A 102,232-nucleotide genomic window follows, 5' to 3' on the forward strand; every position below is an offset into this window, starting at 1 on the left:
TCACAGTCTTATTAATCAGTACAATACCATGTTCCATTTTGTATTTCCATTATTATTATTTTTCACTTGAATGGTAATGCTTATCTAATTTGCATGCGATCATGCTATGGATTTCCACTCGGCAGTTTCTGCCCATATTTGGCCACTTTTCTTACCTGAAAACACAGAGATTTAAAAATACGTTTGAAAAGGTGTATCTTGCTCTCTGTAACAAATCAGGTATAATCTTGTGTGCTATGATATACCAACTGTTTTCTTATAGAGAACTTCATAATCGAGATCCAGACGTGGCATTAATGACTAATGACTTCCCGGCTATGTCAGGATCTGAGATCATTAAACCTTTTTAGGAATGTCTTCCCCACCACTACGCTGTTAAGTCCCTTAATGGTGCCTTAATTGGGGCTTTTATTGACTGCATCAGCTCAGTAAATATGTTTTTAATTCATCATTAGCTTTACAGTAATGAGTGTAGCCACTCAGTCGCCACTTCCAGAAAGCTGGCTCCTGGCTCTGTGCCTCTGGACTTTGAACATGACTCTGGTCTAGTATTTCTCCACCACAAGAATCTGAGACCCTGATCTAGAGTCTTATAGATCTTTGCATTTTCCAGAATGTTCAACAGAGGACTGGACACATATTAATTATTACTCCGTTGAATGTTGGCTACATGAGGTTAGTGGCTATTTTAAAGTCTCTTTTAAATGTGTCTGTGTTCTATCTCCACACTTAATGTAGTGCTTGTAAACACTGTCTACAGTAACTGCAACTGGCTCCTTGTCCCACCACCCTGGGAAGTCTAGAGTTTATTCTAAAAGGGCTTATCCCTTCTAAGGGTCCTTATCCCACTCGCAAAATTGTGTACAATATTTTGTATGTAGGTGAAGTTATTCAAGGAGAGGTTGTAATTTTCAACAGCCTCTCTGAGTTAGAAAAGTTTAGGAACTACTGCTCCAGAGTCTTCTAAATCTCAAATTGTCTGTCGGAAGTATAGGTGGAGAAAAATTCTACCTACATGCACACTTCCTCTCTCCCTGGTTTCCTAAAAGAGGAGAAGTAGTGGTAACAGTAATGATAATAATAGTAATAATAAACGTTCATGGACACTGTGTGATAGTCATTTTTCTAAATACTTTTCATGTATTTCTTCTTTTTTCTTATTTTACCCTAAAACCCTATAAGAGAGATAGGTCAACTGAAGAATGATCTTAAAAAATACACACACACAGATGTATTTTGGTATGGACCTTGTTATTCTTTTAGTTCTTAGCTGCAAGAATTTGTGTGATGATCCATTTACTCTTTATATATGTATTTCCTTTGATTTTTCTTTAAATAGAATCCAACACTGTCAAAATTTATGATTTGACACAATACATTTTAGTAAACTGGTCTGGTTGAGAAATTGGATATAATAATTTACTTTCTCAATTAACTGATGGTTTGCCAATTAATGCTTTAAACCTGCCTAAATTAAAAAATCTCTATGAATAAGGTATAGAGACATTGACTTTTTGGTCTTTCCTAAGTTTGGGGCCCTATCTCACTGTTACCAAAGCTGACCAAGACACACTCTTGAATGACTCCCCCACTGTCACTACCCTAACTCAGATTCTCTCAGAGGTTCCAGAGCCTGAGGAGAGACTAGAAAAATTAAATCAAGGAATCTTCCCCAACTTTGGGCCAATTCCCACATCTTCCTAATTTCTGCATTCCCTACACCGCTACACCTTCAATCATTGCACCTTATAAATGTGCATAATGAAAATCCACTGATTTGTATTGAACTCAGAAACTCTTCTTCTGAATACCTTCACCCATGTTCTCTCTCATCCCAATTGAGTCATTGGGTCTGTAGCTTACATAATCACCTTCTCTTGGCTTTTCTCCTACCTACCTTTCTCCATTACCATTTTATAATGACTTTGTTCCACCTGTTCCTTGAATGCTGGTGTTCTCCAGGGTTCCATATAGAGCTCTCTTCTCTTTTTATGTACATTAAATCCAAGGCATTGTTATACATGTCCATCTTCCATATCCATATCCATCTTCATTTATCTATATGTATGTGACTCAAATCTACATTTCCAGCCCAACATCTCTCTTGAACTCCAGATCCGTATATGGAACTGCCTGCTGTACATCCCCATCTTGATGCCCACTGGCTTCTCAAGTCAAACATTGCCCAAAATAAGTCACAATTTTTCCTCTTCTCCTATATTCCCTGATAGCATCCAGTTAGCCAAGATATCGGCTTCTATTGGAGAAGAGATTCCTTTCTCCTCACCTTATGTTTCCTTGTGGCAGGATCTCTTCCAGAGTACAACCCCTGGCCTGTTTCCATCCCTTCCCTCATTCCTCCCTGTAGGAGGAAGATAGAATTATATACTTGGAGAGTTTGGGAGAAAAAAATTGAGTATATTCAGCTTCCTCCTTCCTTGGTTCTTTCTTCTTTCCTTTGGCATCTGTGTACTTAAAGAAAGTACACTCTCTGTTCTCTGCTGTGAGTTTTATAGAAGTGGTCCCCCCTCCCCAAGGAGACCAGGTGCTGTTCAGGGCTGCCAATGACTTACTGGGTAAGGCTGCCTAGTTCAGAGGTGAATATTAGCATGCCACATTATCCAACAGCTTTACCAATAATAAGGTGATGTTTTTAATCTCCATCTGATGTTTTTAATCTCCATCTCCATTTTAATCTCCATCCAAAATCAGACAGATTTTGTCTCTGTCTCTCTGACTCTCTGTCTCTTTCTCCCCCTCTCTCTTAAATGGTTCCACATTTGAGTGGAGAAAAAGGAGTGCCATGAATCTACCCCCATCAAATACAATGCCTTTAAAGAATTCTAGAGTCCTTCACCTCCTCCACTCCTCTATATCCAATCAGTTCCAAATAAAGGGCAGGGTTGAGACATTGCCCAATTTCTATTAATTAATTAGAATTAATTAGAAATATAGTGCCAATTAACTCAGGTTTCCACATTCAATTTCTTCTATAAGTGACAAAATATACATGGTTCTCATTCCTGGAAAATATTGCCTTGGCTAGTAGAAAAGAAACACACACATACACTCCTTGCAGGCATTGTTCTAATCTCTATTAAGTGTTTTGTGACACGTATTATATCTACCCTGAGATGAAGCCAGTAGTTACAGTTAGCTGAAATCCAAAACTTAATAATGCAAGGTTATCTATCGGAAACAAGCGCTTTATTCTATTAATTGAATGAAATAATATGCCATGTGATACTCTCCCCCTGATACTTTGCCCCTCCACCGTGCTTTACCCTTCTTCCTGCGTTTTGCCTGAAGAGGCTGACCTGCATGGATCACTTTCTGTGCTCTCTGGCTTCCAAGTGCGTTTGCCTAACGGGCAGCCCCAGGAGATCAGAGTGAGAGTAACATCAGGATGCTTATTCCCCTACTTGCTTACCTGTAAGATACACTTAGGTGCCTGGGTTCCTGGGTAGAAGGTCACTGCTCCTCTCAAAGCAGCTCACACCCTAGGATCTTCTCTCCTCTCGGGATTCTGTTATTCTCCTTCCTCTCGTCTTTCAAGCCTCAGGGCTGGTGACAGCTCTGTAGCTATGAGCTCCATGTTCTTTCATAACCCCTCGTACCTGGGAAAGTTATGGTCCCTTTGGTAAATAAACCCTATTTGAATTATCCTAATTTGAGTGTGTCATCTCTTTTTTTATTTTAATTTTATTAGAAATAAAATTAAACCCCCAATATAGAAGATAGATAAGACCAGCATTTTATCAGCATAGATTTATTTTATGCAGTCAGCTTTATAACATTTAACATTTGCTTATAAAGTTAATCAAAGAGCACACTTTGGATAAACACATGCATTTGAAAATGGAATTAATGGATGATAGCTGCTGTCTTAGTAATGTAAACATTGAAGAGATTTCAATCGGAGGCTTATGGACTTCCTAAAATACTATTATGTATAGAATTCTGGGTTCTATGAGACACAGTTTGACAAAAACTGTTTCAGCATTGAGTTCTTCCCACAAGGCAGGCCTTTCTCAGCCTTAGCTGTCTAAAAGCTGCTTATGATAATGACGTTCTCTGATGTCACACTCCCTGTGTCCTTTGTATAGATGATACTATGCTTTCTGAGAAGGTTTTGTTCTCCCTGAGGGGTTTTATATCCTCACCCAGTTGATGAAAACTTTTTCTTCTAGGACTATTTGACTCTCCTTTGCCAACTCCTGTTCTGGGTCCTTGTCTCATTACCTAGAGGCAGTGAGACATTTTGGTGAATTTCCCTCTAGTTTTCTTCCCCACGTAGTTGTTTACAAGTGATTGGAACCATACTCTATACACAAACTTATATTCTTCTTCTTCTTCTTTTTTTTTTTTTGCGGTACACGGGCCTCTCACTGCTGTGGCCTCTCCCGTTGCAGAGCACAGGCTCCGGACGTGCAGGCTCAGCGGCCATGGCTCATGGGCCCAGCCGCTCCGCAGCATGTGGGATCTTCCCGGACCGGGGCACGAACCCGTGTTCCCTGCATCGGCAGGCGGACTCTCAACCACTGCGCCACCAGGGAAGCCCCTATATTCTTCTTTTTTCACTTGCCATTATAACAAAGGATTTTCTCATATCATCACACTCCTCAGAAGCATCATTTTTAGCAGTGGTAAATGTTTCCACCATATTGCCTGTACCATAATTGATGCTGGTTATCCTCTGTAGACATCTAGATTGCTTCTAATTGTTCACAATTATTTTAAAAGTCACAAAAAGCTCTGTCAATATTTTTTAAATTATTTCTTAGGATGCACTCTCCGGTATTGAACCAACTGTTGAATGATGCAAATATTTTTCAAGCACTGAAAATTATTTTCCTAAAGACAGCAACAACGTGCACATTTACTGAAAGCATCTAAGAGTGTCTGTCTACCTACTGAGGCCTAGAAGTTTTAAATAATTTCTAACCTGAGTTACAAAATTATATTTCCTTGTTTAATTTGCATATCATCACTACTAGGAATTGGACATTTTCACACTTATTAGCCATTTGTTGTTACTCTGTTATAAACTGTCTTTTTCTTTGCCTATTTACTTCATAGTCTTCTAGTAATTTTTCTATGATTTCTGTGAGTTCTCTGAATGTCAAAAATAATTTATAAGTAGTACATTCATTGATTTTAATACAAATGGTTTGCTGCAGAGCTGCTTGGAAACAATCTATTGGCCATCACTTCTAAGTTTCCTTGTTTGTTGTATTACAATGTGAAGGCGAGATTATGGTTTGTGAGTCTTGAACAATTAGAATCGTAAATCTGTAAGGTCCAAAGTAATAAGTACCACTATAATTACATTGTAATTCATTCAAAATTCAATGACTATTTCTTGAGTGTTCACCATAGGCTAGACACTGTTCTCGGGGCCAGGGAGGCCATGACGCCAAGCAAGAGGGGAGCCCTAGCCCCTGCAATTTACTGTCTTTACTTTGGTACCTTGATAGTCTAGAATACACCTGAAACAGTCAAATCAACGGCAGAATACTGTTCTTTTTTTTTTTTTTTTTTGGTACGCGGGCCTCTCACTGTTGTGGCCTCTCCCGTTGCGGAGCACAGGCTCCGGACGCGCAGGCTCAGCGGCCATGGCTCACAGGCCCAGCCGCTCCGTGGCATGTGGGATCTTCCCGGACCGGGGCACAAACCCATGTCCCCTGCATCGGCAGGCGGACTCTCAACCACTGCGCCACCAGGGAAGCCCAGAATACTGTGCTTTTGAAACTGTGCAATCATTCAGAGAAAAGCTTCTTAGGCAGCAAGTTAAAACAATGAGGGGGCTGTTAGTGAGAGAGTTATAGACAGCACCCAGCGACAGCTGATGTGATGACGACTGGCCCTAAAGTCCTAGAAGCCAAAAGTTGGGATCTAACTCCACCTGTTCCTTCATTCCTATTCCAGCCTCTGAGGTTAATTGGCTCCAAGGCCAGGGAAACGTAAGGACTATGGGATCTACTGCTCTGTGGCTCTGGCCCAAGTCACCCTTAATGCTGATCAAGTTCTCACTTTGTATCTTCTAGCAACTGACTCATTTTTTCAGGCCACGTGTGACCAAGTCTCTGCCTGCCATCCCAACTCTGGGAACCCTTATCTTGTGTCTCCACCCCTGTTTTCCCTTACCACTACCTAATTTTCCCCCTAATCTATTAGTTCTCTGTGCCCAGTGCTGTCTTGGTTGAACCTTAACCCCTTTAGTCCTTGTGGCTGGATTTTCATTTCCTGCTACCACACTTCCCTCATGAAAGCCATCTGCCTGGATCTGATGCTAGCTAGAGTCACACTTGCTGCAACCTGCCCGCTTAGCACCACAGATGTCTTTCTCTTTCCTCCAGAAAATATTTAGGGGATGGAATCAACAGTGATAGATGTGGGAGATATGAAACGTGAAAAGGAGGATTTTGCAGGACTGTGGCTAGAATGACTGAAGGAATTGTGATTTCATTCAGTGATATGGGGAACAGGGGAGGAGCAGGCTTGCTGGGAAAGATGACAGGTCAGTTTTAGACACATTGAATTTGAGGTGCCTGTGGATCTCCAGGATACATCCAGTGGAGAGTCGGATGTATGGCTTGGGAGCTCGGGAGGTAGTGAGAGATATATATTAAGCTCAGCATCTGTCAGTGACCAAGATTTCTATATTCATATATAGCTGAAAAGATCACTGAGCAAACCAAAGTTCTTTTCCCGTTATGCAAGTCTGTACATGTTGTTAATCAACAGTTCTGTATAATTGGAAGCTCATTTCCACGTTAATGTAGAAAGTCTTAGCCACCCTGAAATTTGCCTAAAGTCAGTAAGGTCAAATGTTGAATAAATATTTATTCAAAGGGAAATATTACAGATCGATGCTTCTAACCTGAAAATCAATCAATCTGGGTCTGGTTTGGGCTTTACATAGGGTTTGTGGTTGTTTAGCTATATTACACCTGCCAATTAGTAATTGTTGTTTTCCACCCTTACATTAGATAGCATATTGAATATGCAGGAGTAACTTTTAAAAAATGATACAAGATTTGATTCTACCACAAGAAAGTAAATCAATACAAGAAATTCTGGGGGAGGAGGGTATCTCCCTACCACACTCAGGGTGGGGGGTATGTATTCCTTTAAAGGGGCACTCTTAATTCCCATTACAGTTAATGGGAGTTGCGTGTGTGTAACGAGAAACACACAAGCCTTGCTGTCTCTATCAGAAAATGATTCCTTTTGTGTTGATCTCCTAGCTGTGTTTTCATTCTACCTTTTAAAACCATTACACCTAACAGTTTTGAGTGCATTATAGGTAACTTTAAGAAGCCGTCATTATCTCCTCTCTCTTAACCACATCATAGGGGGTAGAAAAGTGAGAGCACAGTATATACACCATGCTGAGGAGAGGAAACGTGCCTTGAATTTTTGAACCCTCAGCCTATTTTCTGTAATGCTTGGTGGTGAATCACTCTTAAGTGCTCCATCATTCACTAGGATATGTACTTCCTGCCAAAAGTTACCAGATTACAAAAGTATCCTCAGCTCAGAAGGGACTCATAATTCACCATCACCTTATTTTGACACTAAGAGAGAAAATATGTGCATCAAGACAAGCAGAGGAAATAATGAGAAAAAAAACCCACAACTATATTAAGTTAACAGTGCAGCAAACACTCCAAAGGGAAAAATACAGACTAGAACAATAATAAGGATAATAGAAAAGTAATGCTGTTAAATTATGAGGAGAGATTTGCTGGTCAGCTCCTGAACACTTCTCTGAGTGAAGATAGTTTCTTAAATAGCTTCCCTTAGGCATGAGAGGAAATGGGAAAGTTAAGATAGTTTCCAAAGTTGGAATAAAATAGTTGTGCCAATGTTTCAAAAAGACAAGGTCAAATACATTTCCTGAAGGTGAAGTGGAAATATTTAGAAAGTATAAAAACGCAAGTGACGTGGAAATAATTGTTAACTTGCAAAAGATGAGCAGTCTCAAAGCACAAAGGCAGGGTGGTGGAAACATCAGGAACAAAACCAAAGTGAAATCGTATAGGACCTTTGATTAACATGTCAAAACAATAGGAGAGATGCAATATTTATGAAAAGATCCCAGGAAATATGCTCTTTGCCTGATAAAAAGGTCACAGGAATGTATATATTAAATTTTAGTGCATTTCATTTTAGCAGAGTTTATAACCAAACAAGTGACATTTACAGAAAAATACTAAAAGTATAATTACCAGAAAGCTTTGTGTATCACTAATGCAGCTATAAGTTTCTTTTTTACAACATAATTTCTTAAACTTTGTACAATGAGGGTATATATCATAACAGTTGTCAACAGTTTTAAATGCTATTCGACTACCTGGGAAAGACTTACTGGAGTTCCTTGAATAGTTTGTGATGCCTGGATCACTGGGTGACACATTTCTAACCCTTTCAAATTCCTTCCTCTTCTGATTTGGGTGTTGCATCTTTCGGACGGTTTGTGAGTTTGTTTAAGTGCCACAGTTTAATATGCTACTTTTTTCTTAACTTCTCTATTGAATATAACCTATAAACAGTAAACAAGACCCGACTTAAGGTAGAAATTTTTACAGATTATATAAATCCATAAAATGTATACAATTTTACAATGTACAGCTGTACAATGAATTTTTTATAGATTATATAAATTTGTGTAACCCCCCCACCCAGACCATGATATGGAACATGACCAGCACACCACAGACCTCCCCATTTCTCCTTCAAATCAATACCCCCATACCTCATAACTACTATTCTGACTTATAGCATGAGATTAGTTTCACCTGCTTTAAACTTTCATATAAATGAAATCCTCCAGTGTGTTCAATATGTTACTTATATAAAATTTTCTAAATGTTGGCATGTTGAGTTCAAGTGTAATTCTAGATATGAGTGTGTTCAGCAAATGCAGTTTTTATCTATTTTACTTTTCTCTTACAAACTATTCTGAGAAGTTTTATTTATTTATTTTGATATGGACCATTTTCAAAGTCTTTATTGAATTTGTTACAATATTGCTTCTGTTTTATGTTTTGGTTTTTTGGCCATGAGATGTGTGGGATCTTAGCTCCCCGACCAGGGATCGAACCTGCAGCCCCTGCAATGGAGGGCAAAGTCTTAACCATTGGACCACCAGGGAAGTCCCATCTGCGAAGTTTTAAAATGCAAGCTCCCTCTCTCTCTCCCCAAAACAAAAAGCCCCTTCAGTACTAATGCTTACTATGATTCCTCCTCAGCCCTGCCACTTTAAGAAGTAGGAATGGCATGGTGGTTTGAACTAAATAATATCTGTAGAACTGACCTTTTCTCAGCCATTACAGTCTTTCTAATCAATGCTGATAATGAGTTTTTAAAAAGTGTTAAAAATGAAACGAAATAAGAACTTGTGTGGGTTTTTTTTTTGGTTAGTACACATTTACTTTTTTTTTTTTTTTAAATTCAAATGGGCCACAGGACAAAGTCTTCATTTTATCCTAGATCCCAAGACCTCTAAGCTTCTTCTCTAGAGACATTCATTATTACTCACTTCTTGTGTATCCTTGCACAGGTATGTACACACAGATATGTTTCTTCTTTTTTACAGAAATGCAATACTTCTATGCAAATTACTCTGTACCTTACTTTTTTTTTTTTTTTTTTTTTTTTGCGGTATGCGGGCCTCTCACTGTTGTGGCCTCTCCCGTTGCGGAGCACAGGCTCCGGACGCGCAGGCTCAGCGGCCATGGCTCACGGGCCCAGCTGCTCCGCGGCATGTGGGATCCTCCCGGACCGGGGCACGAACCCGCGTCCCCTGCATCGGCAGGCGGACTCTCAACCACTGAGCCACCAGGGAAGCCCTGTACCTTCCTTTTTTCAATTATAAATTATAATGGAGGTCATTTGCCATCAGCATGTAGAGAACTGCCATGCTAATTTTAAGGGTTTCATGGTACTGCATTCTATGGCTATACCTTTATTTACTTAATCAGATTTTAGAATTTGAAAAACAGATATGCATCCCTGTTTGGCCAGTGATTCTTTAACCACAATGAGAGAGAAATTTCAGGACACTAAGATATAGAAACCAGTTAAAGGGTTTCACATGTTCTTTATTCCCTATTAAGTGGATGGAAATTCCAAATAATATCTAGTTATTTCCCACACCTCTTTCAGCTCCCTGTCTGAAAGCAGTAGTCTTCAGTTCCTCCAGCCCAGAGCTGACATATTTCCCTGGGTGAGTAGGTTTCCCATGGTCTTAGAGAGACCAGACTGCACAGAATAATCTTGGCTACTCTTCCAATGAAAGGAGGAGATATTCTGACTTTGTAAAAAAGCAGTAGTTTCAAGACTGAAAGTTTTTCCCCTTAGGGAACAAGGCAAGGGTGCTGTCTTTCATCACTTTTATTCAACATTGTACCGGAAGTTCTAGCCAGAGAAATTAGGCAAGAAAAACAAATAAACTATGTCTAAACTGGAAAGGAAGAAGTAAAACTATCTCTATTCACAGGTGACATAATCTTTTTTTAAAAAATAAATTTATTTATTTATTCTAGGCTGCATTGGGTCTTTGTTGCTGTGCCTGGGCTTTTTCTAGTTGTGGCGAGCGGGGTCTACTCTTCATTGCGGTGGCTTCTCTTGTTGTGGAGCATGGGCTCTAGGTGTGCGGGCTTCAGTAGTTGTGGCACGTGGGCTCAGTAGTTGTGGCTCGCAGGCTCTAGAGCACAGGCTCAGTAGTTGTGGTGCACGGGCTTAGTTCCTCCATGGCATGTGGGATCTTCCCGGACCAGGGCTCGAACCTGTGTCCCCTATATTGGCAGGCAGGTTCTTAACCACTGCGCCACCAGGGAGGCCCATAATCTTATAGTATATATAGAAAATCCTAAAGAATCTACAAAAAAGCTCTTAGAGCAAATAAACGAATCCAGCAAAGTTTTAGGATACAAGATGAACACACAAAACTCAGTTGTATTTTTATACACTAGCAATGAACAATCCAAAAAGGAAATTAAAAAGCCAATACATTTACAATAACATAAAAAAGAATTAAATGCTTAGGTAAAATTTAACTAAGGATGGCAAGACCTGTACACTGAAAACCAAGAAAAAAAAATTACTCAAAGAGATTAAAGAAGGACTAAATCAATGGAAAGATACTCTGTAGTCACAGATGGGAAGACTTGGTGTTAAGATGGCAGTACTCTCTGGAGAGGTTTTATCATAAATGGTGTTGAATTTTGTCAAAATCTTTTTCTGCATCTATTGAGATGATCACATGGTTTTTATTCTTCAATTTGTTAATATGGTGTATCACACTGATTGATTTGCGTATATTGAAAAATCCTTGCATCCCTGGGATAAATCCCACTTGATCATGGTGTATGATCCTTGTAATGTGTTGTTGGATTTGGTTTGCTAGTATTTTGTTGAGGATTTTTGTGTCTGTGTTCATCAGTGATATTGGCCTGTAATTTTCTTTTTTTGTGGTATCTTTGTCTGATTTTGGTATCAGGGTGATGGTGGCTTCATAGAATGAGTTTGGGAGTGTTCCTTCCTCTGTGATATTTTTGGAAGAGTAGTTTCAGAAGGATAGGTGTTAACTCTTCTCTAAACGTTTGAGAGAATTCTGTGAAGCCATCTAGTCCTGGACTTTTGTTTTTTGGAAGTTTTTAAATCACAGTTTCCATTTCAGTACTTGTGGTTGGTCTGTTCATATTTTCTATTTCTTCCTGGTTCAGTCTTGGGAGATTGTACCTTTCTGAGAATTTGTCCATATTTTCCAGGTTGTCCATTTTATTGGCATATAGTTGGCTTGTAGTAGTCTCTTATGATTGTTTGTATTTCTGTGGTGTCCATTGTAACTTCTCCTTTTTCGTTTCTAATTTTATTGATTTGAGCCCTCTCCCTCTTTTTCTTGATGAGTCTGGCTAAAGGTTTAAAAGTTAAAAAAAAAAAAAAGGCAATACTCCCCAGAGCGATATACAGATTCAATACAATCCCTATCAAAACCCCAATGTCCTTTTTTTGCGGGAATAAAAATATCCATCCTAAAATTCATATGGAATTTCAAGGGACTCCAAATACCCAAAACAATCTCAAAAAGAACTAAGTGGGAGGTCTCACACTTCCTGACTTCAAAACATACTACGAAGCCACAGGAACACTTCCATGACTCCAAAAGTTTCCTTTTGGCTCCTTAGCAGTTAGTCACTCTCTCCATCCCAGCCCAGGCAACCCCTGATTTGCTTTTTGTCATTGTCTAGGATTCTGCCTTGTTTAGAATTTCATAGAAATGTGATCAGTACATAGTCTTTTATGTCTGACTTCTTTTACTTAGCATGATGTTTTCAAGATTCACTCATGCCGTTGTGTATATGAGTAGTTCATTCCTCTCTGTTGCTGAGTAGTATTCCACAGTATGAATATATTACAATTTTATCCATTCACCAGTTGGTGGATATTTGGGTTATTTTCAGGATTGATTTTTTTATTGTTTTGTTTTGGTTTTTACAGTTAAATTCAGCTGTGTCAAGTTCTGGATTTCTTTTCATTTATCCTGTTTGCAACTCATTAGAATTCTTGAATCTATGGAATGGTTATTTTCACCAGTTGTGGAAAATTGTCTTTACATCTGAAATTGCCTCTGCTCTACTCTCCCTCCCCTTCCCTTCTAGAACTTCATGACATGCTTATTAGACCTACTTCTCCTCTCCGCCATGATTCTAAATCTTTCTAACATACTATCTTTTTTTTCTCTCCATATTGCATTCTGGATGGTGTCTTTAGTACTATCTTCCAATACACAAATTTTCTCTTCTTGACCTGTTCCTAATATTTCTAGGACCCTCGGAAAGAGTACAAATGGAAGGCAACATACTATATAAATATATTTAAAAGTTAGCAATCAAGCTAATAAAGTATTAAATAAAATAGATTCCATCCTCTGATCTTGACAAAGACCAAGTTTGAATTTAAAATTCTTGGATTGGGCTTCCCTGGTGGCACAGTAGTTGAGAGTCCGCCTGCCAATGCAGGGGATACGGGTTCATGCCCAGGTCTGGGAAGATCCCACATGCCGCGGAGCCTGTGCATCTGGAGCCTGTGCTCCACAACGGGAGAGGCCACAACAGTGAGAGGCCCGCGTTCCAAAAAAAAAAAAAAAAAAAAAGTATAAAATTCTTGGATACCTAGAGCTCTGCCCTATAATATAGTGGCATAGGGAGAGCTAACTCCTAACTGTTAACCCCAAACCCCTGTCTTCTCTCCTCAGCTCCATTCCACACTGCAAGGGACATCAAATGTACACATTTAGACACCCAATTTACAAATCCTAATTCCATCCATAGTCCCATGAGAGCCATTTCCTGCCCACCCCCTGAGGGCACAGTCTACTCTCAGGGGGAGAGACCTGAGGAAGAGGTCTGCATGAGGAACTGGAAGCAGGCTTGGGGCCATCTGAACTGGGAATTTCGGGGCCCCTGGTGGCAGAAGTATGATCCAGAAGGGGGCATATAGATTCTGTGTGACTTACCATATCCTTAGCCATGCAGATTTTTTGTGGCTGGATGAAGGCCTGCACATTCTCCAAAGCATGGTGTCCAATGCTGTGTAAGGGCAATACTGCTCTCTTTAGCTATGTTTAAATCATCTATTGAGTTTTTAATTTCAGTTATTACATTATTGATTTCTAGAAGTTCCAGTTGGTTCTTTTAACAATCTTCTGTTTTACTCATATTTTAAGTTCCTTCTTTAATTTTTGTCAACATGTTAACCTTACTTATTCTATATTCTGTGTCTGATAATTCCAATATCTGAAGTCCTTGTGGGTCTTATTCTGCTATCTGTTGTTTTAGTTGGTTGGCTCTTGCTTTTGGTGCCTTCTTTCTTCATGTGTTTTGTGATTTTTGAGCTCAAATTTCTTAAAATTTGTCTGTGTAGAATTCTCCAAAGCCTGGAATAAGGATGGATTTCTATAAAAAAGATTCACGTTTGCTTCTCCTAGGCACCTGAGTACATGACAAGTCTGGGACAACTGTAAACAAAATTTTCCATCTGTGTTTTTACGAACCATCCAAGTACTGACATTTCAGGCTGCAAATCCACATGAAGGCCCTTTTGTGATTGCACATTCTCAGAGAATTGCCTCTTTATTCCCACCCCTCTCAGTGGCAAAGTTGTTGGGCAGTCCTTCAGGAGTAGGAGTGGATTTCTTAGATCAAGGATGTGTTTGGAGGTTTCTTTTTAAAATCCCTGTCTAGAGTAGGCCTTGGGCTTTGTCTTTTATGATCTGACACCTACAGGGCTGTGAAAATTCACAAGGTTAGGTAAATGCCCTTAAGGTTCCTACCTTCTTTTATCCTAAGTATTCTTTACTGTCTTGCCAGCTTCTTGAAGCAAGAAGGAAGTTGTTTTATCCTCATTTTTAGTTATTTTCAGTGGGAAGGTCAGTTGGGGTACAACTCTGCTTTATTGCTGTAAAAGTCTTACACAATGTTAATATTTCTTTAACCTATTTTGCTTCATCCCTACTGCTAATGCATTGGCTCATACACATGTAATTTCTGGTTCCATCCAAAAGCCTTCCAACTGCATTCCCTGCTTCTAGTCTCTACTCTGCCTGTTCTCTCCATATCCCATCCTTCCAACCAAGCAGGATCAATAAGGGTCTCAGGAAGAAACAGAGTTCACTCAAATAGTTCAAATGAAGGTCTTTTAATGAAAGGATCAGTTGCAGAGGGGCTAGCAGAGGTAAGGGAGCAAATAAGAGTTGATGAAACACTTAGAGGAGAAAATAAAGAGACAATGAGAGAAGATAAAGTTTCCAGAGCCCAGTGAAAGGCAGAGCCATAGAGGAGGGGCCACCTGGCAGGAGTTGTAGTCATGGAGGGATGAAGCTACTACTAGAGATATAACATCAAAGGAGAGAAGGAGTGGGGAAGAGGTGCCAATTTCACTTTCCATCTGCCTTCTGATAACCTTACCTAAGCCTCACTTTCATTAAACCCAACCTCAAAGAAGATGAGGTCAATCCCCAGAGGCATGAGCTTGGCAGAGAAGGGCAGGAAATGAGTCCAAGGGCCATAGAAAATACCAGCACACCAGCCTTTCCTCAGACACTTCAAAAGGTCAGTTGTCTAATATGCTAAACTTATCATACCATTCTCCTACTTAAAATCTATCAGTGGATTCACATCATCTTCAGGACTAAATCTAAACTGGAATATGTGACTTCACCCCTGCCTATGGCTTCATTTGCCCAGTTTTTGTCTTAGCCTACAGCCATTCTGAATTATTTCCAGATTCTCCAGTAGTCCCTGATCTCACACCTCCTCTGAACATTGGCCATATTCTTTCCTCTTCCTAAGGCAATCTTATGCATCTACTTTGCTTGGCAAACTTCTACCTAACCTTCCAGAATCAAAGACTTAGCTCTGGAATCACCTCCTCCTGAAAATTTTATTTTTCAGAGTTTTTCCATCACTTCCTTACTTAATCCCATCATAATACTTAGTTGAACTGAGTATCCCGGCTGTCCTTCCCCCTTGAGAACAGAGATATGCATTTTAGCTCTTACCGTTCCTGGCACACAGTAGGTAATCAATAACAATTCTTCAAATTAATAAATGAAAACTAAATATTAGGAAAAAAGAAAGAAAACAAAAAGGGAGTATAGTTATAAACCTCTTTGAAATTTTAGGTTATGGGGGAAAGTCTTGGAATTAAAGGATTTCCTTTCTCAAATTTATTTCTGAGATATTTATCTTGTATATAGGCAGAGCAAGACAAGGAAAAGACTAGACACAGGCCCAAGGACTTAGATTTTGAATCCTAGGATTACTGCTAGACTTGGGCAATGTCATTCTAGAATATAAGAAAGACATTGCTTTGGTGTCAGCTTTAATTCTTGCTAAATAATGCTTTAAATTCTTTAAATAAAATTTTAAAAAATGTGTATCAATCCACACATTTCTGGTAAATTCATATTCTAATAACTTTTGCTTTCTTTGTATATTAAAAATATCTAAAACTGTGGAAACCTTCTTGCTTGGTTTAGATTCCAATAGTATAAAATGCTTTCTTTTAAAAAATTCTTTGAGATAAAACCCAAATGCTACCTACCACACTGCAACAAAACACTGAGGAATTATTTGCTATGCTGATTAACATATTCTTATTGATTCATTGATTGCAACAGTTATCATTTTATTTGCAGGCTCAAATAAATATTCCATGTATACATGGAATATTTAAAGAAACTTAAATTTAAAGAAATTTGGGAGGAAATACAGGAATCAGAGGTTTGCTTGCTAATTTTCATAACTGTAACACCCCAATGAAGCCAGTTTACAACCACGAACACTAGTGAAAACTGAGTAAAGATTTACAAATCTCTTTCTAATTAAAGACAATTTCTCACATTTTTTTGACAGATGAGGTTACACTACATTTTCAAAATTTAGATTTTGTATTCTAGATTTTGCTTAAACCTCTGTAAGGCGTTTTTTTTCTAATACTGGTATAAATATCCTAGAAAGTGTTCACCAAATGTTCAGTGTAATACATAGGTTCACCACTTGAAAATAACACTTCTTAAACATTCGGCCAATGTTGAGTCAAAGATCTTAAGATATAACACATCCAACATTGTGAGCAATGACCAGCGGACAAGACTACATTAAGGAGAACTGCTGGAAGCTTCTCTTTGGAATCTTGAAGGAAGGCCTCAAAGTGGGAAAATCGAAAGACTAGGGAACACTACATGTCCCAGCATACTTTGCGAGTACCGTTGACCACAACTCCCAGAGTGCATTGCTCGCCGTACGCAGGTTTTCCTTGTAGCTGGGGCTTGTAGTTCTCCCTGGTCGAGTCAATCCTTAAGGCAAGGGGGGGGTGTTTGCTTACCCAGCCCCAGGCTATTAGGCTTAGTCTTACAGGTTTTGGCAAAGCGGAAACACTTCGGGACCCTGGGCGGATTCTTTGTCTCATCTCTCGGCTTCTGCTTTACACAGGTAAGTCACAGAGGGGCTACAGTTCTCCGCAGCAGGGCCCCTCCCTTTCTTTCTGGGAGCGACCTCGTTGTGGTGAAGCCATTTGTCCCTCAGCTCTCGCCGTAGCAGCCGCCGCCCATCCCTCTTTGTGTGCTTGGGGAAAGCTGCGGAGCTAGTGGCCGCGACCGTTGCCTTTGGGGGCAAAGGAGAGGGACGTTACTGGAAAGTTGCTGGCAGTTGGACCCTTCCCCATCCCACCATCTAACAGGTGGGTTGACTGTCCTTCCCTCTAGGCCCTTCTGTCTGCTGTGTCTCACGTCGGGACTCTAAGGGCGGCTTGGCAGTTCCTGCTGACAGCGCCGCCCGGGCCGGGCTCCGGGAAGGAGAGGCGGGGAGAACCAGGTGCGGTGACTCAGGGAGGCCAGGGGAGACAAGTCCACTCCCTTCCCTTCTGGACCCTCCGGAGGTGCCCCGAGGAGCCTCGAGGCTAGTTCGAGGCCTCCTCCCCCGGACCTATTCTGCACCGCTCCCTCTTGGCCGTGACCCCAGGGGAGAAGTGACTGCTTTTCGCCTTACTCCATTTTATAAATAAGGTCGCTATTACTTGCGTTGACAGCGTTTTCCTTTACTTGGTGTGTGTTTGAAAGTACCCGAACGCGGAGGTTGTAGCACAAAATTCCTGAGACTTTCTCTTCCTTGGAGTTTTAAGAAAGTGAACGCGTCAATCATGGAGGCTCCGGCCTCTAGGAGGTTGAGCGGACCTGACAGCTGTATGTAGTTATCCGGTCAGACTTTTTTGTTGGGCTTTGACTAAAAACGTACTTACTTTAAGTATATTTAATAGTTATTGGTGGTAATATTTGTGTTTTTCTTCTTCTTAATATTACTATTACATGGTAGTTTTAGAATTTATAGAAATTTTCTGTGTGACCGCCTGTTTTATCAAATTTCTAGGAATGAATGCAAAACTCTGATAGATTTGATCTGTGTCATATAGCTTAGCCTTTAATGCCAGCCCGTGTCCTCTGTTCTAAGAGCCAGAGATATTGTGTTGAATTTGAGCATGTGAACATTAAAGAGCTTACTGGTGCTAGTTACTATGCTCAATTCTGGGTATTTATTTTTTATACACGTTTGTTTATATTGATAATTTTTTTCAGGTCTTAGTAATATATGTGCTTCCGTTATTTTAAAAGTAGAGTTTATATGTTCTCTTTAGATAGCATTGAACTACATGGCCTCTCGAGACAGTTCTCTTCTTGAAAGACTAATTTTTTTTAAAGAGTGCTGCTTTTACCAATGTAATAATGATTGTAAATGATTATATGCTTCTTAAGGTCGCAAACATGTCTGACAAAAGTGAATTAAAGGCAGAGTTGGAACGTAAGAAGCAGCGGTTGGCTCAAATAAGAGAGGAAAAGAAGAGGAAAGAAGAAGAAAGGAAAAAAAAAGAAGTATGTTTGATTTTTTTTAAAGATAATATAAAATAATTGGATTTTAAGTACTCATACCTTTATGTAATACTTTTAGAATAGTTAAAATTCCAGCAGTTGTGACTGCAAATATAGCACTTTAGGTGAAAAGTTCAGTATGCATATTTAGTCTTCTAGGGATATGTTTATTATATAAAGTAAGGGGCATCTGCCTTGTAATAGCTCATAAAACATGGCATATACATCATAACTTAGTTTGGACTTTGAACTTACCTGAATATTTTACTCGTCGGAACTGCTAGTTGTTGGAATAAATAATGGCAAAGAGAAATATAGAATAGATTATTAATTGATTAGGGGATTATTTAACTGATCGTATCTCCTTTATTATGAGTTAGTCATTGAAATATCTTTACCAAGTAGTGGGTTTGATACTATTGTAAAGGTGGACTAGGTACTTACATCTTCTGATTTTTGGCATCACCATTTCATCATGTATGGCAAATATACATTGACCCTGAGCTGGAGATATTTTACTTTCTCCTGTATTGAAATGTACATTTATCTCTATGGAAACTGTTTAGGCAGATTTGTATACTTTTATCATAGATGTTTTAAATGGCCAGTGTTAAGATAGTTGGTTCTCAGTGTGACAGTACGAAGTTTTTCTCTGTGATAGCCTAAACAATAGCCAAGACTTCCAGGAATCTCTTAGGGAAAAAGAAAAACCGAAGGTGCAATTTATGTACAGCATTGCTATGATACTGTAAAGGCCTGTACTTGAAGAATTTTCTAGTTTATTCTGAACCTTTTTGTGATCCATTATTATAAGAGGGTTGGACCTTAAAGTTCTCCATTTGATGAAAAGCCAACAGATAGAAGCATGAGTCAGACTGGCAGAGCCATTCCAAACTAGTATGTGTAGCCTTAAACCCTTCAGGGCTGAGTGCAAATTTGGTTTTGTTTTCTAAAGATGGCCATAGGTGGCCCTAAGGGATATCTATTACATGCTTTATATCTGATTTAAAGGTTATCAAACATTACCAGAGACATTACAATTATAATACTATTGAACAGTGAGTCTACTAATATATTGTTATATACAGGTAAAGTGTCTACTTGATAATATAGTCTGTTTGGCTATTTTGATGAAATTTTCTGATGACTTCTTTAAGTTAAAATGGTATCAGAATATTATGACTAACAAAATTTACTGCAGACGATTGTATGAGTAATAGTTGTCTAGCTGAAAAAGACTTTTGAGGTGTATATATAAAACTTTTTCCTTGAAGGCTTAAATTTCACTTGAGATGTTTTGGATGATCTGAGAGTGTTGAGGCTTATCTAGTTTAACTGGAAGATTTTGCTAAAACTATAAATGGCTGAAATAAATGTTGGCAAAAATTTCAATGACAAAAAATGTTTTGTGCTATGCAAGAGTAAATTTTAATTTTACCAAACCAAACCGTGTGTTTATCATCATAAAAATAAGACCTGTAGTTTATAAAATAAAAACAAAACCTGTCTCCAGATGAATTTTTGACAAACATCCTTTACATAAAGTTGAATAAAGACACTGAAGACTTCATAAAGAAGTTTGAGGTACTTCTACTTTTTCAATGAATCAGATTGTTCATTTATTTAAAATTTTTTATTTCTTAAATGATTCAGTCTTTTTTTTTTCTTCATAGTGTTGTGGTATTTATGTATTTGTGAGATTTCCACAATTCCTGACCATGGATAGCAATTTCATGTTGTAAATAAATAGAAATTGACTATGCTTTTTGAATTTATCTGTTCAGAAAATTTTTGTGAGAACTCCTTGATTACATATAAAAATGGATCAATTTAGGGCTTCCCTGGTGGTGCAGTGGTTAAGAATCTGCCTGCTAATGCAGGGGACACGGGTTCGAGCCCTGGTCCGGGAAGATCCCACATGCCGCGGAGCAACTAAGCCCGTGCGCCACAACTACTGAGCCTGCAAGCCACAACTACTGAGCCCACGTACCACAACCACTGAAGCCCGCGTGCCTAGAGCCCATACTCTGCTACAAGACTAGCCACTGCAATGAGAAGCCTGCGCACCGCAACAAAGACCCAGTGCAGCCAAAAATAAATAAATTAAATAAATTAAAAAAAATTTTTTTAAGGATCAATTTAATACATATCATTTGTAGATTCTTACTAAAACTCTATTGAGAATGATTTTCATTTAATGACTATAATGTGTATTCAAAACTAAGTCTACCTCCAGAAGTATACAGTATTAGCATGTTATTTAAAAAAATTTATATTTTTTGCAAACAGAAATGTTTCATACCGTATGTAAATTTAAATTTTTAACTTAAAAAATTTAGACTGATCAGAAGAAGGAAGCAGCTGCTCCTGTGCAAGAAGAATCAGATCTTGAAAAAAAAAGAAGAGAAGCTGAAGCATTGCTTCAAAGCATGGGGCTAACTCCAGAATCCCCCATTGGTAAGGATAAGAATATATCCATTTATAAGAGATAGGCATATATCTTATTCAGCCCAGACATACGTGAGATGAGTTGATTTAATGTATTTTGTATATTTTTCTTATTTGTGCCTCTTAAAAATCATTAATCTTATAATTCATTTGGAATTGACTTTTTTCAGATGTGCTAATTATATGGTTATTTGGTTTGTTCAGAAGAGCTGCAAGGCTATATTTATTAACATAAACCAATTGACTTTTCTTGTTAAATCAGTAATTTATTTCAACAAACATTTGTTGAACAAGTTATCTGTGCCATACTATATTAAGCCCAAAAATGACTGTGATTACTGATCTTAACTCTATAATCCTTTCTATAGGTTGAAGAGAGGTATAGTGAATCAAAGTTCTAAAAGTATATCAGTATTCAAAGGTATAGGAGTGGAAGGAGAAGCTTACAGCCTTCTGCTCTCAATGCTAATAAGGGAAATAATATTTGTAGCTTATTATGGCAGCAGTTTCACTTATTCTTGTTCTTTTTCTGGGCTGTTCACTTTAAAGCAATACTAGACCAAAAAGCTGAAATAATAGAGGTATTGAGGACAATCTGGTTACATATAAGAAAGCATTAAATGCTTACTTAAAATAATTCTGAGCTGGGTGCTGTTACATAGTATTTTAGTTTGACATGGGCTTTGTCATTTAAGGACCTAAAATTTCAGGGTTAGTTTGTGGGCTAATTCCATCTAGTCCAGGGGACAAATACCAGAAGTAGTATCTGCTGTATGCCTATTGTAAACTGCAATATAACTGTCTTAGAGCTACAATTTCTAAAAGGTTTCAAGATGAAAAAGCTGGTTACTTTCATGGTCGGCTTCATTGTTATTACTTTCAGCTTATTTGCCTTTTCCTTATTGGTAAAATGTGAAGACTAAAGTACTTTAATTTTTATGTCTTTATAAGCTTCCGTGGCGTATTGCAATTTTAAAAGTAAATGAATTAGAATACTTTTATCTTGTTAAAAAAATACCCTAGTAACTAAACCAAGTTGCTTGTTAGCTATATAGTCCTTTTTTAAAAAATAAATTTATTTATTTTATTTTATTTTTGGCTGCATTGGGTCTTCGTTGCTGCGCGCGGGCTTTTCTCTGGTTGTGGCAAGCGGGGGCTACTCTTTGTTGCAGTGCATGGGCTTCTCATTGCGGTGGCTTCTCTTGTTGCAGAGCACGGGCTCTAGGCGCGCGGGCTTCAGTAGTTGTGGCACGCGGGCTCTAGAGTACAGGCTCAGTAGTTGTGGCACATGGGCTTAGTTGCTCCATGGCATGTGGGATCTTACTGGGCCAGGGATCAAACCCGTGTCCCCTGCATTGGCAGGCAGATTCTTAACCACTGCACCACCAGGGAAACCCAGCTATATAGTCTTTAAGTGATCATTTTTTTATGAGCCTTTAGCTTTGTTTTTTTCCTATAGGATTTTTTTTTTCCCTTTTCTGTTCTTTTTAGGACTTCAGTTTCACTAAATTCTCTTGCTCAGATTTCTCAGTTTATGGCCCACTTCCATCACCTGTTCTTGAAAGACTGTTCTTTAGTTGTATGTTCGTGTATGTGTGTGTGGTTGTGTGTGTGGTGTGTGTGTGTGTTTCACCCTCATTTCCCATCTCCCATTCCATTGTCCTTTCCAGTCTTGCATTAAGTACCCATTCTTGGATTTTTAACATACGTCCTTTTGATCTGTCCAACATGTGTTGACATTTTTTAAGATTTCATATATCTAAGTGTGTATGTTTTATATACATAAATGGCATTGTACTATATGTCTCACTCTGTTTTTTCCTTTTTTTCAAGCAGCATTGTATTTGAGATTTACCCATGTTGTTACATATAGATCTAGTTATTCACTTCTGACTGGTACACAATATTCTGTTATATACTATATTTTACTTATCTGTTCCCCAGTGATAGGCACTTAGATTGCTTCTGTCTCTTTGCTTTGCTATTCCAAGCAACACTGCAAAGAACATATTCTTTTCCCTTGAAAGGACTGTGGAAGAGTTCCTCTGGAATGTATGCTGAGGAATTGACTTGCTATTTTATTGTGTGTAGGCTGACTTACATTTATTAGGTTCTACATACCACTCTCAAGAATGACTGTAAGTTTATGCTCCTGCTACCAGTGTATGAGAAAGTAACTGTTTCACTATATCCACATAACTTGATATTATCCAACTTTTTAGTTTTTGTCTACTTGATGAGTGTAAAGTAGTATGTCAAAATGTCATAATATACATTTATCTGTTTACAGTGAGATTGACCCATTTCTTCATATAACTATTTACCATTCAGATTTTCCCTTCTACGAATTGCATGTTCATGTCCTTTGCCCCTTTACTATTAGGGTTCTTTACCTTGCTGTAGGAGTTGCTTGTACTTAAGGGAGGACTTCTTTGTCTGTTTTAGTCTTCTAAAAAATACCTTCTCCTAGTCTATCATCTACTAACTGTTCATAGTATTTTTTTTGTTAATTTTTGTTGGCGTATAGTTGATTTAAAATGTTGTGTTAGTTTCTGCTGTACAGCAAAGTGAATCAGTTATGCATATATATATATCCACTCTATTATAGATTCTTTTTCCATATAGGTCATTACAGAGTATTGAGAAGAGTTCCCTGTGCTATAGAGTAGGCCCATATTAGTTATCTATTTTATATACAGTAGTGTGTATGTGTCAATCCCAATCTCCCAACTTATCCCTCCCCTTTTCTCCCCCCCTGCCCCCTGGCCCCAGTAACCATAAGTTTGTTTTCTACATCTGTGACTCTATTTCTGTTTTGTAAATAAGTTTATTTGTACCATTTTTTTTTAGATTCTACATATAAGCAATATCATATGATATTTGTCTTTGTCCGACTTCATTCAGTATGACACTGTCTAGGTCCATCCATGTTGCTGCAAATGACATTATTTTGTTCTTTTTTTATGGCTAAGTAATATTCTGTTGTATGTATGTACCACATCTTCTTTATCCATTCCTTTGTCAATGGACATTTAGGTTGCGTCCATCATAGTATCTTCTATTGAACAGAATCCTTCATTTTGATGTGTTCACATCCTTTATTTCGATAATGGTCAGATCTACCATTTATAACCTTTTTTTTTTTTTTTTTTTTTTTGGTTTTCTTTGAAAAGAAATCCTTTCCTACTTTGAGGATACAAATATATTCTCCTACATTTTCTCTATTATTTTATCCTTCACCTTTAGATATTTGTGTTATATTTTTGAATATAATATGAGGTAGGGATCCAGCCTAATTTTTCTCCATATAGTTAACTAATTTTCTCAATACCATTTGTTAAAACATAGTCCATCTTTCCCGCACTGATATTCTGATGCCAACTTTGTCATTCAGTCAGTTCTCATATATTCATGGGCATTTTTGGGCTCTGTATGTTCACTGTTGACCCATTTGTCTGATTCTATACTGTTAACACACAGTTTTAATTACTGTGGCTTTATATTAGTATATTCTAATTTCTTTTATAGAAAATGGCCCCTTCTTTTTTCATCTTTTTCAAAATAGCCATAGCTTCACAAAATTTTTCTTCCCCTCAAAAAAAATTAGTTTCTTAAGCTTCCCCTGAAAACCTTCCTGCACTATATGTTGCATTTAGTTGTATGTTTTTAGTCTTTCTAAATCTAGAAGATCCTCCACACACATACTCCTTTTTGCCCCATGTCATCGACTGGTTGAGGAGAGTGGGCCAATTGGTCTCTAGAATGTCTCGCCTCTTGGGTTTTTCTGAGGGTTTTCTCACATTTAAGCTTTTGTTCCTCTATCCTTTATATTTTCTCTAAACTGGAAATTAGATTTTAAAAGCTTGATTAGCTTCAGGTTGAACCTCTTTGGCAAGAAGATCTCATAGATGATTCTGTGTACTTCATATTGTATCACATCAGTAGCACATATGTCTGGGTTGTTATCAGTGATGTCAGGATTGATCGCTGGGTTACAATTCTGACAGCCAGGCTTCTCCATTGTAGTTACTTTTTTTCCCTTTGGACTAGCAAGTAATATCTGGAGGTGATACTTTGGTACCATGGAAATATTCATTTCTCGGTCAACTGTTTACCAAGTAGTTTTAATACTTACTGATGAATCTTTTCCAAATCAGTTATTTAATTATTTTTATAATTCCATCATTCCTTCTACATTTATTGACTGAAATTCTTCTGTAAAGGGGAGGTTTCCCTCAGTAACTAGGGCTATTTGGTTACCCTGAATGCATTTCCTGTTAGAAAAGCAAAACACATATTTACTTTTTTTCACTTTAGTTACTAATAGTCATATCCAGGTGTGGCAGATGAATTTTTCCATGTATTTAAAGAATAGATTATATAATATTTTATTTAGGGTTTTTGTGTATATGCTCATAAATGAAATTTGCCTATAATTTTCTTGTGCTGTTCATGTTCAGTGGCCACCATGGTTATGGTTTTAAAATAAATTGGATAGCTTTCTCTTTTGCTATTTTGTAGAACAGCTGTAAAAGATAGATATTACCTGTTCCTTAAATACTTGGTGGAATTCAACTGTAAAACTGCCTCAGATTATGCTTTTTTTCCCCAGAGGATAGTGGAGAGCAGGAGTTACTCACCATTTCAAGTTTTTCTAATGGTTATAGTCCATTCAAGTTTTCTATTTTTGTATCGGTTTGATATTTTTTTTAAACAATAATAAACGTTTATTATCTCTCACAGTTTCTGCCAGTCAGGAATTTGGCAATAGCTTAGCTCAGTGGTTCTGGCTCAGGGTCTCTCATGGGGTTGAAGTCAAGATGTCAGTCAAGAGCTGTAGTCGTCTGAAGGCTTGATTGGGGCTTGAGGATTTGCTTTACCAGCCATGTGATTTGCTCAGTCACGTGGCCAGCAGGTTGGTGTTGGTTGTTAGTGGGAGGCCTGAATTCCTATCCACGTGGGCCATTCCATAGAACTAACTACTTGAGTATCCTTGCAGCATGTCAGCTGGCTTCTCCCAATGTGAGCAATCCAAAGACAAAGAGAGCCGGAAGGAAGCTATCCTTTTATCCTTACCCTTGGAAGTCAGAGGACATTGCTTCTGCCACATTCTGTCTATGGAAAGAGAGTTACTAAGTCCAGCCCACATTCACAAAGAATTTTGACATCCTTTAAAATCACCAAAATATGTACGACAAACTCATAGGTCTCCTAGTATTTTGAGATGATCATATGCTTTTTTTTTCCCTTTTGATGTATTAATATGATAATTTATATTGGTAGGTTTTCAAAGCATGCTTACATTCTGGAATAAACCCATTTTAGTTATGAGAATATTTTTCTTATATATTGCTAATATTTTATTTAGGAGTTCTTCATCTATACTCATAAGAGAGTCAGACCTATAGTTTTTTTCCTTTTACTGTATTTTGTCTGGTTTTATTATAATGGTTATAGTACCCTCATTAAATGAGTTGTGCAGTTTTCCACCTTCTGTTTTCTCACAAATGTCTAAAGATCTTTCCTGTATTTATTTAAAATAAGACCTGGAGAATACAGGATACAGGTGAAAGCAGTGGCTATCAAACTTTCTTGACAGTAACAATAAAAATACATTTTATATCACGACCCAGGATGGATACTTGTTTTTCTTTTCACTACAAATGTATTTATTAAATATTTTTAAATTGTAGAAGTAAGTATAAAAACACCACTAAAATATTCAAGAGGATTTATTAAAAGCATCAGTCTGGTTTTACCTAAAATGGACTTTTTCCCTTTTTTAAAAAAATTCTGCTGAAAAGAATTCATTTTTTAAAAAAGAGACAGCTAATAAAACCTCTCTTAGCTTCTCTTTGCTGGTAGTTTCTTATTTATTTGATCATTTGATTGTTTTTTGTCAGAGATCCTTGAGAGCAGGAACAGTATATTACATTTTTATCCCTGGTGTCCAGCACAGACTAGACACTTAAATGTTTGTTCAATTATTATTAGGTCATGTGTCTATCCACCTGGTAAGACCAAATAAAAGCCATCTGCTTTAAAAGCAGTAACAACAAAATCTTGTTTAAATTTCAGGAAAATGCATAGTGGAAATTGACATTTGAATATTTCACAAAAGAAGTATGGCTTGATTTTTTTTTTTTAACAAAATTTAAGTGGCCAGTCTTCAGAAAGTTAATTTTAGGCACAACTTTCAAGACATGTTTTATCAAATGTGGAGTTAGTAAACACTGATGGTCAAAAAATAAATAAAGTGAATCTCTTTTTGTATGTATAACTTACTGTTTTAACCATCTTGTAAAGAGATGAAAATAGGTTTTGTCCATTACTCTGTAGCCTGAGTCTGTATCAGTAGGACACAGTACATCGATTGGTGTGATAATCAATTTTTTTATTAGGAATAAACAAAAGAAGTTCAGTAGTCAAGTATTGCTTCATTTATTTCCCTCCCTTGTAACTTTTGAATATTTTAAATCTGATTTTTCCAGTTTTATTGAGAAATAATTGACATACATCACTGTGTAAGTTTAAAGTGTACAGCATGATGGTTTAATTTATATATATAGTGAAATGATTACTACAGTAGGTTTGGTTAACATCCATCATCTCATAGATACAATAAAAAGAAAAGAAAAATAATTTCTCCTTGTGATGAGAACTCTTAGGATCTGCTCTCTTAAAGTTTCTTATATATCATACAACAGTGTTAACTCTAGTCATCATGTTGTACATCACATCCCTAGCACTTATTTCTCTAACTAGTAAGTCTGATTTTTAGATAGAATGATTTCCATGTTATCAAGTCATTTTTTCAAGTTTAGCCTAATTTTAAGAACAGTTCCTTATAGTATTTTAATGCTATAAAATTTTATTTTGATTAATTTCTTTAAAAAAATTTATCTGATGCTCTGAATTACATTGAAGAGAATAAAGGAAACATTTAGGGGAGGTAAGGGGAGGATATTTAAAGTTATCAGGAGAAGGGGTCATATGAAAAGGAGAAACTAATATTTCAGAGAATTAAGGGTTTTTTAAATTGAATTTTATTTATTTTTTTATACAGCAGGTTCTTATTAGTTATCCATTTTATACATATTAGTGTATATATGTCAATGCCAATCTCCCAATTCATCACACCACTACCACCTGCCCCCCTCGCCACTTTCCCCCCGGTGTCCATACGTTTGTTCTCTATATCTGTGTCAGAGAATTAAGGTTTGTCTTTAGGACAAAAAGAGTAAGTATGAAAAATTAAACAGATATTTAAATGTTAATATTCCAGCCTAGGAGCACTTGTATCCACAAGAGGGCATTACTGTGTAACTCGGACTGTGTTTGAGTGCTGAGTATCATAGATAGATGAGCTACAAGGGGCCTCACAACTTTTGGTTATCTCAGAAGCTCTCTCTTCCCATTTGTGCTCTGCCAATACTCCCACTCCCTACATTTACTTTCTTTGGCTGTCCACCTTTTCTAGGTTCTTCTTCCTGGCAAGAGCCCCTTGTTGCTAGAGACTTTTTTCTCTTAAAAAGTAATTGAGAGCTTCCCTGGTGGCGCAGTGGTTGGGAGTCCGCCTGCCGAAGCAGGGGACGTGGGTTCGTGCCCTGGTCCGGGAAGATCCCACATGCTGCGGAGCGGCTGGGCCCGTGAACCATGGCCGCTGAGCCTGCGCGTCCGGAGCCTGTGCTCCACAACGGGAGAGGCCACAACAGTGAGAGGCCCGCGTACCGCAAAAAAAAAAAAAAAAAAAATGAGCTGGGCACCATCCTTGTTCATCTCTGAGACTTCGGTATAGTTCTGAGTGGTTGACTCAGACTTAACTCTGGTTTCTAAATCTAGGTGCATTCCCAGGTCCTTTGTGGTTTTAAAATTTCTGGTTGTTCCTTCACAGGCTAAATGGCAGTAGTGTTAATTTTATATCCTTGGGAGGCCAAGATCTAAGCTAGCAGGAAAGGCCTTCATGGTTCTTGGTGGTCTTTCTGTCATAAAGAATCAGAGTCACAGCCTTTCAGTATTACTTGCATGATCAGTGAATGCCATGGTGTAGATCTGTCTTTTAGTTTACATTTCTTCCTTGGTTTTCTAAGAAAGAAATAGGTATCTTTGCTCTAAACTTCTAAGAAGTTGAAAAACATTCACATGATTAACTCATATATGTTAATATTAAATCTTTTGTACCATTTTTAAAGCCTTGTTTTAGGCTATTTTATATACAGAACTGTGGAGTAAAGGTAATCTGATTGAATCACTGTTCTTACTATGCAAATCATATCTCAGATATTTGGCAAAAGCTAATTAATAATAGCTTATGTTATTTCTAAAGCTGATTGTACTCTTAAACCATCTTTAAAAATGAACTCTAGGGCTTCCCTGGTGGCGCAGTGGTTGAGAGTCCGCCTGCTGATGCAGGGGACACGGGTTCGTGCCCCGGTCCGGGAGGACCCCACATGCCGTGGAGCGGCTGGGCCCGGGAGCCATGGCCGCTGGGTCTGCGCATCTGGAGCCTGTGCTCCGCGGCGGGAGAGGCCACAACAGTGAGAGGCCCGCGTACCGCAAAAAAAAAAAAAAAAAAAAATGAACTCTAGAATTAAGCCCTTTCTGAGATTTTAGAGACTATGAGTTATTTAGTTTTTTTTTTAACCTCCCTGAATGCATGCTTGTATTCATTTGGGGGGATCATTTATTGGAGTCTGGGAATATAGTGACATTGCCTTATTGTGCAATTACTGTATTCTTTGATTTTTCTAGACTAACTGGGTTAAGATATGGTAGTACCATATTTTAGTACTACCTTTCCCTTTTTTCCTGTTAACATTCCTCCTTTTTCAGTGATAGTAATTTTCTTTTTCCAGGTTTGTCCCTTCTGTGGTATAGATTATTTATTATTGAAAGATGAATTTGATGGGCCAGATAATAACATTGAGTCCTTAATTAGTCTCTTATCAGCTGGCTTGAAAACTATCTTTGGTTGAAAGAATATAGTTCTGGGATGGAGATTTTTATCTAATTACAAATTTGAAGTTATGGTGATTTATCTTGCTTCTGGCTGAGAAACAGTGATAATTTGGTTGCATCACCCGTGTAACTTATTTTTTATTTCTGAAACTTTTATTTGAGGATTGGCTAGTTTAGTGTATTTATGTATGTACAATTACTATTTAACCTGTTTTCATAAAGGATTTGAGGTAACGTATTTTTCTTTTAATGTAGTCTTAACCAATTAAGATACTGGTGATGAACATATTAAGTGGAATCATAGATATTTGAAGTCACCAGAAAGGGGAAAAAACATTAACTGGAAAAGAATTTTATAATTTATCACAAATAATTAAATTGATAGGAATATTACTATTTTTCTCAAATCTTTCCTGTATGTATACTTAGAAAAATTATTTTCCTAAGCCTGAAGTTAACTTTGTAATTTAAAGAATTCAAAATTTCTTCTTTGGAAATCTTTAATATGAAAACATTGTAGTAGTATAAATTTATTAAATTTATACTACTAAATATTTAGTAGTAAATTTATACTACTAAATATTTAGTAATTTATACTAAATAATTTAATAAACATATTTGTGCTTACAATGTAGTAGACAAACCACTGTCCTGTATCAGTTGGAACTTAGACGCCTAGGGGATGCCTCACAGTGAGTGGTGGACAAAAAGATGAGGAAAAGTGTAACCTAAGGGAAATTAGGGGACATTAATATTCTTTTACTTCAGATACAAGTCTTGTTTAGCTATGAGTTATACATGCAGCCCCTAGCACAGTGGTATCATGATGTGAATTATATGAAGGCAATCTGGTTTTAGCATTGTTTCTGAGAGATTTAATCACAAAATTAGAAACCTTTTATTATGTTTTTATGGTCTTTTGAAATTTGAGCAAGAATTAACCACTGTATCTCAGGAAACAAACATTCTAGCTATGATTTTTTTTCTTCTAATCTTTTTATTGGTTTCCAATAGAATTTGGCATTGAAAAATAAGGATGATCAGTTTCGTACCTATGTTTAAGATGTAATTCATTATACTATACTTGTGCATTTTGTTAGATGAGCAAACCCACTTTTTACTGAAGCATATATAAACATTTAAACATAATTTTAAGGGTTCAGTGAATGTGACTATTCCAAAAACACAGACTTTTAATTAAATACATATTTCTTTAGATTGGTTTCTATATAACTAGGAACTTACTTTCTTTTCAGTAAACTATTAAAAGAAGGGCTTGCAGCACGACATAAAATATATTGGTCACTTAATATTGTACATTGAAAAATTATTTTTAAAAGATACTTGGGATTGGGGTCATTTATGGTAAAATTTAACCAGAAGATGGCAGTGATGATCTTCAAAAAGTTTTACAAATGTAATAGCATGAAATACGCACGTTCAGCTGCTGGTATATAATGTTAAAAGTGACAGGTTAGGGGAAAGCATTTGCTGTTTGTTTTATATACTATGAAAAATGTGTATTTTTCTATAAGAAGGGATTAAGAATATTTTGGGTGTCTGTATCTTTGTCTGTACACTTCAGTTTTTTCTGAATACTGGGGTAAGGAAGTTACCATTAAGTCTTGCCTTGTTTAAGTTGCATGCATCACTTTATGTTATGCATCATGTCTAGAAGGCATGCTGTTTTATGGCCTGTTTGCATTTTTCTCCCAAATTGCTGGAAACTAATGGACTTTTAAAGGAGCCATTCCTTTAGTGATAGTCATTTCTCTAAATTGGCCCTTTTTATTTTTGGTGAGGGGAAAATATCATTTAAGACATCAATTTCTTTTTGAAAGAAAAAATTGACAAAAATGAACATTTTAAAATAAATCTCAGAAAACCAGACAGTAAACGACTTCTGAAGCAAAATTCAGAGTTTTGATTTGACACTAGTTAGAAATGAGCTGGTGATCTTAAAAGCAAAGAATTAGAAAAGGGAGAAGGAATGATCTCCTTTGAAAATTAGTACCCACATTTGGTGTTGGCCGAGATGAAGATGCATCCTTCCATAATCTTGCTTTTTTTTTTTAATATAAAGCCCAAATGCATTTTGCCAGAGAAATTGCATGAATCGTCAGCATGCATTGTTAACTTTGTCTTTCTCCTCTTCTTTCTACTGTTCATTTTCATTCATGTACTTTTGTTTTTTGGTTTGCCATTATTTTTTCTTTTTTGTTAATTACTTCATGTTAAATTACTTTTGAAACGTCATAAGCTGAGCAACCTCTCCGTGTAGTAACAGCGGATACCTGTCTATTTCACTATTTAGTCCCTCCTCCTATGTCTCCATCCTCCAAATCTGTGAGCACTCCAAGCGAAGCTGGAAGCCAAGACTCTGGAGATGGCGCAGTGGGATCTAGGTACAGTAATTTTCTTTCAGTATTTTAATGATAGAATGCATTTAGTGCCCAGATACTGTCAGTGCTGTACAGGGACTCTGAATAGTTATGTTGAGTTAGTCCTAACATTTTGAAATCTAAATGGCACAGAAATTGTTTGTTGTAAATTGGGGGGAAAATTTTTTAAACAATATTTTACTGTCACACTTGATTAACTGAGTACTGACTAGTTAACTGATTTTATGATGATTATTTTATATTAAAAATAGAAGTGTTCATTAAAATTATTTTTCTGTTTAAGCAAATTTTGTATTGGTTATTAGGTGAATGTTTTGGGTACAAATAGTGTAAAACCTCTCTACTGTATTATGCTTAATTTCCATTCAGTAATTGAAAACCTAAACAATTCAGTTAAACAGCCTAATTCTGTTCTATTAAGTCACTATTTCTAATTAAGGTAGAAAATAATAATGCATAAAATATCAAGAATAAAGAATAACTGCTAAGGAAACATTGAGTGTTTACTGGCTTCAATAACAAATTTAAAGAATTTTTAAAAAGAATGTTTACTGGCTTGAGGGCATTATGCTAAGTGAAGTAAATCAGAAAGGGAAAGACAGATACTGTATGATCTCACTTATTTGTGAAATCTAAAAAACAAAACAAAATAAGCTCATAGATACAGAGAACAGATGGGTTCATTTTTATTTTCATTTCTAAAATTTTTGATGGTTGCCAGAGGTGGAGGGAGGGGGTGAGGGGTTGTTTAAATGGGTGAAGGGGGTCAAAAGGTACAAACTTCCAGTTATAAAGTAAATAAGTCATGGGGATATAATGTACAACATGGAGACTGTAGTTAACAATACTGTATTGTATATTTGAAAGTTGCTGAGAGAGCAGGTCTTAAAAGAAAGAAAAAATCACAAGAAAAAAATTTTGTAACTATGTATGACGGATGTTAACCAGACTTATTGTGGTGATCATTTCACCATATATAAAAATATTAAATCATTATCTTATATACCTGAAACTAATATAATGTTGTATGTCAGTTATACTTCAATTAAAAAAAAAAAGTTTACTGCCAAGTGTTCCTGAACTTGCGCCTTCCTTATAAAACAATATTTCATGTTTGTTTTAGGATGCTGCACACATGTTGGGACTTGATTTTCAAAAGTTCAGTAAGATTTCAGCTTCTTTCCAAAGATCATACTGAGAAAAGTATTATTACTTCTCTTTGTCACACACACAATAATACCAAGTCTTTGTTTAACAGCATCTTACATTTTGACTTCTTATGGCAGCTGAAATGAGACTAAACATAGTTAGTTTAGAATCTTTATTCAGAATCCTTATTTTGGTCTAGGAAGTTAAATGTCCTCCTCAGGAAAACTTCAAGACACCTTTTAATGAGAAATAAACTAGGAAGTTTTGTCTTCATTGTGCCCAAGCACCTCTGATTGAAGTTACAAACAAGTAATGAGCATCTAAAAGACAAGGCAAGAAAAAAAGAAGCAAAGGGGCTAGCTAATCCATAAACTCAGTACTTTAGTCAGTTTCTGAATAATCAGGTTGTCATTAATAATTAGAAGGCACAAAAGGCTCACCAGTCTGAATTTGAGATGTGCTTTCCAAACCTCTTCTGTTTATAGAACTGAAATTGCAAATCTAAGCAATACTGTTGTTGGAGGTAAATGACATAACTCTGTCATTTAAGAGAAGTCAAAACTTTCTGTTTAAGAATAATATTACCTCATAAAATAGTATGTATTACAGATTAAAGACTAAATTTATTTAGTCTAAATTCATTTTCAAAGGCTAAATTTGTTTCATACTTTCGTTCTTCTGTATTCTTATGCAAATATGTTAGTATTCCTTTGCTAGTAAACAGATGGCATTTTCAAGAGAAGGGTTTTATTTTCCCCTTATACATTACCATAATAAAAACATTTCCCAAGGTAAAAAAAAAGTATTTTAAAAATTTCTTTATTTGATATTATATATTACTTTAATGCAGATACTCTACTGTGTTAATTCTGAACTCATTGTTCTTGATTTTGAATAGGAGTAGAAAGATTATTTTAATGCAACGTCAGCAAGTTTGCTTTAAAAAATACTATGTAACATCTGTATGAATTAAAATATGTCCTCCTGAGTTTCATTGGAAAACCTAGAGATTATTAGAGAGACCCATTGGAATATTGTAAATTGGTATAGGAAGTAAATAACTGTTAAGAAAAATATTTATTGTGTTAGAATACGTATTAATTGAATTGCCAATTTAATGTTAAATGCTATAGGTTACCACAGAAAATAATGTTCCTGGTCCTTGCCTTCGGGAAACTTGCATTCTAGTGTTCATTAATTTTACATCATTAATTTAAATGCTATTCACTGTATTGAAAAATCCTAAGAATAGTGTGCTAACTTGTGTTTATAGTGTAGATTTGTAATGATAAGATGTAAAACAAAAAAACAGGTATTTAAATATCTTTAGGGGTATTTGTTTTTATTAGAGAATGAGTAGAAAATAAATTTCTTTTAAGTTTAACAGGAGAGGAAATAAATTCTCTTTTTAAATGAGGTGACTTGATATCTTTTTAGAGAGCACAGACTCATTTTTAATTGTTAATTTTCAAGAGGACTGATTATGTTCACTTCTTAATATATATGTATACACACACAGTAGAAAACTATGAATTCCATTAAATCATCTCCAGATTCCATAATAGATAATTAATATTGTTGATTAATTGGTGCTATTGGCAGTGAAACAATAGCATTTTAAAATATGTGGCTTTTAAACAGAATGCTGGAGTCTGAGAACGAACAGAATGAACTTCCATTGAGCAGGCATGATGATAAAGAATAAACAGGAAAATGCATGAAGATGTGTGAGGTGTATGAATCTATACACTTACATTAGCTGGCCAAGACAGTCTAAAATTACTACACTTAGGGAGTAGGAAAAAACATGTTAGACATTACCAAGTATGATATCAAAACATCTGAATCACTCTTTCTAAATGCCAAAAATTTCTGTTGGGCCTGGTGGTAATTTATGAATAAATATATGAGGCCATAAAAATGATATTTCTCTAACTTTGCAGATTGGGAAGTTGCATTTCATTAAGATTTTATTTAGTTCACTTTCTCAGTCACTTCTGTTATTGCTAAAATTTAGGTGACCGTTATTCAATTGAGTAATCCATGCCTCTTGTTCCTTTTTTCCATTCTTGATCAGTTTATCTCTTAGGCTTTTGATTATATGTCTCAGGATTATATTGAAATTTTACTTTATATGTCTGCAGATGCCTTTAATAAATATAATCCCATATGTTGTGCCATGTGTTTTCAGTACTGGTTCTATTTTGAGGTAGAGTTTTACTTGATTTTAGACTAAAATGACATCCTCAACAAGGAGCTCTATGTCATTGATAACAGCTAGAGCTCTTAGAGAATGTAAAGGCTATGTACAGAACATTCCTTGAAGAGCATCTCATAAAACCCCGTCTGGTTTAACAAAGCCTAAGTTTGTTTCTGTTTAATGCTTAGTGTAAAGTGAATCTTCACTGTGGCCTCTTCCTTCTTTGTGTACACACAATACCATTTAAATCCCAAGATCTTTCTTTATATTTTTAAAATGAAGTATTTCTCTAGTTCAGTTCATCTGATTGCTTTTACTGATAAATTATAGAGGCAAGTATAGAAATCATTTCTTGTATTTAAATATTATAGCAGTTTTAGTTGTATATTGTCATTTGTTATATATGTGAAAAACAAATATATTTGACAAAGATGGTAGCACCGAATGTACTGTGCTTAACTTTTCAATAGGGACTATGAGCATCTTACAGTACTGTACATAATTATCTTATTATCGCTAACCTTTCAAGAGTGCCAATGTCATAAAGCAGCTTTTATTCTAGTAATAACTAAATTTTCCTTAAATCTTTTGGAAAAGATCCCACGTAAGTTGTTTACCCAATAGGCAAGGCTAAAATACAACCGAATATTTATTTAGGATTGATATTCTCCATAAGTTTAGTTAGTTTAGGTAAATCCTTTGAACATAAAATATTTTTCCTGGGGGAAAAAAATCTACTTTTTCCTAGAGACAGAAATCTTTAGCTGCTTTCTAAAGCAGATGACATGTAAGCCCAAGGCAGTGCTTAACCCATAAATTACATAAGGGTCACATTTTGGAAACTTTAGCTATTTTGTATCCCAGTGGAATAGTCTTTGGTTTTCTTACCGAAAGGCTTATGTGTTGACTCATTTCCTTTACCAATATGACAATTTCCTGCACACATTTAATGCTTTGGGCAAGATTATAATATGTTAACTAAGATGTTTTTACTAATGTTTTTTTCATTAGGAAACTTAAAATTTCAACTTTTTTTTTATAGCTTAGCTTGTTATCATCCAAAAATAATGTGTTATTTGGGATGTTGGATGTTTTGGCTGTTCTTAGCCATTACTATGCAATATTAGTTTCCCAAAATCTGAAAATACTGTCTTTTAACTATTCTAGGTTGTATGTTTGCATCTTTAACCATATTATGCTTATTGCATGCACTAGAGCATTGAGTGATACCTGGTGTTTTTTTGTACTAACCAGAACATGTGGGTTTTAACTGTGAACCGTACTTTAGCTATTCGTAGAATGTATTTGCTTGACTAACTTATGGCCTTTTTTGCTAATGCTTCATGGTTGTCCTACAACCGTTTAGGACGCTGCATTGGGATACAGATCCATCAGTTCTTCAGCTTCACTCAGATTCCGATTTGGGGTATTGAATAGATTTATTACCTTCCCTCTTTTATAATTAATTTAATTCTTTGTGAAATTGTCCTAATTTTATTTTGCTTAAATTTCTAATATTCAGGTAATAGTTTGAAGGGTGATATTTTATTGTGACACCTCATTTATCCTCTATCATTTGTGAAAGACATATTTTATGTATCTGATTTTAGAGGTACCCTAAGTCTACCCATTTAAATGTCCAAATTACTTTTATTATTTCTATATTTTTGATGTAAGTTTTTCTACAATGTATTACAAACTTCCCATACTTTTTCTAATAAATATGCTATATGTAATTGAACCTTTTCTAGGTTACTCAACATGAATATTAATTTATTTTTCTATATTAAAATTCCCTGATGATTTCTAAGGTTTTGAGAGGAACAGAGCTGTTGGTTTCTACACCGTGGCTCCAGATTGCTATTGATTTACTCATTAATTCATTTATTCATTCGTTTATTTATTCTAGTCTCCAATGCAAACTATAAATGTTTGCTACTGCCATTGTGCCTGACTCAGATAGCTCTTTTCCCTTGATATTTTGCAGCTTCTAAAACATATGACCAACACCTTTAGGAATTATGTCTAAAGTTAAGAGTTAATAAGCCTTGAATTAGGCCATATAAGAAAAGTATATGAGCTTCTTCTACATTAGCTGGTAGGCCTCTCTCGGCTGCCCTGAGGCTTCCCCACCCCCCAGTTGCTTGCTTGTTCTCAGTAAAAGTGGCTTTGGATAACTGAGGTATTACCTCCCTAAATCTATCCCTAAATCTTAGAATATTTTGTTTGTTTGTTCTAGTATTGTGATTTTTACCTATTAAACCCTATATGTACTCAAGTTAGTAACTTGTTCCTAATGTTGGCTTGACTGTTTTTTATCAGATATGTGAGTGACTTACTTTTCATATGGTTTACATCTTAAATATCAGAATATAAAGTTTCTTATTTCAGATTTTGTTCTTAGAATACTAGATTACTTCAAATGTACTTAAAATTTCCCATTTAATTCTTTGATTATGCTTTTTTTTTTTTTCTTTAAGGCTAGATATTCCCAAGGTAGAAAACACATTTAAATTTTCTTACGGCCCACATTTGGGACCTTAGAGAAAATTAATTCTTTAAATGTACTAATTTTATTAAACTTTTTTGTACAGGATTTTGAAAAGGATGTTTATATAAGAAAAAAGTTTAGTTTATATTACCAATGTTATATTACCAATGATATATATATATATGTGTGTGTATATATATATTTCAGATATCCTCCTTTATATTCTGGAAGTTCCACCACTGTTTTTACTAGATATTCTTTTAAGACAGATTCATCATTGAGAACTTTGGGAGTTTGGAAGCATGCTATATTTGGTTTAGAATTTAGACATCTACTATAATAGCCACAAGTCTCTTCTTCTGTTTGTCAGAAAAGAATGTATTCCCCCCTATTTAAAACAGAAGTGGCTTTAGTAATTTCATGATATTCAGAAGATATGTGGCTTTAGTTTAGGTCTAACATGTTTGCACAATAGTTTGTCCGTATGTGAATCAAGGACCATGTTGACCATGCAGAGATTAGAGATTTAAAGTTTAAATATTTTATTTTAAAATCTAAATTGACTGTATGATTCTCAATTTCTGCAGAATATAAGTAGAAAAAATGGTTTTCAACAGAAACTTCTTTCTAACTCTTAAAGCTGAAGTCTTCTGATGGTGAAGGGAACTAAATGTGGTCTGAGTGAGATCCACATATTTGACTCTTGAAAAAATGTCCAGAATCGTATCCCTGCTAAAAACAGTTCTCATAACCAACCTTATTCAGCAGTCTGCTCTGAAATTCCTCTCCTCTTACTCTGTTATTACCCACACATTTGTTCTAAGAAACTAAATTATTTGCCTTTTTAAAGTGAAAAATAAACACCTTGAATGATTCGGAAATATCTTTTGTTTTTGATACCTTCTAATTCTTTTGTTAAAATAAAGCCAATTGTTCATTTAAAATTTCTTGAATAAAACAGGGATTTAAATTACACTGTTGGATATATAGTGTTTAATTATTACTTTTATAAAATAACATTATTTGATGTAGTTAAAATGTATCATTTGTAATATTTAAAAACATTTGTGTTCACTTTATTTAGACGAGGACCTATTAAACTTGGAATGGCTAAAATTACACAAGTTGACTTTCCTCCTCGTGAAATCGTCACATATACGAAGGAAACTCAGACTCCAGTTATGGCTCAACCCAAAGAAGGTGAGTATCTGTCCTTAATATGATTGTCATTAAGCCGCCATATTAAACAAGTGGATTCTTTCCTTTTTTTTTTGTTTCTTCTTCCTTTTTTATTTTTTGGCATATTTCCTTAGGGGAATATTATAAAAGTAGTGCTTTGGATTTCTGTATTTATGTATTTGTTCTTTAGAGTTTTAAAACTTTTTCTTTTAAGAATTAACAGAAATATAAGCTGTATGTATGTTTTTAATTTTGTTGACGTAAATGTAAATATTTCCATTTTCATATTGTCGTTGCTGTGTGCTGCTTTAGAAGCAGAAAAACTTAAGCATGTTCTATTTCTGTGTCATGAACATAATTAATCCCAAAATGAGAGTATCAATATATCCCATAGCAAATGAAATCATGTAAATTATTCAATATTTTCTGTGGAGTATACTGTATTCTGATATACTGTCATTGTTAATCCATATTAATGAACAAATCTAGACCTAATTCATAAACTTCCTCTTTTATGATCCAAGGGCTCTACTGTGTTGATTATATAGCAGTTTTTAATCTCTGTGAAACAGCCCCAGGATAACATTTTTATCCAAGAGTTTTTTTGTTTTGACCATGTGAATGTTCATCTCTATGGATACATATTTTTCATTCCTGCTGCTCTGTGGTTTGGTAAGATAGCTTTCACAGGTGCAAACTCCTCCTTTTACCAGAAAAAAAAAAACCCTGATGGTTTTGAGACATAAGCCACTTAAAAAAAAGAAGACATGGGGCTTCCCTGGTGGCGCAGTGGTTGAGAGTCCACCTGCCGATGCAGGGGACACGGGTTCGTGCCCCGGTCCGGGAAGATCCCACATGCCGCAGAGCGGCTGGGCCCGTGAGCCATGCATGGCTGCTGAGCCTGCGAGTCCGGAGCCTGTGCTCTGCAATGGGAGAGGCCACAACAGTGAGAGGCCCGCGTACCACAAAAAAAAAAAAAAAAAAAAAAAGACAGGAAAGATAAAGTGTTGAACTACCAGTATGGAAAAAACTAATACTGTAGGATTCTATAATTTCCAGAAAATATTATTTTATTAACTAGTATATTCAAGTGTTATAGTTTCTGTCTTTTGGGAGCTATATTGTTAGATATGTTAACTCAGAAAGTGAGTAAAATAGCCAAAATGAGGGTATAGTGACTCATTTAAAAAATAAATTAGGCTTTTTTTCCTTCTAATAATAATTTGGAGATTTAGCTTTACTTTGAGATGCTTTTTGGATTGTTTGAAATGTAAAGCATTCTGAAGCTCTTTTGGATAATACCTATTATAATATACCTATAATTAGTTTAAGTGAAGACTTCCATTTAAAAAAATTTTTTTCTTTTTTTTTTAATAATTGTAGTAGTGTATCATAGAGAATTTAGAGAAGACAGAAAGGGTAGGAAGTGTCTGTTATACCACTATAAAAACAGTTTCTAGTCTGTTTTCCATGATATATTTTTTCAAAAATTATATATGTATACATAAACACACACAAACATACGTATATACACACATATGGTTTTATATCCTACTTGAAATTTGCATTTTTAATTGCTTATTTTTGACATGCATATAAATTTTAAAGTGTGAATGTGTGACAATGTCTTTGAACTAATTTGAATGTATAGCTACATAGTATATGCCTGGCAGTTTTCAAAAAAATTTTTTTTCCCATTTTTATTTTTCAAGTAATTGGAAAATTTAAAAGATTGTGATTTGTAAAGTAAGCTGATGACCCGGAAGTTCAAGATAAACTATTTTTTTTTTTTTTTTTTTTTTTTTGCGGTACGCGGGCCTCTCACTGTTGTGGCCTCTCCAGTTGTGGAGCACAGGCTCTGGACGTGCAGGCTCAGCGGCCATGGCTCATGGGCCCAGCCGCTCCGCAGCATGTGGGATCTTCCCAGACCGGGGCACGAACCCGTGTCCCCTGCATCAGCAGGCGGACTCTCAACCACTGCGCCACCAGGGAAGCCCAAGATAAACTATTTTTTTCACTTTGAAATTATTTAGGGCAAGGCTTTTAGTGTTATCGAACTTCAGCTTCTTTGCCAGATTTTGCATGAGTATAGGGATTGTTTCTTCTTCATTGCTGTAATGCCTGGTTTGAATAGTGTATGGCATGTAGTGAGTACAAACTCAGTAAATATTTGGTGAAGGAATTAATTGCTTTTACCTACTCAGGAGAATGATTTACTTACTTGGGATTTTTTTTTTTTTCATGCCTTTACTGTGGAAGTAACTGCTGGGAAAATAGGTTATTTTCAAGTGTTAATGCTACAACATAATTATTGATGAAATTGGGTGAAAAGGCACTTAGTCTCAGTTCTTGGTTTTAACATGAACATATCATGTTCTAATCATTATTTGCTCTTAGATCCATATATGAAACATACATTCTCCTTTATAGCCTTCTTGAATTCCATGATGACATAGTATATAGATATAAACGTGTGCTGTTATTTTATGTTTTATTTATCCCTCTGAATGCTATGAACAAAATTGGACCTTTTAGCATGTTTCAAATATATTATCTTAGCTACTTGTTTTAACGGTTCTTCAAACCTCACGTTCAAATTGATGACTGAAAATTTTAACAGCAAAGAGTGTCTACTACATATCAGGTATTGTGTAAGGCACTTTTTTTACCTCTAATCGTCTTACCAAAACCTTGAGAGTTAAAGAGTTAAATATCGGTTCTGTTTACATATGAAGAAGCTGAAGCTGAAAGAGATAGCTTATCAAGGGTCACATAGCTAGTAGCTAAGATTCTAAACCAAGTCTGACTGATTCCAAGGTATGCTTTCTCTCATGCTGCCACTGAAGCAGCACTTTCATGCTTTTATGATAGTCACCTATGGTAAGAAATTCAATTTACATTACAATCTAGTACAAACATAGATACAGATGTGTACAGCTGTCCCTTGAATTTCACAAGTTCACTTTACACCACATTGGGAGGTGGTGTCCACTAGAGCAGAGAGCTCCTTCCCTGGGAACTACACACAGCATCTCGGCAGAAAGCTGCCATAGCTTTGAACTGTGTCTCTGAGCATCTGTGCTGTATTTATTTTGTGCATCCGTTAACAGGATGTGTCTAAAGTAATTACTTCTTCAATTTACACCACTTCAGCTTAAGAAAGAAAGGTTTCATAGGATTGCTCTACTTTCGAATAGTGGGGGAAACTTGTAACTGATACAAAAGTTTTATGAAATAACACCTTTTCTGCTCTTGCTATATTTCATTTTTTTCAGTGTTGACCATAATACACTAAATTTATTGGCTTAGACCTGTAGTTTGAAAATTACTTCATTAAAAGATAGCATGGCTTAGTTAACTTATTTATCGATAAATTTGCATCAGGATAATATTTTATAGTGATTGGCTAAGAGTAATTAATAAACAGCTTTGATCTTTTATGGTGTTAAATAGAATTTTTCTTATCCTTACTGATAGAAGGTGAAAGTGGCAAGATGGGTGAACTGAGCCCAGTTTCTAATGGGTATGTCTGTATTAGCACCACTATCTTTAAAATTTTCCTGTGTGAACTAGACTTAGATGTTAGTTTTATAAAGGTCCACATTTATTCATTTGCAACAAGAATTCATGGATTCTGCAAGTTTATTGAGTATATGCTATATACTCGATTATTTCTTTGTTTTTTTTAGTTTCAGATTGAGGTATGTAAGTGAAGGAGAATGCGAAATGTACCCCAATACCATGGAGCCATCCTTAGCCTTTGGAACTATTTATAAAAATGAAATCATTTCCTCTCTATATCATTACAATTATTTTCATGTCCAGGGCTCTTACATTGTTTCTTTTCCTAATTTGTAGAGGTTCTAGAAAGAGGGAAAGAAAAAAAAAACCTGAACTTAAGGTTTTATAATGAAAACACTTTGTGCATAACTGTACTTCTGCTTATCCATTGGTTTAATACAGTGCCTCTCAAACTTAGCCTGGTTGGCTCACGTTTAAGAATTACGTAACAAATTCCAAAACTCACCATGAGACAAAATTGCTGAAATCACAGTTTGAGTGTAACAGACAGTAAATTGAACTTGGGTAGGCAGTATAATTAGTGCAGAAGTAACGTGAGTTACCAAATTGAAGATAAAAATTGGTTTTAGGCTTAACTCTTTTTTTTCATTTTTTAAAAATGGCTGAATCTATTCTTTTAAAAAGCAATTTTTATTCTTCTTTTTTTCCTTTTTCCCTATTCTAGCCATCTTCTTTCAAGTTTACTCTGTAAGTTGGTAGTACCATTTCTGAACTGAGGTGCTTTGCTGTCTTAAAGCACCTACTGTGAATGAAATTGACAAGGAACATGTGACCTCAGTCAATTTTGTTCTCGGCAGGTAAAAGAACTTCTCATGGCAGGAGTGTGGTGCCCACAGATACACTCCTGGAAAAGTTACTTTCTTCTCTTTTAAAAGTTTTTAACTCTTTTGAAAATGGCGTTATTTTTTTCTTATTCACCTCGTCAGTATGGATTTTTTTGTTGTTGTAATTTTTAGACACAGATTTTTAAAGAGGAAGAAATTCCAAAGTTTAATCAGCTTGTTTACACCTGAGGAAACTGAGACCCCAGGAAGTTCATTGATGACCCTATGGTCACAATATAAGAGAATATCAGACTACAGCCAGAACCTGGTTTTTGATTTCCAGTGAAGTGCTATGTTTCGCATATCATTCCACTTTCTTATCTTTGTGGAGTTTTGTAATTATTTTTGGTGTTGATTTAGTAGTCAGATATTCTTCCTCAGGTACGTGTTGATCAGCATTTATAATGTGTAGAAAAATGTTATATGTAAAATAGCTCTTAATTTTTTTATTGCATGATCTTAACATCTGGAATCCATACTTCCCAAGTAGACTAAATCTGTGGGCCTTCTGGTTTAATAGTACCCTTGTCTAAAATGGATTTTTAAAAAAAATCCTGGAATAAATAACACATGTAATAAATTAGTTTTAAACCTCAGAGAATCTGTGAGAATATAAAAATAATTGAAAATTGAAGCATTTATTCGTAACCTTGACTGAAAGACTTTAATCAGCATATCTGAAATTGTGGCCTCAGAAAAATGTAATATTTATGAGATTGCAGATAACAGGATCTGTGTTAATGATGCCAATACTGCCTAAATAAAATCTGAATTTTACATAAAAAGAGACAATGTAGAGAGACAAATTCTGTGTTAAAGTAAATGTTATGTATGATTAAAGTATTACTCCCTTTTTATTTATCTTCCAAATTAGCATTAGATCTATATTCAAAATATTTCCCAATTAAAATTTTCCCTTGTTGAAGATCTAAATTATTAAGGAAATCCAAGTGACCTTGCATCTGATTCTGGGTGTTTAAAAAAATAAAAGGAATGAATTCCATTGATACATTCATGAAGTTTTGTCCTAATATAAGATTTTCTTAATATTGATTTTAAAGAGTATGGTATAAGAAGATGAAATTATGGACAAATGGATCGAAATGAAGTGATTCAAAAGAATGTTGATCCAGAAAAGAAAGGGTTATTTTCAAAATATTAAAGGAAAATCATTCATATCTAACATGTATTTTTCAACTTATGATTGAAGCATTTCCCTCTAATATTCTCATTTTGTTTGTGAAGTTATTAGTTGAAGTTTTGTAAATTATGTTTTTATATGCAACACATTTCCTGAGTTTTGGAACTCAGTGGCAACTTCCTTTGTATCATGAGAAATCAGACTACTCTGTAAATTAAAAATTCTTCATAAGATATTAAACTATCTTAAAATACAGTACACCAGTATGATGAAACTAGTTAATAAATTTATAGACAACAAATGTATTTGCTAAATGACATTAATGCCCCGATGATGATATTTATTTTTGACCTCATACTGAGCATTAATTGTGAGAAGTGATAGAATAAAGAGTATCAGTGTTTAGTGAGGATTTTCTAGGATCTTTCATATTACCTGTTAAATATGTTGTAATATTTTAAAATAATTCAAAGCATGCTTTGTGGCTTATTCTTAGATGTCTCTTAAATGTAGCGTGATATACAGATGAGAAAACTTGCTCTGAAGACTCCTTCCTTCAGCTTAACAAAAGCCACCCATTTCACAGATGATTTAACTTTGATTAACCTACTCCACTGTAACAGATTATTCCAACAACTGGAATTTCATTCTTTGGTGTTATTTCTAGGTGCAGCTTAATTTACAAAACTGCTTTTCTTTCCATCTCACCAAAATACATCACAATTTTGATGTTAACTCAGTAAAAATTCAATGGTTCATTAAACCTAGTCTTAGCATTCATTGACAAGAGATTTGTCATTTTAAAAGTAACTGCTACTTTTATGCATTCTTTACTGCTCAGTTTATAACCTTAGATTCCCTGTCAGAGAAAGCATGGAGTTGACCACTTAGCATATTGCAATGAATATTCATCAATAAATTGATGTGACATGGCAGTCCCATTTTTCAGTCTTCCTGCATTGTTGCAGTCTTTTTTAGTTTTAAATATAGATAATCATGTAATAGGGACTAGCCTAGAAAATCTTTAGAATTGTAATACTATATTTTTGGTCTAATAATATAGTATTATTAACATAATACTATATGTTAATAGTTTTTTAGTAGCTAATTGTATTAGTTTTTAATAAGAGAAGTGTATTTGTTTCAGAGGAACAGTCTCTAATCTGATGTTACTGATGTTAGGCATTTTTTGCCAAATATTTGGTATATATAGATAATCAGCTTTATAATAAAAATACTGTTTTGTACTTTTAAAGAACAGATCATTTTTGTAATGTTCCTGGAATTTTTATTTAGCTTAGTCATTTTTATGAACCTTGGGTTTATCATAGTTTTTAATCAGTTTTTAATTCATCTAGAAAGAGAGCTATGTACATTCATTCTAAAATAAAATCCTGAAAACAAGTATTTAAATAGATTATTACTCATTCAAACACAACTAAAGTAATCTATATGGGCAAGTTAGCATGGCAAATGCCATAAAGTAGGCAGATACAGATCACTGTTTACCATACTTCATCTACATTTTAAATTTTAAAAGGAAAAGAGTGTCTGTAAGAACGATCTTTTCTGTTAAATATATAGATTATGAGGTCACTTAGCACTGAAGTACCGACCATATGCATTATGACAGGAATTTGACACCTTTCATTGGAAATGGTACTTAGAAACCGTATAATGCAACAAAGTTGAAGGAGAGAAATATGATGTGGATAGGAGGCTGTAATTTATAATTCACAGTGCTTAAGAATGACTTGTCCAGGGCGACTCAGATTACTTATCTTTGATTTTAGGATTTACATACAGTGAACCCTACTAGCCGACAAAATTGATTAAGATAACTGACAGTATTAGCAGAAAATACATATTTTCAGACTTAATTTTTTTATAGATAATTTATAAATTTATTTATTTTTGGCTGTGTTGGGTCTTCGTTGCTGCACGCGGGCTTCCTCTAGTTGCGGTGAGCGGGGCTACTCTTCGTTGCGGTGCATGGGCTTCTCATTGCGGTGGCTTCTCTTGCTGCGGAGTATGGGCTCTAGGCGCACGGGCTCAGTAGTTGTGGTGCACGGGCTTAGTTGCTCCACGGCATGTGGGATCTTCCTGAACCAGGGCTCGAACCCGTGTCCCCTGCCTTGGCAGGTGGATTCTTAACCACTGCACCATCAGGGAAGTCCCCAGACTTAATTTTTAATTGAAGTAAATATCCTGTTATTCTAAAAGTCAACTTAAGTACAATTAAATTATTTTATTACATTACACTGGCGAGTGACTTTATGGTATAATTTCATTGTAATGTTGGAGCAGTACAGTATAGAAGAATTGTTACCAGTTACACTGTTTTCAGATTAATAATCCGTTGTATATGAGAATTCGTCTAAAAAGTACTGTCTTTCTGTTTTTCTATGTGATTATTTTGCCCAAAAAAAAGCTTTCATTTTTTTAAGTAGCACAAAAGCTGTAATTGGCATGCTTTGTAAGGAAGTGTCAGTGTGCAAGAGAGTGGCGATCACTAAGAATTCTTTTACGTGTTCTTTCCCCTTTGCACCACCGCCTCCTCAGCGGGGTCACTGAGATCACTAGCTTTTCTTGAAATGGCCATTTTCACTGGCAGGTGCATTATACCCTGTATTTTCAGATTGTTTTTCCATTCTGAATGTTTGGCAGGTTGATTGCTCTGGCTGCATTGACGGAGAAAGGGCTGACAAATGCGGTTGGGCTGGCTGAAAAGACAGTGATTACTGTTTTCCTTTGTGGCTGATTGAGGCCCTTGAAAGGAAAAATTTTAACCTTCACCATTTGGTTCAAAAGTATGAGCATATATTGAAATCATTCGTGCCATTTATCCTAGTTCTGTAAACTTGTCAGAACGTAAAAATCGCTCAATTTCAAGTAATGTAGGATTGGCATACGTCATTATCATTTTGATTAAGTTGGAGGTTGTATCATTGTGTGCAGTATACAGTGTCATTTAAAGCTTTCTTTCCTACAGGTACAGTTACATTTTTATTGCTTATACTATAGAGTTAGAAAGATTTTCATAGCTCTCCAAACCTAACACTATGTGTGTGGTTTGGCAGCTGGTGTGGCCTACAAGCTGCATTTTGTTTGCAGGGTAAAGGCTTATCTGTAGGCCTCCTGGAGTGTGGGTAATTGCACAGGCTCGCCATTGGGGAGAGACAGGATTGGAAGCAGTCAAGCGGAAGAATGTTATGCCATCCCATTGCCACCTTGTAGCAGAAAGACACAATCCCAGCAGTGCCATCTGGTTGTTGCTATCTAGTCAGCTGGCCTGGCTGCTGGGACCATGACTTGGCAGCTGGTTCCCATCCTTGACTATTCTTTTGTGTATGTCGTATGTATGCGTGTTTTAGATAATTTTGAACATAGGTCGGGGAAATGACTATAACTAACAAGTAAAGTCCCCTTACTGAATGGGCTCTTATTACTTGAGATGCGCTTTGCTGCAGACGCCTGCTGCCATTCCCTCATAGACAAATGACACATCTGTTTAGGCAATAAAAATAAGCATTTGCTTAATAAAAATCCATCTCAGTATGTAGTGAAAGAGAAGGTAGGCAGAGTTGTATGTTCTAGAACATTTTAAAATAAGTAATTTAAAGTTATTTCCTGGTTTGGGGGTATAAGGGGAGATTTAATAATTTTTAGAAGTCTTATAAACATTGTATATTATCTCAATATGTATTTTTATTCAAGTTAAGAAAACATTATGTTAAGTGCTTATTGCCACATCATGTAACAGTAGATAATGAGACTTGCATTTAAAATGACAGAATAGAAAATGTGGTCTCATAGCTATTATCTTTAAAATCTGCCTCTCAAATAGCAACCTGAGAGTTAATGTAAGCCGTCTTTATGCCATATGAAGACCCATTAGACACTGATGGTTTCAGATCACAAGTAAGCAGCCAGCTCTGTAGGCTATTTTAGACATTTGATTTTCTTCATTTTACAGCATTAATGTGTCAGCATGCTACATAAAACTATGTAGGAGTTGCATGTTGTTCTGTCTGGAATGATAAATGCTTGCAAGCTTTTAGAGATTTCCACGAGGGACTCATCCTAGTTGCTTATCTATCTTATTTCAGTTTATGTTGCTACAGAATTTGATATGACTATTGCTGAGTTACCACATAGGTATGTATAAAAACCAAGAAGTTCCACTTAATTCTTTTTTTAAAATTGTATTGATAAAATTTATATTATTTGTACTCTTTTGCTTTTATCTAAAGAGTTGTGATACTTTCTGAAATAATTACCTCAAGAGTTAGCAGTTATTTTCATGAAAATAATTTTTGTGTTATTCTGTTTTTTCAGATGAAGAGGAAGAAGATGACGTAGTGACTCCTAAACCACCTATTGAACCTGAGGAAGAGAAAACTTTAAAGAAAGATGAAGAAAGTGATAGTAAAGGTATCTTAAAGAATTCAACTTTAAAAAAAATAATTTAAAAAATTTTGTTGATTCCTGTTAAGACTGCTTTTATTATTTATATATTAAAGTAGACTAAAATGCTTTAAATCAAAGAGGTGAATCTGCTTGGAAAAGAATGAGTGGCATTCATTGACGCAAATTGTGATAGTGAGGTGACATGATTTGAGTGGCATAAATCCGACTTCAGAAAAACGTTTGTCTCACAGCCCCCCCGCACGAGCTGACTGAAGAAGAAAAGCAGCAAATCTTGCACTCTGAGGAATTTTTAAGTTTCTTCGACCATTCTACAAGAATTGTAGAAAGAGCTCTTTCTGAGCAGATTAACATCTTCTTTGACTACAGTGGAAGAGATTTGGAAGACAAAGAAGGGTAATGTTTAATTGCTAAAATTATGGGTTCAGCAATGTTGAATTACTTTAAGATTAAGAGTGGGAAGTTATAACAGTTGTTGGGTTTCTTTTTTTTCGTCTTTTTCTGTAGAGAGATTCAAGCAGGTGCTAAACTGTCATTAAATCGACAATTTTTTGACGAACGTTGGTCAAAGCATCGGGTTGTTAGTTGTTTGGATTGGTCATCTCAGGTAAATTATAACATAATTGGTTGCTATTAACTCATTTTTTAATTCCAGTAAGCAGGTAGTTTTAATTGTGGAAACTTTGTGTAATTAAATCAATGTATATTATTGAAAATTACAATGGATGATGGTTCTAAGGTTATGGTTGTCTTATGTACTTAGGAAGAAAGGATTGGAAACACTATATTTAAAAATCAAGAGTTTATTTATGCCACAGCCCAGTTTTACTAATTTTAATTGCTCACCAAATCTCCTTTGGATAGAATTGCAACACATATTTTAATAAAATATTTTAACATTAAAACATTTAAAATAACTAAACTAATTTAAAGTTTTACTAATGTTCCAGCAAGCATAACTCTAGAGATATATTTCTTGGTGAAGTGTTAGGAATTTGTATTTTCAGAATAATTTAATAATAACAGTTGAGTAACTAGGAATGTAAAACAGTTCTCATTATGCATAGCGTTTTTTTCCCACTTGATTCTTGCGAGCAGTATCCAGAGTTACTTGTGGCTTCCTATAATAACAACGAAGATGCTCCTCATGAGCCTGATGGTGTGGCCCTTGTATGGAATATGAAATACAAAAAAACTACTCCAGAGTATGTGTTTCACTGCCAGGTAAGATGGTCTTTTAGCAGTCTTTCCCAAGTTTAAGAATTCACTAATGAATTTAGACAAGTGCCTTTCTTCTTTTCTTGTCAACATAATGATTTCATTGGATTGGCATTTACTAAACCACCCCATATTTGCAAACAGATGTTAACGAAAAACTGAAGACTTCTCAGTTCAACATGATCTGCGTTTTCTAGCTTTTCTGACATCTCTTATGTTTAATCACACCTAAAGTCCTTTGCAGTTGTGATTTTCTGTTATTGTGATTGATTGTATAAAAGGAATCTTTTATAAAATGTCTTTTCTACAGGGAGTTTCTCAGGAACTTATTTGCTGAATATACAATTAGATGGTTGGCCCACTGAATTACTTATACATGGCCTGAGGAGTTGGAACTAGATAGTTTTAAGTAGAAACATATGTTTGAAGTAGGAAACAGATGCAGATTTTTAAAGTGGATTTAGTGGGAGGTTAGAATTTGCAAGCCTTTCTGGTTGCATAAGTTATAATCTTTTAATAATATCATAATTCTGCAAAAACACTTAACTGAATCAAAACTAGCATATACTCTGTTGTCAGATTACTGTCAGAAGCTAAAGTAGAGCCAGTTGTCTTCTGATTTAATGATGTAATCAAATTAAATAATTTTTGCTTTCTTCGATAAATTTCTTAAACATTTCTGTAAACAATCATTACATTTGACTTTTAAGCAAAACTATTCTAAAGCTGTATCTTATGTTCTAAAGCAAAATGAAATTTTAAAGTATATTTATTTACTGGTTTTTTATAATCTCTGATACTTTACAATAAAGGGGAAAATGTTTTGGATATAGATTTATTTTTATAACTTGTCACGCTTCTTCCATTTGAACCTTAAATATAAAAATCTTGCTGTTTGCAGTCAGCCGTTATGTCTGCTACATTTGCAAAATTTCATCCAAATCTGGTTGTTGGTGGTACATATTCAGGCCAGATTGTGCTGTGGGATAACCGTAGCAATAAAAGAACTCCAGTGCAAAGAACTCCACTGTCAGCTGCAGCACACACAGTAAGTAAAGGGGTTATTTCCATTAGATTTCTGTCTTCTTTCACCATTAAATACTTAGTAGTGTCCATCAGAGTAGTCTCAAAATGTGTTTCCTTTGATGTGTGAATTTCTCATCATTTAGCAACCAAAACTGAAGGCTTTTTTTTTCTTTGTATTTTTGGAAATCTATTTTATTAGAAACTTACCTCTCTTCTGAGATAATGTTTTGCTAATCTACGGAATAGCATCGAATTTCACATTAAAATTGCCATCAAGATATGAGACTGGATATGAAACAGAATACCTGTGATTATACAGTAAAAATTATTTCATTTTTTTTTGGTAAAATAATCCCAGAAAACTTTAATATCTCTTTTTTTAGCATCCTGTATATTGTGTAAATGTTGTTGGGACACAGAACGCTCACAATCTGATTAGTATCTCTACTGATGGAAAAATTTGTTCATGGAGTCTGGACATGCTTTCCCATCCACAGGTAGGTTAAACTTGGAAAGCTCTGAAATTTTGAGGCAAATATTGGTATTTTTTTAAGTCTATGTAAACCCTAGCTTATGTTTTTCATAAATGTTTTATAATAGTATTATAGTAATAGTTTATAAATCTAAACATGTATAAATGTAATTTGTGGTGTATATACTTCATTTTCAAACCTGCTTCATTTAATCAAACTAAATTTATATAAGTATAGTAAAATAATTGTTTACAAACTAATTAAGACTAGAAAATTTTCTTTAAAAAATTAAAAATTATAAGTTTACAAAATAATTTACTCAATTTTTTCTGTGTAGGATAGCATGGAATTGGTTCATAAACAGTCAAAGGCAGTCGCTGTGACATCTATGTCCTTCCCTGTTGGAGATGTCAACAACTTCGTTGTTGGGAGTGAAGAAGGTTCTGTGTACACAGCATGCCGCCATGGCAGGTAAATCTAAACTGGAATTTACAATTATTTAAAATTCTCTCTTGAATAATCGTATTAAAACAAATTGCCTCTTATTCAAGTAGAAATCTGTCCTAGAGCCACTCGTTATTTGTGACAAATTATTTAAATTCAGGTATATAAAATTAAAACTTAAATACTTTTTTAAAATAAAAGGTTAATTTGGATCATGATGTGTTCTGGATTTTGAGGGTTGTGGTGTGTTGTGATTTTTGTACGTGTGGACATGCTCACAAAAGTTAGTGGTAGGAAGTAGCATTCAGCAATTACAAATACAAAATGCACATACCACATACTGACCTTTAAAGTTGTAAATAAGATTTTCAGCTGTTTTTCCATCTTGATTTATTTGGACTTTGAGCCTTAGTTCAGTCCTCCTGATAATCGCACAGTAATGTCACATACACGTTTTAAATTGACTAGTATTTCTCCTGCTGTTCAACCTGTTTTGAAATTGTCTAGCTGTACCTTATCAATTGCTTCCTTTAAAAAAAAAATTGAGGGTCCAGATTTCATCTCAAGTACAAATCACCTTCACTTCAAAGCTTTTGATTTAAAAGTAGCCCAGATTCTCTCTCTTACATGTAGCATTCATTTGTCTCTATCCCACCACCTCAGAACCTCAGATATTGGACTTTTGATTTCTGTCATCAATAGCATGACGTTTATGGTTCCAAAATGTACTTAACCACTTTAGTAGCCTTATCAAATCTGGATAGGTAACACTCAACATAATTATTCTTATGTGTTACGAGCACAGAGTTAAGTTTGTTGAAATTATGTCAAAGTGTAATAAATAAACCCATGATAAAATATATTTATAAGTGCTCTACTTACAAGAGATTTCCCTATTTTCACTCTTAATGAAACAGCAAAGCTGGAATCAGTGAGATGTTCGAGGGACATCAAGGACCAATTACTGGCATTCATTGTCATGCAGCTGTTGGAGCAGTGGACTTCTCACATCTTTTTGTCACTTCATCATTTGACTGGACAGTAAAACTTTGGACAACTAAGGTATCTAAAAACAGATGTCTAGTCAAGTACTCAGGTTTCTGACACAAGGTGGTGCTCTATTACTACATGGGAAAGACAAAAAGCCTCCTAATAGCTTAGAATGATTTACTGATAGATCAAACCTAATAAGTTACACAGAACATGAGTGAACAACTAGATGTTGAAGTTTTCTTAAAAGTATGCTGACAAGTGTGGTAATCCCACACATGACCCAAGACCAATCTTCCCACCACTTCAGGCTTTTCAAGCACAGAACTGCTTACCCTGAACTGAGTTGGAGGAAAAGCCGCTGAGGATCTCACATGGCACTCACGTAGCTGCCCTATAGCCCAACACAAAAGCTGTGCATTTGCTCTTTGAAGAGCTTTTAGAGGCTGTTCAGAACTGCATTGGCTCACAGAGCTGATGGAAACCGGAGAAAAGATAGATAAAACCTGAGGTGTATAGTAAGTCTTATACAGTGAGTCTATACATCATAAACTGGAATCATTAAGAAAGTATTGTGTAAATACTTCTGTGTAAATATATATGATGCATATATATTTTTGTTTTCTGCAATACATAATTTAAATAGTTTGTTTGGGTTTTAATAAGCTTTGAAAAACCATTTATGTTATAAAGTGCTTCCGATCCTACAGCAATTCCAGATAGATGTGACATTGCCATGCCTCATTGAAAGTCTCAAGGCAAATCCAGGTAGGGAACATTTCTTCCTGTGATAGGCCTTGTAGTTTCATTTGACTCCATTTAAAAATTAAAGTGCCTTGACTTTTCTGTCTGGCTTTTCTGCAGTATTACATTGCTGCTGGCAAAGCTGCATACTTGAAATATCAGATTCTATTTAAATTAAGTTAAATTTTAAGCTGTGTTTTTTCATGTTTCTGTCTGCCTTGTCCTAACTTTATTTGATTCTTCAATTTCTTTGAGAAAACCTAGTGGTCTTAAGAGATATTCTTCACTATTACAGTGGAACTCATTTATTTATCAAATGCTGGCCTCAGAAATCAGGGATGAACTCACTGTTTACTCTTGTCCTTTCTTGATGCTTTCTTAGTGAGTTAGAAAACTTTCTCTTAAAATTGAACGTTTTCAGGTTTGGGATTAATTAGCAGGCATAAAAATAGCATTTAAGTCTAATGAAGGAAAAACTTATTAAATAGTGCTTAACACAGTGTCTAGCATGATAGGCACTTAATATTCATTCAGTTCCTCCTTTTCCTCTTCATGGAGATCAGACGCTCGGTTTGAATGCATATACTGTCAGTCATCTGTTTTCTTTCCTGGATTGTTCTTGAATTTTTTTTTTTTTGAATGAGATTTATACAGTGGCAAAAGGTAGAGGTAGAAGATTCTCACAATCACCAGCAAAGAAACGCATAATCCAGTTAGTAAAACCAAAGCAAGATGCAGAATTGGAAAGATGAAGCCAACTCTCTCTCTCTAGGCTGTAGGCAGCTACGTAAGTGGCTAGATTTCTGGTTATGCCTTCACCTGAGTAGTCCTTTATATAGAGACACAGGAAATGTTACATCTTTCTTAGATTGTTGGCCAGCTTCCTTTTTCAGTAATTGAAAAGAATCTTTTATCTATTTGTAGATTTATTATTTTTAATATCTCAGGGCTTCAGTTTGCCATCCTTCTTTTATCTTTAAATTTGAGGCTTCCATTCTTACATATATTACCAAATAGGACTGGAAAATGAAGACTTCTTCTTGCCTAAGCAAGAAAAGAACTTATATTTATGATAGCAGACTGATTGATGCTTGCTTTTGTGGTACTACACAGCTGGTTGATTGGTGGTTGATATTTTTTGTTCTTGTATTTTGCTGTATTTCAACATAGAACTGCCTACTGAATAAGAATGACAGCCAGGCATATCTCTTTCTTTGCTAATTGAGCTAGGCATTGCTTCCTTATGTGAGCTTCATATACAAAACTCATTTATTCATTCAACTGTGATACATGGCTCTCCACTCCCCGCCCCCACCATGCATACATACCTCTCCAGTGTTAGTGGCCAAAGGATAGGACAACACAGAACAGGTACTTGCTATAGAATAGCAAGTACCCTGTAGAACTTTATCAGAAGAATTACCTTTTATTCTGACTTATCTTCACACAAATAGTTCTACTCTATGAAGGGTGGAGCAGCAACAGTCTGCTGAGTATTTTTTTTATTTGGCCATATTATGGCTCCCAAGGTCATTGTTTTGATCTTGGATTTATACTTCATAGTCAATTGTGTTGCTGGTATTCATTTTTTCCCTGAAAACTTGGTAGAGCCTCTGTGCTCTCCAACACAATGATAATGAATAATGGGCAAGGTTTTAAAATAATCTCTTCTTAAAACATTGTTCCAGTTCCATTTTAAGCTTTTTACACCAGTATCTTCACGTTCATGAATTTTACAGACTTTAAATGTTTTTCTTTACCTTTACTTTTTAAGTGTTTTCTGACTCTAGGAATTGAGCCCCCATAAACTGGGAGAACGAATCATTAGATATTGCTGTGTCTTTGTATCCTTTAAGATCTGTCTCTGCCCCAATAGCGAAACAAGATTCTTTCTTTTTCTCCTTTTCTATAAGTCCTCTAAAAAATCCCTAGAAATCTCAATTTGTTACTGCCTCAAATTTAGTTTCAAGTAATCTACTTCTGTCATCTGCTTCTAATTTTTGCAGAGTCAGGAATTTTAATGTAGTGACAGAGTTCTGGATCATCAAATTGTTTACTTTTTTGAACTCAGTTATTTTTAGTAAAGAAGATGAAGATCGTTTTCCACATTTTGGTGAAGGTTAATTTAAACCAGCCAGGACATTGCTTCTAATATATTTGAAGGACACTGTTAACTTTTTAAAATACCAAATTTGAAAATTCACAGCAGAAACACTTTGGAAGTCCTGAAAAATGGTAGCAAGAATATGTGAGGAGTAGAAGCTTCTTGAAGGTAACTTGAGGATTCCATAAGCACTTGATTAGGGGTAGACCTGATAAATGAGCTTAATATTCCGACCACATTTAACCATACTTGTTACAGATTACTCTCAAAATATAGTAATTATTTATTTGGAGGGCAAAATGTTTTAATGTATGCACAGTATATTCCAGATTCAACACTTATTTGAAAAGCTTTAACCTTTTTAACTCTTAGAAAATACCATAGTAACTTGTTGGCCAGTGTCCAACCTGTCCTTTGCATAGTCAGAAACTCAGTTTTGTCAGTCTACTAGATTTGATTAGCTACGGAGTGCTGACTAGAACTCACAGGCTTCTAAGACACTGATGCATTGGAGAAGGTTAATTTATTAATTTACAATGAGAAACAACTGCCAGAAGGCCTAAATACTCATGCTCGCCTGACCAGCTCATTGTTTCCCTGTAGACAACCCACACGGGAAGCCAAATTATAATCAGAAGGTTGCTTGGTTAGCAAGGAATTGGAACAAAAGAAGATTTCTGATTTGAATGTGTAGTGGCATCAAGCAAAGACAGCGTGATTCATTCATCTTCACATAGAGATAACCCTGCCATGGGTGGTAATCCTCAGGATCCATTGACTGAGATGCTGTCTCCTGAGCAGTGCTTGAATTGGGCACTGTCTTCATTTTTCTTGTAAGACTGCTTCTGTATATTTCCATTGCTTTTAATAGACACATTCCTTCTGAAAAAGTTAGTATCTTCCATCAGGTTATATAGGAAGGTATTTCCGCCCTTAGAATTGTTTCTTTTTAATGAGAATCTGTTTATTTCTGTGCCGATCCAAGTGAGGACATACTCACTTCCCATTTCTCTGGAGAGCACCTCACTGTTACGTTCATGGATTTACTATAGGGACTCTTGGTTATTAGTCTAGAACTCCCCAGTTACCCCCAGAAAAATACAGAATTACTGTATTAGTTTCCTGGGGCTGCCGTAACAAATTGGCACAAACTGGGTAACTTAAAATAACAGAAATTTATTCTCTCACAAGAGGCTAGAAGTCTGAAATCAAGGTGTTAGCAAGGTTGGTTACTTTTGGAGGCTCTAAGGAAGAATCTGTTCCTCTTTCCATGCCTCTTTTCTAGTTTTTGGTGGTTGCCAGCAATCTTGTGCTTTTTGGCTTCCAGCTGCATCACTCCAGTTTCTGCCTCTGTCATCACATGGAGCTTTTCCTACTTGCCTCTCTCCAGATTTCTCTCTTCTTTTAAGACAACAGTCGTGCTAGATTTAGGGCCTACTCTAAGCAGTATAACCTCAGCTTAATTACATCTGCAAAGACCCTTTTTCCAATATCGACACATTTACAGGTTCCACATAGACTTGAATTTGGCAGGGGGCTGGGAGTGGGGGGGACACTATTTAACCCATTACTGTAAAGAGCTCAGAAAAAAATATGGTTTGTCCCTTGATCTTACAGTGTTTATTTATTTATTCACCACTGTACTAGAATGAGTTACCTTTGATTATTCAAATGCTATCTATTGTTCAAAGAATGATACATTCTTTTGATTCATTTTTTTGAAAAATATGCTTGCAAACCTTTTGTTTATAAGAATTTTAGAGCTGCAGTGACCTTTAGACATCATGTAGTTCAGTAATTCTCAGTTTTGGTCGCATTAGAATCACCTTGGCAATTTTAAAAAATTCTAGTGCTCACCTGGCACCCCAGACTGATTAAATCATAATATCTAAAGAGACTCAGGCAACAGCATAATTTTGAAAATCCCTCCAGGGTTAGCGGGATTACAATGTATAGTCAAGATTCAGAACCACTGATAACCTTTGTTTTGTAAATAAGGAAATAGGGGCCTGGAATGATGAAGTGACTTCTCCAAAGCCTTAAAACTAGTTATTGGTAGCCCTGAGATAAGAGTTTATATCCTACGCCCCTCTTCAGCTCTTTCCTGCTGCCTCTCTTCCATTTAGGCAGAAGTTCTCTTCAAGTTAAGAAAAAGTATTACTATTAAAAAGTACTTCAGATGATCCATTTGGGATTTTAATTTGCAGTATCATATATAAAATTAATATATTATGAAACAGTTTTGGTGTTGTATGTGTGCTTTCTTTCTCTTTGAGGGGGAAGAATTGTTAATCCTTGGATGACTGTGTTTTTTAAATTAAACTTGAAAAAAATTACAAAGGTTTCTAATTACATTTAAAATTTGGGAACATGTTGCCATTTATTGTATTTTTATTTTTAATATAATCTTTTACCCAGTTATAATGCATCCTGCTTTTTGCCTCTGGCTGCACCACAGTCCACCTAATAGATGAAATATTTTATTTAATAATTTCCTGAGATATTCAGCAATCTTCTTTTTCACTTGAGATATAATTTTTATGTAAGTTTTAATCTAATTTGTATATAACATTTTTCATATTTTATAAAAAATGGAATCATATGATATGTACTTATTTATATCTGGCTTCTTTTGTTCAACATTGTATTTGTGAGAGTCATTTCGTATTGTTGAAGGTAGTTATAGATTGTTTATTCTCTCAGATATATACTATTCCCGTATGTAAATATACCATAATTTGTCCATTCTGCTGCTGATGGTATTTGGGTTGATTGTAGTTTGGGGTTGTTATGGATAATGCTGCTATGAGCATAGTTGTAGGTGTCTTTTGATGGACACAAGCGCTCGTTTCTGTTGGGCATATACTTAGGAGGGAAGTACTTGGCCATAAGGTACGCATGCACTCTGCTTTAGTTGATACTGCCAAGCAAATTTCTAAAATAGTTTTACCAGTTTATAATTCACCAGTGGCATATGAAAGTTTTCCTTGCTTTACAACCTTGCTGACACTTGGTATTTTCTGCCTTTTTTTTCATTTTAATTACTCTGATGGGTATAGTTGTATTGCAGTTTGGTTTTCATTTGTATTACCTTGAGACTAAAGAGGTTATCTTAAGCTCCTTTCCATGTGTTTATTGGCCATTTCTTGAAGTGCCTGTTTAAGTCTGCCTATTTTTCTGATAACTCCTTCTTTAAAAATAAAACATTAATATAAAAAATCTTGTAGACCAATACAGATTCTTATAGAGTCGAGCATGTGTACATGACTGTGAACAACTTCTCTTTTAAGTCTTTGATGAGAGACCATAAAATTGCCTAAAATTGGGATTTTCTTGAAGAAGTATACAAGTGCCTCAGGATTTACAGGTCTTAGCACAGTGTTTCTTAATCGTTGTTGTGCATCAGAATCTCTAGTGGAGCAACACCAAAGAGACTGATGAAGTACATTGAGGGTGGGGCCCTGCATCTGGAGTTTTTAAAAACTCTGCAGATGATTGTGATACTCATCCCAAGTTGAAAACTACCTCAGAGGGAGACGTCACTTGGCATTGTTGCCAAGGAGAGTTATAGGAAAATAATGATCTTAAGAAGGAAAAAAAACCTCTTAGTTTCTGTTTTTAGCTTACTTATAAGTTTTGTTAAAATTTTTGTTTTCTTAATTACAAACAGACATTTTTGGCTATTAAGATAATCATGCAGTTGACAGTTACTGTGAAAATTTTAAATATATAATTTTAAACTTTTTATTATAGAAAATTCCCAATAGATTCAAAAGGAGAAAGAGGAATATAATGAAACCATTGTACTCATTACCTAGCTTCTAAACTTATCAACACGTGACCAATCTTGTTTGATCTATTCCCACTTATATTCCCTCCCCAGTCCTGGATTATTTTAAATGCAGACATATCATTTAATCTATAAATAAGCAGTATGTATCTCTAAAAAATGGTCATAAAAAAAAAACCTGTAATACTACCATACCATTGTCACACCCCCCAAAAATGAATAGTGATTCCTTAATTTCATCAAATAGCCAGCGTTCCATTAAAAACATTTTTTTACTATTTACTTGTTTGAAGCAGGATCCAAATGAGGTTCGTTTATTTGCGATTGACATATCTTTTGAGCCGCTCTCTTAAAGTAGGGTTTCCTACCCTGTCTTGTTTTCTTGCTACTGCTGTTGTTGAAGAAACCAGGTTGGTTGTCCTATTAGTTTCTCACAGTCTGGGTTTTGCATTCTTATGGTACTGTTCATATTGTCATGTATAGTTGTAGATGTTTATAATTCTGTAAAGAGAAGCTTACCCTCGTGAATCACTTGGTGTCCTCCAGTCCTTATGTTGACATCTCTTCATTCTTTTTGGTCGTTTGAAGCTTATTCTGCAGTAGGTTCCTCAGGAGGTGCTTGTGGGTGCATTATTCCCATATTCTGAAGAGCCTATCTGTTTATGAAGGTCAGTTTGGCTGTATGTAAAATCCACAGTTCACATTTTTTTTTTGATTACTTTAAATATGTTACTCTTGTTTTCTGGCAAAAAGCATTGTCAGAAAGTATGATGACGGGGCTTCCCTGGTGGCGCAGTGGTTGAGAGTCAGCCTGCCGATGCAGGGGACACGGGTTCGTGCCCCAGTCCGGGAGGATCCCACATGCCGCGGAGCGGCTGGGCCCCGTGAGCCATGGCCGCTGAGCCTGCGTGTCCGGAGCCTGTGCTCCGCAACGGGAGAGGCCACAACAGTGAGAGGCCCGCGTACCGCAAAAAAAAAAAAGTATAATGACAATCTGATTTTTTTTTTTTTTCTTTACTCAAGACTTGGTCTTTAAAAATCTGCATGATCAAATCTTTTTTTTTTTTTTTTTTTAAGGGTTGAATGTCCTACATACACAGGATTTTCTTTAATATGAAGTTTCAAGCTGTCTTTTCTTTTAGGGGAGTTCTGTTAAATTAAGATTTTTGTATTCTATAGTATTGCTTTGGGTTTTTTTAGGGCCTGCCATTATAAGTATATCTTTGTTAATCTTCTTTGTCTATCAGGTTTTTAAAAAATTCACTTTATCTCTTCTTTCTTTTTTAAAATAACAGTGTTATTGAGATACAGTTCATATACCATAAGAGTCACCATTTTATAGTGTACAATTCAGTGGTTTTTGGGTTTTATTAGAGCCATCCTTGTGGTATGAAATGATATCCCATTGTGGTTTTGATTTTCATTCCCCTGATGGAGAATGATGTTGGGCATCTTTTCAAGTGCTTATTTGTATTTGTAGATCTTCTTTGGAGGAATATCTATTAAAACTTTGCCCAAGTTTTAATTGGGTTATTTGCCTTTTTATTAAAATGTTGTAAGAGTTCTAGATACAAGTCCCACTTATCAGGTATATTATTTCCAAATATTTTTGCCTATTGTATAGGTTGTCTTTTCACTTTCTTGAGGGTATTATTTGAAGCATAATGGTATTTAATTTTGATTTAGCCCAATTTATCCTTTTTTTTTGTCATTTGTGCTTTTGTTATCTAAGAAATCATTATCAAGTCCAAAGTCACAATGATTTACTCCTATGCTTTCTCCTAAGTTTTATAGTTTTACCTCTTATATTTAGATCTAAGATATATTTGAGTTAATTTCTGTATATGATGTGAGGAAGGAGGGGTCCAACTTCGTTCTTTTGCATGTGCATATCCAGTTGTCCGAGCATCATTTGTTGAAAGGCTATTCTTTTCCCATTAGTTGTCATGACACACTTATTAAAGATCTGCCACAATAACTTTGTGTAAGATTTGAGTGAGATCCTTTTTTTGTTGGTTATTGTCTAGTAGTGAAATGAGTTTTTCTCTACATTTAAGAGGAAGGGAATGGCAAGGTTAGCTTTTCTGGTTTCATAGTCTAGGTTAAAGCTCTTCTGGGTTTTTTGCAAAGTGGGTATATATCCCTCTATCTTGTACTTTCTGAAATGTACCTTTTTCCGTTCCTCTCCACCACCTTTATCTGAACCTTCTCTTTGCTTTGTCCCTATTGTGCTGTATTCCACAACTTGGATTCCATTCCTGGCAGTTTCTTTTTGGTGAGACTGTCTTGAAAAGGGAGCTTTGATTTGTTAATTTTGCAAGTTTATCAGGCTCAGACTGCATCATTAGACCTTACTTATACTACACTGGAGTCTGCCTGCAATTATTCATAAATCGAATTCTGTTGAACTCCCTCCCAGTCTCTGCTCCTGCTCTCAGACTGACCCCCACACTGTCCAGTGAGCACCCGCTGTGGACTGTGAGGCTCTTCTGTTCTATTCTCCAGCTGTCAGAAGCCCTCGTGCCTTCCCATACTTCTTCCCGCACAGATGTACTGTGCAGATCTCATAGTAGTCCAAGGTTTGTTTCCACCTGCTTACATTTGGAGCTTTGTCTCCTGGTTTTGTTGTAGATGTTGTCTGTGAATCTTTGGTTTTGCTATCCTCATTGCTTTGTCTGGGTTTATGGGGAGATTTAGAGGAGATTCAAAAAGTACACTGCCATTGCTCCCATCTTTCCAGAATCCTCTCATTGAAATGTTTTTAAAGCACATTCTGTTCCTTTTTTTAAATAGTATGGTGTCTACAAGTTAAACAGAAAATGCAATCCAGTCATTGATTTTGTTTTTTAATTAATTTATTTAATTTATTTATTTTTGGCTGTGTTGGGTCTTTGTCGCTGCGCGCAGGCTTTCTCTAGTTGCAGTGAGCGGGGGCTCCTCTTCGTTGCGGTGCGCGGGCTTCTCATTGCGGTGGCTTCTCTTGTTACGGAGCATGGGCTCTAGGCGCGTGGGCTTCAGTACTTGTGGCTCGCAGGCTCTAGAGCACAGGCTTAGTAGTTGTGGCACATGGGCTTAGCTGCTTCGCAGCATGTGGGATCTTCCCGGGCCAGTGATCGAACCCATGTCCCCTGCATTAGCAGGCAGATTTTTAACCACTGCGCCACCAGGGAACCCCAGTCATTGATTCTTAGTTCATAACTCCAGGTAATTCTTTAGTGAAACAAATTATAGGAACTTTTTCTAGGCTGAGTTAAGTATCATAAAATGTTATCATACCTGTTGAATGTATGTCATATTTTGACTGTGCTAAAAATCAACTTTTCCCTTTCAGAATAACAAGCCTTTGTACTCATTTGAAGATAATTCAGACTATGTTTATGATGTTATGTGGTCACCCACCCACCCAGCCCTGTTTGCCTGTGTGGATGGCATGGGTAGGCTGGATTTGTGGAATCTCAATAATGACACAGAGGTGAGCAGGAAAATAACAAAAATTGCACTGAAAAATAGAAAATTGGAGATTTATTGAATAATTTGTGAAATTCCTTTTATCCCAAGAAATGTAAAAGGACTCTGTGATTGTAGCTTCATCACAAAGAAACCAAATAAGCTTTGTACCCTAAATAATAAACACCATGCTGTGCAGAACTGAAGGGAGAAATATTGTTGCCAAGAGGACTGGGGCATTTCCTTTTACTTCTAAAAAGCACTATCCTGTCTCTAATGTCCTGACAAAGTCTCATTCATAAGGCAACTGGGATATTTTTGATTCATAGGCTAGAAAGCAGATAGTTTCAGATTGTTGACATATGTTAGCCTTAATTCTGAATTTCTAAATTTTCTCTTAGCCTTGATAGAATTGTATATTATCCATAAATATTAGTCTTAGGCTGACTTATTTGAATGAAGCAAAACGTATTTTGATGACTTGTTCCATGAAACACTGAAAACAGTGTTACTGTTAGTATAAAATTAATATAGAAATCATCAAATTTCCTAACTGCTATACTAAAATGAGTTATTAGGAATGAAATTTAACTGCAGCTATTATTTATGTTTAACCAGGTTTATTTTTACCAATGTGGAGAGGCTTGAAATGTTCTTAGAGTTCTGTACTGCTGTGTGGTGGTAAGAAGTAATGTTAGCAGTTCTGCCAATAAAAGTTTTTGAGGAGAAAGTCTCTTGGTACCTTCCCCCACAGCCCACTCTTTCCCACATCTCTTCATATTTCTAGTGGCAAGTGTCCAAAATCCCTTGAAGTAAATTAGTTGGTTATACAGGACAAGGAAATTATATACTGGAAATGTAAGAATTTTAACACTGTGCTAACTCGTGCTGTAGTAGTTTGAAGAGGAACATTAAGATACTGCTAGGGAAAGGTATTGACTGGCTAGATGACTGGACTTGATTATACATTTCTAGTTACTTCGAATGAGACCAATTTTTTTTCTTAATTTGGATTTTCGTGTTAGACATTTGTGGTCACAGTAAAATTTGGATCTTTTCTGTAATTTGCTAACTCAGAGAAAATATCTAAGTTATAATTTTTCTCTTAGAACAATTTTGGCACTCTAGAAGTTTAAATTAATCATTTGAGGATGACTCGTGTCAAATAGTAGGATTATTTTTAATCAGATTTCAAAAATTTAAAAATTATTGTGATACTGTTCTGAGTCAAACATTGAAGGTTTGCTCCATGCATGGCAAATAATTTCTTTTTCCTTAGCACAGCAGAGGGTACAGTCAGATTCCAGGGAATGGTGCCACTGTGTTGGTGACATCATCCTGCCCTGCTCCAGACAGTTCATGGGAACAGGGGCTTTGGAAAGACCCATACTCCATCTTTAGTATGAACTGTTTCTGGCAACTGTGGATCAAATCACAGGTTTTAGCTAACAGAGATGCAAGCTACAAAAGTAATTCCTGTCCTCTAAAATTGAACCGTAATGTGTTTATGAGGGCTTTTGAGATGTTTCTTTAAGTGAGGTTTTGGCCATCTGTTTTCAAATGGCTTGACTTCTTAAAGAAGTTTAAAACAACAAAGAATCCTTTATTAAAGAGAAGATCTTTCAAAATGATGTATCCAGTCATGTGAAAATTTCTTATATAAGGACTTAAGTTATTTTCCCAAACCATTTTCAAGGATTGACTATAATGTCCTTCAGAATGTGTCACTGAACAGGAAGAAAGTCGGGAAAATTCTTTATTTTCATCTTTGTTTTTAAAAATGTAGCCAGATTGGAGGAAAGAAGAATTAGTTTTACATGTTTATAGAAATCCTGATGAAACTTTTAACACTGCACTATATTTTAAATGACTTTAGGTGCCAACTGCCAGCATTTCTGTGGAGGGTAATCCTGCTCTTAATCGTGTAAGATGGACCCATTCTGGAAGAGAGATTGCCGTGGGTGATTCTGAAGGACAGATTGTTATATATGATGTGGGAGAGGTATGAGGCTCACTGCCTATAATTTTGACACATCTGTTTAGCTTTCACCGCATTGTAGTGGCAGTATCTTTGTGGCTAAAACTAGTCTTTGAAGTTCATGAATCGATAAAACTTACTTTTCACTATAGAAGCAACTCTTGAGATTAATTTTCTTTCTAAACTGAATGTCCTGTGTCCCCATGCAGCAGATTTTGAGGGTAGTATCATATGTTGGAAGTACTTCAAGCATGCATTGCTGGAAATTAGAAATTCTTCAGGCAGAAGAAATTCAGAGTTATAGTTGGATTTTGGGGCTTTACAGAATTGTTATTAAGATTTTATTTTTCTGTATTCATAGATTTCTTTGGGCCAAGTAGTGGAAATCAAAAGTAGTATCTTTTAAGAGTTATCTGATGACTATGTGAAATGTCAGTCTTGACTCCTTGAGCCTTGTTGCAAATCCATTATTATTGAACCCAACAGGATGACTTGCAGCTCTCTCATCTTTACTGTTTGGGTTGACTGTACACGATGCTCAGGAGTGATTTCCTCATGTTTTAGTGCTGGCTAGCACCTTATTCACTCTTTCTTTTGCTATGCCTTATGATTCCCCATTCTCTCTGGAAACCCCACAGCCTCTAGCAATTAGATCTGGAGGGAGGTAGAGTGAATCATTTAGAACAGCCAGTTGAACTGTCTGCACAGATGGAACTACTCTGTATCTGCACTATCCAACGTGGTAGCCACTGGCCACATTTGGCTATTGAACACTTAAGATGTGGCTAGAACAACTGAAGAACTGAATTTTTTATTTTATTTAATTTTAAGTAAGTTAAATGTAAATAGTCACATTTGTCTGGTAGCTACCATATTGGTTATCACTGTCCAATCTAGTCTCAAGTCATACGGTAGATTTAGAAGCAGGCATATCCTTTTGCCACACTGAATGTTTTGTGCCCTAATGTGGCATGCCTGATTCCTCAAATATTATAATGACAGCTGTCAAAAATTTTTGGTTATTGGACTGCTTTAGTGAGGCAAAAGCATCACAAGCCTCCTTTCCCCTTTTGCTATTGGTACATCACTAAAGTGGTAAGAAGTAGCATACCTTTTGATGAAGATGGATTAAGATATCAGGAAAGGTTATCTTAGGTTCCAAACAAAAATAAACACTTAGAAGAAACCAGATCTTATGAACCATGCTTCACAAATTATTTATACTAGGAATGGTGCAAGAAGTAAAAATTTTTCAGGACTTCCTGCCACCAGCAAAATCCATGAGATAGTGCATAGGAGTTATATTTACAGAGCATCATTGTCATTCTCTCTTGCACGGATGATGATAATAGCAAAATCGTTTCTGAGGCTGTCAAAACACACTTCCCAAACACTATCTTTTGTTTTGAAATGTTATAAATCATTGGTATAGTCTCTGTAATTATGGAAAGGCCATTCAGGTCAATTATTACTTTTTAATGGGAAAAGTATTTGAAAACACTGAATAATAGTAGGTAAGATGATCTTTTATTTCAGTGTACATAAAACATTGTATTTCTTTTAACAGCAGATTGCTGTCCCCCGAAATGATGAATGGGCACGGTTTGGCCGAACACTTGCAGAAATTAACGCAAACCGAGCGGATGCAGAGGAGGAAGCAGCTGCCCGAATACCTGCTTAGCTCCTGAAAAGGGAATATGTAGCTGTAGTGGATTTGGGGAAGACTCTTAAGTAGATCCTAGAACTATTTGCATGCTTCTGTCTAAATGATAATTAAAAGGAAATTTCGTGGATTAAACTGTGGATTTAATGCAGCAAGCAAATCTTACAAAGTCCTTTTTTATATAACATGCATCTTGTTTTGGATTTGTGTCATTTTTAATGCAGCTGATTGACTTTACAGAATGCAGCCTTTTCTGAATTCTTATACACAGGTGTATATTTGGTATTCTTTTGAAGTCTTTTCAGCTTATAACACTATATACAGTTATTTCTAAAGCACAGATTAAGTAAGTTCTACATATTTTTAAATAATCACAATTCCCTGTTATACTGATAATGTTCTCACTAACCATAATATGTAGGAACATTGTTTATTCTTAGCCATAGCATGAATACATCTATCCAGTTCCATTCTGATATTCTTTTTTTCTTTATAATTCATGTGATAACAGTCTATAAATAAACACAAATATGCTTTAACTTTTCAAATTTTCATTTTGATTTACTCCTTGCAATTAAAATTTTATTAAATTCTGCTGCTTTTATAAAGTATCTTTTTTTCATCTCTTTCTTTAAGCTCCTGTTGTAAGCAGCCACCTCAAACCTCATAAAGCTTTGTGCCTTAAATATACCATATAGTATACTGTAGATCTCCCAGTGCATTATGAGCTGATGTCTAGATAATCGATGTCAGTGACAAAATTTTTCCTAGGTTAATTTTTGTTTTAATCCCTTTTTTCTTTCCATCTAAGATAATTTAAAGAATAAACAGAAAGCTGCCTATTATTTTCACTGATTGAGATTATATGTGAGCCCTCTGAGACTGAAACCTCCTTTGAGAGAAATTGATTTTGTGGTTGCAGTAGCCATGAAGGAAAGTGCTCAAATGAATTTTGTCATTGAATCAACTCCACATCTTGAGATCTGTTACTACAACCCTATCTTATAAGCCTGAAAGGTAAGTGGCAGATATCTAAGAATTTGTGTTGCAGTCAACCTGTTTCAGGACTAGAGAAAAGGATTATGCTCAGATACTGAATTTATCCACTTTAAATTGTCCATTTCCTTGATCCTGACCTTTTGTCTTTCCAAAGTTTAACTGTCATTTATTCAACAACATGAACTAGGAAGGAAGAGTAGATGCCAGATTTTGAACATTTTTGTTTGGTTTGATTTTCTTAAACTAACAAAGATCTGTTGGGAAATGAATTTTTAAGTAATTTATTCTTAACTATGAGTATTGTATAGTGTGAGGAATAATTGACCTGGAATATTAGACCCAAATTCTATTTCTAGCTCTGGCACTCATGGGAAGTGTGATTTTAGCCAACCAAGTCTTTCCATCTGACTTCTTTATTATCTAGGAATTAAGTGAGGATTAGATGATTTCTAAATTTCCTTCCAGCTCTAAAATTATTGATTGTAATTACTTCAGGCAGTTCTCTATTTTTATATATTCAGTTTTCATAAGTTGACACCTCATAATTGCCTATTATATACCAAAGATTTTTTTTAATATCAGCAGGCAAATAAATAAGTTATCTCATGGTGGTAATGTCTGTGAGTCAAAAATTCAATTTAGCAGGGTCACACTGTCTTAGTATAGAATTCATGTAATCACTAAAATAGTTATTGCATTCTTGCCCACCATTTATATAAATGACTAGGAAAAGAGAAAACATAATTATGATTAAGGTTGGAAATCACGAGATGTGGCAAATCCAGCTGCTCATGGGATTCAAGTTGATGTATCCAATTGTGAAAGAATAAAATTGGTAAGTGTTTGTAAAATACTTCTCACCTAAGAGTTTTTGCTTTTTGGAAACAACTTTCCCTCCCCTCCCCAAAAATGCAGTGTGGACCTTTATCTTTGCCCATTTAACTTTAGTCTACATTTTTAAGAACACGTGAATTTAATGTGAGGAATTGCCTTTTAAAAGTTGACTATGTAATAGCAAAAAAGAAAGTACTGAGGCTGTCAATATTGATATGAAATCTTCTGACAGATTAAGCTGACTAGAAAAGTGTTGCAGCTCTTCACTCTTTTAGAAATGAAAACCTTATAATTTAAAAAAATATCCACTTACAGAAATTGTACCTTATTTGTTACCGGTTATAGTTTTTTTCTGAGTGGGAAACAAGCCATAGCTTTCTAGCTAATTTCTTGTTTTGTGTTTATTGTTTGGTTGTTTTCTTTTTGAATGAGAAGTTAAAGATTATTGGTTACCCTCGTTTGTGTAGAGGAAGAATACTTAGTTTTGCAGACAATAATTAACTTGCAGTAAACCTCAGAAATAACCATTGTTTGGTATCATTTAAGCCAAAAAAATGAAAATTCATTGGTAGAAGCCATCTTCTGGTTTATTGATCCAGTTCCCTACAAAGTTTAGAAAATCTCTAGATATAAAATATTGTTGCAATGATGCTGAGATATTGCATATTGAAGGAATGGATGACTTAAAATTTCGGAGGAGGAACTAAAGGAAAGTAGTGTTAGGGATGGTCCTTGTCTTTCAATATTGTAAGAGCGTTGATTCATTCTGTTCTGTGCTAGTACTGATAGACTGTAACCTCTACCACTTGAACCACATGGAAAGGAAGGTGCTTGAATGAGTGAATGAAAATCTGTGAAGTGTACAATTTTTCATCTTTCCATTTTGTCAGACAATGCTTTTTAAATGTCTTTCCCACAATCCTGGTATTTCAACATTGGCATTGTGATATTTTATAATTAGAAAATGGTGTACAATTAAGTACATTGGAGAGAATGGAGCTCTGATTATAGCTTCAGCTGCTCAGTGGCTGTGAGAACCAAGCTGTTTCAAACATGACATAGCGCCCCAGGTGGTGGTATTATGTCTGAATCTTGGGCATAAGTCTAGGTAAAAAGCCATCGGCTTTGCCTCATTTGATGGTTTAGTGATGGGATTCCCATTGAGATTTCCCCCCACACACACCCCGCCCCAAGATAGAGGCAAGAAACGAGTTCTTGCTTTCCTGCTATTATCTTGCTGATTACTAGGCAACTAGGGACCTTACAAGTTTGGGAAAAATACCTGGGAATCTCTCTCTTTTTTTTTTTTGGTTACAAGGCATTTGGGGTCTTAGTTCCCCGACAGGGATCGAACCCACGCCCCGTGCATTGGAGGCACGGAGTCATAACCACTGGACTGCTAGGGAAGTCCCAGTGGCAATCTTATTTTTGATTCATTAAAAAATGCTAGGAAATTATTTACTTAGAGATCTGGTTTACAGGTTCTGGGGGCCTCTAGTGCTACCAAAGAATAGAAGAGTTACCCCAAAGGCAAGAAGAAAAGAACAGCCATGTTCATTATTTCTTTTGAAGTAGAGGATTACAATTAACATTCTTTTAACTAATCAATTTTAATGCCTTAAGAAGGTAATAATTTGCACTTAATATATTATAATTTTTAAATCCTTTTCACGTATAAGAAACACGTTTTAGAGAAAGATCCTACAATCCTAACCAGAATGCCAACTGGAAGACTTTGAATAGTCATCACATTGTAATGCTTTTCTCAATAGGACAGTGCTCTCAGACCTTTTCTTGGAATTTAGATGTACAGATTCTCTTTCTGCCTGCCATGTTCACAGTCCCCAAACTTCTTAAAGTTCAAATGGATTTCTGGTATTTAAGTTTTCAGTATGTAGCTTCCAGCCACTGATAGTTTGAACATAGCCAATCAGCAATCTTTTACAAACTTTTCTAAAATTACAGTATTTTGTGTTGTTAGTTTCATAGCAGGAATCTCAGTTTTGGCTTCTTAATATTCCATTACCAGTTCCCAGTCAGAGGATGGAATCAGCTTGCACTCAGGTAAGCTTTCAGAAAAGTCTGTTTCACTTTGTGAGGTCGTTTATTCAGGTCTGTGGTAATGTATTATCCTGCTTCTCTTGTAATGCACTTGATTTGGTTGGAAAGCTGTGGGGCAGTGATTGTGTAGGTGTGGAACACACCCACGTGGTGCTGAACATGCTGAGACCCGACTCTGTGACTCCGGAAATCAGTGTACCACCAGTAAGGCTTTGATGGCGAGTAATTTTATCTTTTGTGAACTTTTGTAGTAGATTTAAAAAAAATTTTTTTTCTGAACAAATAGAAATGCTTTGGATCAAAATCTTTTATACTTAAGGGTGGCTTGGTATATGGAAAAAAAGAATACTGGGCTCAAAGGTCCCAAGTTCTATTTCTGAAACTCCCCATTACCAGTAATATCACCTGGGACAAGGATCAGTATTCTCATGTTAAGTGATGAAAATATTTGCTTTCTGTGAAGGTTACATGAGATATATGTGAAGACTTGTATATTACAAAGTACCAAACAAATAAGGGATTTTTTTTTTTTTTTTTAAGAATATAAGAATGGAGAGAGACCATTTTATGTAGCCATCTGTGCAGTGTAACAAGAGCTAATCTAAGGATTAGGTGGCTTGGTGTTCAAGAAAAAATTTTTTTAATTTTAAGAAATCACGTCAGAACTTGAACTCTCAGATGTTTAGGAGTAGAAGTGAACTGAGGGAGAAATATTAATTGTCCTTAATAATACTTTTCCTAGGAGTACTTTCTCTTACTGCACTCTATGGTAGAATTACAAATTATGCTAGTAGAAAAAAATGACCCACTCAGTTTCCAGTTGATACTCAGCTCTTGCTCTTATGTTAGTTACATAACTAACATATCTGGAGCCTTAGAAAAGGGGAGGTGGAACCCCTTTTTCAAATCAATGAGAAAACAAACTTGATCCAGCTACATAGTAGTAGAACTGGAATCAGTCACTTCCACGAAAATCTGGGGAACAGTAGTTACTCAACTATTACAACTTATGAAGTACCCATCTGTCTTCCCTAGGGTCAGTCCCCTTGGAAATAAAACAGGCTCATTTTAGGAAGATGGTCACTAGAAAGAGGAGCTTCGGTCCTTGAGGATCTGTGTTTGGTTGCCAGGCGTAGAGGAAGCCCTAAAATTAGTCCTGCAGGAATAGCTTTTCTCTAACTCATATCTAGATTAGTAGATCTCTGCTGTCCCATTGTATCCAAAATATGATTCCCAGAAATAAGTCAAAACCTGACTTGTTAATGAATACTAATTGAGCAAGAAACTTGGTAAAATGACTAGGCCCTTCTTTTTTTTTTTAATACATTTATTTATATTTTATTTATTTATTTTTGGCTGTGTTGGGCCCGTTGCTGTGCACGGGCTTTCTCTAGTTGCGCCGAGCAGGAGCTACTCTTCGGTGCAGTGCACGGGCTTCTTATTGTGGGGACTTCTCTTGTTGCAGAGCACAGGCTCTAGGTGCGCAGGCTTCAGTAGTTGTGGCTCGGCATCTAGAGTGCAGGCTCAGTAGTTGTGGTGCACAGGCTTAGTTGTTCCACGGCATGTGGGATCTTCCCGGACCAGGGATCGAACCCGTGTCCCTTACGTTGGCAGGTGGATTCTTAACCACTGCGCCACTAGGGAAGTCCCAACTAGGCCCTTCTTAATGGGCCTCATTTCTAGTAATGTTTGATACACTCTTGAATTTGTCAGTACATTGAGGGTCATTAGATGGATTTGGAGGACCCTTCATCTTCCAAGGCAAAAGAAATGGCCTTAGCCCTTCGGAAACTCAGGAGCTTAAGGAGAATTTGTATCAGGTGAGAAAAAGGACTTTTGTATTTTGTGCTGAAAATCAGATAAGGAGTACAGTGTGATTAGTAGAAGGTTACCCTTGGGTTTTCCTGCTCCTTATTTTAGGCAAGTCCTTCATTTCTCTAGGCCTTCATCAACTGTTGTAAAATGGACGCTGCTATCATATCAGTGTTACATGAGAATAACTAGAATAATACATCCACATAGATCAAAAGCCCTAAAAGGCTAATTGAATATCAAGATATTGTGCTTTAGTTGGAATTATGTCAACTGGGAGGAAACAACTGACTACTAAATCCTAATGTTTGGTTTGTAGATAAACCCCTTCAAAACATGGGGGTGCTGAGGTTGTATTTCTAGTTCAAAGTATCTTAGACTTAGAGTCAACTTGTGTTGAAACTCAGTTAACCATACCTTTGAGCAAATGGCTTCATCTCTGTAAGCTTATTTCCACATCTACCACTTCACAGGGCTGTTATGGAAATAACCCAGAATATGTGTGAAAATGAAGCACTGTACAAATATGAGGCATTGCTATAATGAGAGGTGATGATACCTTTCAACAGGTTCACTTACTGCTGCTCTTCAGTAGCTCCTACAAGTTTATAGGCTCTATCTCTTGGCTGTTAGAGGTTAAAAACAAGCTTTTCACAAATTCAGAGATCTCTACTGACACTTATGCTTTACCACAAAAGGCTTGACCAGTTAGGATTCCTGTCTAATCTTATCTTAGCTTTTTTTTTTTTTCTTCTGCTTCCTCTACTGAGAAAGACCACAAAACCAGTATGAAATAAGTTTCAAAGGAATAGGATTGGAAAGATGTACTCAAAGATCTTATACCAACACTTTATACGTAATGGAAGTGTATGTCTCGTTTCCAAAGTTTGTTTCCTCTGCCTTATAAACTCTGGCCTTAGTACATTCTGACCATGTATTAATAACTGGTAGCACTTATTGAGCATTTGCTACATGATTATACACACACATATACATACACATACACACACACTTGCACACACACATTCTCATCCTAGCTCCCCTATAATGTGGGAACTATTGTGATTACTAAGTTAAAAAACAGAAACTAATTTGAACCCAATTTCTATGGTGTAAATGCTTCCACCATGGCCAATAGCAGACTACCAATGTGATGTCACTGAACATGGATTTGGGAAGATAAACATATAATGGGCTCTCATTGAGCTGGTGCAAACCAGGTCCAGCATATTGTCACTGTGCTTAGGGACATTAATTGACTCACAATCTAGGAACTGCACCTAAGCAGTCTGATGATACAGTTGTGTTCTTAAACACTATACTACACTGCCTTTATGATCTTAGTCAACAAGTCAGTTTTTTACTCAGATAAGCCTACATACAGTGCCACAGGCTTAGAAGACCATAAGGTGTTGTAACTCTGTAAGAAACAGAGGAATTAGGATTAGTCTTCTGGCTTCTAGGAACCTACAAAGTGATTCTAGAACTTTCTGTTGTCCTGGTTGACTCAAACTTCACGAAGAAACAGATTAGATATGGAATGTAAGTGTCCGCTGGCTAAAGAAGATGGTGGTAGCTGTAAGTGACTTAACCTACAACTGATCAGGACTTCCTTGTGGCATCTCTATTAACAAGGACTGCCTGAAATCCACTTAGCAATCACTACCTTTCTCCTTCCTAGGTCCTCCCCTAACATTTTCAGGGCCTGAGGCAATAGGTGAAAATATTTTTATGTAATAAAATCAAGCTAACAAGATATTAAATTATGTTCACAACAACATGCACAGACAGCTTGGCTTTCAGAATTTTCAGACTTCTCAGAATTCCATGTCAGAAGGTAGCAGCCAGGAGACAGCCAGCCCACAGCCCATTCCTCTCCTCTTCCACCGCTCCATCTCTTATGAGCCACTAAGGAACATTTGTAGATTCTTCAGCCTACATGCCTAAGTTTTATCCCCCTGCAAATAGCCACCTCTTGGCCACCGTTAGATATTAGGGTGCGATTTTGGGAAAATGGGCCTGACTGAAGAGGCTCATGCAGGCCATGGAAGCTGAGCTGTCTAGGCAGGAAATTTGAGTCCCGGGTGCCTTGAACATGACCTTGAATGGAACGAAATGGGCTCCATATGGTCATATCCTATTGGCCCTGCAGATGGGGACACAGCTACAGGAGGGCCTAGACGTAGAATTCTTGATTTAAGAGGCCCTCTCAAATGAGGCAGCTAAAGGCAGTGCTGGGCCTTTTCCTAAAGTCGACAGAGTAGGTTTTTAAAAATTTATTTTTATTGAGGTATAATTAACATATAAATTGTGTAAGTTTAAGGTGTACAATGTGTTGATTTGATATGTTTATATATTGCAATACATAAATAGGTGTAGCATGATACAGGTGTAGCACTAGCTACATGTTGTCACAAATGGCAGGATTTCCTCCTTTCTCATGGCTGAATGATACTCCATTGTGTGTGTGTATGTGTATAAAGCTATATATATAGAAACTATATATATATATATATATATATATATATATATATATATATATAAGATAATATATATGTTATCCATTCATCTGTTGATGGACATTTAGGTTGTTTCCATCTCTTGGCTATTGTGAATAATGCAGCAATAAACATAGGACTGCATATGTCTCTTCAATGTCCTGTTTTCATTTCTCTGGATATATACCCAGAGGTGGAATTGCTGGGTCGTATGGTAGTTCTATTTTTAACTTTTTGAGGAATTGTTGTAGTGTTTTCTATAGTAGCTGTACCAATTTATGTTCCCACCAACAGTGTACAAGGGTTCCCTCACCCTCACATGCTCACAACACTTTTGTCTTTTTTTTTCATAAATTTATTTATTTATTTATTTTTGGCTGTGTTGGGTCTTTGTTGCTGCATGCGGGCTTTTTCTAGTTGTGGCAAGCAGGGGCTACTCTTCGTTACAGTGCGCGGACTTCTCATTGCGGTGGCTTCTCTTGTTGCAGAGCACGGGCTCTAGGCACGTGGGCTTCAGTAGTTGTGGCATGCGGGCTTCGGTAGTTGTGGCTTGCGGGCTCTAGAGTGCAGGCTCAGTAGTTGTGGCGCATGGGCTTAGTTGCTCCGTGGCATGTGGGATCTTCCTGGACCAGGGCTCAAACTCATGTCCCCTGCATTGGACCAGGGCTCAAACTCATGTCCCCTGCATTGGCTCAAACTCATGTCCTAACCACTGTGCCACCAGGGAAGTCCCTCTTTTGTCTTCTTGATGACACCCATTCTAACAGGTATGAGGTTTTGATTTGCATTTCCCTGATGATTAGTGATGTTGAGCACCTTGTCATGTACCTGTTGTCCATCTGGATATCTTCTTTGGAAAAGTGTGTATTTGGTTCCTATATCCATTTTTTAGTCAGATTATTTGAGTTTTTGTTATTAAGTTGTATGATTTCTTATATATTTTGGATATTAATCTCTTATTTGATATATGGTTTGCAAACACTGTCTCCCATTCCATAGGTTGCCATTTTTTTTTTTTGATATTTTGCTGTGCAGAAACTTTTTAGTTTGATGTAGTCCCACTTGTTGATTTTTCTTTTGTTGCTTGTGCTTTTTTGGTGTCATGTCCAAAATATTGCACAGATCATTATCAAGGAGCTTCTTCTGTATGTTTTCTTCTAGGAGTTTTATGGTGTCAGGTCTTCTTTTTAAGTCTTTAATCTATTTTGAGTTAATTTTTGTGAGTGGTATAAGATAGGGGTCCAATTTCATTTTTCTGCATGTGGTTATCCAGTTTTCCCAACACCATTTGTTGGAGAGACTGTTCTTTCCCCCCTCAGTGTCCTTGGCTCCCTTGTCAAATATTAGATGACTGTTTATGCAGGGGGTTATTTCTGGGCTCTCTATTCTTTTCCGTTGGTCTATGTGTCTGTTTTTATGCCAGTACCATACTGTTTCAATTACTATAGCTTTGTAGTATAGTTTGAAATCAGGACGTGTAATGCCTCTGGCTTTTTTCTTTCTCAGGATTGCTTTGGCTCTTTGGGGTCTTTTTTGATCCCATATGAACATTAGGATCGTTTCTTCTATTTCTGTGAAAAATGCCATGGGAATTTTGATAGGGATTGCATTGAATCTATAGATGGGTTTGGGTAATATGGACATTTTAACAGTATTAATTCTTCCAATTTGTGAGCACAGAATATCTTTCCATTTGTGACTTTTTCAATTTCTTTCATCAAAGTCCTGTAGTTTTCATTGTACAGATCTTTCACTTCCTTTGTTAAATTTATTCCTAAATGTTTTATTGTTTTTGATGCTATTGTAAATGGGATAATTTTATTTCTTTTCAGTTGTTTTCTTACTGGTATATATAAATGCAACTGATTCCGTATGTTGATTTTATATCCGTATATCCTGCAACTTTGAGCCTGTGTGTCCTTCAAGCTGAACTGAGTCTCTTGTAGGCAGCATATAGTTGGATCTTTTTTTTTTTTTTCAATCCATCTAGCTACTTTGTACCTCTTGTTTGGTGAATTCAATCCATTTATATTTAGCATTATTGATATGTAAAGGCTTACTAATGCCATCTTATTCTTTGTTTTCTGATTGTTTTGTATTTCCACTAATAGCCTAATGGGGGTTTCTTTGTATGTTACAATCTTTTTTTCCTGGCTGCTTTTCTGATTTTTTGACAGATTCATTATAATGTCTTAAAGAAGGTCTTTTTCCATTGAGATCATAGGGTGACCTGTTAGCTTCATGAACTTGGATATCCAAATCTCTCCCCAGGTTTCTGCTCAACTATCATTTCTTTAAATAAATTTTCTCTCCCCTTCTTCCTCTCTACTGCTTCTGGAACATTGATTATTCATATATTTGTTCTTTTGATGGAATCTTACAGATAACAGTGGCTTTCTTTACTCTTTTGATTCATTTATCTTTGTTCTGCTCTATTATTTCAAAATTCCTGTCCTCTAGGTCACGTATCCTGTCTTCCATTTGCTTCACTCTGCTGCAGATGCTCTCTGTTGCATTTTTCATTTCTTTTATTGAATTCCTCCAGCTCCAGAATTTAGTTCTTTTTTATAATATCTATCCCTTGGGTAAATATCTCATCTTGTTCATGTACCTCTTTTCTGGATTTGACTGAATTTTCTTGTAATTGAATTTCTTCAAAACAGCTATTTTGAGTTCTTTATCAGCTAGATCACAAAATTCCATACCTTTGAGCTTAGTTATTGGAAAATTATTCTTTTGGTGATGACATGTTTCCTTGATTTTTCATGTTCCTTATAGTTTGGTACTGCTGCTTTCACATTTGAAGTAGCTGACATCTTAGTTAAATCTTTATTGTTTGGCTTCATATGAGGGGTATACTGTTATTTGGAGCTGTTATATCTGGAGATTTCTTTGCCTTTGTATAGGAATACCTGCTGCACTCTTCTTGCCCCCTCTTGTGGCAGAGCTTTATTTTTTTAAACTCTTTATTGGAGTATAATTGCTTTACAATGGTGTGTTCATTTCTGCTTTATAACAAAATGAATCAGCTATACATATATATCCCCATATCTCCTCCCTCTTGCATCTCCCTCCCACCCTCCCTGTCCCACCCCTCTTGGTGGTCACAAAAGCACTGAGCTGATCACCCTGTGCTATGTGGCTGCTTCCCACTAGCTATCTGTTTTACATTTGGTAGTGTATATATGTCCATGCCACTCTCTTACTTCATACCAGCTTACCTTTTCCCCTCCCTGTGTCCTCAGGTCCATTCTCTACATCTGTGTCATTATTCCTGTCCTGCTCCTAGGTTCTTCATAACCATTTTTTTTTTTTAGATTCCATATATATGTGTTAGCATACGGTATTTGTTTTTCTCTTTCTGACTTACTTCACTCTGTATGACAGACTCTAGGTCCATCCACCTCACTAAAACTAACTCAATTTCGTTTCTTTTTATGGCTGAGTAATATTCCATTGTATATATGTGCCACATCTTCTTTATACATTCATCTGTCAATGGACACTTAGGTTGCTTCCATGTCCTGGCTATTGTAAATAGTGCTGCAATGAACATTGTGGTACATGTCTCTTTTTGAATTATGGTTTTCTTAGGGTATTTGCCCAGGAGTGGGATTGCTGGGTCATAAGGTAGTTCTATTTTTAGTTTTTTAAGGAACCTCCATACTGTTCTCCATAGTGGCTGTATCAATTTACATTCCCACCAGCAGTGCAAGAGGGTTCCCTTTTCTCCACACCCTCTCCAGCACTTATTGTTTGTAGATTTTTTGATGATGGCCATTCTGATGAGGTGATACCTCATTGTAGTCTTGATTTGCATTTCTCTAATGATTAGTGATATTGAGCATTCTTTCATGTGTTTGTCGGCTATCTGTATATCTTCTTTGGAGAAATGTCTATTTAGGTCTTCTGCCCATTTTTGGATTCAGTTGTTTGTTTTTTTGATATTGAGCTGCACGAGCTGCTTGTAAATTTTGGAGATTAGTCCTTTGTCAGTTGCTTCATTTGCAAATATTTTCTCCCATTCTGAGGGTTGTCTTTTCATCTTATGTTTTCCTTTGCTGTGCAGAAGCTTTTAAGTTTCATTAGGTCCCATTTGTTTATTTTTGTTTTTCTTTCCATTAGGAGGTGGGTCAAAAGGAATCTTGCTGTGATTTATGTCACAGTGTTCTGCCTATGTTTTCCTCTAAGAGTTTTATAGTGTCTGGCCTTACATTTAGGTCTTTAATCCATTTTGAATTTATTTTTGTGTATGGTGTTAGGGAGTGCTTTAATTTCATACTTTTACATGTACCTGTCCAGTTTTCCCAGCACCACTTATTGAAGAGGCTGGCTTTTCTCCAGTGTATATTCTTGCCTCATTTTTCAAAGATAAGGTGACCATATGTGCGTGGGTTTATCTCTGGTCTTTCTATCCTGTTCCATTGATGTATGTTTCTGTTTTTGTGCCAATACCATACTGTCTTGATTAATGTAGCTTTGTAGTATAGTCTGAAGTCAGCCTGATTCCTCCAGCTCTGTTTTTCTTTCTCAAGATTGCTTTGGCTATTCGGGGTCTTTTGTGTTTCCATACAAATTGTGACCTTTTTTGTTCTAGTTCTGTGAAAAATGCCATTGGTAATTTGTTAGAGATTGCATTGAATCTGTAGATTGCTTTGGGTAGTATAGTCATTTTCACAATGTTGATTCTTCCAATCCAAGAACATGGTGTCTCTCTCCACCTGTTTATATCATCTTTAATTTCCTTCATCAGTGTCTTATAGTTTTCTGCATACAGGTCTTTTGTCTCTTTAGGTAGGTTAGAATTCTTAAGCGTTTATGTCTTCTCTGGTTCTTACCACTCACCAGACTGGCTGCCGGAAGTCTCGTTTTCCAGAAGGTGGCGCTATACCTCAAGTTTGTGGTTTCTCCCTTGCCCACCTATCCTGGTCTTTTTTTCTGATAGTGTTCACTGGACTTGCTCTTGCACCTGCACCCCAAGAGTGCATAAGGAGCTGACCACAGAGTGGGGGAGGTATGAGTTTAGCACCTGGGGCATTGGGGATGCCCATGGATCCAGTAGCGTGATCCTTGGGTGAGGCATTCCCTGAGGCTTGTGGGTAGACTTCCTGCTAAAGTCCTGAATGCTGTCAGCAGAAACTGCATTCCTTTAATGCCTTTTGATTTTCTTATCTGCCTTTTTCCTGCTAACCCTAGTCATAGAGGTCCTGCCTCAGTACTTTGGGTACTGCTGGAGAGAAACAGGTTTCTCCTGCTGTGTTCTACATCACTGGGGTAGTTGGGCACTCACTCACTGCTCCCTTTTTTCCCAACAGAGGTTGCCACCGCTGGATAGTTCAGCCCCTTTTGCAGTGTTGCCTTGGAGGTGGGGGGCAGCACTGGGAAAGTCCCTCAAACTGTCAACGAGACTTGGGGTTTTTTTGTTTGTTTGATTTTCCTTCTCTGATGGTGGGCTGAAATCTCCCCTTGGAAAGTCTGGATTTCTGTAAATTTTCTCCTAACTATGTGTATCTGCCCAGGTCAGCACTCTCCAGGGTTTTTTTCTGACTGACTAAACAAGAGAGTTTGGGACACTGTTGCTTGTTCCACAGCCCATTACTGGATTAGCAGGTCAGTGAGACTCCTTCTGGGTCCCTTGACATATGGTGCTTGTTCCCACAGCAGTGCTTTTGTTTGTGGATGGATGTCTAATTCATTGTTTAAATGGGAGGGACAAAAAAGAGGAATGTCTTACTCTGCCATGATGCTGACCAACTGAGTAGTTTTTAAGATAGTTCTAATCCCTCCTTCATTGCAAATGAAATTGGTTATTACTGAATACTATTTTATGACCCCAAGAGTGTTCACTGCTAGGATGTGCTTTTGAGTATCAATAGGTTCATCACAAAATTGTGCATACTAGGAAGCAGAGTAAACAGCTGATATTTCAGTAATTCCTTGTAAATAATACTTTTCGTGAATGGCTAGTGGTACAGCACTTTTTGTAACTATAGGACCAGCCCAGGAGCCACTGCAACACTAGTTCTTTTCAAGAAAATTGACTGGAACGAAAGGCAGGCTACAAAAGTTTTTGTTCTGTTGCTTAACATGGTAATAGTGAGATTGGATCAAGATGGCAGGTGGAACAGAAGAATCTACTGTCTCTTTCAATCCTAAATCCCATAAGGTGCTAGAGTAGAACAAGAAAATCTGCTACGGCACTGAAAAATGAGAGGGCTGGCAATGGAACTGAAATTTTGAGGAATGCCGAAAAGAGAGCCCATGGGATCAAAGTTATTGGCAAATAAAACAAGAGAAAATCACAACACAAAACAGTTAGACTACTGCAAAGGGAGGAATGGTTTGGAACCCAGAATCAATAGGTGCAAAAAAGCAGGAGGGTGCCCATGGATGCTGGGCAGGGTGAGTCAGTAGGGAGCTGACTGAGAATAACTAAAGTCCCATCCTCCAAACATGGGCCAAGTTGGGGGCTGATGGGGTGTCTGTACCCAGCCTATAACATAACAGTGGGCGAAGCCAGCGGAGCTGGAGAAGTAGAGCAGTGCTCCCCAGGTACTTGCTTACCGTCAAGAAGAAAAGAGAAGCCTATGCCCAGAATCAAAATACTGATCTATCCTTACCTGGCAGCACAGCCTACCTCTCTCATCACTGTCTTTGATAAACAGAACAAGATTCATAAAAAGGGGCTCTCAAATATAAAAATCAGATACTAAATAAGCAACCAAACAAATTACAACAACTATGAATCACCAAAATACTTCAAGAAAGGCCCAAAGAAAAACTTCGAAAAAAAAAAAATCCACAGAAGAGGACAAGAAGTGTATTTGATATCGCAAGGGCATAGAATAAGATATAGCCATTAAATAAAAACAAAAGACAGGCTGAATGGTAGAGGGATACAACTTAAGAGCAAAGCTGTGAGCAGGATGATCTGGCAAGACTCTCATTACACAACCTAGAAGTATAGATGGAGAAAATATCAAGGAAAGCTAAAAGACACAGGGATAGGTCCAGATATTCCAATACATGACTAAACAGGAGATAAAAGAATGTAGAGAGACAGAGTAGAATGGATATTCTTTTTGTCTGAAAAGTCTTAGGATTAAAGGGTTAATCTCCATATAGCACAGAACCAGATGAATTTTTAAAAGGCAAAATTTCAAAACAACAATGATTAACAAATCCTAAAAGCTGCCAGGTGCCTAAAAACAGGTTATGTACAAGTTAACACTGTTGCTGTCATCAGGCCTCTCTTTGATAATTATGATGACAAAGCAAATTGCTTTGACTCAAGAATTCTATACTTCCAGTTTCCAGTCCTGCATGTAAGAAGGTTATACATTGCCAGTCCATCATAACAGTGAGTAAACAGCTAACAAACTGAAAGTAACTCGTCCTAGATCTGTAAGGGAAGTAAAGTAAGGTCACAGGACAAAGTACTGTCTCCAAAATTGGAGAGACTGACAGGCATATACAGAAAACCACAACATACTGGAGCAGTAACCTCTGTGGGAACCAATGCTGGGGGTAGGGACACCTGAATCATAATTGACAAATTGCTGGAGGTTCAGTGTGGACAACTCTGAGTTTAAAACTCCAGGGGAACCCATGTGCCTAGAGCCCATGCTCTGCAACAAGAGAAGCCACTGCAATGAGAAGCCCGCACACTGCCACAAATAGTAGCCCCCGCTCGCTGCAGCTAGACAAAGTCTGCGTGCAGCAATAAAGATCCAACGCAGCCAAAGATAAATGAATAAATAAATTCATTTTAAAAAAAAGTGGGGCTTCCCTTGTGGTGCAGTGGTTGAGAATCTGCCTGCCAATGCAGGGGACATGGGTTCAAGCCCTGGTCTGGGAAGATCCCACATGCCGCGGAGCAACTAAGCCTGTGCACCACAGCTACTGAGCCTGTGCTCTAGAGCCTGCAAGCCACAACTACTGAGCCCACGTGCTGCAACTCCTGAAGCCCACGTGCCTAGAGCCTGTGCTCTGCAACGAGAAGCCACTGCAATGAGAAGCCTGCGCATCACAACAAAGAGTAGCCTCTGCTCACTGCAACTAGAGAAATCCCATGTGCAGCAACAAAGACCCAACACAGCCAAAAATAAATTTATTAAAAAAAATCAAATAAATGGAATCACACAGTATGTAACCTTTAAAAAAAGATTTTTTAAAAAAGTGAAGGGAGGAGGAGTTACAAGATGTTGGAGTAGAAAGACCCTGAGCTTCTCTCATGGGCACACCAAAATTACAACTATTTACAGAAAAACTATAAATGAAAAAGACCAGAACCTACCAGAAAAGATCTTCTACAACTAAAGATATAAAGAAGGAACCACAACAAAACAAGAAGGGTGGAGTCATGGTATAGTCAAGACACATACTCTCGGCTGACTGACCCAGAAATGGGAAGCACAATTACAATTGCAGAGGCTCTCCCTCAGTGAGGGTCTGAGCCCACACATGAGATTCCCCAGCCCAGGGGTTCTGCACCAGGAAGATGAAACCCCAGAACATTCGGCTTTAAAGACTAGTGGGGCTTTAATTTCAGGAGATCCAGAAGGCTATGAGAAATAGAGACTCCATTCTCAAAGGGTACACACACAATCTCTCATACTCTGGGACCCAGGGCAGAAGCAGTCGTTTGAAAGGAGCCTGGTTCAGACCTACCTGTTGATCTTGGAGAGTCTTGGAGAGGAAGGTGGCAACTGGAGCTCACTCTGAGGACATAGATCAAGGGATCAATCCAAGAAGAATATATAACAATTGTTAACATATATGCACCCAAAATAGGATCACCTAAATACATAAAGCAAATATTAACAGACATAAAGCGAGAAATTTATAGTAACACAATAATAGTAGGGAACTTTAACACCCTACTTACATCAATGGACAGATCATCCAGACAGAAAATCAATATAGAAACACTGGCCTTAAATGACACATTAGACTAGATGGACTTGATATATATATATATAGAACATTCCATCCAAAAGCAATAGAATACACATTCAAGTGCGCATGGAACATTCTCCAGGATAGACTGATTCCATGCTAAGCCACAAAACAAGCCTTGGTAAACTTAAGAAAATTGAAATCATATCAAGCATCTTTTCCGACCACAATGCTATGAGACTAGAAATCAACTATGAGGAAAAAAAAACCCTGCTAAAACCCAGAAACATTTGCAGGCTAAACAATATGCAACTATATAACAATGGATCACTGAAGAAATCAAAGAATAAAAAAAAATACCTGAAGACAAATGAAAATGAAAACACAATGATCCAAAATCTATGGGACACAGAAAAACAATTCTAAGAGGAAAGTTTATAGAGATACAAGCTTACCTCAAACAAACCACCTAACCTTACACCTAAAGGAACTAGAAAAAATAAAACCGAAAATTAATGGAAGGAAGAAAGATCAGGGCAGATATGAAATAAAGCTTTAAAAAATAAAAAAGATCAATGAAACTAAGAGCTGGTTCTTTGAAAAGATAAACAAAATTGATAAACCTTTAGCCAGACTCCTCAAGAAAAAAAGAGAGGGGAGCCAAACCAATAAAATTAGAAATGAAAAAAGTTACAACCAACACCACATAATACAAAGGATCATAAGAGATTACTATGAACAATTATATGCCAATAAAACGGACAACCTAGAAGGGATGGACAAATTCCTAGAAATGTGCCATCTCCCAAGACTGAACCAGGAAGAAATGGAAAATATGAAGAGACCAATTACCAGTAATGAAACTGAATCAGTAATTAAAAACAAACAAAAGAACCCTCCCAAGAGATAAAAGTTGAGGACCAGATTTGCTTCACAGGTGAAGGAACACTTATGAACTCATTCTATGAGGCCATCATCACCCTAATACCAAAACCAGACAAAAGTACCATGCACACACACACACACACATACACAGAAAATTACAGGTCAGTATCACTGATGAACATAGGTGCAAAAATCTTCAACAAAATATTAGCAAACTGAATCCAACAATACATTAAAAGGATCAGACCCCATGATCAAGTGGGATTTATCCCAGGGATGCAAGCACAGTTCAATATCTGCAAATCAATCCATATGATACACCACATCAACAAACTGAAGACTAAAAACCATATGATCATCTCAATAGATGTGTTAAAAGTTTTTAACAAAATTCAACATTCATTTATAAACTCTCCAGAAAGTGGGTATAGAGGGAACATACCTCAACATAATAAAGGACATATATGACAGGCCCACAGATAACATCATACTCAACGGTGAAAAGCTGAAAGCATTTCCTCTAAGATCAGGAGCAAGACAAGGATGCCCCCTCTCACCACTCTTCAACATAGTATTGGAAGTCCTAGCCACAGCAACTGGACAAGGAAAAAAATAAAGGAAATCCAAATTGGAAAGGGAAAAGCAAAACTGACACTCTTTGCAGATGACATGATATTATACATAGAAAATCCTAAAGATACCACCAAAAATCTATTAGAGCTCATCAATGAATTCAGTAAAGTTGTAGAATATATAATTAATACACAGAAATCTGTTGCATTTCTATACACTAACAACAAACTATCAGAAAGGGAAGTTAAGGGAACAATCCCATAACATCAAAAAGAATAAAATACCTAGCAATAAACCTACCTAAGGAGGTAAAAGACCTGTAGAAAACTTGTAAGACACTGATGAAAGAAACTGAAGATGACACAAACAGATGGAAAGATAAACCGTGTTCTTGGATTGGAAGAATTAACATTGTTAAAATGGCCATACTACCCAAGGCAATCTACAGATTCAATGCAATCCCTGTCAAAATACCAATGGCATTTTTCACAGAACTAGAAAAAATACTCTTAAAATTTGTATAGAAACACACAAAAGACCCCAAGTAGCCAAAACAGTTTTGAGAGATGAACAAAGCTGGAAGAATCATGCTCCCTGACATCAGACTACACTACAAAGCTACAGTAATCAAAGTAGGATACTGGCACAAAAGCAGATATATAGATCAATGGAAGAGAACAGAGAGCTCAGAAATAAACCCATGCACTTATGGTCAATTAATCTACAACAGAGGAGGCAAGAATATACAATGGAGAAAAGACAGCCTCTTCAATAAGTGCTTCTGGGAAAACTGGACAGCTACATGCAAAAGAATGAAATAGAACATTTTCTCACATCATATACAAAAATAAACCCAAAAGTGATTAAAGACCTAAACATAAGACCAAAACCCATAAAACTTCTAGAAGAAGACATAGGCAGAACACACTTTGACATAAATTATAGCAATATTTTCTGCATCAGTCTCCTAAGGCAAAGGAAACAAAAGCAAAAATAAACAAATGGGTCCTCGTTAAACTTAAAAGCTCTTTCACAGCAAAGGAAACGATCAACAAAGCAAAAAGACAACATACTGAATGGGAAAAAATATTTGCAAATGATATGACCAATACGGGGGTTAATATCAATATCTATAGATATATACATACAGCTCATACAACTCAATTTCAAAAAATAACCCAATTAAAAAATGGGCAGAAGACCTTTTTATAAAGAAGACATATAGATAGCCCACAGGCTCATGAAAAAATGCTCAACATCACTAACCAGAGAAATACAAATCAAAACCACCCTCAGGTATCATCTCATACTGATCAGAATGGCTACCCTCAAAAAACACAAATAACGAATGTTGGTGAGGATGTGGAGTAAAGGGAAACCTTGTACAATGCTGGTGGGAATGTAAATTGGTACAGCCACTGTGGAAAACAGTATATGGGGGTTCCTCATAAAAATAAAAATAGGACTACCATATGATCCAGCAATTCCACTCCTGGGTATATATCTGAAGAAAATGAAAACACTAATTCAAAAGGATATACTCACCCCAATGTTCATAGCAGCATTAGGAAGCAACCTAAGTGTTCATCAACAGACAAATGGATAAAGAAGATGTGGTATGTATACATACATACATTCGTACATACACACACACACATACATAAACACCTACAGTGGAACAGTACTCAGCCATAAAAAAGAATGCCATCTGTAACAACATGGATGGACCTGGAGGGTATTATGCTTACTGAAATAAGTCAGAGAAAGACAAATACTGCATGTTATCAGTTATATGCAGAATCTAAAAAATTAACTAATATAACAAAAAGCAGACCCACAGATATAGAGAACAAACTAGTGGTAACTAATGGGGAGAGGGAAGAGGGAGGGGGAAAGATAAGGGTAGGAGGTTAAGAGGCACAAACTAAATAAGCTACAAGGACATAAGCTAGAGCACAGGGAATATAGCCAATATTTTATAACTATAAATAGTATATAATCTGTAAAACTTTTGAATCTGTTATACACCTGTTATACACCTATACAACTGTTATACACCTGAAACTAATATAATATTGTTAATCAACTGTACCTCAATAAAAAATAATTTTTTAAATAGTGTGCAAAAAAAAAGTGAAGGAGAAATAAAGTTTTTCTCAGACAAACAAAAATTGAGGTAATTTGTTGTCAGTAGACATGCCTTGCCAGAAATGTTAAAAGAAGTTCTTTAGAGAGAGAGGAAAAAAAAAGTGATACAGGTCAGAAACTGATCTACATAAAGAAAGGAAGTACATCCGAGAAAGAATAAGTGAAAAATCTTTATATTTCTTATTTATATTATTCTTGATTGATCTAATAGATGTTTGTTCAAAATAATAACAGCAACACTGTATTCAAATACATGTATATATAACACACATAGATACACATGCTGTGCATGCTTATGTACAAGTGAAATGAATGACAGCAATAACAGACAAAAGGGAAGAATTAGGATTATTTTGTAATCATAAAATACTCTCACTAGATTAGCTGTAAATGTATATTGCAAACGCTAGGGCAACAACTAAAGTTTTTAAATTTTTTAAAAATGAAGAAAAAGAAGTATAACTGAAATGCTAAGAAAGGAGAGAAGATGGAATCATATAAAATGCTCAAGTAAAGCCAAAAAAGGCAGAAAAAGAATGGAGATGGAGGATGAAGATAGGAACAAATAAAAAGAGCAAGAATTAGAAAACAGTAACAAATATGGTAGGTATTAATCCAAGTAGATCAATAATCACTTCAAGCATCAGTGGTCGGAATGCACCAAAGAAAAGAGAGTTTGTCACAATGGATCAAAAAATAAGACCCAACTATATGAAAACCACTTTAATATCAATAATTAAGAAAGAACCCCACTTTAAATATTAAGACATATATGGATTAAAAGTAAACAGGTGGAGGGAATTCCCTGGAGGTCCAGTGGTTAGGACTCTGCACTTTCACTGCCAAGGGCACAGGTTCAATCTCTGGTCAGGGAACTAGGATCCTGCAAGATACACGGTGCAGCCAATAAGTAAATGGGTAGAGAAAAACATACCATACTAACACTAATCAGAAGAAAGTAGGGGGCTTCCCTGGTGGCGTAGTGGTTGAGAATCGGCCTGCCAATGCAGGGGACATGGGTTCGAGCCCTGGTCTGGGAAGATCCCACATGCCATGGAGCAACTGGGCCCGTGAGCCACAACTACTGAGCCTGCGCGTCTGGAGCCTGTGCTCCGCAACAAGAGGCCGTGATAGTGAGAGGCCCACGCACCACGATGAAGACTGGCCCCTGCTCGCAGCAACTAGAGAAAGCCCACGCACAGAAACGAAGACCCAACTCAGCCAAAAATAAATAAATAAATATATATATTTAAAAAGAAAGTAGGGGTAGCCATATTAATTTCAGACAGAGCAGACTTCAAAGCAAGAAAAGTTATCAGGGATTAAGAAGTGTATTACATAATGATAGCGGAGTCAGTTCTCAAAAAAAGACATAATAATATATATGCACCTAACAACAGAGCATCAAACTATGTGACGCAAAACTGATAGAAATGCAAGGAAAAAAGATGAATCAGGGACTTCCCTGGTGGCACAGTGGTTAGGAATCTGCCTGACAATGCAGGGGACACAGGTTCGAGCCCTGGTCTGGGAAGATGACACATGCCGCAGAGCAACTAAGCCCATGCACCACAACTACTGAGCCCACGCTCTAGAGCCCAAGAGCCACAACTATTGAGCCCACATGCCACAACTACTGAAGCCCGTGTGCCTAGAGCCCGTGCTCCGCAACAAGAGAAGCCACCGCAATGAGAAGCCTGTGCACCACAGCAAAGGGTAGCCCCCGCTTGCTGCAACTAGAGAAAGCCTATGCACAGTAACGACCCACTGCAGCCAAAATTAAAATATAAATTTATTTTTTAAAAAAAGATGAATCAATCATCATAGTTGGAAACTTCAATACCCCTCTCTCAGAAGTGGACAGATTCAGTAAGCAGAAAATCAGTAAGGACACAGTTAAACTCAACAGAACCATCAGTCAACTGGATATAATCAATATCTATAGACTACATCCAACAGCAACAGAATACACTTTGTTCTCAAGCACACACTGAACATTCACCAAGACAGACCACATTCTGGGCTATAATATATATGTTAACAAATTTTTACAGTTAGAAATCATATAATGCCTTCCCTCAGACCATGATCTAATTAAACTAGAAATCAATAACAGAAAGGCAACTGGAAAATCTCATAATACAGGGAAATTAAACATACTTCAAGTAACACATGGGCCAAAGAAGTCTCAAGAGAAATTTTTAAATATTCTGAATTAAATTAAAACACAACTGGGCTTCCCTGGTGGCGCAGTGGTTGAGAGTCCGCCTGCCGATGCAGGGGACACAGGTTCGTGCCCCAGTCCGGGAAGATCCCACATGCCGTGGAGCGGCTAGGCCCATGAGCCATGGCCGCTGAGCCTGCACATCCAGTGCCTGTGCTCCGCAACGGGAGAGGCCACAACAGTGAGAGGTCCGCGTACCGCAAAAAAAAAAAATTAAAACACAACTTATCAAAATTTGTGGGATGCAGCAAAGCAGTGTTCAGAGGGAAATTTATAGCATTGAGTGAATATATTAGAAAGGAAGAAAGGTCTAAAATTAATCATCTAAGTTTCTACCTTAGAAAACTAGAGAAAGAAGTGCCAATTAAATCTGAAGTATCAGAAAAGCAATAAAAACTAGAGCAGAAATTAATGAAATTAAAAACAGGAAATTACTAAAAAAACAATCAATGAAACCAAAAGCTATTTCTTTATAAAGGTCAATAAAATTGACCAATTTCTAGCCAGGTTAAGAAAGAGAAAAATTATTAATTACTAATAACAGAGGTGAAAGAAAGAACATCACTAGATATCCCAAGGACATTAAAAGGACAATAAAGGAATACTGTGAACAACTCTATGCTCACATATTTGATGATGAAACCTAGATGAAATAGACTAATTCCTTGAAAGACACAATTTGCCGAAACTCACAAAAGAAACAGATCATCTGAATAGGATTATATCAAAGAAATTGAATCAATAACTAATAACCCTCCAAAAAAGAAAGCCCCAGGCCCAGAAGGGTTAACTGGTGAATTCTACTAGACATTTAAGGAAGAAATCATAATAATTCTCTACAATCTCTTTCAGAGGATACAAGAAGAAGGAATATTTCCTAACTCATTCTATGAAGACAGCATTACCCTAATACCAAAGCCAAAGACATTACAAGAAAACTATAGACCAATATCTCTCTTAAATATAGATGCAAAAATCCTCAGTAAAAAACATTAGGAAATCAAATTCAACAATGTATAAAAAGAATTATACATGACAACAAATTGGGATTTATCCAAGGCAAGACTGGTTCAACATTTGAAAATCAATGTAATCCATAACATCAACAGCTTAAAAAGAAAAATCACATGATCACATCAATAGATGCAGAAAAAGCATTTGAAAAAATCTAACACTCATTCATGAGAAAAACTCTCTGCAAACTAAGAAGAGAGGGGAACTTTCTCACCTTGATAAAAAAAAAAAATCTACAAAAAACCCTACACTAACATCATACTTAATGGTGAGAAACATGAAGCTTTCCCATTAAGATGGTAGAGGAAGAGCTTTCCACTAGGAGGAAGAAGGCAAGGATGCCCCCTCTCAGCACTCCTTTTCAACACTGTACTAGAAGCGCTAGCTCATGCAATAAGACAAGAAAAGGAAAGGTATACAGATTGGGAAGAAAAAATAAAACTTGTTTGTTTGCAGATGACATGATTGTCTATGTAGAAAATCTGAAAGAAGTTGACAACGACAACAACAACAACAAATCTCCTGGACCTAATAAGTGACGACAACAAGGTTGAAGGATACAAAGTTAATGTACAAAGGTCAATTCCTTTCCCATATTCCACACAATTTGAAATTAAAAACAAAATACCATTTATATTAGCACTTCAAAATGAAATATTAAGGTATAAGTTTAAGAAAATATGTATAAGATCTATAAAAGGAAAACTACAAAACTGATGAACAAGATCAAAGAACTAAATAAATATTCCACATTCATGGATAAGAAGACTATATTATCAAGACATCAGCTCTACCTACTTTGATCAATAGATTCAATGTAATTCCCATCAAAATCCCAGTAAGTCATTTTGTGGACATTGTCAAACTGATGCCAAAGTTTATATGGAAAGGCAGAAGAAAAATAGCCAACATAGTGCTGAAGAAGAACAAAGTTAGAGGACTGACATTACCTGACTTCAAGACTTACTACAAAGTTATAAAGTAATCAAGACAGTGTAATATTGGCAAAAGAATAAACAAACAGGTCAAAAGAATAGAATAGAGCCCAGAAATAGACCCACATAAGTAGTCAACTAGATCTTTGACAAAGGAGCAAAAGCAATACAATGGAGCAAAGATAGTGTTTTCAACAAATGGTACAATTGAGCATCCACATGCAAAAAAAATGAATCTAGGCAGAGACCTTATAGCCTTCACAAAAAGAAATTCAAAATAGATCATACACCTAAACATAAAACACACAAATATAAGTTCCTAGAAGGTAACACAGGAGAAAACCTAGGTGACCTTAGGTATGGTGGTGACTTTTTAGATATAACACCAAAGACACAATCCATGAAAGAAATAATTAAGTTGGATTTTATTAAAATTAAAAACTTCTGCTCTCTGAAACACAATGTCAAGAGAATGAGAAGACAAGCCACAGAATGGGAAAAAAAATATTTGCAGAAGCCATAACTGACAAAGGACTGTTATCCAAAATATACAAAGAACTCTTAAAACTCAATAAGAAAACAATCCAATTAAAAAATGAGCCAGGGCTTCCCTGGTGGTGCAGTGGTTGAGAGTCCGCCTGCCGATGCAGGGGACGTGGGTTCGTGCCCCGGTCCAAGAACATCCCACATGCCGCGGAGCGGCTGGGCCCGTGAGCCATGGCCTCTGAGCCTGCACGTCTGGAGCCTGTGCTCCGCAACAGGAGAGGCCACAACAGTGAGAGGCCCGCGTACCGCAAAAAAAAAAAAGGTGAAGAGAAAATGAGCCAAAGACCTCAATAAACACCTCACCAAAGAAGATATACAGATGGCAAATAAGCATATGAAAAGATGTTCCACATCACGTGTTATCAGGAGAATGCAAATTAAAACAACAAGATACCACTACATACCTATTACAATGGCCAAAATCTGGAATACTGACAACACCAAATGCTGATGAGAGAGTGGGGCAAAAATAACTCTCATTTATTGATGGTAGGAACACAAAATGGTACAGCCACTTTGGAAGACAGGTTAGTGTACAAAACTAAACATACCCTTACCATACGATCCAGCAATGCTCCTTGTTATTTATTCAAAGGAGCTAAAAGCTTCTGTCCATACAAATACCTACACATGGATATTTATAGCAGGTTTATTCATAATTGCCAAAACTTGAAGGCAACCAAGATGTCCTTTAGTAGGTGAATGGATCAATAAACCATGGTACATCCAGACAGTGGAATATTATTCAGTGCTTTAAAAAAAAAAAGAGTGCTCAAGCCACAAAAAGACAGGGAGGAACCTTAATTGCATATTACTAAGTAAATGAAGCCAATCTGACACACTATGATTCTAACTATTTGACATTCTGGAAAAGGCAAAACTATGGAAACAAAAACATCAGTGGCTGTCAGGTATTGAGGGGAGGGGACATGAATACATGGAGCACAAAGGTCTTTAGGGCAGTGAAAATACTCTGTATGGTACCATAATGGTGGATGCATGTCATTATACATTTGTCCAAACCCACAGAATGTACAATATTGAGAGTGAACCCTAATGTAAATTACGGACTTTGGGTGATAAAGATGTATCGATGTAGGTTCACATCGAGCGTAACAAAGGTACCACTCTGGTGGGGGATGCTGATAATGGGGGAGGCTGTGCATGTGTGGGGACAGGGGGTATATGGGAAATCTCTGGACCTCCTAATTTTTCTGTGAATCTAAAACTGCTCTGGAAAAATATTAAGTGTTTTTTAAAACAGTAAAAACAAAGAAAGGAATTAAAATGGCACACTACAACATACTTATTTTAAACAAAAGAAAGGAGTAAAGGAGGAAGACAGGAACAACAACAACCAAAAGAATTGAGACATAGGAAACAAAACCCAACAAAACTAATAAGTGAGTTCAGCAAGGTTGTAGGATATAAGATCAATGTAGAAAAATCAGTCATATTTCTATATACTAACAGTGAACAATCTGAAAATAAACTTAAGAAAACAATTCCATTCATTAAAACATCATAAACAATAAAATCCTTAGGAATAAATTTAACAAAAGAAGTACCAGACCTGTTCACTGAGAACTATAAAACTGAAAACACTAAAACTATGAAACATGAAATTTTAAAAGATATAAATAAGTAGAGGGAGATTCCAAGTTCATGAATTGAAAGACAAGATTGTTAAGAAGGCATTTCGCCCCAAATTGATTTATAGATTCAACAAAATCCTATCAGAATACTAACTGGCTTTTCTGAAGAAACTGATAAGCTAATCTAAAATTTATATAGAAGTGCAAAAGATCCAGCCAAAACAAATTTGAAAAACAAAGCTGGAACATTTACACTTTCCTATTTTAAAACTTAATATGAAGCTACAGTAATCAAGGCAATGTGGTGCTGGCATAAGTATAGTCATATAGATGAATGGAACAGAACTGAGAATTTATAAATAAACCCTTACATGTATGGTCAATTCATTTTTGACAAAAGCACCAAAGCAATTCATTGGGGGAAGGATAATCTTTCCAACAAATGGTGCTGAGACAATTAGACAGCCACATGCAAAAAGATAAATTTAGACCCTTTACACCATACAAAAAATTAGCTCAAAATAGATCACAGATCTAAATGTAAGAGCTAAAGATAAAATTTTCAAAGAAAACACAGGAGAAAATCTTGATGACCTTGGTTTAGGCAGAGTTTTTAGATGATACCAAAAGCATGATCCATAAAATTTAAAACTTGATAAATTGGACCTAATCAAAATTTAAAACTTCTGTGTTTCAAAAGACACCATTAAGAAAATAGACTAGGAGAAAATAATTGCAAATCTGATATAGAACTCATATCCAGAATGTATAAAGAACTCTTAAAACTCAATAATAAAAGGGAAAACCCCAATTTAAAAATAGGTTGAAGACTTAAACACAAATATCTACAAGCACATGAAAAGATGCCAACATCTTCAGTCACTGGGGAAATGCAAATTAAAACCAAAATGTAGTATCACTACACACCCATTGAATAACTATAAGATAGACAATAATAAAGTGTTGCTGAGAATGTGGAAAAACTGTAAATTCATAATTATTGGAATAGATAAAGTAGAAATATAAAATGATATACTGTACTTTGGGGGAGGTGATGGAAATATATTCAATATTAAAATTGGATTGTGGTGATGGTTACAGAGCTCTGTAAAGAATACCTCAATAGAGCTGTTAAAAAGAAAAATTAACTTTACCACTAAACTAACTTCCCATTTATAGTACTGGAACAAGTTAGACAACACCACAAGGAAACAATCAGATATAAAATGTGGGACATTATGTAAGACAAATGACTTACAATGTTAAGGACAAACAAGCAGGGGATTGTTCCAGAATTAAAGACTAAAGGTACACAGCAATCAAGTATAAGGCATCATTCTTGATTAGATTTTGCATCAGAAAAAAAACTGCATTGCAAAGACATTTCTGGTGTTGTTGAGGAGGTTTGAATTTTGACTATTAGATGATACTATGAAATTATTGTTGAATTTTTATGTGTGATAATGGTATTGTTCGGTTGCAGCATGTCCTCATTCTTACGAGATATATGTGGAAATATTTAGGGATGAAGTACCATGATGTCTGCAACATACTTTCAAATGGATCAGCAAAAACAAATATGTATTTATAAAGATAAAGCAAATATGGAAAAATGTAAATAAGTGAACCTAGTTGAAAGGTATCCAAAAAGTTCATTTTACCTCTTCAAACTTTTCTGTAGCTTTAAAATTTTTTAAAATAAAAAGTGGGGAGGAGACCTTCAAGATGGTGGAGGAGTAAGACGTGGCGATCACCTTCCTCCCCACAAATACATCAAAACTACATCTACATGTGGAACAACTCCTACAGAACACCTACTGAATGCTGGCAGAAGACCTCAGACTTCCCAAAAGGCAAGAAAATCCCCACGTACCTAGGTAGGGCAGAAGAAAAACAAAAAAACAGAGACAAAAGAATAGGGACAGGACTCGCACCTCTGGGAGGGAGCTGTGAAGGATGAAAAATTTCCACACACTAGGAAGCCCCTTCACTGGCAGGGGTGGAGGGTGGGCAGGAGGGAAGCTTCAGAGCCACGAAGGAGAGCGCAGCAACGGGTGCAGAGGGCAGAGAGATTCCTGCACAAAGGATCGGTGCTGAACAGCACTCACCAGCCTGAGAGGTTTGTCTGCTCACCCGCCGGGGTGGGCAGAGGCTGGGAGCTGAGGCGCAGGCTTCAGAGGTCAGATCCCAGGGAGAGGACTGGGGTTGGCTGCGTGAACACAGCCTGAAGGGGGCTAGTGCGCCACAGCTAGCCAGGAGGGAGTCTGGGAAAAAGTCTGGACCTGCCAGAGAGGCAAGAGACCTTTGTTTCGGGGTGTGCAAGGCAAGGGGATTCCTTCCCAGTGTGCCCACAGAAGGCAGAGCACTGCACGAGCTCCAGAGACAGGCGTGAGCCGCAACTATCAGCTCGGACCCCAGAGACGGGCATGAACCTCTAATGCTGTGGCCGCTGCCACCAAGAATCCTGTGTGCAAGCGCAGGTCACTATCCACACCTCCCCAGCCCCCGCCAGGAGCCTGTGCAGCATACCATTGCCAGGGTCCTGTGACCCAGGGACAACTTCCCCAGGAGAACACATGGCATGCCTCAGGCTGTTGCAATGTCAAGCTGGCCTCTGCCACCTGAGGATCACCCACATTCCAATTATGACTACTGTACTCCTCTCTCCCCCTGGCCTGAGTGAGCAAGAGAGCACTAATCAGCTGCTGCTTTAACTCCCTCCTGTCTGGGCGGGGAATTGACTCCTGAGGGCAGCCTACACCCAGAGGCGGGACCAAAACCAAAGCTGAACCCCGGGAGCTGTGCGAACAAAGAAGAGAAAGGGAAATTTCTCCGTGCAGCCTCGGGAGCAGATTAAATCCCCATGATCAACTTGATAAACCCTGCATCTGAAGAATACCTGAATGGGCCACGAATGTTCCCAAAATTGAGGTGGTGGACTTTGGGAGCAACTGTAGACTTGGGGTTTGCTTTCTGCATCTAATTTGTTTCTGGTTTTATGTTTACCTTAGTTTAGTATTTAGAGCTTATTATCATTAGTGGATTTGTTTATTGATTTGTTTCTCTCTTCCAGTTTTTAAAAAATTTATATATATATATTTTTTTCATTTTTCTCTCTCTGTGTGTGTATGTTTCTTTGTGTGATTTTGTCTGTACAGCTTTGTTTTTACCATTTGTCCTAGGGTTCTGTCTGTCCGTTTTTGTTTTGGGGTTTTTTTTTTTTTTTTAATCTTTCTTCCTTTTCTTCTGAGCCCTGTGGTCTTGGTGCTCTGGCCGGGTGTTGGGCCTGAGCCTCTGAGGTGGGAGGGCTGAGTCCAGGACACTGGACACACCAGAAACCTCCCAGCCACACTTAATATCAATTGGCGAGAGCTCTCCCAGAGATCTTCATCTCAACACTAAGGCCCAGCTCCACCCAATGGCCAGCAAGCTCCAGTGCTGGACGCCCCACGCCAAACAACTAGCAAGACAGGAGCACAACCCCACCCATTAGCAGAGAGGCTGTCTAAAGTCATACTAAGTTCAAAGACACTCCAAAACACACCACTGGACGTGGCCCTGCCCACCAGAAGGACAAGATACAGTCCCACCCACCGGAACACAGGCTCCAGTCCCCTCCACCAGGAAACCTATACAAGCCACTAAACCAACCTCACCCACAGGGGACAGACACCAAAAATAACAGGAACTACGAACCTGCAGCCTGCGAAAAGGAGACCCCAAACATAGTAAGTTAAACATAATGAGAAAACAGAGAAATATGCAGCAGATGAAGGAGCAAGGTAAAAACCCACCAGACCAAACAAATGAAGAGGCAGTCTACCTGAAAAAGAATTCAGAGTAATGCTGGTAAAGATGATCCAAAATCTCGGAAATAAAATGGAGAAAATACAAGAAACGTTTAACAAGGACCTAGAAGAGCTAAAGAGCAAACAAAGAGTGATGAACAACACAATAAATGAAATTAAAAATACCCTAGAAGGAATCAGTAGCAGAATAACTGAGGCAGAAGAACAGATAAGTGACCCAGAAGATAAAACAGTGGAAATAACTGCCGAGGAGCAGAATAAAGAAAAAAGAATGAAAAGAATTGAGGACAGTCTCAGAGACCTCTGGGCCAACATTAAATGCACCAACATTCGAATTATAGGTGTCCCAGAAGAAGAACAGAAAAAGAAAGGGTCTGAGAAAATATTTGAAGAGATTATAGTTGAAAATTTCCCTAACATGGGAAAGGAAATAGTCAAGTCCAGGAAGGGCAGAGAGTCCCATACAGGATAAATCCAAGGAGAAACACACCAAGACACATATTAATCAAACTATCAAAAATTAAATTCAAAGAAAAAATATTAAAAGCAACAAGGGAAAAGCAACAAATAACATACAAGGGAAACCCCATAAAGTTAACAGCTGATCTTTCAGCAGAAACTCTGCAAGCCAGAAGAGAGTGGCAGGACATATTTAAAGTGATGAAAGGGAAAACTTACAACCAAGATTACTCTACCCAGCAAGGATCTCATTCAGATTCAATGGAGAAATTAAAATCTTTACAGACAAGCAAAAGCTAAGAGAATTCAGCACCACCAAACCAGCTTTACAACAAATGCTAAAGGAACTTCTCTAGGCAGGAAACACAAGAGAAAGAAAAGACCTACAATAACAAACCCAAAACAATTAAGAAAATGGTAATAGGAACATACACATATCAATAATTACCTTAAATGTAAATGGATGAAATGCTCCAACCAAAAGACACAGACTGGCTGAATGGATACAAAAACAAGACCCATATACTTGCTGTCTACAAGAGACCCACTTCCTACCTAGGGACACATACAGACTGAAAGTGAGGGGATAGAAAAAGATATTCCATGCAAACGGAAATCAAAAGAAAGCTGGAGTAGCATTTCTCCTATCAGAGAAAACAGACTTTAAAATAAAGACTATTACAAGAGACAAAGAAGGACACGACATAATGATCAAGGGATCAATCCAAGAAGAAGATATAACAATTGTAAATATTTATGCACCCAACATACGAGCACCTCAATATATAAGGCAAATGCTAACAGCCATAAAAGGGGAAATCGACAGTAACACAATAACAGTAGGGGACTTTAACACCCCACTTTCACCAATGGACAGATCATCCAAAATGAAAATCAATAAGGAAACACAAGCTTTAAAAGACACACTAGAGACTTCCCATGTGGCGCAGTGGTTAAGAATCCACATGCCAATCAGGGGACACAGGTTCAAGCCCCAGTCTGGGAAGACCCCACATGCCACGGAGCAATTAAGCCCATGCGCCACAACTACTGAGCCTGTGCTCTAGAGCCCGAGAACCACAACTACTGAAGCCCGTGTGCCTAGAGCCCATGCTCCACAACAAGAGAAGCCACTGCAATGAGAAGCCCGTACACCACAACAAAGAGTAGCCCCACTCACCACAACTAGAGAAAGCCTGTGCGCAGCAATGAAGACCCAATGCAGCCAAAAATAAATAAATGAATAAATTTATATTAAAAAAAAGAAAAGCTGCCCATTCATTAAAAATCAATAAATAAGACACATTAGACCAGACAGACTTAATTGATATTTATGGACATTCCATCCCAAAACAACAGAATACACTTTCTTCTCATGTGCTCATGGAACATTCTCCAGGATAGATCATACCTTGGGTCACAAATCAAGCCTCGGTAAATTTAAGAAAATTGAAATCGTATCAAGTATCTTTTCTGACCACAACACTATGACACTAGATATCTATTACAAGAAAAAAACTGTAAAATATACATACACACGGAGGCTAAACAATACGCTACTAAATAACCAAGAGATCACTGAAGAAATCAAAGAGGAAATCAAAAAATACCTAGAAACAACTGACAATGAAAACACGACGACCGAAAATCTATGGGATGCAGCAAAAGCAGTTCTAAGAGGGAAGTTTATAGCAATACAATCCTACCTCTAGAAACAAGAAAAATCTCAAATAAACAACCTAACCTTACAGCTAAAGCAATTAGAGAAAGAATCAAAAAAACCCAAAGTTACCAGAAGGAAAGAAATCATAAAGATCAGATCAGAAATAAATGAAAAAGAAATGAAGGAAACAATAGCAAAGATCAATAAAACTAAAAGCTGGTTCTTGGCGAAGGTAAACAAAATTGATAAACCATTAGCCAGACTCAAGAAAAAAAGGGAGAAGTCTCAAATCAACAGAATTAGAAATGAAAAAGGAGAAGTAACAACTGACAGTGCAGAAATACAAAGGATCATGAGAGATTACTACAAGCAACTATATGCCAATAAAATGGACAACCTGGAAATAATAACAAATTCTTAGAAAAGTATGACCTTCCAAGACTGAACCAGGAAGAAATAGAAAGTATGACCAGACCAATCACAAGCAATGAAATTGAAACTATGATTAAAAATCTTCCAACAAACAAAAGCCCAGGACCAGATGGCTTCACAGGCCAATTCTATCAGAGAGGAGCTAACACCTATCCTTCTCAAACTCTTCCAAAATATAGCAGAGGGAGGAACACTCCCAAACTCACTCTACGAGGCCACCATCACCCTGATACCAAAACCGGACAAAGATGTTACAAAAAAAGAAAACTACAGACCAATATCACTGATGAACGTACATGCAAAAATCCTCAACAAACCACTAGCAAACAGAATCCAACAGCACATTAAAAGGATCATACACCATGATCAACTGGGGTTTATCCCAGGAATGCAGGATTCTTCAATATACACAAATCAATCAATGTGATACACCATATTAACAAACCATATGATGATCTCAATAGATGCAGAAAAAACTTTTGACAAAATTCAACACCCATTTATGATAAAAACTCTCCAGAAAGTGGGCACAGAGGGAACCTACCTCAACATTATAAAGGCCATATATGACAAACCCACAGCCAACATCATTCTCAATGGTGAAAAACTGAAACCATTTCCTCTAAGATCAGGAACAAGACAAGGTTGCAAATTCTCACTACTGTTACTCAACATACTTTTGGAAGTTTTAGCCACAGCCATCAGAGAAGAAAAAGAAACAAAAGGAATCCAAATTGGAAAAGAAGAATCAAAGCTGTCACTGTTTGCAGATTACATGATACTATACATAGAGTATCCTAAAGGCGCTACCAGAAAACTACTAGAGCGAATCAATGAATGTGGTAAAGTAGCAGGATACAAAATTAATGCAGAGAAATCTCTTGCATTCCTATACACTAACGATGAAAAATCTGAAAGAGAAATTAAGGAAACAATTCCATTTACCACTGCAACTAAAGGAATAAAATGCCTAGGAATAAACCTTCCTAAGGAGACAAAAGACCTGTATGCAGACACTGATGAAAGAAATTAAAGACAATACAAACAGATGGAGAAATATACCATGTTCTTGGATTGGAAGAATCAACATTGTGAAAATGACTATACTACCCAAAGCAATCTACAGATTCAATGCAATCCCTATCAAACTACCAATGGCATTTTTCACAGAACTAGAACAGAAAATGTCACAATTTGTATGGAAACAGAAAAGAGCCCGAATGGCCAAAGCAATCTTGAGAAAGAAAGATGGAGCTGGAGGAATCAGGCTCCCTGACTTCAGACTATATTACAAAGCTACAGTAATCAAGACAGTATTGTACTGGCACAAAAACAGAAATATATATCAATGGAACAGGATAGAAAGCCCAGAGATAAACCCACGCACATATGGTCACCTTATTTTTGATAAAGGAGGCAAGAATATACAATGGAGAAAAGACAGCCTCTTCAACAAGTGGTGCTGGGAAAACTGGACAACTACATGTAAAAGAATGATATTAGAACACTTCCTAACATCATATACAAAAAGAAACTCAAAATGGATTAAAAACCTAAATGTAAGGCCAGACACTATAAAACTCTTAGAGGAAAACATAGGCAGAACACTCTATGACATAAATCACAGCAAGATCCTTTTTGACCCACCTCCTAGAGAAATGGAAATAAAAACAAAAATAAACAAATGGAACCTAATGAAACTTAAAAGCTTTTGCACAGCAAAGGAAACCAT

The 102,232-nt window shown here is 36.5% G+C and overlaps 1 protein-coding gene across 1 annotated transcript; it reads left to right on the plus strand.

Moving 5' to 3' along the window:
- Window positions 1-18,292: 18,292 nt before the first annotated feature.
- DYNC1I2 (dynein cytoplasmic 1 intermediate chain 2) lies at window positions 18,293-69,251 on the plus strand (the record flags this gene model as incomplete). The annotated part of the gene is made up of 15 exons (XM_082841552.1): window positions 18,293-18,439; window positions 20,776-20,893; window positions 32,157-32,247; window positions 39,169-39,284; window positions 49,149-49,244; window positions 49,472-49,634; window positions 49,746-49,845; window positions 50,337-50,462; window positions 51,358-51,504; window positions 51,866-51,979; window positions 52,293-52,426; window positions 53,317-53,461; window positions 63,359-63,499; window positions 65,351-65,476; window positions 67,020-69,251. 15 exons carry the CDS (start codon window positions 18,293-18,295, stop codon window positions 67,131-67,133), a joined length of 1,878 nt encoding a protein of 625 aa, XP_082697678.1. The 3' UTR covers window positions 67,134-69,251.
- Window positions 69,252-102,232: the final 32,981 nt, after the last annotated feature.

This window comes from Leucopleurus acutus (genome assembly GCF_964270905.1).
Source record: "Leucopleurus acutus genome assembly, chromosome: 6".
NCBI classification, from domain to species: domain Eukaryota; kingdom Metazoa; phylum Chordata; class Mammalia; order Artiodactyla; family Delphinidae; genus Leucopleurus; species Leucopleurus acutus.